The sequence below is a fragment of the Drosophila biarmipes genome, chromosome 2R, assembly GCF_025231255.1.
Source record: "Drosophila biarmipes strain raj3 chromosome 2R, RU_DBia_V1.1, whole genome shotgun sequence".
Taxonomy (NCBI): domain Eukaryota; kingdom Metazoa; phylum Arthropoda; class Insecta; order Diptera; family Drosophilidae; genus Drosophila; species Drosophila biarmipes.
This window is the reverse complement of record NC_066615.1, coordinates 4,274,800-4,404,552: the sequence shown is the minus strand read 5'-3', so window position 1 is coordinate 4,404,552 and position 129,753 is coordinate 4,274,800. Positions and strand designations below refer to the sequence as shown.

Genomic DNA, 129,753 nt, shown 5'->3' with positions numbered 1-129,753 from the left:
CTTGGGCGATTAATCATCGCCGACCCGGCTCCGACGCCCGAGTCCCGGTCTTGGGCTCGAGTTCGAGCAGAGGCTACTGACCATGTGTAAATGCCGCCTTGCGGTTTGTCGCAATTTATGAGGTGATAATTATTCATCGCGAGCCGCAGAACTGTCATAATATTGTAATTACCATTGGGCCAGCAATGAAATTAAACGCGTTTGATTGCATTTGCCGCGTTGCCGCCGCTCTGTGGCCAGTGACTTTCTCCTGCCAGCCCGGGATTAGGGCAATTGGATCCGGCCCTGTCCAGACCAAGTTGGTTTCCTTATTGACTCCAAACCCAGAGCGGAAATGAGCCGGAGCCACAGATGCAGAGGAGTCCAAGTCAATCGATTGATACCATCGTCCTGCAGCAAAGGGAAAAATTGAAATTCGAAAACACGGGAAAAGAAAACAAATCAGATTCCAAAGCCGTAAACTAATCACAAAGAAGGATGTGGGCAAAAGGCAGTAAGACGAGACGAGAGGCAACGAGAGTACACTATCAAAGTCACTCAATCTGCTGCCATTCGAGAGGAGGCTTAGTACTCCTCAGGAGATTTGGGGCGACAAGGAGTTCCAGATGGGTAGAGAAACACCAAGTTATTATTATTGTATAAATCCCTGCCTTGAATTCGAAACTGTATCGGTTAAATTTTATTTGGAGTATAAGTGTTTAAAAAGAACCATTGATGGAAACTTGAGAAGTTGATAAGTAATAAAACGATTTTAAAACCCGACTACTGCAGTTCTAAATTGTAATCTTATGAAGACCGCCTACTCATTAGCTATTAGTGAACTTATTCAATTGTTTTATACTTAGCAGATGGGTTTACAGCTGTAGTCAAACGTTGGTAAATGGATTAAATGGAAATGCATTAAAATCGTTTGGGCACTTGGATGAAAAAAAAAGATTCTTGCGGAGTCAACTGGTTAGCTGAGAGTTTCTCTAAAGACAGCTCCCAATATCCAGTTTAATATTGAATACATAGTAACCTACAAAACAGCCGCTTTAAGGCGCGATCTCTCTCTTCCCATCACCTATTAATAAACTCGAGGATTATTATAATTAGCTTAGTTAGCTTTCACAAACATAGCAACATAATTCCACCCGAAAAACTAACCCCTAACTAGTGGCAGCGGCCACCCCGACAGTCCGCACTATGTAAATTGACTCATCCGTTGTAGTCGGTGGGATCCGACTGGGATTCGGATTCGGATTGTGCCAAATGCTGTAATTCGAACTCAGAATGGAACCAACTGCTCGGCCGGGCAGGGGCAAATAGGGCAAGTCTGCGCCACCTTACTCCTATTTTTCCGACTTCTTCCCTGTGAATGGCTTTTATTGTATTGTGCTCTGGGCGGCAGGCAGGGCTCTGCTAATGGCATAATGTACCTTTTCCCTGACATGGCCTTCCCCGAATTCCGCACAACAGTAACTGATTTTTTAATTTCATTATGGCGCACAATAGGCGATTCGCCAGTGAGCCGTTGGGCAGGATCTGAGGGCAGGCAGGACTCCAGGCCTGGGCAGGAGGGAGTCAAATTGTTGCCGTTTAATGTGGCTGGGAGGGCTGCCATTGCACGGCCCTTCCAGGGGCGAGAGCCTGCCCCAGGAACATGCATATAATGTGCGCAATTTCAATTTATTTGTGCTGAAAAGTTTCGACTGGGCAGGGCCTTTGCGGAGTGCTACGCTAACACGGCTTTTGTGGCATTTCAGCTTCTGTTGCCACTCGGGGTGGTTTGCCCCGCTGCCCAAAGCGGGCGCCGGGGAGTGGGAGTGGTTTCTAACGCCCCGGCGACGCCATTTCCAAAGGAAACATTAGGAACTCACTCGACAGGGACGTGGTTCGGTCTTAGAAAGGGGTATGCTAAGGCTCTGAACAGTTCCTTAAAATCAAATCAAGTTTACGCGTATCTTCGGCTTTATTTATTTGGTCAGGGAAAAACAAGTAATTGATCAGACAAGTACTGACATTTCTCCGATTTTTCATGTCCATTCTGATCTCACAAGGTAGTAGCGCATATAGATCTTATGTTATTGTATTTCCTGATTTTACGCTGAGGCCTGGTTGCTGCTGACCCCCTTCCCGGCGGCTCTGCTCCCTGGCTCCCACCCTCCCGGTACTCAGCCCACAGCCGCCCCTTTCACAATTGCAATCAGCTCACGTACTTGATGTGCTACAAAATGACTTCCATGCCATGTAACTGGCTGCTCTGCGGACGGGTCGAACAGATGGACCGGGATGACGCCCATTCGGGCTTCCTCTGAATCGGGCTTGGAGTGGGACCGCCCGCCACTCCACTCGCTCCGGCCCTCGGCGGCCAGCGAACATGTTGGAAATCACATAATGTGTCATTTAATAATCAAGCTCAATATTGACAGCGACACAGCGCAACAATGCGATGTGGCGACGGCGACGGCGACGGGGACAAAAAGCAGCACAACAATCCCGCCATTAGGCATAAATTCATTTGCGTTTGTCTGCGCAGGCTGTGTGCGCTCGAGTGCTCGGCCCAGCTGCCGCCATTGGCACAATCGCACATCCATCCGCATCCACGGGCACCGGCCCTCTCCGCATTCATAGCTCCCTCGCCCCGCCCCGCCTCGCCTCGCCTCGCCCATCTCATCTCGCATCACATCGTCTCATCGCACATCATCCCATGGCATCGAATCTCGTCTCATCGCAACTCAACTCAGCGCTGTGTGCGAATCCCTGCGGCCGGCTCTTCCTGCTCACCGCCTGGAAATGGAATAAAAAGTTAAATAAACCTTAAATGAAAAATTCAACTCAATTGAATTCGTTAGCTGGAAATTTCGTCCCTCCTTGTTACTTCATCGTCATGCCCTGCCGCATTCCCGGCGCTGACGATGATCACCATCAGCAGCGTCGTCAATGCCCATCAATGTCATAGAGAGGGCTGCCTGGCCCCGCCATTGTTGCTCTTGTCACCGGCCATGTCCTTTGGGCCGGGCGAATCGCATCGGAAGGACGTTTTTCGAAAGAGCTTTAAACACGCTCGGATAGTTTCCGTTTGGAAACACAGAGCGTGTTTTTGTAGCCCCTTACCATGATTGTTTAGGATGTGTGGTTCAAACTTTCCTTCCACTGGTTCCCACACTTTGGCGGACCAACACTTTAAGTTGGCACATTCAGTAAGAGCTGATAATAATTTATATCTCTTCAAATGCACAATTAAAATATGTAGTTGAGAACATGTAAAATAACGTAGGCGATAGCAGAGTAAATTGTAAGGCTTTGAGAACAACGTGTACATTTTTAGGGCTCTCAGGAGCAAAAGCAATAGAAATTAAGTACTTGTCATAACTAGTTAGGCCCAATTTGGGGTTCCTTTTGTTTAGCTCGCCTATGGGTACTAAATAAAGGTAAAAGTGCCCAAATGTCGAGGAATGCATTTAAGGAATGAAACAGCGTGTTGAGAAAGTTAGAAATATCTTGAATTAGTCCTCCAAATACAGTAACAAATTTATTGCACGTTATACATTTATTTAGGTAATTTATAGACATGCTTCGTGGGGCTGATGTGTTTCGAATGGGTTGACAGGGCACACAGGTAGGTGGTGTGGCCGCCAGTGTCTTCTCGCACAAAGGGATAATAAGATACTTTGAGTGCGACGATGACGCGGTGAGGGACGACGAGGAGGGGAGGAGGGCACGATGATCGTGGCGATGATGACGGCGATGATATGGCACAATCGAGCGGCCGGGCCAAAAGCCGAATGCCAGTGCCAGCGAGAAAGAGCGCCTGTCAGCGCGACGCTCTATCCACGGCTACCGTGTGCGGGGGCGGCGCTCTTCACTTTGTCCTCCGCCATATGGTTGTCCCGCTTCCTCAATGGAGGCGTGAACGAGGCCTTGCCACGCCCCCTTGCCAATGGCAGCCGCACGGGGTGAGGGAGACAGGGCGAGTGGCAGAGAGGCAGAGGAAGAGAGAATGTATCTCACAGATACTTTTGTACTTTGTTGCAGCAGAGCGGCGGCAGCGCCAGCGATTGCGGCCGAAGTAGCAGCTTTGAGTAGCTGCCGTTGACGTATTTTGAATAAATTTTAATTGAATTCGCACAATGAAACTGTTTACTTAACCTGCCACTTTGCCAGATGAGCTTCATCCGAGCGCCCATGCAAAGATACGGTTACATGGATGGCTTGGGTGCCACATACTGGGTGTCCAACGCTCCCGTGCTGCATCGCATGTGTCGGATCCGGAGGTGCGGGGCGGGGATCCTGTGTGCCCAACGCACTCTTTGTTTTAATTACAGCAGCCGACGAATTCGGTTTGTTAGCGGCTGTTAAATCTGCAGGAAGCCAGCCCAGAATTTCCAAATAGATACTGGTATAACCCAATTAGGCGTGTGCCTGTACTCGACTAGAATATGCTGCTAATATTGATTAATCTCACTGTTGACTTGTAAACTGAGTGTTTTTTTGGGGCAATTAAAATCACGCAATTACAGTCCAAATTAGTTATTCCGATTTATTGCTGCGTAACCGATCTCAAAGTGTCGAGGTGTGAACTAGTGGGCTCTACTGGCCACCTTGTGGGAGGGCGTGAAGTTAAGTTACGCTCTCCACACGGCAGCTTAAGTTATCCAATTAAACAATCATTCAAGCCGACTAGAGAATGTATAAAAGTAGCTGAATATTTTTGGGGTATAGGCTAAGATGATGCCGATGAAAGAAGTTATGGTTCGAATGTGCTGCAGTTCATTCTTAGATGTATCAACACAAAGTTTCGAATGAACGTTTTATTTCAGTGCATTGTAATACTTACTGGCTGACAATTAAAAAAACAATAAAGGAAGTTTGCTTCGGCAAGCCGAAGTTTAAATACCCTTGCAGTTTAGAAATAATCAACTTTAGAAACACCATGTGAAGTTTTTAAGAATTCTTGCTGACTTCAGTGAAATTAAATTATTTCATTCTTATTTTTAGACCATTAATTTTACATCTATATGTTAGAGTATTCCGATTTTTATTAAATTGAATTCGAAATTCTTAAAAATATAAAATATGTTATTTCCAAGCTTAGAGGGTTATATGTTAAAAAGCAGATACGTTTTTTTTCATAATTTTTTACCACTATTTTTCGATTCTTTCTATGGCAGCTATATGATATAGTCGTCTAATTTTGATAAAATTGAATTCGAAATTCAAAACCAATTAAAAAGTGTTATATTCAAGCTTAGAAGATTATATGTTAAAAAACACCAAAGATCTAATTTTTTCATATTATTTTACCACTTATTTTCCGATCGTTCCTATGGCAGTTATATGATATATAAAATGTATTTCGAAATTCAGAACTAATTAGAAAATGGTATTTCCAAGCTTATACGGTTATATGTTAAGAAACAGCGAAGATATAATTGTTTTTAAAACTTTTTCCCTGATAGTCCCTATGGGAGCTATGAGATATAGTTGTCCGATCCGGCTGGTTCCGACTTATATACTACCTGCAAAAGAAAGAAGACTTTTGGGAAAGGCCCGAAAGCTTTAAAACTGAGAGACTCGTCTAGTGACTCTGAACAAGAATATATATACTTTGTCTTCTTGGCTGCGTTGCAAACTTCTGACTGAAATCATTATAGCCTCTGCAAGGGTATAAAAACAATATACACAGAATAATATAAAAATTCGTCATGGTATCATTTACCCCTTTTTAAGTAAATTTTAGAACGTAGTCCGGAGTGTAATGAAGTAATTTCCACGATGTGACACCATCTGCAGAACGTTACCACGTTTTCCCGCTGAGTACTTAACGCAATTCCAGTTCTCGAAACATGCCGAGAAGAGTCAAAAGCCCCGGCTCCTTTGTGGGACCCTCGGCTTGCGGGTCGCTCCGAATCACGTGTCAGGTAAATGTGGCGCACAACACTCCTTCATTAAGTTAATAACAGTTTTCCAAGTACAAAGTGAAATGGCGAAATTCCGCTTCACCATTTTTGAGCGACGCTTTCCCAACGCCACCCCAGCCCCTGCCCTGCCCCATGGCCCGTTCCCCTCCGATTTTTGTGAGGCAACTGCAACTGTTACGCTGTAATTTGCCATCGCTTTGCCTTTTGATTCCTCGACGGTTTTGTTTGGTTTTGAGTTACAGCCGGCGCGGCCGCCCTCCCCTCTGGATTGTGTTTTACATCTTGATTATCTTCCGCTTGTTTATATAGGACTCACACTCGCAGGGCCACCCAGCACACCCCGCCATTAGCCAAGCAGGAAAGCGAAACACAATTTCCATTCAAATCCATTCAAGGATAAGAAGTCAATCAGGCTTCAAAGTGCGAAGGATTTTGCACTTTGTCAAGTCCAAAGGCCGACCTTATGCTGATGCGGACTCCGGCCGCACTCCGCACTCCGCACGACCTCTCGTCAGTGCCAAAAGCCACAGTGCCGCAGAACCGGAATCGGAATCGGAATCGGAATACTGGTCCGACGCAGACGAGAACTTAATCCCGGACTCGGCCGAAACAACCCCAAGACGCTCGCCTGCCGGCCCAAGGAGCACCAAATTGAAACTTTGTACCGGCCGAAGGCGTCTTGCAGGCACGTGGCCATGTGGCAGGCCAAGGGACCCCGATCCCCATGCCCCCGCCCGCTGCAACGGAGAAGGGGTGAGCTGGTGCCTTCTCTTCTTCAATTACCCTTTCGACGACGCTCGCTCATATTATGATAATCGCATCCTAATTGCGAGAAAATTACGCCCACGTGCTGCTGTAACCCGATCAGGATTGGCATCAAAGGACATGCCTCTGGAGCAGTCAGCTGGCGCAGTGAAAGTTGGGTTCAACAACATGCCCCACTCCAGGGGCCGGCAACAAGGAATAAGTGGTAGCCAGCCCGTTTGAACGTAACCCATTGCACTTTGGTTTTTCGGTTTTCGGAATTCTCTTTTTAAGACAGGCTTAGGAAAGAGGCATTCCCGAGCGTGAGGGCGCTCTGTCTCGATAGCTCGATAGGGGAAAAATAAGTTAACTTCTGAGGTAAGATCAAATAAAATTGGTCTGAGTCTGACAGGCTAGAGAAAAGTGCTTGAGCCTATTTAAGAAGCTCTGCGATAAACATACTTCTTGCCACTTTTCAGCACGGGTTTGTCGAGCGCAATGAAACTGGGCGAGCACGAGAATGTAGTGGTCCCTCGACCAGGCGGAACATTGCAGGTTGCAAGCCTCGCAAGTTATTATTTCATTTCCATTCCAGTTCTTCGAAGCTCCAACTCGAATGCTATTGTGACGAAAAATTCTTCTAGATTAAACTAAATAAATCTACTCTATAAATTGCTTTCTTTTGGACCTCTTCAGCAAACTAGAATGCTTCGCGCAGTTAAGGTATATTTTTTGCAGCGTGTCGAATGAGAACATTTTAGAAAAAGTATTTATTTATTAGAGTATACAGGGGTTTTTGGCCTCAAAAGATGATATCAGATATTTTGCATGTTCATGGTCCGATCGTCACAACCCCTTCCTCGTTTAAGGTGTTTGATATCAAAAGTTTTTGTTTGTTTGTAATACTAAAAACAATAATAAAATTAGGTTAGTCTTTTGCGATGACAAACTTTACTTTTAAAAAAAATTAACTAACAAGAATTTTTCGCGTCAAGTTACTGTATCATAGTTTAAGGCTATCAAGCAAGCAATGGAATGTTTTTTATACTTAAATGATTATTTCATTGCCTAATATAGAAATTAATTTCCAAAATAGGTTAAAAAAAACTTGTTGCTATAACTTTAAATCTATTCTATTAGCTATTTTTTTTACCAAAAGCCGTAGAAAAGAAGATTTCTTGAGATATCTTATGCTTCTCAATACACATAATGTGGCCCGCAACACCCTAAAATCAAGGGGGAACGAGGTGACAAACATTTTCATTTCGAAAATCCAAAACCCCAATATCGTGTTTTTAAAATAACTTTTGAACGGGGCATTGGACTTTAACTTTATGAGTCATTCGATGCGTATCTCAATAGGAAAACAAATTTGTTAAACAACCGGTCGTAACCGGAAATGATTTTTTTCCCGATCTGGTAGCATTTTTTTTTTATTTTAACAGACAATATTCTTCCCTATTCTCTTTGCAAACAAAAAAATGTAGTGAGGCAGCATTTTTGGGTCTGGCATCACGGAGTATATTAATTTGTAAGTGGCAACGGTGAAGGCTTCGAATAAATTTGAACTATGAGAACTTTAAGGAATGGCTTAAGTCCAGTCTAAACTTATTTAACATTTATAACAGTTAGCTAACACATCAACCTTATTGGTGTTTTCAGGGCCTAGCCGCAAGATGGTGGCCAAAATTATCCTGGTCCTTGCTAACAGTCTTCAACACGAAAGCCGATACACACTCCCGACAAAACGAAATCACCTCCCGCATGTGGAACTTATGAAAAGCGGGACAAAAAACATGTTAGGGCAGCGTAACTAGCCGTAACCTTTTTTTACTTATACCTTTTCTACATTACTTTTTTTAAATACAAACAAAATTATTTTACTTGTAAGTTATCGTTTCCTGTAGAATTTCGAAACATTTCTAAAACATTATTTTGATATACAAGACTAGACATGCAAGCAGTGCTGCGCCTGCCTAACGGAAGTCAAAACAGCATTTGTAACGGCAATGTAAACAGTATTAACTCATGACATCATAAAGCAGTGCACAAGAAGGAGGCCAGAGCTTCTTCGCTTATCCGCAAGGGGTCGTCACGAATTGGTCATAGATGGCGCAAGTCCAGAACTGCCCGCGTTGCCAACGCCCTTACTGTTATGGTTGGCGAGGAACAGGGCGAGTTTAAAAGAGTGGAGCGAATACGAAGGAGACGTAGCGAATTCGCACGAGACGGAGCGAATTCAAGATCTAAGTACAAAAAGTACGAGTTATTATACCCGTTGCTCGTAGAGTAAAGGGGTATACTAGACCGTCGGAAAGTATGTAACAGGTAAAAGGAAGCGTTTCCGACCCCATAAAGTTATAAATTATATTCTTGATCGGGATCGCCAGGCGAGTCGATCTAGCCGAACGAACAATACTTTATCGATAGCAAAATTGTCCATGAACCATCTAGTAAGAAGAATGATATAGGCCTCCTCCATATGGCCGAAAGGGTTCCCTTCTCAGGTCGATGAAAAGTACAAACAACACGTGTCGCCAGATAAATACTCTTTCATTAGACTATGTGAGACCGATCTGCATTCTCGTCAACGAAGAAGTCGGAACCTTAGAAAGTAGAGACCGCCACCGGTGCGGGAAAAGGTTTAAATCGGAGTTGGATATTTCCCAGATATGTGCAGGCAGTGGTATCGCGGATTCTGGTGGACCCCTCAGCGCATAACGATGCTATAGCTATAGGTATAGTTAGCTGCGGAATTTACAGATGTGGTGGTTTGGGAGTTTACACTAATGAAACGCACTTTACTGGGATGATCTTGAGAGGCATTAATTCTCTTTTGAGACCTGTGGCTGAAACAAATTAAATTGTTTAATAAAATGTACAAGTATGAAATAAAAAATATTAGTTTTAATTTCTTATCTGAATCTGGCAAAACGTTAGTTCAGTAGCTTATCCTTTGTTGATAAGCCAAATCACTCTTCTTTTTATAAGTGTGTATGTATCACTTGTGCGAACATCTTTATTTTTAAGTTTAAAAGTTGCCGACATATACTGAGCGTGTTTCTGAAAAAGTTTGTTAGCAAAATTCAAAAGGAGTTAAGTCCTAAGCCTCATTTCATAAGGCGAAAAAGAAAAAACACAAACTATCATGAACTGTTGCGGAAGATTATAATTAGTGTATATATTTATCTGACCGGGTTTCCCACAAATGATTACGAATTCAATGTATTATAGATACATTGCGAGGCAATAAGAGAACTCGACTAAAATTATTAGGAATTAACGTAACGTCATCTGTCAGATCCGACGAGTTCGTCAACTTACATACTTAACACTCCCCTACAAAAAAAAGTTGGCGTTGACAAGCGCCTCGACTATCATAAACTCATTAATCAGCCGACCTATTTATCTTAATAAACAATGGTCCGGCTTAGCACTTTTAACACTTTGAGGGGGGCTGGCAAATAAATTACACTTTTCAAGGAAAAACAGTTAAGAGCATAACTCAAGTACCTCGACTATCAGATACCGACGGATTTTAGTGCATCCAGGTCAGCCGACAGGTATTACGAAACAAATACATTTCCGGTAAACTATTATAAAAGAATATTTACAATTTATGGGGTTGGAGACGCTTCCGCCGTTACATATTTCACGAATGCATTGTCGATTTTTACAATGCGAGCAACGGGTAGTAGTAAAAATATATCCTTTTACGTTAAGACCTCTTATAGGTCGGAGATTATTGAATTAGTCCCTGTTTGCTAGAAATGTGAACTTTAAACTTCGACCGAGCCCAACGAATGATAACTAAGTAGCGATTCAGTGGGAGATTCACAACGAGGTTGTTGTGAGCCCTGTCCGAAGCTTTCGCAGAGCTTGGAAAGCTGGAGCCACCCCGCGAGTTGGCTGTGGTGCTTTATTCAATCGCCGAGTGCTCTCAGTCCGCAGTCGTCGGGTTTGCCAACCAAACGTGCTTCATTTTCCATCGACCAACGCTTCGAACCGTTTCAAATATTTTCCGATTCTGGACTCAGGATTCAGGACTCGGGGCTGCCAGTGGGAATCCGCAGAGAATGCAACGCGACTGCTATTGAGGTGTACCGAGGGCCAAGAGCAGGCACAGAACCAAAGCCTCAGACGGACCCGGGCTGGCCATCTTTCGTGGATGTAGCGGAGCACAGTGGGAGCCATCGATACACGGGCAGCGAGGACCAAGGGGACAAGGAGCGTTCGAGGACTGTTGAAATACAAACAAACGGGCCATTCAACAACCTCTCGTAGCCGTATCGATTTTCCGCTACCTCGTATACACACACACTAACCCAGTTGGCACTCCACTGGCCATTACGCATACGCCCCATAGCCACCCCAAGAAGCAGAGAGCGTGCGGCGGCTCGACTCCAGCTGCTCCACGCAGGGCCACAGGACCAGGAGAAATTGAGAGCGCCAGAGCCTGGCGGATTTGTTGCATCTCGGTGGAGCGGAGGCATGTTTCATTTGGCACTCGCCAGCCGCGGACGGACAACCCACTTAGGTGAGAGACAGAGTCCCGGAGGGGGAGCGGAGCCGCAGCTAGCGCTCAATTGCGGGCAATTTATATTTAATACGCGGGCACACAACCCAAATAAAAGCGCGCATTGTGCGCCTAATTGAAGCCCCCAACCTAACCGCTTCTCCTTTCGCACACAGGGCTACGGCAATAGCCATTGTAGATAGCACTCACCAGCATCGGAAATCGCGACCAGTCACGACTTTTTTCCGCTGCAAACCCACAACCGCGGGACATCCTTCACGCGCATAAGAGCCCGCCCCATCCTCCAGGAATATCGCAACCACCAGCAGGTGTTCAGCATGGCGAGACTTCAGCTGCAGCCAGGACTCACGGCGGGGGCGGTGGCGGTGCTGCTAGTGACGATGGGCCAGGTGCTTGGCCAGGGGCTGCCGCAGGCCCAGGTGTGCCCCGAGCAGAGCGAGATCGCGCCCTGCATCTGCACGGTGAAGAAGAACGGGCTGGACATCCTGTGCGAGACCACCGACCTGGTGCACATCACCAAGTCGATGGGCACGCTGAAGGGCAAGAGCCCCATCATCTTCTACCTGAAGCTGCGCCACAACAACCTGCCCAAGCTGCAGGGCTTCGTCTTCCTGGCCCTGGACATCCGCCACCTGACCATCCACAACAGCAGCCTGGCGGCCATTGAGGAGAACGCCCTTAGCTCGCTGGGTAACAAGATGAACTCCTGTTGGAAACTGGCCTCCTTATGTTTTCCCCTGCTTACCATTTTCCCCAGGTGAGGGTCTCACCCAGCTGGATGTCTCCCTGAACCAAATGAAGACGGTGCCCTCGCAGGCTCTGGGGCACCTGTTCCACCTGTTGATCCTCAATCTGAACCACAACAAAATCACAGTGATTCACAACAATGCCTTCGAGGGACTGGAGACCCTGGAGATTCTGACGCTCTACGAGAATAAGATCACGCAGATCGAACCCGAGGCATTTCGAGGACTCGAGGAGTAAGCCTTTATCTATTTCACTCGGCTGAAGTACTAAGAAACCCTTGTTCCTAGCCATATCAAGCGCCTTAATCTGGGTGGCAACGATTTGAGCAGTGTCCCGCAGAAGGCTCTTTCCATTTTGGCTACTCTGAAAAAACTGGAGATCCAGGAGAACAAGATACGCGCCATCAGCGAAGGCGATTTCGAAGGTACCTATTGCAATGTTGCACACGCCATGCAGCTGTTCCATTTGTTTTCCTTTCGCCAGGCTTACAGAGCTTGGACTCTTTGATATTGGCCCACAACATGATCACCACCGTGCCTGCCAATGTATTCAGCCACCTTACCCAGCTGAACTCCTTGGAGCTGGAGGGCAACAAGATCAGTACGATTGACAAGGATGCTTTCAAGGGCCTTGAGGGTGCGTTCTGTTCTCTTTTGTCTGTTCATCAGCTAATTTGCCTTCTTGGTCCTCAGAGAACCTACAATATCTGCGCCTGGGGGACAACCAAATCCACACTGTTCCCAGTGAGGCACTGCGTCCGTTGCACCGCCTTCGACACTTGGACTTGCGCAATAACAACATCAATGTCTTGGCCGAGGATGCCTTCACTGGATTCGGAGACTCCCTTACGTTCCTCAACCTGCAGAAGAATGAGTAAGATACTTCTTTACTTTAGTAATCATCAGTTTCAGGACTCTTTTTTAAGAGATCCTCAAGAGTAGCGGTCGACTGCTTTTAAGAAAGCTCCGCTCGTTTTGTGCCGCCACACGTACGGTGTAGGCATACAGTGGGAAAGTTAATCACCCAATTTTAGATAAATTAAAGGACACTTTCTAAAGATCCTTTACAACAGCGGTGGGCAGGCTCCTGCTTATAGGAGTATTCACGTCCTCTGCCGCAACTCTAGAGTTCAAAAGCTCCTGACAACGATTTTATTTAATAGAGCTGTGAAGCTGCCTGATAAGATAAGATTGGAAATGTTTATTAACCTACCATTACGTTTTGCCTCTGTATAGCATCAAGGTTCTCCCCAGTCTTCTGTTCGAGAATCTCAACTCCCTGGAGACGCTGAACCTGCAGAACAACAAGCTGCAGCGCATTCCGCAGGACATAATGGAGCCGGTCATCGACACCCTCCGGATCATCGATATCACGGGCAAGTCATGAGCGGTCGAGTGCAATCAACGTCCATACCAAACTAACCGATTCAATATCCCTTGGCCCATGCAGACAACCCGCTGAACTGCTCCTGCGAGCTGACCTGGTTCCCCAAGCTGCTGGAGGACCTGAAGAACAAGGACGACGAAATGTCGCAGAAGAAGAAGCCCCTGTGTCACATGTCGCTGGACAACCGCGAGTACTTCGTGCAGGCCATGCCCACCGAGAAGATGCACTGCGCCGGCCTCAATGTGAGTCCCTCGCCCACCAGCGGCGGTCTGATGCGGATCCTGCAAGTGAACATCCTGGCCCAGATCGCCGTGTGTAGCGTGGCCTTTCTGACCGTCTAAACTGAAGCCGCATCTGTCCAGCTAGACGCGATGTTCTATGTGGGTCAGTTTCAGCTTCAGTTTCAGTTCCACCCCCAGACCCAGCCTCAGACTCGGAGCAGTGATCAGTGATAGTAATAGTGCGGTCGCCCCAGTTCCATTCGGTTTGATTCGGTTTGATTCGGATCGCAGCGTAAAGCAACATAAAGACCCCTAAAAGCCAAGCGCAGTAGCCATCCCAGACCCAAGATCACAGACCTTTCGTTCGTCTACAAACCATTTCTGTGTTGTTGTATTGTATGTTTTCTTATAGATCATAGAGAGTCCGTGAATTATGCAACTCTGCCAATAATTAGGCTCAGAAAGCACGCTTTTTGACCAGCAGCAAGTCGCAGCAGCCGCAGCGCAGCGAGAGCATGTCTCCCAACCACCTTGTTGAATTGAAGCACCTCCAGAGGCAACACCATCGTCCAACCCACTCCACTCCAGACATGCACAGTAGCTCGACTCGAAGGGGAGTGCTGGTCTCGACCAGCACAAGGAGATATTCAATTGTTACCGGACATAGCTTAGATGTAAGGCTTGATTTAGGCACCAGTGCACCTGCAGAGGAAAACCAAACTGAAACCCAAACATATCAGAATATTGTTACGTTTAAGCGAGGGATTGTGTTGTTATTCGCGTTAGCCTGTAGGTCCGGATACCCATTTATTGTGTGTAGTCTATCGTCGTCTTGTCGTCGGTGTTGTGAGATACAATCATTACTAACGCGTTTCGTAGTCCCCCACCTTCTGCACCCAACCAATCCAACCCCAGAGCAATCTAGCCTAGTCGAATTCGACCCATCCAATCCTAACCAACTATTGCCAGTGGTGGCTCCACCCTGGGTGCCAGAGGCAGGCGAATCGGAGGGAATCCCAAGAGAATATAAGGAAATTCATTTGCATCAATCACCAAGAACTGATTATGGAATAAGTAGTTTGTACTCTTTAATTGCCGTGAGCAAGGGGCAAGTACTCCCGACCCCAGTCCTAACTCCCTAAACCCCCCAAAATCCCCCAAGCGCCTCACAAAAATCGAGAATTCATATCGTTATACTGTTATTATATCGTGACATATCAAGAGCTCCCAGTAGTAAGACACTCGGACGGCTCTACACTGCTAAGATAGTGACATTTTATAGAATTTACTTACATTTTTGAGGCATCTGACGAGTTTGATATTTATGCAAGAAGCGAATTAAGCGAATGTATATGCGAGTGGAATTTTTGGAGATTTTATACATATACTTTTATACACACATACATACGTACCTTTTCAATTATGTCTGTGCAAACTAAGTTGTAATTCGATTAGCTATTAACACCGACACCCCATCCGGCCGCATCCCTTCCCACTCCCACCACCCAACCGACCGGTGGCTTGGGTCAGTAGCCACACACTGGAGGGCGGTGGCGCGGGAGGAGCGATTGCGGACCCGAAAATATTTTGAAGAGAGTGCGCCGCACCACCGATTCGGGTCAGTTTCCTTGGGCCAGAGCTCTTCTCTTCAAAATATTGCTAAAACAGTCCCATCGAAAGCTGGGCTTGCATAACGTCTCCGTGGGAACAATAGTTCCCCCGTGGGACATCAATGAATCTAACTAATAAAGAATCCATGTTGGTTACAAGTGCAAGCAATTGTCTTCTTTACTACGACTGTGCCGGATCGGCGGGGCCTTGCGAATCAAGTCGCCTCGGTTCCAGTTAGGCAGCAGCACCTCTTCCAAAACCTATGCAGTATTGGTAACATACGCTGGTGTTGACGGCATGAAACCAAATGGTAAGCTCACCTTATCCTGCCCATCGGAACTGGGTCTCCAAGGGCCGGGTTCTGAAGATCAAGAGGGTTAACTTTCACACAACCTCTATCACTGGTTGGCTTGTTAAGCGAGACAGAGCCTCAAACGCCATAAGCATATAACCAGAGAGAGCGGGTGCACAACTTTCTGCGATCTTAGAAGGAGCAATTCGAAATCCTAGAAACAGATAGGAGAATGCCAAGGAGCATGTTGCTTAGCTTTTAAGTTGAAAATTGCAAAAACTAAAGTGGGCAAGGCCAAGATCCATTCCAATCAATTCCAATCGTATTCCACCATTAAAACAGTGGGCGCCTCGGTTTTGGTCTGGTTACCGGCGTTAATGTGGGCGCGGCACCCTGATGAAATAAACTTGCGATCCTTAAAAATCAGAAGAATGTGCATGCCAATTGAAACTCGTGAGTACACATCACTAGATAGGCAATCATGGCTCTATGCATTCGGATAGTGATCCTGGTCAAGAATACATGATCAAGAATAAGGTCGGAAAAGCTTTCTTCTACTCGTCACATAATTTCTGTAGTTTTCTGAGCTTTCTGTGCAACTCCATTTGTTCTTGCTATCAACAATCTACAAGTCAGTATGCAATCTTGGGAACAGTTGCTTTGTGTACTTTTACCACCCTCGCACTCCCCCTAGCTAGTGTGACCCAGGTATTTGGTAGTCGATGGTTTTGTCTTGCTTTTTATTTCGGGTATTACTTTTTTACTTTAAGAGGTGGAGACCTGCGTGAAAGAGAGCTTTGCGTCGCTTTGCTTGAAGTACCTTGTCTCAGGCACGTCGAATCCGTTGAAGGGACTGGCAATGGGCATTGTGTAGGCTCCCATGTTGCGAAAGCCCAAAAGATCACCACAGTTCAAGATGGGCAAGCGCCAATCGTCGGATAACTAAAGGTTAACAAAACCAGTAAGTGAATACCAAATGCCTTAGTTAACTGATTACCTTATCTAGGGCATCGCAGCTGGGTCCCCAAATCACGGACTTGAACTTCGGCAGAGACTTGCATTCATCCTGTAAAAATTAATTATATTTTTTACTCGTTAATACTAGTTGAAATTGGAATTGAGTTTATCGCGCCACGAAAGCCAGAAATAAAAAATACAGAAAAAAACATTTATGCAAACATATGCTTGTTAAACTTGAACCTTCCTAGTGCGTATGTACTTGTATGATCATCATCATTTTCTTTGTCTAGCATCAAAATTGTGGGCGCCACACCGAGATCGGCGTTATAGTGGGCGTGGCTATTTCGGGATACAAACCTATTATGCGTACGAAGCAAAGGAGTCTAATACTGCAGTTCCAATCCTCTACCCTTAATAGTTACCGAAAATCAGCGTTCATAAAGACGATTTTTTCAAGTTTGTGGACTTTTTTTTGTAGAATAGACCGATTTTAATTCGAAATTTTTTTCGGCCAAATCCTGATACATGTGTTTACTTATTTACCGAGTATGTAAAAAGGGCTTCAGGCAAATCAAGAATGTCAACTTAAAAAAGGTGTTCGGTTTGTAAAAGAACGGCCCTACAGCAGCTATGATATGTGATATATGATATAGTATCCCGATTTTGATAAAAATGAAATTACAAATTCAGAACTAATTTAAAAAGGTTATTTCCAAACGTAGGAAGTTATATGTTAAAAAACACATCAGATATCATTTTAAAAAAAAGAAAGGAAGTTAACTTCGGCAAGCCGATGTTTGAATACCCTTGCAGTTATAAAAAATAATCAATAATTAAATTTAATTCGAAATTCTTAAAAATATAAAAATTTATTTTCCCAATATTATAAGATAATATGTAAAAAACAACGAAGATAACATTTTTCAATATTATTATACCACTAATTTTCCGACTGTTCCTATGATATAAAATGAAATTCAGAAATAATTTAAAAATGTTAAAAAACACCAAAGATATCATTTTTTTTTTTAATTTTTTCCCCGATGGTTCTTATGGGAGCCATAAGATATAGTTGTCCGATCCGGCTGGTTCCGACTTATATACTACCTGCAATATATACATCCTGCATTGCAAACTTCTGACTGAAATTATTATACCCTCTGCAAGGGTATACAAAAATTTTCCGACTATTCCTATTTCAAGACATAGTTGTCCGATTCCGGTTCCGACTTTTGGATACGGTTTAGCTCGATATCTTTCAAACTGAGAGACTAGTTTGCGTAGAAACGGACGGACAGTCGGACATGGTTAGATCGACTCGTCTAGTAAAGCCGACCAAGAATATAAATACTTATTAAAGCTTTTTACTTATAAAGAGGTTTGCTGCCAAGAGATGATTTATTTTCTTACCAGATAAAGAACAGGAGTAAGCACCTGAGGATAGTAAAACATGTCTGCAAAGACTCCATAGATGCCATCATTAAGGTAGTACATCATTGTCTCCAGCTTTCCACTTTTGTTGCGGACCTCTCGCTTGGCGTGGACCTTGCAGACCAGTGTGTAGGCAGCCTCCACAAAGAAACGTCCTGGCTCGGAAATAATGCGGACACGCTCATCGGGGAAACGGAGCTGCACCGAGGTGTTAACAACGGTAGCTATCTGTAAGCGATATATTGCCATACGAATAACTATGAGCCGGTCGTTTTGCTGCACCCACCTTCTCGAACAATTCATCATCTATGCCAGGAAAGCCTCCGCCAACGTCTAATAAATCCATCTTATGATCTATCAGCTCGCCAAAGCTAAAAATGTTTTCGGCCTTCTCGATAGCCCGATCGTAGGCCTCCACCTCGCTGCATCCGGAACCCACATGGAAACTGGTGCCAGTCACCTTCAGATCCAGGGCTTTGGCAAGAAGCATTAGAGCCGCGGCATCAGTCTCCGCATCGCAGCCAAATTTGTCGCCCAATGGGCACAGCGCCTTCTTGGCCTCGCTCTTGAACCTTATGATGAGACTGAAAGTATGGAACTCTATCATTATACCACCAGAACATGTGCTTGGAAGATCTTCTTACTTGGAGTTCGGATAGTGCTTGCGCAGCTTGTACACCTCGAACTCATTATCCACCGTGCCATTAACGACCTTCTGCTCCTTGGCATACTTTAAATGGTTGGCGGGGCGACAGGGATGAGCAAAGATAATACGTTCTGGTGACACGCCAAGCCCTAGGACCTACAATTGTTATATATACGTCATTTCGTAGCTTTTATGGGCTCATGTTATCTATGTAATGTACTTTGTATATTTTTAGTTATACACATTTATAAAAAATGTGTTTATAGCATTCGTTCAATTTTAAACTATCTCGAAAAAGACATAAGTCGTATATGATTTAGCATAAGCTGTACACAATTTCAGCGCTAAGCAATCTTTGAGGCCTATCCGATTAAGACACTTAGACACTGTTATTTGTAAAGAAAAAGAAAATATTCAGTGGTTCAAGCACACGAAGGACGCGAAGACCTGAAATGGCTTGACGATGAGTATGTTGGAGATAATTTTTTGCGTAGACTCCCATCATAAATAATATTAAAGATTGTACTGTATCTCCGTATGAATCCACAGATTGAAACAACAAGTTCGTATATTTTTACCCTCTATATTGATTTCAGTCAGAAGCTGCGCAGTGAAAAATACGTTTCCGACCCCATAAAGTATATATATTCTTGATCAGCATCACTAGACGAGTCGATCTAGCCATGTCCGCCCATCCGGTTCCGTTTGGAACCAGCTCCGAAAACGTTCCTCAACTGGGAACAATGCGGCCCTAATTAGCGGCAAAGGTCAAGCGTTGCGACGGCCGTTACTCGCCCTCCCTCCCCCAAATAAATATTTGCCATAATGCGAATTTTACAACCAACAATATTTGGCATCGTAAATAATTTTAATGCCCTCGCGCGGCTGCACGGGCATGTAAACTCATAAAATGTAAATTTTCCAGAGCAAATGCTCTAGCTATATTCTTGATCAGCCTCACTAGACGAGTCGGTCTAGCCGTGTCCGTCCGTCCGTTTGTCCGTCTGTCTGTCCGTTTCTACGCAAGCTAGTCTCTCAGTTCTATCGGTATGAAACTGTCCCAAAAGTCTTCTTTCTTTTGCAGGTAGTATATAAGTCACAACCAGCCGGATCGGACAACTATATCTTAAAGCTCCCATTAGAATACGCTTGAAAAGAACATTTTTTTAATTAGTTCTGAATTTGGAATTACATTTTATAAAAATCTGACGACTATATTATATAGCTGCCATACGAACGATCGAAAAACTGATGGCAAAATAAAATGAAAAAACTATATCTTTGATGTTTTTTAACATATAACCTCCTACGCTTAAAAATAACATTTTTTAGTTAGTTTTGAATTTAATTAAATTAAATTTTATCAAAACTACGACGACTAATCATATAGCTGTGATAGGAAAGATCGGAAAATGTTTCGGAAAATAATGTGAAACAAACTATATTTTCTGTGTTTTTTTAATATTATCTTATAATATTGGCAATATTATTTTTTATATTTTTAGGAATTTCCAAAAAGCACCGAAAACGTGATTACGTAATTGACAGCCATGTCAATAAAATGTCAAATAAAGGAAGTATTATAAGAGTGTTCTCTTTGAGGACTCACTAGTTTGAGCTCGTTTTTGGAGGCACAGTCGAATCCTGTTCCAAGATCCGCCAGAAACTTGACTAACACCGGATTGTCATTGCACTTAACGGCATAGTGGGGTTCTATCCTTGGCAGACGTTTTTGCCACAGTCGAAGCTTCCGCTCGAGACTTGACAGATCACAGATGTTGAGAGCCTGATCCAAGTTCTGCAAGTCGGCCTGCTCGATCACACGACGAATGTTAAGCTCTCGCTCGTAGTACTGAATTTTCGGCGCACCGCTCGTCATCACGATCAAATTGAAACTGACGCCCCATTACCCGGAATGGTTCTGGCTGTACTCAGATGTGAAATCAGTGATAAACAAGCAAACGAAGTACAGATGTAAGCGTTTTTACGCTCTAAAGTTAGGTAACGATGAAACCAATACATTTCAGGTAATATTTAGCTTCTAGCATGAAAGCTGCAGGCGCTGTAGTCCTTCGCGAATTTTGGGCATTAGAGTCGTAGTAAAAGGATATACTAGATTTTCCGGAAAGTATAAAACAAATAGAAGGAAGCGTTTCCGAGCCCATACATAAAGCGATCTCGGGGAGTGAACCTGATCAAAAAAGTGTTTACTTCGCGGGCTTGGATCTTGATTAATTTATGTAGTTTATGTGGTCAGAAACGCTTCTTTATGCATGTTACATGCTTTTCGACGAATCCAGTACCATTAAGATGCGAACAAGAAATACATCAACATTTTTTGGAACTACATTTTTATTTTAGCCAAATCAAAAATTGTCTTTTTTGAAAATGCCAGCGAATGCTGATTTTATTGCTAATGGATTTAATCATATAGCACGGAAATACACGGTCTTGGGAACATCGAATCCATTGAACGGACTAGCAGTAGGCATTGTGTAGGCTCCCATATTTCGGAATCCCAAAAGATCGCCTCTGTTCAAGTTGGGCAACAGCAGGTCCTGCGATATCTGCGATAAAAGGAAAACATTCTGTTATATGTATATTACTGACTTAAAGTCCAATTTTTACCAACCTTATCTAAAGCATCACAACTGGGTCCCCAAATCAGACTCTTTAAGTGAGGCAAGGAATCTGCTCCATCCTGTAAGATTATTTGTAGTATTAGATCACGTAGTTTAGTTCTTGGTAAGAATTTTTGGTAAAGAATTATTGATAAAGAAAATAAATAAAAGTCCGAAGAAGAAATGTACGTTTTAGATTGCTTAAAGCAAAGTTTAAGAACGGAGAACGCTTTAGATGCCATCGACTATTAAATACCAGTTACTTATCCAAGAAAGCCATGGAAATATGCAACAAAGCGACTGTTCACAGTTACACACTCGGAATGGCGCGTCCTAGAGCTTTTAGCAGCTTATAACTTTTAACTGAATTGTTCGGTTTCGACCAATCTTCGCCAGAATATATATATTGATAATCAAAATAAAACTGCATTTAATTTTTTCAAAATCTTAAAAATGTGGCCGCTGAGTAGGTTTTACCAAATCCCAACTTTCTGTCTTCAATAGTTTCCGAGATACCAGCGAACATGGCTAGAGTGATCCTGATAGATATTCTCACCAGATAATGCTCAGCAGTCACAACTTGATGGTCGTAGAGAATGCAGTTAAAGGATCCGTATACACCATCGTTCAGGTAGTACATCACGGTGTCTAGCTTCCCGGCTTCGTCGCGAATCTCCCGCTTTGCATGGATCTTGCAGACCAGTGTATAAGCAGCCGCCACAAAGAAACGACCTGGTTCGGCAATTATTTGAACACGCTCATCGGGGAAATGGCGCTGTACCGAAGCGTTAACACTCTCGGCTATCTGTAGGAAAGCTCTTTTATGATCGCTTAGGGGCAGTGCTTCCTTTAACCCACCTTTTTAAACTTTCCATCATCGCTGCCGGGAAAACCTCCTCCTAAGTCCAAAAAGTCCATGTCATAGCCGAGCAGCGCGCCAAACTTAAAGAGATTTTTCGCCTTTTTGATAGCCCGATCGTAGGCTTCCAGCTCGCTGCATCCGGAGCCCACGTGGAAACTGGTGCCCGTTACCTTTAGATCCAGGGATTTCGCCAGCAGCATCAGGGCCGCAGCATCCACATCCGCATTGCACCCAAACTTATCGCCCAGGGGACACTGCGCCTCCTTGGCCTCGCTCTTGAATCGCACGATAAGGCTGAAAAGCAAATTAATACTTCTCAAGTTTCAGTTAGCTAAAACCTACTTTGAGTCGGAGTAGTGCGTGTGCAGCTTGTACACCTCGAATTCATTGTCCACGGTGCCATTGGCAACATGGTTCTCCTTGGCGTACTCCAGATGGCTGACAGGTCGACAGGGATTGGCAAAAATAATACGATCCGGGGAGACCTCAAAGCCCAAGACCTATAATTGGCGAATGCGGAAATGTAACACATATTCAAAGTAATGATACATTAAACTAGAACTCGAGAATGCCCTGAGCAATTGTACCTCGTTCCTATGTCATTTACGGTTTAAAGGGTGAGAACAGATGTAAATTCGTCAACTATTCCTTATTTTAACAATACTGATTATAATCTGGGATCGTAAGTACACGGCACCATAAAACACGGTAGTATTAGAGTACGTGCTATATTAATAATATGTACATGTTGATGAAACAGCTGTGGAATATTTCCAAGCACCGACGAGTGCTAAGACCACGTTTGGGCGAAACGCGCTCTTGAGTGTGGTTATGGAGTAAAGAGAAAACCCACCAGCTTGAGCTCGTTTTTCGAGGCGCAGTCGAATCCCGCTCCCAGCTCAGCCAATAGCTTGACCACCACCGGATCGTCGTTGCACTTCACGGCGTAGTAGGGCTTTATCCTGGGCAGGAGCTCCTGCCAAAGACGATGCTTCCTCTCCACACTGGACAGATCGCAGATGTTGAGGGCCTGGTCCAGGCTTTGTAGATCTGAATGCTCGATCACCCGGCGGATGTTGAGATCGTTATGGTAGTACTGAATTTCTGGCGTACCGCTCGCCATCTCGCACTGCTCGCAACTGAATGGGGCTCCAGATCGCCGGTCAGTCCCATAACACAATTGTTATCAGTGCCCGAATCGCAACAGACTTGCGAAACATTTAGGAGCACGCTCCGAAAACGTTCCTCAACTGGGAACAATGCGGCCCTAATTAGCGGCAAAAGGTCAAGCGATGGCGACGGCCGTTACTCGCCCTCCCTCCCCCAAATGAATATTTGCCAGAATGCGAAATTTACAACCAACAATATTTGGCATCGTAAATAATTTTAATGCCCTCGCGCGGCTGCACGGGCATGTAAAACTAATAAAATGTAAATTTTCCAGAGCAAATGCTCTATCTATCAGGTCGTGCATAATCGACTCTTGCCCCGCGGACACGGGGCACTTCACACCGCCTTTGAGATCTGAATCGAAATCCCATCAAACCCCTACACACCCCCAGGAAATTCCACGGCAATGACAATAATAATAATAATAGAAGTGTGTGTGTCGGCAGGAGGGTTGTTGTGGTCTGTTGTCCTGGCCAATTTAGCAACCCCTCGTCGGCGTCCGAACGGGCAATTAAAAATTAAAATCAAACCTTTGTAATCGATATTGGCAATTGCAGCTCTTCATCGCCAGCTTGAGCCAGAGTATCCTATCAATCAACCTTTAATTGGTTGTGCCCATCAATATTTTTTGCACTCCCTTCGGTCTTCGGTGAAGATGTTACAAAAAAGAGTCGGAGTCCCCAGAATGATAACTGTCAAAAACCTTAGACAAAAGTATTGAGCGATGGGCGAAAAGGATTGTCATGCTCGAAAACCCAAGGAATCCGATATATCCGAATCATTGCAATTTGATTGCAATTTGCTGCGAGTGTCATCATTCACGTTTTCAGTTTTCCAGTTCCGACTCGATTTCATAGCTAAGCCGAGACCGCAGCGAGCACTCCTCTCTTTGAGTGATGTGACAAATCGACGACAGGCTGTAAAGTGCTCACAGAAAATGCGGAATCGGAACCCCAAACACTTTCATGCTGAATTGTAAAACTGGTTTGGTTTTTTACATCTAAATGCATTTAAATCATTCGCTTAAACTGCTGGAAATTTACATGCAAATGTCATTAATCCGGTCGGCAGTCCCGGGAGTTCCCATAGAAATTGATTTTCCATTCCATTCCATTTCAATTGCATTAGCCCACGGCGTCTATTTTAATCTAGTATCATACGTTGTATAGCTAAACACTTTACAGGTTCATTTTCTTTTCAGCATTGCGTAAAGTTGCGTAAGTAGCTGTACAGTTTTTAATAGCCTTTCAGATAACCTAAAATATTTTAGAACTTGGCTCACCGATTTTTATACTCGTTACTCGTAAAGTGAAAGGGTATACTAGATTCGTCCGAAAGTATGTAAAAGGTAGAAGGAAGCGTTTCAGCCCCCATAAAGTATTACGTATATTCATGGTCAGGATCACTAACCGAGTCGATCTAGTCATGTCCGTCTGTCTATCTGTCCGTATGCACGCTGAGATCTCGGAAACCATAAGAGCTAGAACAGTAGAACAAACTTGGCATGCAGATTCCTGGGCTTCCAGCGCAGCTGAAGTTTGTTTCAGCGAGGTGCCACGCCCAATCTAGCGCCCATTATACTCATAAATCTTTAGCGCCCACAGTTTTTATGATACAAACAAAATTTTAACTTAAATGTGTTTGTCTCATCAATACCTATTGACTCTCCTAAAACAAATGTGCCACGCCTACTCCAACGCCCACAAACGGCTTCATCATCTTACCCTGACTGACGCCCACATAACATCTACTGAAATAGCCGGTAGGAGGCGCTTGCTGCTTATATATCTATATTTCCCTTTTGCTCCCTTAAGCTGAGTAACGGGTGTCTGATACTCGAGGCACTCGACTATGGGGGTCTTTCTTGTTTTGATTAACAACTTTTAACCTTTACAACACCTATATGCCTTTCCAGCGACATATAGCAGAATCCCGTATCTTTAGAAGTTTACATGTTACTGGTGTAAGATATTTAGCTACTTTAGTTATTTTTCCGCCGAACTAGCGAATTTTAACAAATGTTGAGATGCTTAACATCATCTAGAATTTTGAGGACCCTAACGTTTTGCAACAAACTGACAATCGAAATAAAATTTTATTTTTGAGAAGTCCCCCAATTTTTTTTTTTAATTTGTTACTTATTTACTGATTTACTTTTGAACGGAAAATAAGTTTTGAACAAATGGTGTCCTTCGACACCTAGACCAATGAGCTTCTTCATTTATCCCCAATGGCCCGATCAGATCAAATGTTCTGTTCTCCATTTCGCTCCCTTTAGCTGACTGACAGATATTTGATAGTCGACGCACTCGACTATAGCGTTCTTTTTTGTTTTTTAAAACATTTCGTCAATAAATAAAACCTATTTTTAAACGAATTTTGTAAGGTTTGCACTTGTTTTCACTTCGGAGAACGAGAGTTAAATCATCAAATCATTCCACGCGAATAAATTCAGTTAAAAATAATTATTAAAACATCGAATCCACCTCAGCAGACATGGCATTGAAACACTATTTATAACATAAATTGCGTGGTAATAATGAGTTCCACATCGTCATAAGACTACAGTGGCAACCCTCTCCGGAAATAGTTCCATAGTAAACTTGCCTAGAATGGCAGCGCCAAGTTGGCGCCCCTATCAGCAACACGAACAATAATAATCAGGGAGACGGACTCACCTTTGGCCCATCGTAGCACCCCAGGCACTTGACCGGCTATTCGAGGGCCTTCGGGTCAGGGGTTCTGGCGGGGAGTGGGCTCTGAGCCGGGCCATTACCGCATTAGGGGCAACCCACTCGAGATTCCCAATCTGTGCGCCTGGATTACACTGCGCCTGTGCCGGCAGAGGCTCTCAGTACACAGTGTGAAACATTACCGCACTTTTATTTTTATCCAACTCATAATCAATTTTTTTATAATCGGTTTTGCAATTGTTAGTACTCGTACTTTGTGTCCTAATCATAAAAACATGAATACAAATTTTTCTTTAAATAAAAATAAATATCAGAAGTCTATAATCCCAAAATAAAAAGCCCCTGAGTCGAATGGTTTTCTGTGAGAATGTAAAAAAGATCGATAAATCATATTGTATTAACTCCAAGTTTTATTCAAAGCAATTAATTATACAAATCGTAGTAACAATATTATCATTTAATGCTTTATAGCTAACACTTCAAGATTACACATGGTAATGATAGGTGTATGTACATTTTTTGAATCTTTTTTAAAACTCGAAATAGCAACCAACTTTTCTCCGTGCACTCGTGCTGCTGCCATGAGTCATGTGGCACGAGTGCGGCGTGGGAAGTCCTTGCTCCACCTGCGAGGGTTCGACTCGGCGCTTCCTTGTTCAGTTTTGTTTGGATAGGCCAACGGGCTGCAGCGGCGATGAGGCACATGCCCCGGCTCAGTGCCACAACTCCGATGACAATAGCCACTGTAATTGCACAGTTCAACTTGGAAGGATAAATCGGCAGCGACACAAAGACATTGCCAGCATGTCGCATTTGCTGAGGCGCACCAAGAAGTCCTGTCTGAAGGTCAGTGTTCGCCTGGCGCCCGGTGGGTGGCTGTGGCCACTGGTAATCAATAAAAAATCGATGGCCACCACCGCCGAATGAAAATAAACATTGGAGTTCACATGCCAGTGCCTTCGGCACTTTAATCATACGCCCTTTGCCTGCTCCCGCTAACTTTATTCGCATCGATTTGTGTTTTTGCAGTTCCTGCGCAAAATATCGACTTCAAAGCAACTGTTTGTGCAGCGGCTGGACGAGGAGGATGGGGACGACGACGAGGAGGTGGAGGATGACTTGCCGCGGGATCGGGAGCTGGATGTGAACAGCAATTGCCAGGTCTCGGAGGCCATATACGAGGAGCTGCAACTCAGTGAGTGCACCCCGGACTTGGATTTGGCCAAGGAAGTGCAGGGCTCGCAGCCGGAAGCTAGGCACGACCTGCGGACCAAGTACTTGATGAGCTATGGAAGCTACGAGGTTTTGGCCACCCTGCCAACGACCATTGAATTCGAGCGGGTCAACTACAAGGAAAATGTGCGCTATCTGCGGCACACACCCTCTAATTCCAGTCTGGATCTGCAGCTGGAGGAGCAGCAGCCGCCAAGACAACTGGAGCAACATCAGACTCCTGTGAAGCAGGAACAGGCGACTCCAAGGAAACAACAAGGGCAGCAGAGAGTGCCCCCGGCCAACCGCTACCATCCCTGCAGCATCAGCCTGGGCTCCAAATTCGAGGGCAACTACCACAGCGTAGTGATCATGGAGCCACCACACGACAACTTCCCCATCGTCAAGTGGGACATCAACGGCAACTCCCTGGACGACGACTCCTGCGACCGCTGGGAGGACTTCGACAACAGGTGGCGCCAGGCAGCGGCGGCCACCAGGTCCCTCTCGCAGTCCCAGAAGTCGAGCCACCAGTCCAGCTCCTGCACCTTGGAGACCTGGGTGGACGACACGGAGCCGTTGAGCCTCGAGCTGCACAGGCACGACAGTGCGGCCGCAGGAAACAATTGTAATCTTTGCCTTAGGAGCTTCTGAATCCGGAAACGGAAACTCAGCGGCTTGTAACCCCCACTTTGCGTCCAGCGATTGAGCACGAAAACCAGTCTTGTGAGAATTAGCTACATATATATATGTATTCGAGTATTTGAGTCGGTAGACCGCAATTTTCATTATAGAAAGTTGTTTTCGAGAATATCCATTAACAATAAAGTGTGTTTGTGTGCGGCGCTCCTTTGGCTCCATACCTTGAGTAATGCACTTCAGAATGCGAATGCCCTTTGTCCTCTTGGGAGGGAGTAAGTTCGTCGCCACCCCAACCCAATCGATCCATTCCATTCCGGCGCACGACCCGCACGTGCTGGACGCTCGTGAGAATCCGTGGACCTCTGGCTTTCCCACGAGCCACGGCTGCGATTTCGGTGCGTCGTGGCGGTGGTGCAAGTTCAACTTGCTGCTATATGTGTGGCCATAGCCCTATTCAGCTGTAGCCCGTAGCCCTGCACTATCCATCCACTTGATTGGGGTGGGTTCCGGCTCGATTCCGTTCGCATTTGTCCCACGCTGGCACTGACACTGGCATTGGCCATTAGGCACTTCCACTTTGCTGTTTGCCACAGTTGAAACCTGAGCGACAGCATGCCGAATCAAATGAAAAGCACTTTTTTATAATTTTCGATTTTGATGTACTTTTTGAAACTGATATGGTGCGCCATTATTATCAAGCTTACGCCTCTATGGTCGAAATTAATCGAGAAAATGGAAAGAAATGTTGCTTTGTGTTTTTCGGGTTAGGTGGGGGAATGTAATGCAATGTAAAAAAGTGGGAGAGCGAAAAAACATTTATATGATATTGTATAATATTTTACGTGATACCTATGGCAAAATCAGTTGTAGCCACATATAAACCCAGAAAAATGTAGAACGATAAATTTGGGAACGAACGTTCTTTAAAAAATTCAGAGGTGTATTCGAAAATTGAACATTCTCTCTGAACGGTTTACGAAAAAGACTTATTTGTACTTTTAAGTTTTTAAGAAAGAATGTTCTCAGTTCAAGCACAATGTTCTTGGTTTTTTCTTACTGTATATATAAAGTATAACTACTATATACATAACTACTATATACAGCCGCAGAATAGAAAATATGCTATGATGTGAGCGGGCGGTTTGATGCACTGGTTTGAGGGTTAGTGGTTCGAGTCCTCCACGTGACAAATTTACTTTTATTTTTTTTTATTTTAAGTCTGAAATTACTTAAGTCGGTAAAATTATTAAGTACTACAATTATAATTTTAGATAATATTTATAAATACTTAGCGAGTACTCTGCTCGATGCGCACTTGAACCTGGGACCCTTAGAATCAGAGACAAACACCTACAACACACCACCTCAAGTCGAAATGCAACTTACTATTGGTTATATTTTTAATGCGTTTGTTTTGATATTATTGGGTTTCTGAAAACAAATTAAATTTGATTTTAGAACCACGTTCTTGTTTTGAGAACAGTTTCGATTTAACCAAATTGTAAGTAAAAACTCAACTTGATTCAATCACAATGAGAAAATTTTGAGCTCAAAAAATGTCGCTCTCATTTTAAGAAAATTTGGTGTTCTCTCTGTGTAGTAGCTTTAAATAATAAAGTAGTTATAGGAGTTATACACTTTTCTTAAAAACACGTAAGTACAAGTAGTTAGTAGTTTTAAAAGTAAAAACAGATCGTTCTTAAATTAGGAACCCATGGTTCTTGAATTAATTTTTCGTTCTTGAATTAGGAGTACTTATTTCTTAAACCCATTTTGTGTCTTACTTATGTCGATTAAATTTTAGCCTCGAATTTGTTCGATTCAAAAACAAACATTTCAGAGCAGGAACGAATAACTCAAGACCGACGAATAATAATAAAACGCCGCCCACATAACCAAATTAAAAACGCGGGAAGGTTACTCGTTACAATCTCGTTCCGCTGCTTGTGTATGCAGAGGTTTGCAACGCAGTGAAGGAGACGTTTCCGACCCTATAAAGTATATATATTCTTGATCAGCGTCACAAGTCGAGTCGATCTAGCCATGTCCGTTTATGGGAGCTATAAGATATAGTTGTCCGATCCGGCTGGATCCGACTTATATACTACCTGCAATAGAAAGAAGACTTTTGGGAAAGTTTCAGACCGATAGCTTTACTGAGAGAGTTTGCGTAGAAACGGACGGACAGACGGACAGATTGACGGACAGACGGACATGGCTAGATCGACTCGTCTTGTGACGCTGATCAAGAATATATATACTTTATGGGGTCGGAAACGTCTCCTTCACTGCGTTGCAAACTTCTGACTGAAATCATTATACCCTCTGCAAGGGTATAAAAATTATTTACTAAAGTTGTTTATTTGTATAACTGCAAGGGTATACAAACTTTGGCTGGCCGAAGCTAACTTCCTTTCTTGTTTTTTATAACAAATATCATTTTTGTTTATTTCTATGGGAGCTATACGATGTAGTTGTCTCATCTATACTGCAAAAATCGTCTTTAATTCAAGAAATTCGCCGTTAGATCAAGAAAATCGCCTGTGTTTTTTATCCTACGGGGACTCGCCTTTATTTTAAGTAAATAATTTTCTTGAATTTATGGTTTGCCATTTCGTCTTAACCACATGTCTTAACCATTCGGCCACGCATGCTTCTTGTCACTCGATGACTTAAGATTGCTATGGTGTTTTTGGTTTAACTTTACGCATATAAATAACATTTTTATCTAATCTAAGCTTTTTTAACAACCTTTTAAGCAATATGGTTAATAGAAAAGTAAAACCAATCAGAATAAAACTTAAATAAATTAAAAAAAAAAACGAAAAAAAAAATACATAAAGCGTTCCCTTGCGGTGGTGTGAACCCGAACCAGATACTTTTGTTGAATTGTTTATTGACCGGACGTCTCTACCAGCTAGACTACCATCAAAATGCATACAATAAAGTAACTTTTCCCTTAAAATATGGGTATTTATTTACTAAATTTAAGGAAGAATTTACTATTATTTAAAAAAAAATCAAGAAAAAATCGACATTAGTTAACGAAAAATTTAAAGAAGAAGAAGAACAGGAAAAATGTCAGGCAATTTTGTAATATTTTGGGTGATTTCCGTAAATTTTAGAACATTTTTTAAATTCCAGAAAAAATTTCCTAATTCAAAGGCGTCTTAAAGTCTCGGTCGATTTTCTAATAGTTAGGGTATTTTTCTTTGAGTGTATACTTTCTGGGTTGGAAACGTCTCCATCACTGCATTGCAAGCTTCTGGCTAAAATCATTTTATCCTCTGCAAGGGTATACAAATGTCTTTTTCCGCGGAACAAATCCCTTCATGACTTTAACACTGTGATTGGTTGCCGAAAAATTTCCAATCCTTTCACAATATCTCCTTGATTATGACCAATAATGGGACAAAACTAAAAAGTTAAACAAATGCTTCATTGATATTTGAAAATCCTAAATAAGTCCTATTTGCGCATTAGTATATGGGTTGGCAAGCCAATCGATTAAGCTGTTTCTAGGTCAACTTCGTCCACCTGCCGCGTAGCTATTATCTCGACTCCTACTCATGCTCCGGCTCGTGCCGCTGTTCCTGTTCCCATTACGGATTCCTGATGCCGTAACCTTGAGCCAACACTGACCTAGAAATGTGTGGGCCACCAGCACAGATAAAGGTCAACGGCAGCTGTTGCACTTGTTGGGGCTTTTGCGGCGCCAGCGCCACGCGATGTCACACGACCGGCGGCTGCTCGGGCGTGTGCTCCAGTTTGAGTTCCGTGGTCCGCTGCAGGCGCTCCAGCGGCGAACAAGTGGACGGCGGACGTCGCCAGTTTGTCGCCCACGGCGCCGATTAGAGACCATGCTGCTGATGCTGCCAAAAGGCTATATCAGATACATTGATATGGAGAGCGATAGAATCACAATCGCTGCTTGATGACAGAGGCTTGCTCATTTGCCGGCTTGCCGGACTCGCTCCTTGTCGCACACTCCCTTGTTCACTTCGCAGCGATCTACACGGCCAGCATTTCCTACCCCAATCCCGCCCAGCACGCGTTGCCAGGGGGTGGTTGCTGCTGCATCTTATTGGGCGGCTGCCGCAGGCGCTAAAAAGGGGTTGAGCAGCGGCAGCGGAGGGCAGGTCGTCCGCTGGACGTGTGCTGCAGAATCAGTCGAACGCCGCTCGCGCACACGATAAGTCACGTGCTCAAACTAGCTCCGCCAGCCTTCCGCCGGTCTTCAGCTCTATCGACAACTTGCTGCACAGTGCCACTAGCAACACGCAGCACTAGCCCAGCGGCATCAGCAACATCAGCAATAGCTGCACAAGTGTCAAGTGCGCAGGAGCAGCGAGTAAACAGTAGCAAGCAAACAAACCAGCGATCACAATGGATCACAATATGCACGTGAACGCGCCGTCGCTGCACCACTGGGGCTATGCCACGGGACCCGCAGTGGTCATGCCAGGCGCCACCGCCATCGGCACCACCCCCCAGAGCCACTGGGTGCCGCCGCCGCAGAGCCACCACAGCGCCCACAGCAACCACAGCCACGGCCACAGCCACGGACACGGCAGCCTGAAGCGGACGCTCTCCGAGAGCGACTGCGACGATCTCTACTCCGAGGAGTCCTCCAAAGAACAGTGCGTATTCGTGACTAGCAATAAAAGTGATTTTAATTTCTCAACCAATGAGTTGTCTTTGGAACCACTTCTCAAAAATACACATATTCTTAAAATGATAAAAGGTTTTACAAACCAACAATTTCGTTTCAAAGAGTGTTCATATTAATTAAATTCTGGAGAGTGGATACTACTCTTCTACATTGTGAGGGCGTCAAGCCTTTTGGCTCTACTAAAACACCAGTTCAACAAACTATCGACATTTTATATCAATTTCATTCGAAATAGTTCCGTGTTTACTATACTAAACATATACTTACGGATAAAATTACATAACTTAACTCTAGGTGACAAACTATTACGTAGCACGAAGACTTCCAAAGCTGTCAACTTTCTTGTTTGAGATTGTGGTGCTGTGCTGCATTTAATTAGACCGAATTGCGGTAAATTTTCCAAACATCCATACTAAATCTCAAACCTTTTCCTGATTGTGTTTGTAGAATATCGCCCAGCGAACCGGGAAGCTGCCAACTGATGAGCCGCAAGAAGCGTCGCGGAGTAATCGAGAAGAAGCGGCGAGATCGGATCAACTCCTCGCTCACCGAACTGAAACGCCTGGTGCCCTCCGCCTATGAAAAGCAGGGATCTGCCAAGCTGGAGAAGGCTGAGATCCTTCAACTGACCGTGGAGCATCTGAAGAGCTTGCAGTCCAAAAGTAAGTATCTATATCAGTAGAAAGACATGGGGCTTCCAAACCGTACACTTCGAGGATTTAAGCTCTATCGAGTTTAAAGAATCAATATTTTTCCTCGTTCACATAATGACTTCGAGAATTGCAAAAGTTGATAATTTAAAACTATTAACAGTAGGAAGGGCTCCGAAAATTATCATAAGGTTTTGCCAAACTACTTGCAGGAAAAATAAATAGTTAGCTTTATACTTTTCAGACTATTCATTAAAACATATTTTCGAAAAACTCTAACTAGAATCTCTTAACAAAGCCCGCTGTGGGAACCAATTGAGTCAAGAAATTAAACATAATATGCGGCAAATTATCACCAATCTGGGTAAACAGTCCTGACCTGTTGTCTCGAACAGGGTCGAATTGTGGGAAAGTTATGATTGCCATAAACAAAGGGCAGCACCACCCCCTAACGGGCGAGTGAATCTCGAATCTCGGGGCTTCCCACGCTGGCCGTTGTACGACCACAGGGGCAGAGTAAAGCTACGGTGAGGAGCGGGCTTCCACCCCTTGATAACCACCTCGCTAGTCATCCCATAGAAGGACACGGGGGTTGTTCTTTATGCACGTCGCGTGGGAACAGATATTTTAATTGTTTGCTCGATTCGGGATTAGACAGCTTATTGACTTTCTCCCCCTCCTTTCTCCGCAGCGCTCGACTCGCTGAGCTATGACCCGCAACGGGTGGCCATGGACTATCACATCATCGGCTTCCGCGAGTGCGCCGCCGAGGTCGCCCGGTACCTGGTCACCATCGAGGGCATGGACATCCAGGATCCGCTGCGCCTGCGCCTCATGTCCCACCTGCAGTACTTTGTCCAACAGCGCGAGCTGTCGGCCAAGAGTTGCGCCAGTCCGGGTGGTTGGACCCCCGCTCCATCCAGTTCCTCTGGCTATCAGCCCAACTGTGCGGCAGCGCCCTACCAGAGTTACGCGGCGCCAACGAATCCGGGTGCCTATGTGTCCAGCTATCCGACCCTGAGTGCCTCTCCCTCCCAGCAGGCACAACAGTTGGGAGGACGAACCAGTGTCTCGCGGACAAGTGGAGCGGGAGTGAACGAGTCCCTGCCCACCCATGATATTCACTCCGAAAGCAGCAACCAGCAGCAGCAACAACAACAGCAACAGCAGCAACAACAGCAACAGCAGCAACAACAGCAGCAGCAGCAACACCAGCAACATCAGCAGCAGCGCACTCAGACAACACCTCAGCCGGCACAGCAGCAGCACTACACCCACGACCACAGCGTAGTGCATCCGGAGCAGCAGATACCCACCTATATAGAGCTGACCAACAGCAACAGCAATCGTCCAGCTGCCGTGGGTTCCGAGAGCCTCAGCTACAGTGCCGCACCCCAGTATCCCGTGAGCGGAGGCCAGGACTACAACAACTCCAGCGTCCTGCAATATGCCACGCCCAACGGGGCCAAGCCCTACCGACCCTGGGGCGCCGAGATGGCCTATTGATCGAAAAACTTCAAGTTGAAAACAGGAAACCGGAACAGGAAATCTAGTCAGAGCAGACAAAGTGTGATAGTCTTAAGTTTCACCTCCTTCTCCGATAAAAGGGGAGAAACAATGCAGTAAAATTAGCTAGTACCTAAAGCATGAACATTTCAACTACTCAGTACGATAAGATTACGAACCGTTTGTGAGTCTTTTGTAAATAAACGCAAATCTTTAAAAGTGGAGGTATTCAATATATTTTATGTAATGAGTTAAAAACATTAACTCTTTGGCAACAAAGTGTTATTATACACTAAGCGACTAAGCGACTCTAGTTTTGTGCTAAAGGCTAAGTGTCGCTAGGCGGCGCCAAGATGCGCTAGGTGGCGCTATAAGTGTGATAGTGAAAAAACAGATTTCCTGGAAACATATTTCCATCACTCTCGCACTACTTTGAGTAATGGGTATCTAATAGCCAACAACAGAACAACAGAACATTACCTCATATGTTTTGTTGCAAAAGATATGAGTGTTTAAGACGTTATTCATAGTTAAGGTATAAAGTACGTACTGGCACTATGTAAGTAGTACACCTTCATGTGTATTTACTGAAAGTTAGCTTATGCCATTATGTAAAACACAAAGCCTTCTAATGTTTTATTTTAACATTAATCTAACTATAGAATGACATCTAACTTCCTTAAATTCATCCTAGCAATAAAATAAAAAATACCATCCTACCAATTAAATATGGATACATTGTTTATATACAAGAATAACGAAAGAACTAAGTTGTGCAGTGTCCTCAAAAAAAGTTTTTATTTTATTAATTTAATGACCCAAGAAACACTGTTTTTCAGTGTAAAGAATTCATATATCCTCCTTTTTTCTACCTGTCAGTTATTTGTTATTTTTTCAAAACAATCAGTGAAACCTGTAGTAAGTAGATAGTAGCAGTCAGAGATTTTTATGGATACTAAAGATGACAGGCGCTTGCCGCGCTGGTGGTCCGGAGGCGTCTGCTCGGCGATCGCAGTGACCACCACCCACCCGCTGGACCTGATCAAGGTGCAACTGCAGACGCAGTCGCGACAGGACAGGCTGCCCGTGGGCGAGATCATCAGGAGCATCTACCAAAAAGGTGGTTTTCTGGGCTTCTACAACGGCATCTCGGCGTCTTGGTTCCGCCAGCTCACGTACACCACCACACGCTTTGCCCTGTACGAGGCTGGCAAGGACTACGTCGACGCCGGAAACATAGGTGCCAAGATGGGCCTGGCAACCTTCGCGGGACTCGTTGGTGGTATCGTCGGCGTTCCCGGCGACGTGGTCACAGTGCGGCTCCAGAACGACAGCAAGCTGCCGCCGGAGAGCCGACGTAAGTGAGTATCGCTTAGGAAGAAGTCCGTAAGTCCTGTCACTGAACTGAACTGCCCATGAATATTAGGCTGGGAGAACCAGGAGACCCACTGTTTCACTCCCCTTATGTATATTCTTAGGCAGCTTCCGTTCCCTGCCCGGAAAAGTGCTTAAACATTTGTCCGTAAATTTTTTGTCAGATTTAATTGTATTGGAAATGTTTTCCTTGAAAACAGCAATCTTTAGACTTTGGCAGAGTTGGCAGCAGAGCTCCGGCAGTAAAATGGCCAACTCAGATTTAGAGTGCATTAAAAACCATAGCTACGCCATTGACTTCAAAGCAGGCAGCATCTTTCAAAAGTATAATTCAACTATACTATTGAGTTCCGATTTGTCGTCGATAAGGTGAATACTAATCCAAAACTAATGGTTTAAAACTAGAAGCACAAATCCAATTTCTGGACTCTAAAATTGATTGAAAACTGTAAAGGACAGACTTTGTATTATTTAGTCTGGAATTGATAGTAGTTTACCGTTAATACAACTGGTATTAGATCTTAGCATTTTGTTCCTTTTTGGGCGCACTTATCCGCAGTACTCCTTCCTCTTGATAAACACGACTCATCGAAAGCAAATCCGCAGCTACAAGAACGTGTTTGACGGCCTGTTCCGCATCTACAAAGAGGAAGGCGTGTCCAGCCTCTTCCGGGGCACGGTGCCCGCCGTGTCCAGGGCCATCTTGCTGACCATCGGCACCAATGCTGCCTACGACCAGGTGAAGCAGATGCTCAAGAACGCCACAGGAGCCAAGGACGGTGTTCCGCTGCACTTTGCTACCTCCACGATAGCGGGGTGCATTGCCACGGTCATAACACAACCACTCGATGTGCTCAAGACCACGTTCATGAACGCCAAGCCGGGCGAGTTCTCCGGGATCGGGGGAGCCTTCCTCAGCATCGCCAAGCAGGGTCCGTTGGCGTTCTACAAAGGCTTCATCCCGGCCCTGATCCGAGTCAGTCCCAACACGATCATCACTTTTATCCTGTACGAGCAGACGCGGTTGCGCTTCGGCTATCTGCCGCCGGATGCGAAATGATGCTCCCAACTCTGTCGCCACCTCGCTTTCAAATTTTTAATATTTTATATTTTACAAGTGCACTGAGTCGGAAATAATCCGGATCTAGCAGACTGCCACTGTGCTCATTAGACCGCTGGACCACTGGATCGCGGACCGCTGACCGCTGGTCAGCCTGCGCTGGGGGTCAACGAATGCCGCACACGGCTTTTAAATTTGCATACGCCTATGAATTCCCGAGCCACTAACTAGCGCGTGAGCACCCAATCCGCGGCGGTTAGTTAAGCCGGCTGCACACTCGCCGCCCGTAATTAGGGAGCGGGGTTAGCAAGGTGCTGGGTCGCAACCCCGAGCACCAAAAACCGAACCCGAAGCCGCAGGAGAAACGGGAAGTTTTCGAGAAAAACTGGAAACCAGGCCCAGGATCTTGTCGCCGCTCCAGAAACATAAACGTCGAAAGGGAAATTGTGGAAGCAGGGTTAAAATAAACTAAACAACTACTTGTTTTGTATAACTGGGTGAGGTTTAAGGGTAACTGTTTATGCTTTGAAGATAAATATTTATTGAACTTTAAATTAAAACTCCTAAAAACAGTAAATCAAATAATACAATGGAAACGCTGTTGAGAACGCATTTATAATGTTTTTTAGGTGTTTGTGCTCTTAATAGGTAACTAAATAGTTACCGACCTCATACGACCGCAACTCAATTATTTCAATCGATCGACGTTTAAATGCTCTGCATATAAAAGGCCTGGATGAACGCACGCTTGCAAGTTTCTTTTGTCCGAATGCGTGGTTTATAAATAAAAACAATAATAATAATTCAAAATAAAAGAACTGCAATAACTGTGATTCTAAAATTTCGATTTATAAATGGAGTGGAAGGAGTCCGAAAACCCATTTTATTATGTTTACAATTTTTACCGCCAGAAACTTCTGTGATCAAGCTAATGATTCATGACAAATGACCGACGACGGATTTGGTTCTGGAGAGGTATTAGGACCAATATATCTCTTCTTTCCCAGGAAGAACTTCCACAGTTCAAGCAAAATATTAGCTATTTGTGCAGATCCCTCAGGGCTGGGTTCCCGAATGAAAAGTTTAATTTAATTTAACAGAATTCCGCTACTTGCAATTAGAACCACTCGCCCACACCGAAAAATCACTTGAAACCGAAATTACATACAAACCTGGCGACCAGAATTGCTGTCTGTGGAATGTGGGAAAGTCCGAATCCACCCCCAAAAAAACAAGAAACAATCTTTTGCGCATTAATTTATTTTTGCCGGTTAAACACATATAAACGCTTCAGGGTTTGCACGTTTCAGCTATGTGAGAGACCCCTGAGCTTTGACTTCCCACGCGAATCGGCAACCACCACCCACCGGCCAGCCATAAAGCATCTAAGGGTGGTTCGGCTCGCAGATCGGCGTCAACACCATCGCCTCTAACATAATACACACGTCAAAACTTCCAATTAGAGACAATCATTCGGATCTGGGACTGGTGCCCTTTCTGATATCGACGCAGGCGGGGTGGTTTTCTCAAGTCCGCGCTACAAAAGCCATTGAGCTGCTCGGACGGGATTTCATTCCTTCGATTACCAGCAGAGCAACAGGATCAGGAGGCCGAGTACCCGCCGTGGGGTGGTTGCATATCATTATGATTGTGGTGTCATCGAAAGTGAAAATGATTCGTATTTTTATTGCGGTTCGAGTCAATTAAGTGGAATATTTCGCGACATTTCTGAATGGCTTTCCGTGTTAAACATCATAAAAACGTTGCCGAGGGCACTTGTTGTGCTCCAATATTTAATTTATGCACATGTGGACGGAATGCAAATGCACCTAATCGGATTTTATGATCCATCGACTTTGTTCCCATGCGAGGGGTTAATCGAACACACGAAACCCATAAATAACAGTTAATAAATGGATTTGAATGCAACCACTGAACCCGAAAATGCGTTTTTCTACTTGTACTCTAGTTTACCAAATCGATTTTGCCTCCGATGGGGTCTTCAAAAATAGCTAGCACACCAGATCTGCCGTCCTCGTCACGCACACACGAGTGACGCAAGGGAGAGCATTTCTTGATACTATTTAGTGCTCGCTCTTGTGTGTCATGTGAACTTTAATTTTGTTTTGATTTTTCGCTTTCCGGGAAATCGTAAGAAGTCAATATTGCTCCAGTTTGCCCGCGAAAGGCGAAGCTTAGTGCATTTTTCGTGGGCGCCTGCTACACCTGGGGAAGCGAGATCCCACGTTTTGTGATGTAACGCGAAAATGCACGGACGGAAAGGCGATCTATAGAATACTTAGCAAAACAAGAGAAATGTGGACCAGGAAGATACTTGTTGGATTAGCTAGAATGCAGGCTCCTATTCCGAGACGTAAGTGGGATTAAAAAGCACAGTCAACTTCCATCCCTCCCGAACACTTAGAATGCCTTCGGATTCTTTCATAAAAGCCTTTAAATGACTATTGGGCCACTATCAACATTAAGATCTTTACATTATAAACTTTTTATAACGCTTTTCCTGCTACGCTTCAACTTTATTGAAAAGTAATTCTGGCCTACTAAAATATAGAGAATTTTTTTGTTTTTTTGGCTTCTGCAAGTCCAACCAATTATTCAAAGTAGATGAGAAAGACAGATTTCTACAAATCTAACTGATATCTACCCATAATAAAAGTAATCCGAAGAGTTTTAGCTTAGGACTTTATTCGGGACTCTTAAATTTAAGTACAAGGTCAGTGCCATGGCACCTGGTTGCCGATGGTGCCCTTCTTGTAGAACTTGGCCGTGGCCGAGGCGGTGGTGGCCATCGTCGGAGTGGGCGGAGCAGGCTCGTAGGTGGGTCCACTGCCCTCCGCCTTGAGCACGGCGGCACATCGCCATTGCCTGTTGTAGTTCATCCGCCACAGACGCACGCAGCCGTCGTCGCCCGTGGAGATTAGCATAGTGGCTAGCATATTCCAGCAGACGCGCCACACGGGACACATGTGCTCGCTGAATTTGATAGTCTGGATATCCAACTTGGAAACGCCAGTGGCATCACTGCAATCGAAGAAAGTATTTAAAATACATTCTCCTTATATATTGTTATGTTCGCTCTTACGTTACGCCCCGCAGGTTAACTATGTAGAGATCCTTGCTGGCCACTGCCAGCATGTGGAAGGTCCGACCGGCATTGGGAGCAAAGGCCACATCCGTCACCGGGTCAGTTATGTCATTAACAGTGTCGATTTTCACGCACTTTCGGGCATTCTCGCTGTAGGCAAATAAAAACACCTTGCCGGTAGGCGTGGCCGCTTCGTCGCTGCCGGCCTGCAAAAAAGATAAATTAAGTTCGGTTAATAGATTGGGGAATTTCCGGTTTCTCGTCCGCATGTAGCTTTGAAACTCTTTATTTGCATAAGTTTTAAAGGTAGGGAAATCTGATAAAGTTATAGAATCATCCTAATTTTTCTTGTACTCTCATTTATGTAATTAAATGTTAGAACGATGTGACATTATCAACATTTAGTTGCACTTAAGAAATACTTGAGTACGTTCAGATCCCATGTAGTTCTAATGAACAATCCGTATTTCTTGTAAGCCCACTTTAAAGATTTAAATATGCTCACCGCCAGCAGTTGGGTGACCATGTAGGTGGACGTGTTCCAGGATAAACAGCTCAGCGGCAGCTTGTTAGCGATCTCGTGCTGCACAGGCCACTGCGACAGGTTCATGATGTCCGGTGCTTCGTAGATGCGGATGATGCCGTCGGCGGAGGCGGTGGCCAAAAGGAGTCCCAGGTACTTGGGCGCAAACTCCACATCAGTTACGCTGGTCCGCGAATCCACCAGGGTGGTGCGGCGCACCCATCGCCGGGATGGGGTGTTGCTGGCGGAGATCTTATCGCCAATCACCTCTTCCCAAACGGAGGCGGTGCGATCGAACGAGCAGGTGGCCACCACCTGGCCGAATTCCGGATGCGCCCAGGACACGCGCCAAATAGAGCCGGAGTGGGCCTTCCAGCTGCTGGTGACGCTCCACTTGCCCTGCCCGTCCTCATCCCATATCTGCAACTCGAAATTCCGGATCACAAAGGTTGTTTGTCGCGGGAGGAACACCACTCCATTACCTTTACTGTCTGATCGCTGGAGCATGTGGCCATCCGGCGGCCGTAATAGTCGAAGACCACATCGTGTATTACATCCTTGTGGTCAGCAATAATGGGTTCCACGTCAAACATGCTCAAATGCCGGGTTATTTGCCGAAAATGTTGTTTATAAAATGCACGCGCCGAAAAATCTGCGCCGCTAATGCAGCCCTGGGAGGACAGGGTTGTCTTGCGCCCACCGAACAGCTGTTGACTCCCCTCCCGGTATTTTTTCGGTATTTCTCAGCAAACGGCCACACTCATCGAGTGTGAATAAATACGCGTGAAATACGAACAAAAAACCAAGCGAAAAATAACAAACACAGCACGGCAGTCGATCACAACCTGATAACTTATCAGCCGTGCCACACGCCCCTCTAGGAGCCGCCAGGAACCGTGAAGTCGGGGAGTCAAGGCCCGAGAGTCCCAGGAGACAGTTTTGCACCCGGAAAAGAACAGTTACACACAACAAAATTGCCAACCGAAAGAAACGTGCGAAGCGCAGTGCGATGGAGAAAAGTAAGTGCGGTAATCTAAGCGCTAAACGGGTAATTACGGCCCGATTCGAAATGTATGCGCATATATGCAAATCGGCGGGGTGAATAACCCCCAGCATAGACAGAGATCGGGACCCGCGTTTGTTTATCATTTGAATTCGCTGGCCAAAGTGCCGAATTCAATCTCAGTCTAAGGGTGCACTGGGCAGCATAAATATAAATTCCCGATCCCATTATTTTAATCTGCAATATGCTCGACTTCTCTCCCTCTCTCTCTCTCTCTCTACCTCGCTCTCCCACTCGTTACTGACCTTGATTCCTATTGGATTTTACACATCGCGCGATGCCCGTGACGTATGTGTGTATGAGTGTGGGCGAGCGAGCAGCATATTTGCGCGCGTGTGTGTCAGCCGGCTTCAATTACCTAATAAGAATTAAATTGAGGATTCTGCATCCCCATTGCAAAGAGTAAAGACATGCGGCATCTCTGTTGAGGACTTTTAAATAATATTATACCGGACATGTCATGAAGTAAAATCTTCTTAGGCATTCCAAGCGAAAATCCAAACAAGGGTGCTCACAGCAAGTCTTAGTATTTTGACGAAGACATTGAAAAACAACGACTGAACTTGATAATATAAAATTAGTAACAACAGTACTGCAAGTCCAATCAATAGGTGGTCGAAACAAAGGGTTACAACTTTGTTGTAAACGGGAGCGCTTTTCAAATTACCATCCATCTGGAACATGCCTTCAACTCAACAAGAGCAATCTTAGTTCGGTTCTGTGTACACGTCCCACAGATAAGCCCATCGAAATCAGGCGTTTCACACGCGACCGACTTTCGGTTCTATTATTATTTGGAGGTGATATCAGTAGACGGTTTCTTCTGGCCACGCGCCAAACATGAATAATTCGACCAAAAATCGAAAACCAAAACACAAAAATTTCCGCGCGATAAGATGCCGGGAAAGATTTCGAGGCCTGGAGACCGTCACCGTTAAGTATTAATCATAATCGGTCGCCAAGGCCAATGCCGAAATCGGAAGATTTTCAGGCACTCGCCCTCTGCTATCTGAGATTAAAGCGGGCGTCGCGTCGGGAATTTCTTTTATGACTTTTAAAAAACCTCTGCTGATGCCGGGAGCAGGCGTACAAGCCGTACAATACACAATAAAAACAAATCAGCGGCATTTGCGTGCTCTGCTCGTGGCAGCGTACTGAATTCGTTATAGATTCGATTTCAAGTGCATCGCGCTAATCAATTTCTGGCGTTTTCGCCCATTTAACCCTAATCAGCATCGCTTGCCACTTACGCGAGCAAATTGAGAAATTATAGTTGCCGTTGTTGTTTTCCTCGTTGTCCCTGAGTGCATTACCGTCAGCGAATGGGTCAATTCCAGATTAAAACCAGCTGGCGCAGCAACAACGACAGCACAGTGAAAACACCGGCGACCTTGACATTGAAAGCCCCACATTGGCACAGATACATTTAGAGAGCAGAGGAAGACGGACTCGCAGAGAGACAGGGAAACTCACGCAGCTTGTTGGCAACAGCTGATCGCCATCGACATATCGCCCCTATCTCGATTTATCAAGTGCGGACCGTTAGGAACTGTCGCCCTTCAACAGTGGAACTTTCCTATGGTGGTTTTCTGGGCTGACTCCGGGTGTGCCACCCAACTCGCTGTTATGTTTAGGTCAAAGGGTAGAAAAGAGAGTTATAGGTTATTTTTGGAGAAGGGATAGCGCCTCACGCTTGTTAGAAATATAGTTCTAGTTCTACCCGTTATCTCTGTTATCTCAAAAATTATTTTGTTTACTACTTAAAGTGCGTATTCTGACAAATGACAAAATCAACTCAGAATCGAGGCGTTCGTAAAATGTTATGACCCATCCGATTTGAACGCAGATCACTCAAGCCGTTGGGCAACACTTGTCGCATTATTAACCGTGTCGGCCTTATAAAAATGTTTTAGAGTCGGAGATTTCCCTGTTTAAGTCGACCGTTTTGCGGTTCGAATTAGTGGGGCCCACTTGTGCGCTCGTATTCCTTCTGGTCACTCAGCGCCAGCAACAACAATTGGCTTGGCGACCCGCGAGACCCGCCGGCGATTAGCATACGAGCGCAACAACCTGAACACGCACAAACACAGGTCCGCACACGGCAACCTGGCCATAGCTATAGTTGATACTGATAGTGGCGACGTCGAAGTCGAAGTCAAGTCGGCGCTACACGGCAGCGACGTCCAGGCATCGATAGTGCTTTTCGGACGAGCATGGCCCAGTTGAGTTCCAAGCGTCGGTCACTGCAGTAGCCATCTAGAAACCGTGCGGAACCAGTCAGTCTAGGAAGTTGAATCCGATCCTACGATCCAATCCGATCCGATCCGACCTCGTCTTTGAAACTTACACCAGAAACTAGACAAAGGCACACGCAGAGTGGTAAAGCGAGATCAACCTAAACCGTAAACCTAACATAAACTAGAGCTCTAAAAACCAAATAAAGCCCAGTCAAGGTCCCCGAAAAGTGTTTCCCCAAAGATTATCGCGTAGCTAGTAAGTCTTCCGTACTTTCGGCTGTTGGGTAATTCGAGCATGCAGACCCTCGATTTCTTATCGTAAGATCGGTCATAGAAAAACATACGACTCCACTTGGGAGGTGTTTGTGGAGCGACTCGAGTGCGGAACCACACCTGTTCGGTCGATTCTGGCGCGGAGTGTAACCCAAATCCTCGTTCACTTCGGGATTTCCGAGCAAGGCGCCTGCCGCGGGCGTTACACAACACCCCGACTGCTGCCAGGGATCGATTCCGGTGTCTAATTCGACTTTCCTTGCCTTTCAAAGCCCCGCTGCCTGGCACACTTACACACTGTAATGCCAAAATCATTGACCTCTTCTACTGGCCACACCAATTTGCATTTCCACACCACCAACTGGGGGTTTTTTCTGTCAGCCTGTGTTTTTTCTGTTTCTTTCGCACTCCTCTGCGCTTTGTTTTAAATTTTAATGCGCTGCACATTGAACCCCAATATCCAAAATTAAATTGACGTTTTTAACACTCTGCCATTGGGCATTATTAGTGGGATTGCTCGTTAGGACAACAATCATTGACTTTTGGCCCGGGAACACTTTGAGCTTCTGTATTTCTGTATAGTATATTAAAACCGATTAGTGTATATACTTAGTGTGGAATTTTTGAATGTTATTAAGTGTAGACTAACTCGAATTCGCCACCTGATGCTGTCAATGATTACACGTATGCCTACGTAATTTAAGATCAGTAGATAGCCGCTAACATCGCTCGGTTTTCAACTTTGAACCAACGACCTTCAAAAGTTCCGCGTTGTTCTGTTGATGCGATCCTCCTAGATCCCTTAGTTAATTTTGAGTTTAAGACAGAGTACACTTCATTCGTGTGCTTCTTACCATCTGCCTCATTGACCTGGCAACGATTTATTTTTGGGTCCCTTGTCGTTGTTTTTCGGTTTCTTAATTGTATCTGTCCAACTAGTTTATGCGCAGATTAGCATTTTGTTTTATTTTGTTTTGTTTCGCCGCTTTGGCCCACAAATTCGTGGCAAGGTTTTTGAACTTGAAAAGACTCCGAAACGAGACGAGGCGAAACCCTTAGCAATGCTCAGCCACTTTCACTGTCCCCACATGTAAATTAAGCCAAGCCAGACACAGGATACGATTGATTATCTAATCCGATTTGCATTCACCGATTTAAAGCCGCTTTTTGGACATAGCCGATGTTGATCGCACTATTAGGCACTCTGGCTGCTTTTCTCGCGTTCCTCTTAACTCTGATCTTTGGCCGCGGCCAGAAAAGATTCAAACCCGTCCAGTCGTCAGCAGCAGCATTGGCCACGACAGCAACAACTAGCGACGGCGACCACAGCAACACCGCTACCAATCGTAAGAATCCACAACTTTGTTAAACCGAAACACTTGAAGGGCACACAATCGCACACCTAGCTGATAACCCAGTTTAATTAGTCTGTAATGTGTGTGACTTTTGACCGTGACTAACTGGTATACTATTTTCGTTATCTCTGTGCTTGCAGACAACTCCAGCGTGATTGCAGCTACAGCAACAACAACCACAACAACTGGCAATCCCTCGACTGCAAAAGCGACTCCACCTGCCGCAGCAGCAGCAGCGGTGAAAGAGGGTGACAAGCGATTCCCCAAGGCCAGCATCAAGAAGGTCAAGTTCTCCAGCGAGAGCCTGAAATCCGAGGTGGAGGAGCTGTGCGAACAGTTGACGGACAACGCACTTACCGACCTGAGCAACGACAACATCCGCCTCACCTGCCACCAGAACAACAACAACAGCATCAACAAGAACAAAAACAACAACAGCGTCCACGTCAACATTGGCAATATGAGTGAGACAAATGAGTCCAATGACACCGCCGCCCAATCCGCGGAGGGCGAGAGGCCCAGCTTTCTGGTAGAAGAATACTATAATCCCAATCTGCTGGCGCCACCACTAACCATTGTGCATTTCTTTTGACTCCCACAGGTGGGCGATGAGATCGATGAGAAGGCTGCCGAGGCGGGCGAGGCCTGCGACGAGTTCCCCCAGAAGATGCAGAACGATGTTCGGCAGAATGGCGATATTTCCGAGCGGCGTAAGCGGTTAAGGTAAGGCGAAATGGGTTTACCCAAATCAGAAAAAGCCATACATCAAAAATACATTATCTGTGTTACCGGCAGCCGGGTATTAGTCAGTATAAATACTTTGAAATTATAAAGAGTGTATATTAAATAACATTGCCGGCCGATAGTTTTGAGTTCCTTATCTAGAAAAGGACTAATCTTGTTTAATTCATAAATTTGAATATTCAAGTTCAGCCTTATCTGATGAACGTCTCCGCTATTCCACCTACTTGTACTAGATTAGGATTTTTCGAAATCCGCCAACAATCCACTTGAATGAAAGCCATAGATTTAATTTGCCACTTAAAGCGTTTATAACGAGAGATATGTATGGATAGTTTTCGCGCAGTGTAGCGAGCAAAACAAAGAACAGGTGACTGCGTCACAGGCAAACGCCGCCAAACATATCGCGTGAGTTTAGGGAAAAGAGACGGCACAAAGCTCGGGACACTGAGTGCGACCGAGAGGCAGTCTCCCAGCTCCGAGAACTGTTCGCGGTGCGCAAACATGGAGAGAAAACGCGAGAGGGGGCTGGTGAAAAGAGAGTGCCATGTGGGGACGCCGCGTTTTGTTTTCATTCATAATGCTTAAAACTTGTTTTGCCAGCCACTGGCTCGCTCTTGGGGGCTCTCCGCTGCTCCGGTTCTCCGGCCAACGCGGCGTAAGAGCGATGGCGGCCAGCTCCGCTCGGAGGTTCAGTTCCCAGGCAGTCGTCGGCTCCGTCGGTCCGCGTTCCGCAAACCCCAGAAACTCGAAGAACTAAGCCACAAGCCCCAGCCCGTTGCCCAAAGTTTCTCGCGTGTGCGGACATCGTTCGACATTGATTTTTGTGTTTTTTCGGCCAGCGGAGCGCGGTGAAAGTGGTGCAGTGGCACTAAAACATTTTCGTTTGTTAGTCACACTTGCATAATTGCGAGGAGCCCCGATAAAAACCACGACGATCCCCCTGCCAGAGTTCACTTTGGATGCTATTGGCCCTCGTGGAGCTAATTAGAATGTTGAAGCGTCGCGCCAGCAAGCGTTTCGTACTGGTTGAGTCCGGGGAAGATAACGCCAATGGGCCGGGATCGGGATCAGGAGCGGGCTCCTCGGGATCTGCCATACCCCAGTTTGTTGCCGTGGATTGTGGCCAGAACGAGAGTAATAACAATAGCAACGAGATGAGTGCCAGCATCAGCAATCACAGCGCCAACAACAACCAGTCGTCGCTACTGGGCGTCCCCGTGGTGGGAACTTTGAAGTAAATCCCATATCAAATACCCCTTTTTGTTTAATGCCATGCAATACTCGTCAACGGGTTGTAAACAAAGGCGAATTATGTGCAAGAATTTTGATCATGTCAGCTAAACCGGTTTTGTCAAATCTTCTTGCCATCGACTCGCCCCTCCCTTTCTTCTACACCTGTCTCATCGCGCCATTATCTACACCGACCAGCAAAAATTGGGGTACTGATTCAATAAGGTTTTACATTTAACAGAAAAAGAAAAGTCCAAGCCCCCTTTTAAGCCTTAGAATTTAGGATTCCCAAAGATTGAAAGCTCTTAAAGCCTATATTTGGCTTTAAAGGTATCATAGTTAATATATTTCGTTGCATTCTCTGCAGGTTTGCGAAATGTTACATTACATTTCTTTTATTAAACTTACTAACTCCTTTCTCGCATTTTTTTCCAGGCCGAGCATGTCGCGCGGCACTGGTCTGGGGCAGGATCGCCATCAGGACCGTGACTTCCACATAGCCACAACCGAGGAGTTCGTGAAGCGCTTCGGCGGCACCCGAGTGATCAACCGCGTCCTGATCGCCAACAACGGAATCGCGGCCGTCAAGTGCATGCGTTCCATCCGAAGATGGGCGTACGAGATGTTCAAGAACGAGCGGGCCATTCGGTTTGTGGTGATGGTCACGCCGGAGGATCTGAAGGCGAATGCCGAGTACATCAAGATGGCGGATCACTATGTGCCCGTGCCCGGCGGATCCAACAACAACAACTACGCCAACGTTGAGCTCATCGTGGACATTGCGCTTCGCACTCAAGTGCAGGTGAGTCCGGAATCTGGGGGCCACCGCCTTGTCGGTCCGTATTGTCTATTTGGCTTAGCCAGTTCCACCTAAAACGCATCGTACGATTTGTATTTGCACTCTGTCAATCGGAGGAACTAGCAAAGTCAAGCGATCGTCCCGCATACCAATATAGAGAGCCCTGTTTGTGTTGTGTCTTTACGAGACGGCCGGCATTTGGAAGCAGATAGATATAGAAGACTGTATGTGTCAGCCAACACTGTGCTACAAAATTTGACTAAATACCCAGGGAACGGTTGTTTATGGCTGGAGATATGGACAAAGTATAGGCCGACCGCCCAGCCCAATTTTCGAAGTGTCTTATCACATAACGAACACTTGAGAGCAATTCAAATGTATTTTATGAAAGCCTTTGGTTTGTTTTCACGGTCACTTTTACTGTGTAAACGATTGTACGTGTCAATTACCAGTTAAGAAATAAAATAACTTTTTGAATAGGGGTACATACAGCTTCACAACTACAAAACAAAGGTAAAATGAAATGTCTTCTAATTTTAAAAACAATTTGAGTAATTTTAATTTATTCAGTTTTTAAACACCCCTAATTATCTTGCCGAGAATATAAGATCGTACAAATTTTGGAAAATAGAAATAACATACTTGTCTGCGTCTTTGATATTGAATTTTAATTAATATTAAACTTAAACAGGTACTAATTAAGAACTGGCAATTGTATGCACTTGTTGCAATTATTCTTGAGATATAACTCACCTTTATATCTGTAATCTAAGACCCTCCATTATTCCATTCCCCTCTTACGGACCAACAATCTCGTCTGGAACTTTGTGGTTAGGATGGAGTGCATTCAAAACACTTACGAGTGGAAATTCACTGTTAAGTGTTCACTTTCAATAGTTGTTGCAGGCCACTTGGGGTTAATTAGCAAATGCGTCAAAATCTTTTGGCACAGTGTGAATTATCTATTTTGTTTTGCTTTCCGGGTGTTGTCGATGAATGCGGCAATGACGTCACGATTGATTTTTCATAACAATAAAGCGGCATACCATAATTTTCCCCACACCCACACCCTCACCCACCCCCACTCCGCTGTCCTTGAGGTATTGGGCTTATTAAATGAAAATGAACTGTTTATGACCCCGTTTATGAACCGATTCTGATTGCAGGCCGTTTGGGCTGGCTGGGGTCATGCCTCCGAGAACCCTAAGCTGCCGGAGCTGCTCCACAAGGAGGGTCTGGTGTTCCTTGGCCCGCCGGAGCGTGCCATGTGGGCGCTGGGCGACAAGGTGGCCTCATCGATTGTGGCCCAAACAGCCGAAATCCCCACCCTGCCCTGGTCCGGCTCGGACCTGAAGGCCCAGTACAGTGGCAAGAAGATCAAGATATCCAGCGAGCTGTTTGGCCGCGGCTGTGTGAGCAATGTGGAGCAGGGTCTGGCCGCAGTGAACAAGATTGGTGAGTGGAATCTACAAAAAGTTTGAAGGCAAGTGATGCCTTAACATCGTATTTTGCAGGCTTCCCTGTGATGATCAAGGCCTCGGAGGGAGGTGGCGGCAAAGGCATTCGTCGCGTGGACACCAGCGAAGAGTTCCCAGCGCTGTTCCGCCAGGTTCAAGCCGAGGTGCCCGGGTCACCTATTTTTGTGATGAAGCTGGCCCGCGGTGCTCGCCATTTGGAGGTGCAACTCCTGGCGGATCAATACGGCAATGCCATCAGCTTGTTTGGCCGTGACTGCTCCATCCAGCGTCGACATCAAAAGATTATCGAGGAAGCTCCTGCCATCGTAGCTCAGCCAGAGGTGTTTGAGGACATGGAGAAGGCCGCCGTTCGACTGGCCAAGATGGTGGGCTACGTCAGTGCTGGTACCGTGGAGTATCTGTATGACCAGGAGGGCCGTTACTTCTTCCTGGAGTTGAACCCCCGTCTGCAGGTGGAGCATCCGTGTACGGAGATGGTGGCCGATGTGAATCTGCCCGCCGCTCAGCTGCAGATTGGAATGGGAATTCCTCTTTACCGGCTGAAGGATATCCGTTTGCTGTACGGAGAGTCTCCGTGGGGATCCTCTGTCATCGACTTTGAAAATCCGCCAAACAAGCCCCGTCCCTCTGGTCATGTCATCGCTGCTCGTATTACCTCCGAGAATCCCGACGAGGGCTTCAAGCCCAGCTCGGGAACAGTTCAAGAGCTGAACTTCCGGTCCAGCAAGAACGTGTGGGGCTACTTCAGTGTCGCCGCCAGTGGAGGATTGCACGAGTTCGCGGACTCACAGTTTGGGCATTGTTTCTCCTGGGGCGAAAATCGACAGCAAGCTCGAGAGAACCTGGTGATTGCGCTTAAGGAGCTGTCCATTCGTGGTGATTTCCGCACCACCGTGGAGTACCTGATCACTCTATTGGAGACGAATCGTTTCCTGGACAACAGCATTGACACCGCCTGGTTAGACGCCTTGATTGCAGAGCGTGTGCAGTCCGAGAAACCGGATATCTTGCTGGGCGTTATGTGCGGATCCCTGCATATCGCAGATCGTCAGATAACCGAGAGCTTCTCCAGCTTCCAAACCTCGCTAGAGAAGGGTCAGATTCAAGCGGCAAACACGCTGACCAACGTGGTGGATGTTGAGCTAATCAACGATGGCATTCGCTACAAGGTTCAAGCTGCGAAGAGCGGAGCCAACTCTTATTTCCTGCTAATGAATAGCTCGTTCAAGGAGATTGAGGTGCACCGCCTCTCCGACGGTGGTCTGCTTATATCCTTGGAGGGAGCCTCCTACACCACGTACATGAAGGAGGAGGTGGATCGCTACCGCATCGTAATCGGCAACCAGACGTGCGTCTTCGAGAAGGAGAATGACCCCTCGCTGTTGCGCAGTCCGTCAGCAGGAAAGCTCATCAATATGATTGTGGAAGATGGCGCTCATGTGGCCAAGGGCCAGGCCTATGCTGAGATCGAGGTGATGAAGATGGTAATGACTCTGACGTCCCAGGAGGCGGGAACAGTTACATTTGTGCGGAGACCGGGAGCAGTTCTGGATGCGGGATCGCTTCTGGGCCATTTAGAGCTAGACGATCCGTCGCTCGTGACGAAGGCGCAGCCGTTTAAGGGACAGTTCCAGCAGCCAGAGAACGCTCCGGTTCCGGAGAAACTGAACAGGGTTCACAATACTTACAAGAGCATCCTGGAGAACACACTGGCTGGCTATTGCCTGCCTGAGCCGTTTAATGCCCAAAGACTAAGGGACATCATCGAGAAGTTCATGCAGAGTTTGCGCGATCCCTCGTTGCCGTTACTGGAGCTGCAAGAGGTTATCGCCTCTATCTCTGGCCGCATCCCCATCTCCGTGGAGAAGAAGATCCGCAAGCTAATGACGCTGTATGAGCGCAACATAACCAGTGTCTTGGCCCAGTTCCCATCGCAGCAGATCGCCAGCGTGATCGATAGCCATGCAGCTACCCTGCAGAAGCGCGCTGACCGAGATGTCTTCTTCCTAACCACCCAGACCATTGTTCAGTTGGTGCAGCGTTACCGGAATGGAATCCGTGGCAGGATGAAGGCCGCCGTGCATGAGCTACTGCGTCAGTACTATGACGTGGAGTCGCAGTTCCAACACGGACATTATGACAAGTGTGTGGGATTGGTACGGGAGCATCACAAGGACGACATGCTGACGGTGGTGAATACCATCTTCTCCCACTCTCAGGTGGCCAAGAAGAATCTGCTGGTCACCTTGCTCATTGATCACCTCTGGGCCAACGAACCTGGACTAACAGACGAACTGGCCAACACTCTGAGCGAGCTGACCTCCCTGAACAGAGCTGAGCACTCGAGGGTGGCGCTGCGATCCCGTCAAGTGCTGATCGCTGCACACCAGCCGGCCTATGAGCTGCGCCACAATCAAATGGAGTCGATCTTCCTGTCGGCCGTTGACATGTACGGGCATGACTTCCACCCGGAGAACCTGCAGCGTTTGATTCTGTCGGAGACCTCGATCTTCGACATCCTGCACGACTTCTTCTACCACTCCAACCGCGCCGTGTGCAATGCCGCTTTGGAGGTTTATGTAAGGAGAGCTTACACCTCCTACGAGCTGACCTGCCTTCAGCATCTGGAGCTGTCCGGTGGCCTACCGCTTGTACACTTTCAGTTTCTCCTTCCTACCGCCCATCCAAACAGGCTATTCTCACGAATGTCCTCCCCCGACGGATTAGATCAGGCAGCTGCTGAGTCCTTAGGAAGTTCATTTGTGCGCACCGGGGCGATAGCGGCCTTCGACTCATTCGAGCACTTTGAGATGTACTCGGACGAGATTCTGGATCTGCTCGAGGACTTTGTCTCGCCCGCGATGGTCAATGCCAAGGTCTTGGAGGCCGTGGAGGCGGCGGATTCCATCTCGGACAGCAGGCATAGCACCTCAATTAACGTGTCGCTGTCAGATCCCGTCACACGGGCAAATGCTGCTGAGGAGGCCAAGTCCACGGAACCGATTCACATTGTTAGCGTGGCTGTCAGGGAAACGGGCGACTTGGACGACCTGCAAATGGCCCAGATCTTTGGAAATTATTGCCAGGAGCATAACGAGGAGCTCTTCCAGCGACGCATCCGTAGGATTACCTTTGCCGCGCTGAAGAAGCGACAGTTCCCCAAGTTCTTCACGTACCGAGCCAGGGATAAGTTCACGGAGGATCGTATTTACCGGCATCTTGAGCCAGCATCTGCTTTCCATCTAGAGCTGAACCGCATGAAGACGTACGATCTTGAGGCCCTGCCCACTGCAAACCAGAAGATGCACCTGTATCTCGGCAAAGCAAAGGTGTCCAAGGGTCAGGAGGTGACGGACTATCGCTTCTTTATTCGCTCGATCATCCGTCACTCGGATCTGATTACCAAGGAGGCCTCATTCGAGTATCTGCAGAACGAGGGAGAGCGCGTACTTCTGGAGGCCATGGATGAGTTGGAGGTGGCTTTCTCGCATCCACACGCCAAGCGCACCGACTGCAACCACATTTTCTTGAACTTTGTGCCCACCGTCATTATGGACCCGGCCAAAATTGAAGAGTCTGTGACCAAGATGATTATGCGGTACGGACCACGTCTGTGGAAGTTGCGTGTATTGCAGGCTGAACTCAAGATGGTCATCCGACAGTCACCCCAGTCGCCCACTCAGGCAGTGCGCCTGTGCATCGCAAATGACTCTGGCTATTTCCTGGATATTTCTATGTACACTGAGCAAACGGAACCTGAGACAGGAATCGTAAGTCTTAATTAATAACTCTTTCGAAAATGGCTTTGAAACATTTCCACCCTCTATTTGAAGATCAAGTTCAAGGCCTACGGAGAGAAGCAGGGATCTCTGCACGGGCATCCCATCTCCACGCCCTACATGACCAAGGACTTCCTGCAGCAGAAACGCTTCCAGGCGCAGTCCAACGGCACCACCTACGTCTACGATGTGCCTGATATGTTCCGCCAGATGACTGAGCGACACTGGAGGGAGTTCTCGAAAGCTCGTCCCACCGTAGATATCCGCATTCCGGACAAGATACTAATCGAGTGCAAGGAGCTGGTTCTTGAGGGCGACAGTCTTGTTGAGATGCAGCGTCTGCCTGGCGAAAACAATGTGGGTTTCCTGTTTAACTAGCAATATCAGAGGTACTTAAGAATGTTCCTTGTTTATTTCAGTGCGGCATGGTGGCTTGGCGCATTGTCCTGGCCACTCCCGAGTACCCGAATGGCCGTGAGATCATTGTCATAGCCAACGACCTTACCTACCTGATTGGTTCCTTTGGCATTAAGGAGGACGTCCTATTCGCCAAGGCTTCCCAGTTGGCCCGCCAACGCAAAGTACCCAGGGTATGTCGGGTTTAAGCTCACAGATGTTCTTTTACGTTACACTATTACCATTATTTTCTTCTAGATATACATATCCGTTAACAGCGGTGCCCGCATCGGACTTGCTGAGGAGGTAAAGGCAATGTTCAAGATCGCATGGGAGGATCCAGAGGAACCGGACAAGGGCTTCAAGTACCTTTACCTGACCACCGAGGATTACGCCCAGGTGGCCAACCTGAATTCGGTGAGGGCCATCCTGATTGAAGACGAGGGCGAGCAGCGCTACAAGATCACCGACATCATCGGTAAGGACGACGGCCTGGGTGTGGAGAACCTGCGCTACGCCGGTTTGATTGCTGGTGAGACGTCGCAAGCCTACGAGGAGATTGTGACCATCGCCATGGTTACCTGCCGTACCATTGGCATTGGTTCCTATGTGGTGCGCCTGGGCCAACGCGTCATCCAGATCGACAACTCGCACATTATACTCACAGGCTATGCTGCGCTGAACAAGGTAAAAAGACATTTAGTTTTGTTCTCCTAAAGGCGTTTAATGATTTTCGGTCTTCTTCAGCTGCTTGGACGCAAGGTATACGCCTCCAACAATCAACTGGGAGGCACCCAGATTATGTTCAACAACGGTGTCACCCACAAGACTGAGGCCATTGACCTGGATGGTGTGTACACCATCCTCGACTGGCTCTCGTACATCCCCGCCTACATCGGTTGCGATCTGCCCATCATCCTGCCCAGCGATCGTATCGATCGGCCCGTGGACTTCATGCCCACCAAGTCGCCGTACGACCCGCGCTGGATGCTTGGCGGTCGTGTGAATCCCGTAAATGCCAATGACTGGGAGAACGGCTTCTTTGACCGCGACTCCTGGAGCGAAATCATGGCATCGTGGGCCAAGACGGTGGTCACCGGTCGTGCCCGGCTCGGTGGTGTCCCCGTGGGCGTTATTGCCGTTGAGACACGCAGCGTGGAAGTGGAGATGCCTGCCGATCCCGCCAATCTAGACTCTGAAGCCAAGACCTTGCAACAAGCGGGTCAAGTGTGGTACCCGGACTCCTCGTACAAAACGGCACAGGCAATCAAGGACTTCGGGCGAGAGGAGCTGCCACTGATCGTGTTCGCCAACTGGCGTGGCTTCTCCGGCGGTATGAAGGACATGTACGAGCAAATCGTCAAGTTCGGCGCCTACATTGTCGATGGCCTCCGGGAGTACAAAAAGCCAGTGCTCATCTACCTGCCGCCCAATGCCGAGCTGCGAGGTGGAGCCTGGGCCGTGTTGGATTCCCTCATTAACCCGCGCTATATGGAAACATATGCCGATCCGGAAGCCAGAGGAGGAGTGCTCGAGCCGGAGGGCATTGTGGAGATCAAGTACAAAGAGAAAGACCTGGTCAAGACGATACACCGACTGGATCCCACCACAATTGGGGTAGGTTTCAAATACCAGTTAAAAACACGGAGCTATTATTTCAATCAATATTTTAAAATATAGCTGAAGAAGGAGTTCGATGAGGCAAATGCGTCTGGCGACAAGGTCAAGGCTGCTCAGGTGGACGAGAAGATCAAGGCTCGCATTGCCGTGCTTATGCACGTTTATCACACGGTAGCAGTTCACTTTGCCGATCTGCATGACACCCCCGAGCGAATGCTGGAGAAGGAATGCATCAGCGAGATTGTTCCCTGGAGGGATTCCCGCCGTTGGCTCTACTGGCGTCTGCGCCGTCTCCTGCTGGAGGATGCGTACATCAAAAAGATTCTGCGCGCCCAGGACAACCTCTCCGTAGGCCAGGCCAAGCAGATGCTGCGACGCTGGCTGGTAGAGGAAAAGGGTGCCACAGAGGTGAGACGTTTTGCCTAAACAATCTAGGCGTCAATACAACAGATCTATTTTTATTATCAGGCATACCTGTGGGACAAAAACGAGGAAATGGTGTCTTGGTATGAGGAGCAGAGCAACGTCGAGTCTATCGTTTCCCGCAACGTGAATTCCGTGAGACGCGATGCCATTATTTCTACCATTTCAAAAATGCTCGAGGTAAGTGCTACCAAATCTTAATCCTAATCGTTTCGAAACTGACCGCTCTCGTTCTCGTTTGTTCCGCAGGACTGTCCCGACGTAGCGCTGGACGCTGTGGTAGGTCTCTGCCAGGGTCTGACGCCCGTAAACCGGGGCGTGGTCGTACGCACACTAGCCCAGATGCAGCTGAACGAGGAAACCTCAAACAGCACCCAGGGATGATTCTACGCTAGCTTCTAAGTTCGTTTTAGGCCCCTATTTCACCCCTACCCCTTCCCGCCTTTCACCACATTTCTCAGCCCCGCATTGCGCTTGTAAAATACCGCAAGGCTTGCATGATGTGCATTTTGTTTAGTTGAATTTGTTTAAACGTAATTAGACTAAATCTAGTTATGTATTGGAGTTGTAGGCTTGGGTTGATTTGTTGCCTAACTGGCCCCGGTAAACTAGTTGTATCGTGTACATAATTAAATATGTATATCGCTTGAATACAAATCATTCCATTAGTTATCTAAGAACTAAAGTCCTTTGTACACAAAGCTTTTTTGAATTATACGAGTTACTGAAAATATATATATGGTACAAAACATTTTTAAAAAATCGCTGGATGGCAAGTGGTGTTTTTCGTTTTCTTTTCTTTTGGTTCCACAGGATCGATAATGTACATAATTTCATTTATTTTATATAAATTATTAATGAAATCTATCGCAGTCTCGGGTAATATCCTCCGTTTTGCTGCGCTCCTATTTGCCGTCTCTCATAAAATGAAGGTGAGTGTGGCGTGGGGAAAATGGATTGGTGAGAGTCGGGTTCAGTTCAGGTTATCTAGCCAATCGGGCTCGGCGACACTTATCTTCTCTATTATGGAATTGACTTGGTAGCACAATGACTGGATCTGTCTATCCCACTGCGGCAGTAGTTCGCGATTCTCGAAGTGGACAATGCCCGAAATCTGGTCGATGTGTCCGTTCATGCGGCCCTCGGTGATCATCTGGGAGGCGATCTTTTCCGCCTTCGCCGCGGGTATGTCCAGCAGGGCGCCCAGCTCCTCGAAGGTGATGTTGTTGTACAGCTTGCTGGCCGACAGCAGATTGTGTTCGAAAACAGCTCGATCTAAGATCGAGGAGCCATCTTGAGTGGCAGCCTTTTGGTGGTCCTGCAGCAGGGCTTCAAACTCCTGCAGCTCGGAACGTCGGATGATGCGCTCCAAATACATCTTCTCAAGAATGCCGTAGGCCGGCAAGTGCTGGCAGCGTTCGTCCTTGAACAGGGTGGCCAGCATGCGGGAGCGTTGCTGTCCGGCGGAGGCGAGAACTGTGCAGATAAGCGCCTTCTTCAGCGCCGTCATCCTCTCGCCCTGGTCCACAATCTTGCGGTAGGAGAGCTCGTTGTATCGCTGGGCGGCTTCGATGAACTTGCGTCGGTAGTCCAAGACACGCGCATAGCAGACTTTGTATAGCACCTTCAAATTATGCATTTGGGAAGGTATAGTTTTTGAATGGTTCATATAGCTAGATGTATTTTACCTGCAGCTCTTCAGAGTTAGTCTCGGCCTGCAGTAGCGAGGCACGATTGATGAAGAGCTCGGCCTGCATGGAATCATTGTCCTCTAGGTAGAGACGTGCTATTTTTAAGTAGGTGCCCAGCTTGCACTCCACGGAGTACTGCTTCTGGCCCGTCTCCAGCGGGATGCCCACCAGCACCGTGGCTGCATCGCGCCACTGCTGGTTGCGCTCGTAGATGTTGGCTAGATGGAACCGGATGCCGGCCACCTGCTCTTCGAACGAGATGACGCGCGGATTGACCTTCTCCAGGGTAAAGTGGGAGAGCTGCTTGGACAGGTCGTCGGGCAACTTGCTAAGCTCGCTGCCCACGTCGTTGAGGATCTGACGCGAGATCACCAGGCTGACGTGCTCGTTCACAATGGCCTCCACAAAGAGCCGGAGGCCGTCGATCAACTCCTGGCCGGTGTTGGCCAGCACAGTTTTCAGCAGCTGACGATACTTGTCCGCCTGGTCTTTGTGCGTGCCGGTGAAGTTGATCAGGCCCATCAGCTGGTTGCGCAGGACGGCCGTCGAAATGCCCTTGTTCGTTTTTGCGTAGTTTGCGGCCATGTTAACTTGTTTCCCCAATTACTTCGCACTAGCTAAGAACAACAACGCAAGCTCATCCCCGATATCGATAACTCGCGAGTCGGCCGGAGCGTTGATGGGGCGCCAGCTTTTTTGTAGCTAGGTCTGAAAAAAAAGTATTTGTTAAGTTGTATGTATACGCTAATGCTTCCTATTTTTATTAACATACAAGTTGATAACTAGTTGAAACGTATGTTTGGTACAGTAAGCGACAGTTCAGACTTAGAGCTGACTCGGCCAAAAAGTATCCGAGTTGCTAAACGGTGCAACACTTGAACTATAATCAATAAGCAAGCTGGGCTTTTTGTCCCTAGGCGTCGGGTGAAATTCCTATTATAAGAACGAATACTTTAAGAAAAAACAAAGTGAAGAAGAATATTAGATAAAATAACGTATTACGTCCTCACAAGAGATAAACTCAATGTATACCTATATTTTTAAAACTAGCGCTTTTAAAGTGTTGTAAAATAAGGGATGCAGTCCTCCAAATTATCGATAATTTGATTTCGATACCAAACTGATAGTGAGTGCTGCAGTAAACAGGGGAAAAATTTATGTGTCCGGGTCCAATTGGCCTGAGAATCCTGCATCCTAACCGGGCAAGACGATCCGCATGTGTTACATGATCAGTGTTTAGTCGAGAAACTTGAAAGCGATCAGCGTGAAGAGCACCCTGGATGCAAAAGGGTGGGGACAAATCCCACACATACACACACTTATCAGAAGCAGCGCAGCTCGCCGAGTGAAGTGGAAAATGTATCCACAGGAGTCCAATGGCCGTATTTGCGAGCAGATATGAACGGAAATTGCCAATTGACGACACCCAATCGCTGAGCTGCGAGATAACCGCCGTCCAGGAGGTCGCCGGACATACGGTAGGTGATATCGCAGGGGGAGGAGCTGCTGACCCCAGCGAAAAATCAATAATTGTTGATGATTTCATGCAATCGGTGTGCGTGTGTGTGTGACGCCTGCAGGAGTACCTGCTGCGCGTGTGGAGGGGCGCCAACAACAAGGACTACTGGACCGTTCTGCGCCGCTACAATGACTTCGACCGGCTGGACAAGTCTCTCCGCGTCTCCGGCATCGAGCTGCCGCTGCCTCGCAAGCGCATCTTTGGTAACATGCGCCCGGAGTTCGTAGCTGAACGGAAGCAAGCCCTGCAAGTGTACATAAACGCCGTACTAATGAATCCCATATTGGCCTCTTCGCTGCCAGCCAAGCGCTTCGTCGATCCCGAGAGCTACTCGCAATCCTTCCACGGTGCGTTCACTTCCCAAGAGCCTTGGAGATTGACCAAAATACCCATAACCGATTTACCCTGATTTCTCTGCAGACCATGCCGTGCAGAACGCCCTGCTCTGCCTGCGAAGCGACTCTACGTGGTCCCTGGGCGGAACTATGGGCGCCATAGGCTGGCGCCTCCGGAAGCACTACTTCAAGGTGACTACTAAGCCGCCGGAGAAGAGCCACAACAAGCAGCTGGTCAAGAGCGGCTCGCAAACCCATCAGAGCAAGCATTTCGCTGCTGGGAGCAGCAATGGCAGTGGTCACTCCATCGATGCGGGAACCCTGGATCCGGGGGCCGAGGTGGTTGCCGAGTGGCTCGAGTACGGGCCAGACAAGTTCGTCGACGAGAAGGAAATCGGTGGCATAATGAAGAGCTTGATGGGCCTCCAGCATCCGCACATAGAGCCGATTCTACTGGCCGCCCACACCGAAAACGGATGCCTTGTTATCAGGAAGTCAGTATCTCAAGTAAGCTTTCGCGGATCAAGGCTAATATTGTTGCTTATTACGCACACAGGTTCCATAAGCACGGTACCCTGAAGGACGTTTTGTGCATGGCCGCAAATCCAAAGAATCCCTTTCTCAGCAAGTATGGCAATCCGAAGGGGCGCACTGCCCTCTCAATGAAACAGGTTGCCACGTATGGCAAGCAGATCCTAGAGGCTCTCATATTCCTGCATTCCAAGGGTTACGCTTACGGTAATGCAGGAAAGAACCCGTCAAAGATAATAGTAGTTAACTCTTTCAAATTATTTAAGGTCACCTCCATTCCGGAAACATCGTGATAGTGGACGACTGCGTTAAGCTGCTGGACATCGAGAACTTTTTACTGGGCGTGCCGGCATTCTACCGGCCGTTTTTCATGCAGCACAGCAAAATCCACGCCATCGAGACTATTGATGTATACTGTTTTGGTCATGTCCTCTTTGAAATGGCCATGGGTTATCCGCTGCAGGAGTCTGTTGTGCGCCAGATCACTGAATGTCCGGAGGCGTTAAGTGGGTTATTTCATATTACTACGCTTTTGGTTTGATTCTAGATAATTTGGTCTTTGCAGAATGCCTGCTAGAGAGCATTCTGTCAAAGGAAGCTTGCAAGGCTGGCCTACCGACGTTGGAGCAACTTCTGGGTCACAGATTCTTTACACAATACGCTTCAACTGAAAGCGCTGGCGCTGCTGCCAATGCTGAGAAGCCGTACTTCAAGCTATCCCTGAACGCCAAAGAGCTGCTGAAGCAGGCAGCTATCAAAAGCGAGAATCGCCTGCGGGACGAACAGAAATCTGTAAAGAACCAGAAGCGCATCGTGCGCGTCCAGGAACTGATGAGCTCCGAGGAGGAAAAACGAAAGTCCAAGCAAAAAGCAGTTAGTTGCCCAATCCCCAAACCATTACACGTAGATCAATTTCACACAGCTCCTTAACGAACACTTTTTGGTTTCTCTTTTCGTTTATTTGAATCGATGCTTATGTCTAGAAACTAGAGCACAAACAGTCGAAGTTAAAGCAGCAAGGTTCTATTCAAACAAACAATGGACGCTTGTCGCTTGTGGCTGCCACTGCAACAGCAGCTTCCTCCAGCACAGCTGTGGCTGGTGGTGCAGACTCCTTTAACCGCTCCGACAGCACTCCCGAGGAGCCCACATTGGCCGGCATCAAATGTATTTATCAAACAGCCGTTCACAGCTTCAAATTAGTAGTTTGTAAGCTTGATCCATCAAACTAACTTGACTCACATGCGATTCCGTCTTCCTTACAGCACCACCGCTTACTCCGGCTCCGCACTTGGGCGCCATATATCAGCAGGTGCCGGCATCGCCTGGCGCTGCAGTGGAACGGCAATCCTCGACTCCGAACATGCTAGCTGAGGATGCGGACGACATTGATGGCGACGAACCGACCCGCAACGCTCTTCTGGAGTCCATCTGCAAGTTCAACCGCGGCTCGTTGCGTAAAGTGCGCTCCAACGACTAGCTGGGGTTTTAAGAGATTTATAAACATTACAATTTTGGACCAAATGTGGCGTTATGAAATAACGGTGCCATCAAAAAATAACTCGGAAAATAATCGAATTCGAAAAGCTACATTTTAGAGGCATATTTAAAAAAACAAAAACAATTCAGCAGTTCGAAAACACCGCTGAGCATAGCATATAATCCTAAACAATCCAGCAATTACTATATGTACTAACGAAACCCACTGATTATAATTATTGCATCTTATACGTGTCCACTATACATTGCATACGATTTGTCGACAAACAAGAATATGTCTATTTATGTAAACAAGTTACACGTCACTCATTTGCGAACAGACTCCCAGGTCGCAACTAAAGCTTTACCTATGTGTCCACTACACGACTGAAACTAACTTTGGTACGAATATCTAAAAATTAAAAACGGAAACAAAGAATCTAGAACAAACAAACAAAAAGAAAAAATGGAAAGAAACGACCGGAGGAAAAATGTAGTACTTTCCAATATTTACATAAGTCTGCACCAAAATTTGCACGGGACGAGACGCTATTCTTTTATAAGGCCCACTGGCCCATATAGTACATGGATATGGATGTTAGATGTCTAAGAAATTGTTCCTCGGTGTTGTGCTATCTCAACCAGCGCGTTTTTATCGCCAATTTTTAGTAGTTGTACTGCAGGTTTTGTAACTGAATTTGAGTTTTTATATTTCGAAGAGCCACGAATGTTTTTAAAACACGCAACTGTTCGTTAAGTCTAAACATATTCGGAGTCCTGGACTCAAAATAGTTGAAACAAGATAAAGACAAGGAAATGTGGCCAAGAATTTGCACTGTTATTGTTTTTCTTTTTATAGACAATTTATTAGGTGTGTATTTAACCGAATCCGAATTATGTATCGAGTATATTTATATTTGAATATGTGTATATACATGTAATTGATGTTTTGAGGCCACAAGAGCACCAGTAATAACGTAAATATCGTAACTTGGTATGTGAATTATCCTTTACCGACTGTGTGTATGTTTGATATGTATACTTTAAACGGGAATCGGAACCGAAAAGCTAACACGAAAGTAAGACGTATTCCCCACATTGCAAACCAAATAAAGCGTAAACTAATTGTCGTTGTAAGCCCGTCTTTAATATGCTGTCGATCCAAGGGGGCTCTCGTTTTTCTGTGTTGTCTGAGATTATATTTCTGTTTGAGTCTGGGAGTTCTCAAAATACGTTTAGTTAAACACTGTGATCATGGGTGACTCTCCGGAAGAGCGGCGCAGCAAGGACGTCGTGCCCGAGGCTTCCGCCAAGGAGGCGGAAACTGGCAAGGGGAAAAAAGAGAAGAAAGAAAAGTCGGCCGAGGGCAACCAGAAGGTAAGTTTGGCATACAAGTGGCGCATAATTTGGCTGGGTATTGATTCAACAAGCGCCACGAATTGCCACGGCGACAGGCCGTCAAGGAATATGGCAGGGAATGGCCTAATGGCATAATCATTTGTGGTTTTATGGCTAACCGCTACGCACTCGACCCGACTCTACTCCACTGATACCAAGCAATGGCAGCCGCTGCAGCAAAGAACTGGTCGGGTCTGGTGAATCTCTGCCTGGGGCAGGAGCGCGAGAAGGTATACGATTGATTTTGCCATTATGGTTACAATAGGTATTTGATGTCTTTTTAATGAATTGATGCTTGTAACGGAATGTGAACACGGGAATGGTATGGATTGTCTGAAATTTGGCCAAGTCACGCCATCTTGAGGGCGTTCTGTGGGGGATAATGTGTCTAAGGCATTACTAACATGCATATTCGGTTTCCCATTTCATCGTCATGCAGAGGCCGGCAAGCAGCCAGCGCGGTTCGCTGACCAAGTCCCACATAGGCGTTCCCTTGGGCATGGGTGCTCCGGCGGCCAAGGTAAGTCTGTCGAGTGAATAGTCCTCTCCCTTTTGACCAAAGGACCGCATGATTCGCAGCCCACGATGCGCTTCATGCCCACCTACCGTTTGGAGTCAAAGAATCCCCTCAATAAGGAGCGCGTGGAGAACATCATCAAGGCGGTGATGAATCGACACTACAACGAGGAGTATATGTTTCATCCCAAGCACTCACTCCACATGGCGGCCCAGGTCAGCGAGGAAATCAAGAACCGTATCAAGCTCGACAACTACGACAGGTGACTCGGGTGCTGTGTCCCTTTATTCTTGACTAAGCACATTTTCCCCAGATATCGCTACATAGTGCTGGTCACCGTGGGCGAATTCCTGATGCAAGGTCTCTACTCCATGGTGAACTTCTTGTGGGATGCTGAAAAAGACGGATTTGTGACCTACAGCGTGGAGAGACCTTCGTACTTTGCGGTCTGCACCACATTTTACCTGTACTACGATTGAAATCGGGATTCGGGCGCCTTCGATTGTTATTAAAATTGACGTTAATGCTTAAGTGAAAAACTTATGTACCTTGCTGTGTTGGTCATCAGATCAATTCACTTTGTTTGACACTCGGACTTGCACTGTAACTCACAGCTCACATTGTTTGACACCAGACTTTGGAATACATTAGGCATAATTCTGTAGTTGGCGTTTATTTAAATATCAGTGTAATAGCTTGATATAATATTTTTGAAGCCTAAATATTCGAACATCTTTCTAGTGATGCTGGGATTCTGCTGGGAACTGCATTCGACCGTTTAACTATCTCTGAGTGTACAGATTTATGATTGGTATATAAATAAATAATATACTTGAGAACACACGCATACACAACACATGCACTGGGCCAACTACTTGGATTATCATCGTATATTGACTGGTTTCGGTTCGTGGAATGACACTTGAACTCACAGAAACATAAATGTAGCATGAACGCATGTATAAATTAAAAACAAAACACCATTTTGTTGATAGCAGCCACAAGAAAACCAATGTAACAATTGCCAAACCCAATCAAACAGCAAAGACATTTTGGAGCAAATGCTACACGACGTTCTCTCTTCGGATGGAAGACGGATATAGATCGGGGATCGGAACACGATTTGGATTTGGTAGCCACTTTCACGTACCCACAGGCCAAAAACACCAGGGAACCTCTGGGAGATCGAGGGGAGCTGAACTGAAGCTCAGCCAGAACTCAACACTTCGCACTGATTGCTCTTATTTCGGGAAAATCGCACTGCAAATAAACTCTGGAGACACTTCGTAATGTTTGGTTTTGGACTCAACTGGACAATCAGACCACTACTTGGTGCACTTTTTGTCGCACTGCATTTTCAGCGTCGTTCATCATCACAAACTAAAGACCAAAAGGCGAAATCATCAGCGTAACACAAATCAAAATAGGAAATCAACTTTAAGGAACACAAAAACTGTTTCATCGAGATTACTTTGCACTAGTTGTTGGTCAAAAGCGGACACTCGAATGGACTTTTTGGAAAATGTTATCTTTTTACTCATGTTCTTTTCATTCTCAGTTGTACACTTTAACATAATAAAATTGAAAAAATTGCAGGTTTGGTTTTAAATACAATCTTGATCGACTTTCTTGAACTTTTAGCACAATAATAAAAGGATGTATGAACTTCACTGGCACTAACACATCGAGAACTTGAAATGAAACCATAAAGAGAGATCCTGTCTGCAAAAGAAGGTTAATTAATGGTTAATCAATACGCTAGGGGTTAGGGGTCATGAGGTGTGGGTGATATCTCCTCGGTTCTGCTCATGTCTCTGGATGTGTGCATCATGTGTGTCTATGTGTGTGTGTGCGGTGCTTGGAGGATGAGCATACACGACCCATGCGTGTATGTGACCCTCTTTGTCCTCCTCCTTTCGAGGGGCCAGGCCATCTAAGATACGACTACGACTGCTATGTTATAGTTATGTGGGGTGGACCCTCTTCTTGAGCACTGTGGCTAGTCATTACCTCCAGTTTGTCCAGCACCCGCCTCTCCTCCCCACCGCTTCTGCTCCACCTTAGGCCGTTCCACCGCGCACAACCACTATGACCAGGTGGTCCTCCTTCAGACCCTCCTCTGTCAGACTATGGCATGTGCGCTTCAGAAGCTCTGTGGAGAAGTCGCAGGGGGGAAAAGCGTACAGCACACCGGTGGCCTCCGTCTCCTTGTTTAGCAGAGATATGACGCCAGCCGCCTCCTTCTGCTTTAGGTAAGAGACCAGGTTTCTCAGCGGACGCGTCTGCACGCTGGCATCGTCGCAATTGGTGTCAATCGTGGACCCAGCCAAGCCCATGAAGATGGCGTGCGACGACGATGATGCAATTCGCTTTTGCACATCATCCAGCTTTGGCGGATCCAAGCGCAATCGCTGTGTGATACGTAGGTTGTGCTTGCCCTCCTCGTCGCGCATCAGCGACTCGACGATATCCGTATCGCCGTCCGTCAAATGAAATTTGGCTGGAAACAGAGAGCTCTTAAGGATCAGAGCTCCGGTCCACACCGTACTGCACTTGCGAGCCACCTCCGGCACCGTACTGGCCGATCCAAGGGCGTCGTTGCGGCGAGTCGAAGTGTCGGAATCGGATCCGGGAGAGCGAGCCCGCTTCAAAGGCGATCTGGACCGAGAACGCTCCACGCCAGGCTCTCGAGAGCTGGAGCGCGCTCCCCTGTCGTAGGATTCTCCAGGTGGGCGTCGCCACTCATCATCCACTCCTCCAGGAGGCGGCACCGACGACGAGGACCCACCCAAGGATCCAGGATGCGGCGGCCTATGAACATCGTTGTGATAGTGATACATGCCGCGTCCCCTTCCGCGATAGCCACCACGTCCACGGTAACCACCCCTGGGTGGATACGGAGAGTAACCCCCTCGCGGTGCGTAGGACGCCGACTCCTCGTAGTACGGATCATATTCCGGACGCCGGTACTCCAACGCACTTTCGTCATATGGCGGCTTGGAGCCCTTAAATGGTGGTGCCGGTGTGGCGCCCGGTAGTTCAGCGAAGTCCGTGCGAAGACGACGCTCCGGTCCGCCCAGTGGAAATCCTCGCATCTCTTTCACCGCCGCCGTGGCCGCCTCCACCGTCTCATACTGAATGTAAGCGTACGGCTCGCCCTTTTGGTACTCGATCTTCTTGATCGCGCCGAAACGATCGAACTCGCGCTCCAGTTGGGTGACTGAGGTCCAACCGCCCAAGCCTCCAATCCACATTCGAGTTGCCGGAGTCACCTTGCCGTATCCGATCTTGCACTGGAACTTGCCAATGTACTGGCCGGAAAGCTCGATCTTCGCCCGGTGAGCCATATCCAGATTCTGGTAGCGGACAAAAGCGAAGGCGTTGCCCGTGCCAGGCGGTGGACGCTTGATGTCGATATCATCCACCACTCCATACTTTCCGAATATACGACGCAACTCGTCGTCGGCAATGGTCACCTCTAGATTTCCCGCAAACAGAGTCCGCGTGGAAAGGGGATCATCCTCGGGCTGCACGTGGTGCAAGTAGTTGGGGAACTTGTCCTTTTTGCTTTCTGGCTTTTCGTAAGGAGCATGTGGACGCGGTGCTAGCGGCCTCATTGGAGCATACTGATGGGGTGGAGCGTGACCATGGAGGTGATGCGGATGGCCGCCGCGATGTAGAGGTGGACCGCGTGGCGGATGTGGATAGTCGTGGTGCATTGGCCGGTAATCCCGTGGATGTACAGCATGCGGATGCATATGGGGAGGACCGTAGCGATCATAGGGATCAAGCGGGGGCCGGCGGTGATCCAGAGGAGCCCCCGGGCCCATGGGTGATCGAGAGTAATGATAGCGCTCGTAGTCTGGCGGGGACATGGAGTGCCCGCGAGGTCTATAAAATTACAATTATAAGTTAGGCTATTGGAACAAGCTACATTATTTATGATGAAACACTACCTATACTCCGGTCTAGTCGTGGACTTGTACACCGGCTCCACTATGGCCATTTTGTCGTAGATGATGAGGCGCGGCTTGTGGTGCTTGGCCTCGCGCGCATCCTCCGGAGTCCGGAAGCAGACATAGGCCACCCTTTCATCCAGATCATGAGCCAGTCGCACACTGAAGTCTCCAAACTTCTTGTACTCGCGGTACAGGGTCTCCTCGATGAACTCGTCCGGAGCCTTGGGCGGCAGAGCGCTAACGCACAGGACTTTGTAGGCAGCGGGTCGCTCAGCGGGTGGAGGACCACGCAAGTAGGGCTCCCGGTGCGGAGAGCCGTAGCGGCCACGTGGACTCGGCGAGCGTTCCAAGCGGCGCCGCATGCGCTCCGGCGACAGGCGCTCCGGAGAGTCGCCCGGCACCCCGCTTCCGTTGTCGTAGCCACGACCCATGCTCCGCGAGTTGCGCGACAAACTGCTCCTGGCGGCCGGACCCGGGGAGCGCGAGGCGCTGCGCTTCATGTTGTGGATTTTGATTGTGATTCGATCGGCTCCGGCTCCGTCTCGATGACTACTCATGGGCGGCTCTTCCGGTGCTCTTTCCTCGGTTGGTGCTGCCTGAGAACTTTCTTGTAATTTGGTTGTGCGGATCTGCAATTATTCGAGAGAGGAGCCTTGTGAAAGTAATGCTGAAAAACGAGCAGACAAGCGGCGGCCAAGTGAAAAGAAAATGGCGGCTCGCCGACGACAAAGCAAAACCGCTATAAACGGAAAAGGACCCAAATCTGCAAAAATCTCATTGTTTTTACTGTCCTTACCTCTTCTGCTTGCTTCAAAGACAACAGCAGCTCTTTTTTGCCAATATATCGCAAATAATCCTCGTATTCTAAAATTTTCTGCAGCTTGCAAATTCTGTATGCGTCGAAAGTGGAATGCGTTTATCGATAACCAGCATACCAGTGCTGGCAGCGTGGATATTATCGATTCACATTAGGCTATTTTTTGCTTAACTGTCAAAAATTCAACAATTTAATGAATTGACCGAAAGACCCTAAGTGCTTATTGTTGAATTTTCTGCTGTGACCAGCTCGAACGCAAAAAGATGTATAAGCTATGTTTATTTTTACAATAAGTTAATATAAAATATTTCACCATTATTAAAAATAATATTCATGATACGTCCATTTTACTAACAGTTTCACAATTCCATAGCTTTGAAAATATTTTTGAAGTTAAATCTCTAACTTTTTAAATTACGGTAACTTGATCAGTTCTATTCTTTTGACTCCAATTTTATTTCTATCTTTGGTGGTGATATGTAAACTAATAAGGTGTGGATGACACCCATGTCTGTAATGTTACATTAAAATTTTTTAATTTATTTCGTTATAGGTTGTTAAAAACCATATAACCTGAAATCAAGTGCAAAGCAATTTAAGAGATTTCTTCCTAACGATTTTCCGAAATTTACAATAGTATCCAATCGTTTTATAGTTAAATTTCTTTGTATATTTTAGTTTTAGATGTATTTAGTTATCGCGCATCACTGTCTCGATAGGCAATTGACGCGGCAACCTCGTTTAAATTTGTTTAGGGTGCAGGTAGAATAAATCACAGGTAGAAAAGGGCCGAGCAGAATTAAAATCTCGTTACATGCCACATGCCGGAAAATCCGAGTAAGTGATTAGAAAGAAAGGCAGGGTTTTCACAAGCGGCCGCCTTGAATTTTCCGAGTATAAAGAGTGGCGCCCGTTAGCAGTCAGAACCATTGTTCTGCCAGAACTATAAGCGAAATGGTGCACTTAGCGACTGAAAAGAAGACCCCGGAGATGGAGCCCAAAGCCCCCAGGCAGCTCCAGCTGGGTGGCCACGTGGGGTTCGACACTCTGCCGGACCAACTGGTAAACAAGAGCGTCCAGAACGGTTTCAGCTTCAATATCTTGTGCATTGGAGAGACGGCTCTCGGCAAATCCACGCTCATGGACACGCTGTTCAACACCAGCTTTGGGTCCTCCCCCAGTCCGCATAGCCTTCCCAACGTTAAGCTGAAGGCATGCACCTACGAACTTCAAGAGAGTAGCGTCCGCCTGAAGCTTACCGTATGCGACACAATCGGATACGGGGACCAGGTGAACAAGGCTGATAGCTATAAGGCTCTTGTGGAGTATGTTGACAGTCAGTTTGAAGCGTATCTGCAGGAGGAGCTTAAAATCCAGCGTGCGATGGCCAGTGCCCACGATGGACGTGTGCACGCCTGCCTGTACTTTATATGCCCCACTGGTCATGGACTGAAAGCCATGGACTTGGTGTGCATGAAACAACTGGACACTCGGGTGAACATTATACCTGTTATCGCCAAGGCGGACACCATCTCCAAGTCGGAATTGTCTGGCTTTAAGGAGCGGATAATGGAGGAGCTGCACCGGAACAAAGTAAGCATCTACCAGTTTCCTACGGACGATGAGACAGTGGCCGATATCAACGCCTCTATGAATGGACACGTGCCCTTTGCCGTTGTTGGCAGTACGGAGTTCGTAAAGGTGGCCGGAAAACAAGTCCGTGCTCGGCAGTATCCCTGGGGAGCGGTACACATAGAGAATGAGGCGCACTGTGACTTTGTGAAACTGCGCGAGATGCTCATACGCACAAATATGGAGGATCTGCGAGAGCTAACCCACACACGGCACTATGAGCTCTTCCGTCAGCGGCGCCTGCAACAAATGGGCTTTGTGGATGTGGATAGCAACAACCAGCCGGTATCCTTCCAGCAGACCTTCGAGTCAAAGAGATCCGACCATTTGGCTTGCCTGCAGGCCAAGGAGGAAGAAGTGCGACAAATGTTCGTGCAGAGGGTCAAGCAGAAGGAGAACGAGCTGAAGGACAGCGAGAAGGACCTGCACACCAAGTTCGAGCGACTAAAGCGAGAGCACATTGAGGAGAAGGCCCAACTGGAAGATGCGCGTCGCAAACTAGAGGAGGATTGCCAGGAGTTGCAGCGCCGCAGGCTGCAATTGACAAATGGTACCCACACCCTCACCTTGGGCAGGGGCAAGAAGAAGTAGTCTCTTCTTACTCGACTCGATATTAATTTTGCGATTCGAGCGATTTGCAATTTAGAGTTCGGGGACTTAAATAAAAATTAGATACATATAAAAATAATTTGTTAGTCTTTGACGTAGATATAAAATCATGACGATTTTCTTTTACTTTTAGATAAAAATGCAAAAAATAAATAAATACTTAACTGAACAAATGTGTTTTTAATGATTGATTTTGCTTTTTTTTGAGGAGCAAACCAAATTATGTTTTCAATATCAACAATTAGTTTTGTATTATGCATTTCCAGATTTACAAAGGCAAAGTCATACAAAACAAATCAATCGAAATAAAACTAGGAAAATTGAAACATTTACATATCTTGCAACCGTAAAGTTGAAACATTAGAAAATTGCCTGACCAGACACACTTTGTAAAACACGAAAATGGTATCTTTTTCGCGGAATCGTGCAAAATATGGTTGCTGGAAACCCTGGATTAGCCAACAGCTGTGATGAAACTTCTGGTTTTCCCGCCCAGCCCGCGAGCCGCCCTGTTCCTAACCACTGCGCTGATAGCTACTACCTCTCTGCGGTCGGTTCTCTCGCTCTCTGGCAAACACAACAAAGTGGAAAAATAGAAAACGATTTTTATAAATATGCTAACGTCGCGGATAGGAGCGCAATGGTTAGTCATTCTGATTCTGACGATGGCAGCGAACAGTACCAAACTGGAAAGTGGAACATGCGAGGCGGCTACGGCCTCCGCCTGCAGCGAAGCTCCTCCGGACCAGGCCCGCTACGACAACTACCGTATCTACAACGTGGAGTTCGAGAACGAGGAGCAGATTAAACTGTTTCAAAAGCTGGAGGAGCAGAGCGACAGCCTCACCTTCATCGGCCATGCCCGTGAGATCGGCCAGAAGTTGTCCATTCTGGTGGCGGCGCATCGCGTGGCTGACATTGCAGATCTGCTCAAGACCTACAAAGTGAAGCACCGGGTTTTGGTGAGTTGCTAATAATACTTCAAAACAAATTGATTTTTCTCATATGAATGTGTATATTTGTTAAACGAGGAAACCTCTTTTTAGACCTACAATTTCCAGGAGAAGATCGACCGTAATCTGCGTGAGGTTCAGCCGGAGAGCATTGATGCCTCCAAGTTCGACTGGCAGCACTTCTTCCACCTGAAGACCATCTACGAGTGGCTGGATAAAATGGAAAAGAAGTATCCGCAGCGCGTGACCGTGCTGGACATGGGCACCAGCACTCAGGGCAATGCCATCAAGGGCGTCAAGCTGACCAGCAGCCCCAACAACAAGGCCATCTTCATAGAGAGTGGTATCCATGCCAGGGAGTGGATTGCCCCAGCCGCGGCGACTTACATCATCAACCAGCTGCTGACCTCCCAGGATCCGAAGGTGCAAAAACTGGCCCAGGACTACAACTGGTTTGTCTTCCCCTGCGTCAATCCCGATGGCTACAAGTACACATTTGAGCACGATCGAATGTGGCGCAAGAACCGTCAGTTGTTCGGTACTTGTCGCGGGGTGGATCTCAATAGGAACTATCCGGATCACTGGAACTCAACGGGCTCTAGCAGCGATCCCACCCGTTACGATTTTGCAGGACCCTCCGCTGGTAGTGAGCTGGAGACCCAGCACTTGATTGAGTTTATACGTGCAAATGCGGTTAACGAGCAGATCAAGACATACATTGCCCTGCACTCCTACTCCCAAATGATGATGTTTCCGTATGGCTACACCAAGGAGCGGGTGTCCAACTACGACGATCTGCAGGAGTTCGGCAAAAAGGCATCGGCGGCGATCAAGTCGGAGAGCGGCAGGGATTACGTGAGTGGCAGTTTGTATGAGACTATCTATCCGTCGAGCGGTGGCAGCATGGATTGGGCGCACTCTGAGGCTGGTATCCCAATCGCATACACCTTTGAGCTCCGCGGTCCCCCTGATAGCCAGGACCTTTTCATTCTGCCCGCAGTGGAGATCCAGCCCACAGCCAGTGAAGCTTTCACCGCCATCCGCGCCATCGTTGAGGCGGCGGCCGAGAAGGGTTACTACAAGTGAGGACCCTGGGTATTGGAAGCCAGCCTTTTTTACGTTCAACGATCTAGACAAACCCTAAGTGCATTTTTCATCGGCGAAACGATGTTATCGTAATCTTATCTAAAAAAAATAAACTCATATAAAGACAACATAAAGTGAAACCACGAAGCCACTTAACGATAAGAATCTACTGCATGGCTATTCGGCGGGATATATGGTTGTCAGTTAAGGGTAATTCAACCTAATCCGAGTTAGGGTTTCACTGCCATGGTAATGTGGTTTCTAGGTGATAGGCGGGGATCAAATAAGGCCTCTATCTGAACTTGGCAGCCTGCAAGAAAGGTGTTCCTAATTCTTGATTGTACTCTGATGAAACTTGAGCTATACCGTTTTCCATTAGAAACAGGCAGCGATCATGCAGAATAATGCTTTCCACCAGTGGAGCCATCATTAATCGAAGTGTGTAGAAGGAAACTATGCGCTGCCAGTTGGCCAGGTCTGTTTCTGTCTGCTTGTCACTCAGAACCCGGCTGTCCAGAGCTTCGAATCGAGTTCCCTGCACTGCTTTCTGGAAATATCTAAAAAAAAACATGATGGCTATCGATGTCTTGAAAATATTTAACTTACTGGTGGAACGTCATGCCGGGTGAGTGCCTAACATTCCGCAGAGCACAGTGCCGGAGGTCTGGAAACTGCTGGACAATGATTCGCTCGGCGGCGGCCCGTAGAGAGTGTATTCGAAGGTGCTCGTAGTCCCCGGCCCGGAGACGATCGCTATACACCTCCATTGCATGGCAGGAGATTTCGCGGGCCTCGTAACTGAGCTGGCATCCTGGCTTGTCCTTGAGAAAAATGCTTAGCGGATAACCATGCAATGGCTCCCTAGGATGTGTGGGTTGGGTGGTCATCTTCTGGTAGCAACAGCCAACAAAGTTGAGGAACATGGCCTGCGGGCAGCCGAGGAATATGCGCATCAATGTCGGTCCCAGGTTGCCACACGGATGCAGGCCGATAATTCCGAAGCGGAACTTGTCGTCTTCTAGCTGCAGCGCCTCCCGGATGCTGGAAAGAAAATCAGCTGGCTGTGTGTTGCTCTCCAAGCGCTGTGTGAGATGCAGAGGTCGCCGGAAGTGCCTCGTTTCGCTCTGTGACAAGTGTTTCGCCGCCATAGACTCCAGCTTCAGATCAATTTCCCCCGCCTGCTGGTTGAGATCGGGTTGCATTTCAAGGCAGCACACTTGCACCCCGTATCCATAGCCCAGAATGCGAGCCAGGTGACCCACACCGGCTCCGAAGTCCAAAACAAAATCAACAGGTGTCTGTCTATGGCTTAGAGCACAAATCTCCGCCATCCGTCTGACCTCGTGCTGCTTCTTTGGTTTCACCCGCTTCAGGAACATGTGCTTCAGTTTGGGATGACCCAGGAGTGGGCAGGGAACGGAGTTCTACATCGGAAAAGATATTTTCATATATGGTAGTGATTCCTGAGGAGAAACCAAAGAGATTTTACCAACTTCGATTTGCTTTTTGGGTGCACGGCCGATGCAGAGTTTGCGTAGCTCGTGCCACAGGTCCATTAGATCCAATGGCCAGTTTAGCTGCATATCATGATCCTCGTTTTGGAGCAGATCTTCTAGGTTATCCAGGGGAATGTTTTCCAAGTGCTGCTGCCAGTTTTCAGGAAGCTTACTCCAATGGTCGTCTAGGAAGAAGTCCTATAAACGACGCTGTTATCGTTTACTCTTTTATTTATTGTAAGTTCTAACCAAAACATAAGAATCCAGCAGCCATTCATATTTTTTTAACAGCCCCAAGCTTTGATCCAATTTTTCTTTCGTGAACAACATTGTCTTTGTTTTTGTATTAAGTTACTTCCAGTCCAACCAAAGGTTAAGAAAGATTTATTTGGCCGCCCGTACAAAATAAAACGGTAAACGTTGTTGTGTGTTTATAAAGATGAGCGATGAAATCCGATGAGAGTGTTATCGATATGTGTGTAAGTTTATTACATATTTGAATTATGATGTTATAATGTGTTAATAAAATGTATAGTAAAATTATACGTATATTGAAATCCGAGGATAGTTTTATCGATATGTGTGCAAGTTTATTTACATATGTTAATTATGATGTGATGTATTAATAAAATGTACAATAAAATTATACGTCTATTTTAGCTGAGCGAATGAACTGTATTATAGAGGTGTAACTTGTTATTGGTTCGTGAGCAAAGAACCGATAAATATCGTGGTATTTAAGTAAAACCGGAAACATGTTTTCTGATACCCAGTAGTAAGTTCGGGAACGTATTTGGTGCGATCTGGGTATCTGCGTCCATTTTAAAATATTGCATCCAGGTATATTTTAATGGGAATGTTTACATTTCTTGTCAGTTGCAATTATAAGTGTAAAAAGAAAAGTTCGTGCGTTGGGTTTTGAAAATTTTGTTGCTCCTCTTAGATAATTGATATTATAGTTAAAATAGTTCAATATTAACAATCGGGTGAAAATAAAAAACAGCAGGCATATGTACATAAGTGCGCAGTAAAAATTACATAATATGTATTAGTATAAGTACGACCCTACATTTGTACATACCATAACATGAACATAAGAAAAATATTAAAATTAAATAGTAATCAAATAAATTGGTAGTATGTATATTTGTAATCAATATTTAATATTAACTTTGCGATATACATTTGAATGGACTCTAATACTGTTTCTTATTGTTTTCGAGATCTTAGCGAAATATTCATATTTGGGTCTAAGAAAAGCCCGGAGTTGCCCGTTATTAATATTTTTTACTTTTGCTAAATTGGAATATTGACTAAACCAAAGGCTTAACGAATATTTACAAAACAACGGCAGCTGTGACAAAAAAACCTTCAGCTAATCTAAAAGCTCTATTATTATTAACATCGGTACTGAAATGAGCTGTGGAGTGTTTTTTTCTCAAAGCGTATGACCGATCTGGCCTCGCAGGTCTTGTCCCAGTATTTCTTTGGAATAAATTTGTTTTTCTAATTAATTTAAGCTCTATTTCTTTTTAAAATGTTAATTTTTTGTATTTGCGAGATTAACAAGAGAAGTAATTTTTATTTTGGAAAAACCGTCCAAGACTTGAGACTGAAGGAGCTTATGGCTATTTGTAGTGGCAGCAATATTTACTTGCTTCTTTAAGCGGATGATCTGAAGATTTATATGGCTGTCAGTACCTTATATGATTCGATATTACTTCAATCCAACATAGATAGTATCGGTAGGTGGTGTTCCAAGAATAATTTGCCTTTAAGCCTTAGCAAGTGCCACATCGTTTGCTGTGCGAAACGTATTATAACCATTCTAATCTCTTATCACATCAATAACCACCCTCTCTCTGTTTTGAATGAAATAGTTGATCTCCGGGTATTATTTAATGAAACATTTTTGTTTATTGAACACCTCAATCTTATATTAAAACATATACAATGTTGGGCTTTTTTATGCGAAAAACGTACTTATTTAATGATCTGCGTTTGTCTGTTCTAGGGTTGAATACGCTTCCTCGGGAAGTGTCCAGATCAACAGGTTTGAAGGTTGCAGAAAAAGTTTTTGAAATTTGCATTGCAATTCTTGCGTTTTAATGAAATGGAGCCACCCTATGCTAGTCGTATTCCCTCCTGCATACTTGTTCCTTGAAGAATCGTCGTACATTTGCTGGCCTTGTCTTCCTAAATGATTTCCTAGTAAGAAATTTTGATTGTCCTTGCCTGCTGGGATGCCTTCATTTTTATGTTCCTGCCAGGAAACTCCGTACCTTAGTTCCCTTCACGGACCGTGCTGTCAGGACAAACTATGCACGCAATGAGCCATTAACAAGGGCTCTGAGAATATTTGATTCCCTGCTCTCAACCATAAGATTCAGTTGGGGGGACAAGAAAGATATGTTAGGGCTAACCCTTATAGAATACTTTTTAATACATTTATGAATAAAGATTTAAGTTAATTAGTTGTAGCCAGACAAGGATTTATCCAATGGCAATAATAACTAAATAAATAAATATTGGTCAATTCTAATTTGATTGGGAAATGATTGTGGAAATTTTGGAAATTGAGGTCGACCAATTAAGGGAAAGATTGTCTTTGCTTACAATTGTTAGATGAAGTGCAGAAAAATGTATCCGATTAAAAGAGTGTGAGGGAGAACCACCTAACTTGCTCCAAAACTTGACCTTTATAATCATGCTTAGTATTATGACTTATTACATTAATGTCTAAAATTCAAAACTAATTAAAAAATGTTATTTCCAAGAGTAAAAAACACCAAAGCTGCAATTTTTTTTTATATCAATTTTTTTATTGTTTGTATAGCAGCTATATCATATGGTCGTCCGATTTTGATTAAATACAATTCGAAATTCAGAACTAAATAAAAATGTTATTTTCAAGCGTGCATGTTAAAAACACTAAGGATATCATTTTGGCTTAAATTTTTTTTGCGATTATTCCTATAGGCGCTATACGGCTCCAATTGTTGATGTCACCAAACAATTATCCTCCAGATAAAATGGAGCAAAGACCTAATGAAGTTGAATCCATCATACAGCTGATGCAGAATTTTTTAAAAAATGAATATTGACGAAACATGAAGGTAAGTCAACTTTTTATATTATGCCTAACCGCAAAACAGGGTCTCTGCGATCCTGCAACACTAACTAAAACGGAAAGAATGTTTTCTAAGGCTGGCATAACAGTTTCCGATGGGATTATATTCTGAATGAATTCACCGACTATATTAGGTTCTACATGAATACCCTTAATATTTAAATATAAGCATATTGTCGCGATAATATCGATGTTTACTCCACAAAATATTAAAACTAGGGATGTACATCAAGACATTACATCACCATAATTCATTAGGTATCAATGATAATAAAATTCATTAAGTATCAATGAATTCATTTAAAGTTTTTTACGCACGATGGTTATTATGGTAAATTTATTTATTTGTAAAAAAAGGAAATGCAAACTATAACAAAATAACAAATTTTATAAATCTATGTTATACAAAATATACCGTGCCCTTTTTGAACATAAGGAATATTAAAGTAGAGTTTGACAAAAAATAATAGGATGTTCTAACCAAAGTACATTGACAGTTAGCAAAGACACCCTCTGTCACAGCAAAGACACCCCCTGAAAGAACGGATAACTTTGATGATATCGATAGGCTCCAGATGAACATCGATGTTTCCGTAGGAGATCCCCCACCACTAGGGCCCATTGAATTTGCATAAAAAACTTTCAGCAAGCCCAAGCGCGCACGGCGCTTCCGTTTCTAGTGCAGTTGCAGTTTTTTATATTTCAAAGTGTTGGTCTGTGAACTGAGTCGCCGCTGTTAGAAGCACTTTAGGCTGCAGTTGAATAACAAGTGAAACAACAACAAGCGCTCTACAAGCCTATTGAACGGAGAACTCAAGTGTTTTGTTTGCTCGCCGCGCCGCCCGTCGTGATTCGCATATATTATTTACCGTTGCGAACGCGAAACTGAAAGTAAGGTTCGCAAGCCGCAGAAACTGTAAATTATGTAAAAGTGTTGGGCCAACAACAAGTCGTTGGTGCCAGTGTGTGTGTGTCGGGTGGGCTTATCAGAAAAGTTTAATGGAGGCTGCGCCGGTAATTTCTCGGCCTTCTTCATTTCTCCCCCCAATCTTCGCCAGCATCAGAAACGGCCTGCGCCGAACAACAAGAGCAACTGTAAATAGCAATAGCCGCCGCCCTTTGTTAAGCGCCGCCCAAAGAAACGTAAGTCGACGCACATTGCACATCATTGTCACATTGTTCCTGTAATGTGTCCATGTCGACATGTATGTGGCCCCTGCACATCTGTATTTATCGCTATATTGCCCTCACCTTGCACTCGTCATCTGCCTTTTTGGCCCGGCGCCAGGAAATTGCCCCTCCGGGCGGCCACGCGGCTTTTGCTTTGAGGATGTTAACAACTGCAGATTAGATGCAGGGATTGCAAACTAACTGGGTTAATTTTGATATGATCTAAAATGTCTTAAAGATGATCGAATGAGTTCTTTTGTGATGCAGTGATCTCAATAAAAAGTTTATAAACAAAAAGTGTACCTGGAGAACCACTGTACAATAATCTTGAATTTTGAACATTTAGATCAAGGTCCATGTTATTTACTTCTTATTTGCTTAACGGTAAACATTCCTTCCATTTAAGGAATTATAGAGATAAAATTGCAGGATACAAGCATTGCACTTGTCCATAATTTGTTGTATTGTGTTATACTTTTTGCGATTAAAAGTTAACAGAATAAACTCCACTCTGTAAACTTAATAAAATGTACATTGCAAGATAGGTAATATTGATGATAAATAAAGTTTGGGATCAAGATGTTCAATACCGAGTATACAATGAAGGTTCCAAATCCGTTGACGCAAAAACATGTTTGAAATGTTTTACATATTTAGAATACCTGAAGGCTTGTACCTTTATAACAACTGCGACTATGTATAAATAATAAAATTATTTTCAACCATTTGCTCAAGTAATTGGTTTGGAATTCCTCAAAAATAAATCAAAAAGAGTTTATTTACACAATCTGGGGCGTTCACATTGTTTCCTTATTTATTTGGCTGTTTTAAAATAGCCACTACTATGTCAAAAACATATAAATATAAAGATAAAACTAACAAATTCACCGGTGCTTGCTTTCGTTTTTCATTAACAGGTCGCAGAATAATGTCGACGAAAAACTACATCCATAATGAAGAAGACAAATTAAATAACTAAATTTTAGGTGCCAGACTCCGTTGCACGTTAGAAACCAGCGAGATTGAATGATGATTTAGGTCGAGCCCCAGCGGACTATACCAATTTCGCCATCTGGCTTACAGGGAAGCCCGACAGCCTTCAGACTGGAGGCCTCACTAACCCTGAAGCGCATATTTGCCCGCAAAATTGGCTACAAGGCGAAATCAAAGTCAATTTTAGCGGCCATGCGCACGAAACACCTGATCCTGCTACTGATCGGAGTGACAATCCTAACGATCGTATTCATCGCATTCGGACCAGCCGGCGAGCCGAACGATTCATTCAAGAACATCGTCGTCCAGACGCACCAGCAGTTCAAAGAATTTCAGGTGAGCTGACTCACATTTTCGGGGGCCTTAAGTGCCGACACCGACCTCTGATACGGACACTCCGCGCCCCACATTAGGCTGAATGACTTAGATAAGGGTATTAAATAACAATTATCTGTTCCTATCTGGCGCTGGTGTGTTGAAACTGTCACTGATAAATAGGCAAATCGAAAACCGCAGTGCTTGTGTTTGGGTTTCTTCGATTTGAAGCGCTTGAACTTATTACCAGGGTGGAGCTTGGGAAAAACAAATGCGAACCTAATTGATTTATGGTGCGGGTTCCATGCATGACTCATAGTTTCCACCATCAGCAGATTTTTAAATGTTGATGGACGATGGACGATGATATCCACGACATTTTCTGGAAATTGCTTTTGGCAGCGTCTGGCTTTTGGCATCAAACTTGGCCTTGTACTGTGATCCGCCCCTGTCACGCCCACACAATAAGCTTATTTTCCGCTCACTTTATGCTTTTAGCCAAATTGAAGCACGTCCTGCTGGCTGGGGGGCCAAACTCTAGATGCGCCAGTCAGTCTGGCACATTTGACCAACACAAACAGGCCGGCAGCCAACCGAAAGTCATCAGCATCACTCACACAAGTGTCTGGGGGAGGAAGAGAAGAAGGAGCGGATGTTGACTAGGTTCAGGTTCATTTCGGAACACTTTTGGCCGTGGTGGCAAGCGAAAGTCCATGGCCAGCGCTTGTTCTGTTTCCGTTTCCATGCCAAAACGTTTACTGTTTACACTAATTAGATTCCGGCCGGAGTCAGGTTGCAAAGCCCGTTGAGTTATTGGGTAACTCGAGGGGACTGCGGTTAACCACTGCCCAGAGACTTCCGCTGCTATTGGATTTCTTTAAATGGCAGATGGTAATAATTCAATATGTAACATTGGCTAGTAAAATTACCAAACGTGGAGCTTTATTTCCGGTTTTTCTTTCACGTAGGCATATGAAAGAAAAAAAATTTTATGGATTCGTAAAGGAGAATTGTCTTTTAGGTTTACAACTATAGTTGTTATCTCAGTAAGATAAGCAGAAAGTGTGAACAAACAGAGATAATGGGAGCATTAATGAATAATACCACCGGTTTGATGGGGATCACTTTATTTGTATAAGTTTAAATTTGAAAATTTAAATGCTTATTTTTGTTATAAACCCGTTTTTACCATGGCAATAACTAAATTATGTTATTCCGTGAGTAATCTACAATGCATTTTCAATAAACTGGTTTGTCCTAGTACCAAGACTTAGGTACATATGTATACCTAACTCAGATTTCACTTGTGCAAATTCGACTTCTACTTAAGATGTAAGAAGGCATATAGACTTCAAATTAAAGTGATTGAGTGTGAAAGTGCAATAATATGATGCATGTTGAATATTTCCACCAAATATATATGAAAAATGTAGTTGTTAGTTGTTAGGAAATGAATTAAATGAAAAAAATTAAAAATGATAATTTTAACTTCAAATTAAAATATTTTTGCAACTAAAAGCATATTGAATCGTTAAACGCGGCAAATTTGAACACCACTCTGGACGGCAGTAAACGTAGTGGCAAAGCGCATCGGAGAGTGTGCGAAGGCAACTACTATACATATACACTAGTCGGCATAAATATTTTGACGAACCCTACTTTTGACTATCAGACTTTGCCATCCTTAATACCGTTAAATAGAGGTGCCAAAATGAGGCGCAAAGCAAAGAATCTATTTTTAGCTATGTGCATGCCAAATTTTATTTCGTTTAACTTTTGCATTCTCTTTCTACTGATAAGAATGCATGCAGACAATGACTTTTTGCGTGGCATAAGTATTTTGACAGCATCGTTATGGAAATATTTTCTCACATTTAAGCACGCGACAATTAAAGAACTTCTGTGTTTAACTTTGAGCAATATTAAACGTTGTTATTTAAATAAAAAGTTATTAAGAATTATTAAATAACATGGGTAAAACTGCTGAACTAAGTTTGGTTACCAGATCCTTAATGGTAGCAAAGTTTAACGCTGGAATAGCAGTCAAAGACATTGTCGATGAGTTTAAGGTGTCGCGCCAAACTGTGCACTACCAAATTAAAAAACTTAAAAAGCATAATGACCTGCGTAATTTAAGAAGATCAGGTCCAAAGCGCAAAACAGATCTTAGTGAAGACCAAGTTCTTGTACGGGAATTTAAAAAAAATATTTTTCTAAAGCCCCAATCCGCAGCAGATCAATTTAATTTGACAGCTAAAACACCAATTAGTGAGCGCACAGTCCGTCGACGTTTAAAAGAAAGTGATTTCAAGACTTATAAAGTCAAGGAAGTACCATACATAACAAATGCAAACAAGCTCAAAAGACTGGCTTTCGCAAAGGAATATGTCCAAAAGCCAAAGGAGTTCTGGAGGAGCGTTCTATGGATGAAAGCTCCTTTGAGTATAACTCATCAAAAAATAAGTTTGTTGTAAGATTACCAATGGAACAAAGGCAGATAAGGCGGCCCGTTTGCCAAAAAGTAAGCCATGGTGGAGGCTGTGTGATGTTCTGGGGATGTGTTGCGTATAATGGACTTGGTGACTTCGTTCCTGTCACTGGCTCGATGAACCAAGGCCAATATTTACGGATTCTAAATGATAACGCATTTACTTCTGGAGACAGGCTTATTGGTCAATCCTTCGTTCTGCAACAGGATAACGCCCCATGCCACAAAGCCAAGATGATTACATCATTTTTGAAGGATGTTGGTGTTACCACTTTGGACTGGCCACCTCAAAGTCCAGATTTAAATATAATTGAAATCGTCTGGTCTCTTATTAAACGTAAAAGAACAGTATCGTTGAATAAAACCAGAGAGGAGACAATTTCTGAGGTCAGTTCCCTTTGGGAACAGATATCTCCAGAGGTCATCCAAAATTTAATCGATTCAGTACCGGGACGCCTGGAAAAAGTTATTAAAACTGAAGGAAATTATATATTTTACTAAATTCTTATTTTTTCCTTAGTTTTTTTGAGTTTAAACTTTGTTACTCACATTAACAGGTACATGTCAAAATACTTATGCCACCACATAAAAATTACTTTAGCTTATAATTTTGCTAGTTCATATGACAAAATGTTGAATTCATTATTTTTAAGTTTATATTAGCACTAAGTAATACAGAAAATAAAATCATTGAGTTATATTAAACCATTGCAAAGTTACATACAAACTAGAACCATTTGTTTTTCGTCAAAATAATTATGCCGACTAGTGTACATATAGCCGCAGAATCGAAAATCTGCTATGATGGTCCGATCGTAACGAGTGATACACTAATCAAAAGGAACCTAAAAAAGATTGTATACCAAGATTTTAATACTCCCTTTTTAATTTTAGGGTCTTGGGGACCTTATCGGTTTATTATTAAGTGGCTCGAGATAGAAAACTTTTATTCTGATACTTTTGGAAAAACCCGCTAGTTTAGCGGGAAATCCAAAAAAGGCCCATTTGAATGGCTTATATAACTAAGTCTGGCTTATATAACTAAGACTATTCAATTTGATACTCTTTTTTATAGTGCAATTTTTCGAATAAAAAAGATTTAGATTTTATTATTATTATTAAAATTTTTTTTAACCACGTTTTGGCTAATTTCTCAAAATTGAATTAAACGATTTTGTTTTAAATATAAATTCATAATAGCCCTTGAGATTACTTTACTTTTTGTCATAAAAATAACGGTTTGGAAGATATTGAGCGATAAATAGTGCAACCTCTTTCTGTTCAGTTGCAAAGGATTTCATTGCTTACATTAATATCTTATTAGATATTTTTATACCCTTGCAGAGGGTATAATGATTTCAGTCAAAAAAAAATTAGTCGGAAAATATGAATAAATTATATCTTGGTGTTTTTATACCCTTGCAGAGGGTATACTATTTTCAGTCAGAAGTTTGCAATGCAGTGAAACGTTTCCGACCCCATAAAGCATATATATTCTTGATCAGCGTCACAAGACGAGTCGATCTAGCCATGTCCGTCCGTCCGTCTGTCCGTCCGTTTCTACGCAAACTAGTCTCTCAGTTTTTAAGCTATCGGGCTGAAACTTTCCAAAAAGTCTTCTTTCTATTGCAGGTAGTATATAAGTCGGAACCAGCCGGATCGGACAACTATATCTTATAGCTCCCATAGGAACTGTGGGGAAACAAATTTTTAAAAATTATATCTTTGGTGTTTTTAACATATAACCTTCTAAGCTTGGATATAACATTTTTAAGTTAATTCTGAATTACGTATTAAATTTTATCAAAATCTGACGACTATATCACATAGCTCCCATAGGAACAATTGGAAAATTAGTGGTAAAATAATATTGAAAAATTATATCTTCGTTGTTTTTTAACATATAACCTCCTACGCTTGGAAATAACATTTATTATTGGGTTTTGAATTTCGAATAAAATTTTATCAAAATCGGATGACTAAATCATATAGTTGTCATAGGAACGATCGGAAAATTAGTCGTAAAACATGAAATAAAAATTATATCTTTGGGGTTTTTTAACATATAACTTTATTAGCTTAAAAATAACATTTTATAATTAGTTCTGAATTTCGAATTAAATTTTTTTTAAATCGGACGACTATATCATATAGCTCTCATAGGAAGGATCGGATAATTGATGGGAAATTAATTATAGCTTTGGGGCTTTTTGACATATTATCTTATAATATTGGGAATATAAATTTTTATATTTAAAAAAATTTCGAATTCAATTTAATAAAATTATTGATTATTTTTTTATAACTGCAAGGGTATACAAACTTTGGCTTGCCGAAGTTAACTTCATTTCTTGTTTTTAAATATATCCTTCTAAGCTTGGAAATAACATTTCTTAATTAATTTTGAATTTCGAATTAAATTTTATCAAAATTGGACTACTATATCATATAGCTCAGATATGAACGATCGGATAATTGGTGGGAATATGAGTTTTTATATTTTTAAGAATTTCAAATTCAATTTAATAAAAATCGGACTACTCTACATATAGATGTAAAAAAAATGGTCTGAAAAAAATAATTAAATAATTTTTGTTTTAATATCACTGAAGTCAGCAACAAACCTTAAAAATTACACGGTGTTATTAAAGTTGATTATTTCTTATAACTGCAAGGGTATACAAACTTCGGCTTGCCGAAGTTAACTTCCTTTCTTGTTATGATAATGAATCCTTAGTAAAAATCTTAAACTTTTGTGACTTTACCTACAAGTTCCGCAAACCATCTAGGAATACAGAAAACAAATGTTTGCCCATATATTGAAAAACATAATTCGACTTATATTTAATAGACAACAAAGTTAAAATTATTATTTATTTAAAATTAATTAAAAAAAAAGAACTGACCTAAAAAAATTAATCATAATTTGGAGTAATTTTATTTTTATTGGAATTCACTCTCCACAGTAGTCTTTAATTTATTTATACAAAACAAAAATGTTTAGGAGATTTTTTATACCCGTTTTTTTGAGACAAATTATATATGTCATAATAAAACCATGAAAGGACTATACCACGTAATTAAAAAAAACGTGATGAAAAACAGCTAAGTTAGAATTAGTTTAGATAGTCTCCAAACTAAATGCATTAAATTTATAAGGCTTCATATGTACAAATTTGGTTAAAAACATACCCTATAATTTTCAAATAGTTAAGTGCTTGTTTCGTGGGAAACCAACATGTGGGTTTAAACAAACTAGGACTTTAGGTGGAATTTAAAACTGTGGGGCAGACAGAACTACTATAAAATTCAAACAATGTAATTTAAAAATGATAATCCAATTATTGCAGTATACTAGGGTATTTCGAATTTTTTTTTTTGAAATATTTATGCTGCCCCATTTGTGACAACTTTTTTAATAGATAGAATAGTCAATGACTTAAATTGCCCCGATGGCCGCAAGCTTTATCAATGCGATTGTACAGCGATTACTCATATTTCATATTTAGCTGTGTCTTAAGTATCTATGCGAGCGCTATTGATTGCCATACAGCTTTGACAGCCATCGCTTCAATGTCGTGCCACCATTCACTCACATGCTGAATAATATAATTAAGCTGCAGTTTAACGATAATCTATTAAAATTATCCATGTAGGGCGCTAAGAAAATATTGCTGGCAAGCGATGAACCGACCGACCTCTTGATATTCGATTAACATGTATGAGGGGGTTGAAAAAGAGATCATCAGGCAGAGAATAAAAGGCTGGCGAATTAAATAAAACATTACTCAGTTCTCTTACTATAATATAAAATATATATTTTCTTGCACTTTTATTAAGTAAAAGGTCTTCAAAACTCTCAATCAAGATATGTAAATTAGATTTAGAAAGATGTAGAATGTAGCTTTGTAGTTTATTAAATCGATCGTTTTTTTTTTTTGTCTACGCTATAGTTGATGCCGTCGATGGTGAGGGAGGGAGATTGAGATATTAAGGCAGCAAAGCAACGTCACTTTTTTGTCCATCAATGTTTAATGAATATTTTGATTCGAACAACTATTGGATGGGTATTGATAATAACAAGAAAAAAGGTAACTTCGGCAAAGCCCTTGCAGTCATAAGAAATAGTCAACGTTCGTAACACCATGTTACATTTTTAAGGATTGTTGATATTTCCATATTTTCTTTGACAGCTATATGTTACAGTCATCCGATAACTCAAAATTTTTAAAAATATAAAAAATGAACACCGAAGCTATGATTGGTTTCACCAATTTTTGTCGTTCCTATGATAGCTATAAGATTAATGCTAAAATTAAATTCGAAATTCATAACTTATTAAAAAATGTGTTTTCCAAGTGTAGGAAGATATCATTTTTAAACCCGTTACTCACAGAGTAAAAGGGTATACTAGAAGTATGTAACAGGTAGAAGGAAGCGTGTCCCCATAAAGTATAAATATTCTTGATCTGGACCACTAGCGGAGTCGATGTAGACATGTCCGTCTGTCTGTCTGGCCGTATGAACGCTGAGATCTCGGAAACTATAAGAGCTATAACAGTCAGACTTGTCTGGCAGATTCCTGGTCTTCCTGCGCCAGTTTCTTTCAGCGGGGTACCACGCCCACTCTAAAGCTCACAAACGGCTTAAACGCTCATATCTGCCTGCCGCCCACATAACATTTACTAAAATAGCTGGTAGGTGGCGCCCTAAAATATAGCTTTTCCGCGTAACGGGTATCTGATAGTCGAGGCACTCGACTATAGCGTTCTCCCTTGCTTCATATTTTTTTCCACCAATTTCCGATTGTCCGTATGGCAGCTCTGTAATTAAGTCGTCCGATTCTAATAAAATTAATTCGAAATACAGAAATAATTTAAAAATTTGGAAAGTAAACTTTTGGTCAGCCCAATAGCTTTAAAACTAAGAAAGACGGACAGAAGGACGTGGCTAGATCCACCCGTCTAGTGATACTGATCAAGAATGTATATACTTTATGGGGTCGGAAACGTCTCCTTCACTGCGTTGCAAACTTCTGACTGAAATCATTATACCCTCGGCTATGAGATACCTGTTACTCAGGTTAAGCAGCATGTGGGCGGAAGACAGATATAAGCGTTTTAAACGTTTGTGCGCTAGAGATCCTAATCAAGAAACGCTTCAGGAAACGCGTCTCCTACCTGTTTCATACATACCTTTTGCTCTAAGAGTAACTGGAATACGAGTATTTATAGTGTTGCTGATCTTAGTATTTTTAGATATCTGTATTTTGTAGAGCCTAAAAACATTCTTTAACTTTCTAAAAACACTTTTTTTTAGGCTGCCAAACATTTGAAAATAAAAACTTCTTCGTCCCTCGCCAGGAAAATTGATTTCAAATAACTCGTTCTCCTTGAAGGGGTTACAATCAGATTTTTAAGCTATGAGCGTTGGTTGGTGAGCCGAATTCTTTAGGTCAATCGGGTATACGGAAAGACGAATAGACAGACGGATAGACTAGACTAACTCAGCTACGCATAACGGGAATAACGATCCAGTCGCAAGAAAATCGAAAAGTAAAATTTCATCATCAGTATTTTCTATTTCTATTTGTAAGGACTCTTTTATTATTCCACTCCATAAAAAACGTGCGAAGGCAGATGCCTAAAATTATAGAGGTATTTCTAATTGTCGGCAATTCCTAAAGCATTTGAACGTATTATCACTTCTCATTTGCAACATTTATGTTCCTCGCTTATATCACCGTGTCAGCATGGTTTTGTTAAGCGAAGATCGACCACCACCAACCTTCTTGAATTGTCATCTATTGTAATAAATGGGTTTAAGAAAAAAATACAGACTGACTTTGTATATATAGATTTTAGTAAGGCCTTAGACTCCGTTAACCACTCACTTCTTTTATTTAAATTAGATCAGCTTGGGTTTCCTGGTAATCTATTATCTTGGATTTCAAGGTATTTGAATGGTGGGACTCAGAGGGTTATATTCAAGAATGCTGTTTCAAAATTGATCTACGTGACATCTGGGGTGCCTCAGGGTAGTCATTTGGGCCCTTTGCTGTTTACTTTGTTTATTAACGATCTTCCCTTAATCATAACACATTCTCGTGTACTAATGTATGCTGATGATGTTAAGCTTTGTTTATCATATAATGATATAGCGTCGGGATTTAACTTACAGTCGGATATTGATTGTTTTCATGGATGGTGTGAGTACAACCTTTTAAATTTGAACTGTCTAAAATGCAACGTTGACTTTTTATAGGGGTACTCCTACGTTTATCAGTTACTTTCTAAAAATACGCCACTTGACCGTATTTATTCAGTTAACGATTTAGGTGTTCTTCTTGACCCTAAACTTAAATTTGACTGCCACATTATGTCCACTGTTAACAAAGCCATGAGTGTTCTTGGGTTTATAAAGCGTTGGTCAAAAGAATTTGATGACCCTTATACGACCAAATTATTATTTACCTCCCTTGTCCGTCCTATTTTGGAATATTGTTCGTCGGTTTGGAGTCCACAATATCAAGTGCACATCGACCGTATTGAGTCGGTACAAAAAAAATTTCTTTTATTTGCCCTGCGTAGTTTGAACTGTAATCAAAACGTAAGGCTTCCTTCCTACGAGAGTAGATTACAATTGCTTAATTTACCTACACTTGTAAATCGTAGAACAATGCTTGGTACTATTTTTATACAAAATCTTATAAGAGGTGACATTGATTCTGCAGAACTTTTAAACAGCCTAACATTCAACGTTCCCGTTAGACTAACACTAAATTATTATCCTCTAAATTTGCCACAATGTACATCAAATTTTTGTCTGCACGAGCCCTTTCGCGTTCTATGTAATAACTATAATAAACTTTATCATTTAATTTGCATTTCAACATCTATCCCGGTATTAAAAACTAATATTTTAACCCATTTGCTTAATTCTTAGTTATGCTTTATATTTTCATTTGTGTTCCGTCTCTTTTTGTTTTATGTATGTATCTTCCTCGCGATCTCGCATTTTTTGCCCAAATTGATAAAAGGGCCCCGCGCGTAACAAGCACGGGCTTGGTGTCGTTGGGCCACTTGTTTGTACTGTTCGAAGTGCATCAACGTCCATATATATATAAAATATTCAAATCAAAATAATAAGTCAAGCAAATAAGAGTAAGAGTGTTTGACTATTAATCATTCATTTATGTATAATCAATTCAAGGCTTTGAAACAGCTCTGACAAAATCTGCCCAGCCTATTTTACTATCGCCATCAAAATCGACCTGCTTGAGCATTTCTTCGAACTCCAGATCTGTAAACTTCCTGCCCATTGACAAGGCAAAGTGGAGCAGATTACTGCCGTGAATTGAAGCATTTTTAGACTCGTTAAGCGCGTCGAAGGCAGCCTTCAGGGAATCCTTGTCGTACATCTGCTGGTAGACTTTAGTCATAACATGGAGAAACTGCGCTACCGTGACTCCCTCGTTAAATTCATATTCAAATTCCTCGAATATACAGTTGATCTCCGAATCAGTGCGAATTATTCCCAGTTGATATATGTAGCACATCGCCAAGATCATTTTGACTAATCGTTCCAGGGGTGCGGGTTTCATAAAGCGAGAATACTTCGCAGATTTCTGTGACTTGGTCCTTAGTCAGAGCATGGCCTTCTTTAACCCGTCATTTTGTTCGCTTGTCTGATAATGCATGGTGTTAACAAAGTTTACTATTTCTTATAACTGCAAGGGTATACAAGTTAACTTCCTTTCTTGTTTATAATATTTTTTGGTATCTTTATATACCCTTGCAGAGGGTATAATATTTGCATTCAGAAGATTACAACGCAATGAAGGAGACGTTTCCGACCCCATAAAGTATATATGTATATTCTTTATCAGCATCACTAGACGAGTCGATCTAGCCGTGTCCGTCTGTTCGTCCGTTTCTACGCAAACTAGTCTCTCAGTTTTAAAGCTATCGGGCTGAAATTCCCAAAAGTCTTCTTTCCTTTGCAGGTAGCATATAAGTAAAAACCAGCCGGGTCGACCAACTGTATAATATAACTCCCATCGAAATAATCGGAACAAAAAATTTAAAAAATTATAGCTTTGGTGTTTTGTACATATGTATAACCTCCTAGGCTTGGAAATAACATTTTTTAATTAGTTCTGAATTTAAACAAAATGTTATCAAAATCGGACGACTTTATCATTTAGCTGTCATTGGAACGATCGGAAAATTGGTGTGATATGATATAATTTATAGCCTCGGTGTTTTTGACATATTATTTTATAATATTGGAAATAGAATTTTTTACATATTAAGGAATTTTGAATTAAATTTAATAAAATTTTGACGAACCTAACAGATAGCTGTCAAAGAAACGGTCAGAGAAATAATAAAATAATTTAATTTTAATATCACTGAAGCAAGCAACAATCCTTAAAAATTGAACAAGGTGTTACTAATGTTGGTTATTTCTTCAAGGGTATACAAACCTCGGCTTGCCGAAGTTAACTTCCTTTCTTGTTTTTGTTGAACTATATTTCGATCTGCGGTAAACCAATTAAGGTTATATATGTTTTCCTTTAGAACTATAATCCGATCCTTTAATTTAACTAAGTAAATTAATGGGCTACGTATATTCCGAGCTTTGAAAAGGTTTTTATTTATTAAAATCAATTCTTCAGTACCCGCGAATTCTTAAGCGGCAGAGGATTACAACATACATATATGGATCATACTCAATTAAAAAAACGAAGTTAAAATTAGTTGTGGTCACATTTTCTTTAAATAATTCGCGTCTTTAATTGGTAATTAGTTCGTGTTGATGAAGTGATGTGTAAGCACATAAACATAAATACTAACAAGGCTGGGTTTAAAGCACTTCCTTTACGTCTTACAGCAAAAATATCGTCTACAAGGACGCAAAGGCACCTTTAGGGGAGACACCTTTGAGTTCCTTTTGTAGATTTAAAAACAGACACAAAAAAATTTTATTTGGATCAAAAATAAAAATCGGAAATTATAATTTTAAAATTTTTTTTTTTTGTTTTTGCTCAGGAATAATGATTATTTTTCATTTTTATAATAAAACTAAAAAATAATGATGATTTGCAAATGTTAAAATCTTGTGATAATCGATAGATCAAAGAGAAGAACTATGGTGTTTCCTGTTCCGCGAATGATATCCATTTTTTGACGCAAAAAAAAAACGATCGATAATCATTACTTACAGTTATTGATTTGTATATAAGTTTATTTTTTACTCAATGTACAACTTTGTTTAATTTTGCGGAAAAACTAAGACGGAAGGCCACGGTAAATTGAACCGAAGACTAGGATTTATAGGCGGAGTAAAAATCCTTCCAGGAAATGACTCCATCTCCATCGATATCAACCTGTCGAAACACATCATTAAACTCTTCGTCAGTTATTTTTTCTCCAAGATTGGTAAAAACGTTGCGCAGCTTGCCATGTGATATAAACCCATCTTTATCGTAATCGAAAGCACTGTATGCTGCCTTCAAGTGTTCAGTATGATCCATAATTTTATAGATTTTGGTCATCAATTCGATAAAATTCTCTATGGTTATATAACCAAAGATATCGCCTTCAAGTCCTTCGGAATATCTGTAAATTTCAGACTCTGTGTGGTTTTGCCCGAGAGCGCGCATTACAGTTCCCAAGTCTTCTGGGTTGATTCTGCCAGTCTTTTGAGGATCACAGAGAGTGAATGCTTCGCGAACTTCTGCAAGATCGTCCGCAGACAAAGTATACTCCGGTGGATCCATTCCGGTGTGAGACGTATTGGGATGCCTCCAATTAGAATGTGGTTTTGTTTTTAGTTTCAATGTTACAGCTCTACTGACTTTTTAGGAAAGTCACACTTTAAATTTATTCATTTCAAAGGCCACTCAATTAAAAAAAATTGTATTTTTATATTTTTGAATACAATAAAAATAGCTATACTTTTTTTTAAATAAATAAACTACTCTGTTCTGTTACTCGAAAGTGCAGCCAGCATGTCTTCACCATTTTCGTTTAGTTCAGAATTTAGTTCTTTTTTAAGTATTATTATACCCCTTAATGATGGAGTAGAAAATAACATTACACAACATATTTGGTGAAAAGTATGTACGAGGTGTAAAAATAACGGAACATAAGTCTTTTGGTACCGTCTATATAAATTTAAATGTTGCCACAAAGTTTTTGGTCCAAATCTTTTTAACTTTTAACAGTAGGACATGCTTACTTTAATACTACTGTTCACTTGAGAGAGAAGAAATTAGTCACTTTAAAATTTTTTATTAGCAAGGCGTGCTTACTAAGTTGTCGAGTGAGTCAACGTTTTATGATCAACTTTGCCAGACAACAGGGTAAACAGCAAGTGTGGTCGCGGTCAAATATTTAAATTGGCATCGTAATCAGCGTGGCTTGTTTTTATGATTGCTCTGCCCCATCGCCGTCACCCATTCGAATATCCTGGCACACCCCTGCGACCATTAGGCACATGCGACCATTTTACCTATTTCGGAGTCACGCGCCCAGTCACATGGACACACACAACCCGAATTCTTGGGACAAGGTTTTACAGCCGACTTTCTGGCGCTGCCCCGACTGACCCATAGGCATTCGGTGGGAATTCTAAGTGTCGCCGAGACATGGAAAACGCTACTGGGTGGGTATTCTTTTTTTAATGGGGGTTCTTATTTATTTAACGCTTTCAATTTGGAATTTTTCATTCAGCTTCGCATGGCAGCAACAAACTCGCTAAAGGAAATTTTTCCATCTTTATCCATATCAATGTCCTGGAACATCTCGTGCAGATCACTATCAGACATCTTCTCGCCCAGATTGGTCATCACCGCTCTGATATCCGATATTGTGAAACTGTTCACTTCGTTGCGATCGAAGATCTTGAAGGCCTGCTTTAAAGACACAAGACTGTTCTGCTCCTCCAGCCGTTTGGACATAACATACAGGAAGTCCTTGAATTGCACCTGGCCACCAAAGTCCAAGTCGGTTTCGTTGGCCAGGTTATATATTTCTGCTTCGGTCAGGACCTCGCCAAGGGCACGCATTACTCCTCCTAGTTGCCTTATGGTCACAAATCCTGACTTTTCCGTGTCATAGAGATGGAAAGCTTCCCGGATCTCTTCTATCTGGGCATCGGTCAAACTGCTCATACTGGCTAAAATACGTTTTTTTTGTATTGTATTAGAACGTTTTTTTACGTTTCTTTTCTTTTTTGAGTTTTATCATAATAAATCAAAAATACATTTTGACAAATAGATCAAAGGTAGATTCAAATGTTCTTCAATGCCTGCACAAGAAAAACAGATACCATAAGAAAATGTTGGTCGACTTTGTATTTAATTTTCATCATGGACTCACCCCAAAATACCAATGTTTACCCAGAGATTCTATCGCGTGGTCATCATATTAACAAACTCCTCGTAATTTATGTGATTGTCCTGATCCAAATCGTACTCACGAATCATTTCCTCCAATTCGTCGTCGCCAAGCTTAACGCCCAGCGCAGAGAAAACGTTTTTTAGCTCGGTGGTGGTAATGTAGCCGTTGTTTTCCTTGTCGAAAATGCGGAAAGCCTCGCGAAGCTCCTGCTCCTGACCGGTGTCACGCATTTTGCGCAGGATGATGTTGCAGAACTCCCGACCCGCGATGGAACCATTACCATCTGAGTCAACCTCATTGATCATGGCCTGAACTTCCGAGTCGTTGGGCTGGCGACCGAGGGCGCGAATCACCACCGCCATCTCCTTGGACGTGATGGCGCCCTCGTTCTCCTTGTCAAAAATGCGGAAGGCTTCCCAGATCAAGGCCTGTTCCTCATGCGATACATCCTCCATCCTAATTTCCTTGGTTTATAAGGGATGTGGTTTGGAGTGTCTTATTGGGTTTTTCTTAGTGGAATTGTTTGTTTCTCTATTCGGAGGTGTTAACTGAAATTCCCCCTTCAACTTCACACGGCTCCTGACATTGAAATCGATTCCTACCCCAAGGAAAAAGCGGCGAAAAATGAAAACGGAAAAATGAACATCCCCCTGTGGCTTAATTTTGCTGCAAAGTGCACAAAACCGATTGGCACAAAATCAATATACTCGTTGTATAAGGGCAATGTCACAGGGACAGAGTTGATTGATTCAAATTTCCTTGGGCTAGGAGGCCCTGAAGCTGATCGCTTTCAGTTGCGACTAAACTACGGCTGTATCCATAGCTTACAACCGTCAACTAGTATCTTTCGTAATTTGCTAACCAAACAGTGGAGAGGGCTTATTATGGGGAAGTTCTAAAATAACAAGATAGAACACTATAGGCTATCAGATACCCCCTACTCAGTTAACCAACTTTAAATAAAATTCCGTGGGAAATCTTACGGCGCACCAACTGACGGGTTACCGCAACCAACCGTGTAGGAGCTATACTACAAGTACTAGCAAGTCCTTTTTAAAATTCTAAGTAATTCATACCTTTTTAAAAATGACGACTGTTATGAATGAGAAAGGTATTTTTCAGATAAATCAATTTTAATTTTCACCCTATAAAATCTTAACGGTTTTAGTTTTATGAGCATGCGCGTTAGAGTAGGCGTGGCACTTAAATATATATTTATAGGAAGCTCAAGATTCTACATGCTTAATCCCAAAACTCTACCTATATTTTATGGAGTCGGGAACGCAATAACGGTTATAAAAATAAGCACAGTCAGTATTACACTATGAACTATGATCAAATAACTCGAAACTAGATTTTTAACCTGGGCTATCTGTTTACAAAATTGACATGATGGCTTTCCACTTTATACTTTATTACAAGAACAGGTTTTAAACAAAAAACAAAGGAGTTTTAAAAATATGTTTTACACTCAATGTCGAAGAAAAAGGAACGATAGATGCATACATCGGTAATGAAATTATTTAGAGCAATTCTCTTTTTTAAGTGTAATTTAGAAGTTAGTGATTGGCATCGGCCGAGCAAGGTTGTCATGCGATTTGGGTATGGCGACGTCAGCCTTGCCTTCTGCCGCAGGTTCATTTCTGTTCTTTTCCTCTTAGGCCATCAGTGGGACACACCTGACACCACCTGGAGGAGGAGCAGCGCCAGGAGCCAGAGCATGCGGCACGCTCTCCTCTGGCCACAGTCAAAACAAATAGTAGACACAAATTTGACATCGGCACGAGAAGGTTCCATTGTGTGGCTGTTTTTGTGTTTTTAGCTGGGGTATTTGTTTGAGTTGGTTTCTGCGGGAAGGGAGCCTGCTCGAGGCCCGTAATGGAAAGATTTCTCACATGTGTGTTTCCGCCGGGCCAAGTAATATGTGTCGCCTTTAAATTGCTCCCCTGACGAGGCAATTTTCCCTCACAGAGCGGGCTATTGGGTATAAGGAATATGGCCATATTTAGTGAACCTACGTCTGGTAGTATTTTAACTATTTATTTGGGTTTTTGTTCTGGGATTATTCAACTTATAATATGCTTAAAAACCTTATTAAAACACAAATTTTCTATTTAATTCCTGCAGGAAAACCTTCGCGTTGGTTTGGAACGCAAAAAACTTGAAATAGACCCAAAGTATTTGCTACTTCTGGGCTTCACCTCGCCAAAGGATGCCTCAGGCCAACATGAGGATCAGCAGAATGGGGCAGCCATTGGGCCACCGGGTCAGGACTTGCCAAAAACAGATCACCCAGCACCGGCTACCAAAGCGGAAAAGGAACTCAGCGAGCTGCGAGGACTGCGGCGTCCCCAAGATGTTGTCACCTTTGATGGCCAGCCGGGAGATCGAGAGCAACGGGGCCAGCGTAAACGGATCACTACACCGTACAACGGAACAAAGATCAGCTTCACCATCGTCACGTATGTGCTGGAGGGTCAAGCTGCATCGGCTATCCTACTGGCTCAGAACATTGCAGCGAAGCTCCCCGCCGAATACCTCTTCATCTACGACTTGGGTGTGTCCGAGGAGCAACTGCGGGACTTGGGAGCCTACTGCAACAACAGCCGGTGCTCGGTGATCACCTATGACCTTTCCGAATTCCCCTCCTTCGTCAGCGATCAGCGGACGCACGCCTACCGGCCCATCGTGATCAAGGATGGTCTAATGCGTGCTCGGTCGGTTCTCTTCCTGGAAAACTATATGCGGGTGCGAGGCGGCGCCGCCCAGCTGCACAAGCTGCAGAGTAGCGTGATGAACCCTGGAGTAAAGACAGCTGCAGTCAGGTCCGCGGGTGTCCTTGGCTGGAACACGCCAACGGCGGTATCCTCTCTGACGCATCCCAAAATGTTCGACTACTTCGAGTCGAAAGCTGAGGACTTCAACTTTCTTCGCATGGTTGACCTGGATGCAGTATTTTTCTCGGACAATCCCCTGGTTACCGAGAAGATCATGCTGCCCTGGCTAAAGTGTTGTCTAACCCTCGAGTGCATCGATCCAATCGGTGAGTAGGCAGTTGGGGTGAATTCGGGAAATGGAAAATTGTCATTAGGAATGTGCCCGTTCTATCCCCAATCTAAATCAATCAGTCATCCATTGTGCCACCACCCCAATCTATCCTTTGGGGAGGGCGTACTAATGACCGTCATTTGCACGGCATTCCGTTGATGGCACTCACATCAGGGAAAGTTATGTAATTACCATCTGAATTGGGATTGATGGCAAACGTGACCGTGCCTCTTTTGATCAAACAATTCGTTTTTATTCAACTGGTCTTTTTTCTCTCTTCTTGTGTTTGTCTATTACATTGTAAATTAACCAACATAATTTCCTTAGCTGCATTCAATTGAATTTCTTTGAAATGAACTCTGTGTTCGTTTCCGTGGTCACATAAGAAGTGAACACAGAGTTCAGTGTCAACGAATTCAATACAACGAAGTCAACGTACTTTTCGTACTTTTTTGTTGAAGGCATAATTTTACCACTTTGTTAACAGCAAATGAAAACGGCTACGTGTATCTTCATGCTCGAAAAATATTTTCCCTTGGATCAAAAACATTAGTACACAAATTATGTGTTTGCTGTTCAGCTTCAAAAAGGGTTTTATAGCATCGTAAGAAATCGTTTGTCACATCGGGTTCCCTGTAAGCTTTAAATGTTTGTGGGTTGGAATTTCCGATACCGAAGGGTGTTCGCATTTTCCGATAGTTTTCGGAAAGCCGATCGAAGCCCCGCAAATAAATATTTTTATTGTAATCGCTTTGATTGAATGGTATTACTGAGCCCGAAACGTTTTGCCTTTTTTCCGCATTCGACTCTTTAAAGTTTCTATGCTTTACATTTTCCATATAGTATTGTCGTTGCGCCAAGAAGTCTTGTTTGATTGCCATTTCCTTCACCAATGGTGGTATTTTTTCTGCCTTATATTTCTGAAGAAAATTGCAAATTTCACATTCGCATTCAGTTTGAGTAACTGCATCAGCCTGCGGTACAGGAATTCTTTTAAAATTCTTAGGTTTTCGTTTCTTGTAGAGCTTTACTGGTTTAGGTTTTTTTTTATTAGAAGGAACATGGACTACTTCATAATCATCGAAAGCAAAGAGTTCTTGGGGCGAATTGATGTCTGAAACAGTGAGTGCAGCGTTCGCCTTGGATTGCTTAATTCTTTTAGTCGACTCAAATGTTATGTTAAATTGATCCGACAAGTCGGAGTCAGTTTCTCCGAAATACTCAAAGTTGTTCCGATCTCCACGGTTTAAATTATTTAAGCGATGAAGTTGCTCTAAAAGTTGTGTCTTTGAGGAAATTTTTCTTTCGTAAGCTCTGTGTATGTTAAGGAACATATTCTCCGCAGTTTGCCTAGTGGAACGTCTTAAACTCATGTCCATAGTGTGGAAGACCTTTTTGCTGGAAACAACTTCCGCTTCCGGTGGTGAAATAGAATATGCTTGCTGGACCTTTAGAATATTTGTTCTACTGAAGTCATCAAGCTTCGAGGCCCGATCCTTCAGGTACTTGAACCCATAGTCGTGAATTTTTAGACTTTTACCCAGCTTAAAAGCAAATCGATTGTTTACGGAAGGCTGTTTTTTGAGATTTTTAATTTCTCGAATCGTCGGTCTTTTAGATGGTTCAGAAGAAGAAATAATATTGTGTTTTATTACATTTTTCTTTGGAATGTGCTTCAAAATTTCTCTATATTCCGTCGGCAAATCTAAGGCAGTTCGAGATAGTTTCTTTAAAATTGTATACCGCATGGTTTTGGTTGGCCTTGGGGGATTCTTGGGACCTTTCAACTCGCCCAGCTCTACTAAGGCTGGCCACAGTTCTGTTAGCTTCTTTTCTGTATCTTTCCCAGTGAATATTTTGCTATGTAAAGATTTCTGTAAGAGTTTGGATGCTTGATTGTTGCCCCTTTCATATATTTTCTTTGCTTTATTATTAGATTTAACATATTTTGTTAGCCTTTTCGCTTTTTTTTTTCTGAACACAAATTTACTAAGCAGTTGGTAAAGAACATGACAAAACCCTGGACTAAAAGGATTTGAACTTTTAGGCTTTGCCAAAGAAACGTATAGAATTTGTCTGGGTTTGAATCTGATTCCTTGCTTTTTGATCTGATTTATTTCAAAAACTTTCTTATTGAAAATTTTCTTTGGCTCAAACAAGTGTTTTCGTCTTACTCGAGGCAGCTTTCTTTTTGGCATGTAATCTTTTAACTGCTGGTCCTGAGGCGGCTGGTACATTTGTTTAAGCTGCCTTATGTGGTCCTTGAATCGTTTCCACTTTGGCATCTCAATTTCCAGATTGCATGGCTTAACTCCACTTGAAAACGGGCTCTTTTGGTGGTGCTCCATTCGTTTGATCAAAGGCGTTTCCGATCTCTCATTATTGAGCCTAAGGAGGCTGTGATGATTCTCTGCCCTAGAGATTATGTTAGCCCCGCTGAAAAACGGACGAGCATGCTCCAGGAACAATTTATGCTTTTCCCTGACCGTGGGATGAAGAGTTGACTTGGACAGGGCTTGGAAAAATGATGGCATGGTTATGAAAAAGCCAAGGACTGGTTTTATTACAAAATTTTGACAGCCGAAATTAAACCAAACAATAAATAAAGTATTTCCACGCCAACTGGGGGTTCTCTTAGCAAACTTCGGTTCTGAAGCATTCACGGAACATGCGAATGGCTTCCACGATTTTGCTGAAGAAGAGCATCCTCATCAAACGCCAAAGCCCTTTGGGCAAATCGCAGTGAATGTTGCAGGCGGCAAAAACATAGTCCTGGGGTCCAACATTGTAGCCATGGCGACCGCAGAGCATAAAGTGGGTGTCGTATATAACGTACCAAGCCTCCACAGTGCAGGCCATTCCCGAGAAGACCTCTACCATACGGTTCAGACGATAGGCCAGCAACATAAACAACCCAAAGACGAGACAGATTATGGAGATCCCTCGAATCTGGGTAAACCGAAAGCGCTCCTGGGCGGAATACAGCATTAGGGATAAGATCTCAAAGACCAGGATGACGGGATACACATATACCTGAAATACGAATGGTTTTTGTGAATTATCGAGTTTATGGCTCTGTATATTTCGGATATATATTTCAATTCAGTTTCGCACCTTAACATGGTAGATTAAAGTGTTCAAAAATGAATTTAAACACTTTTTCAAAATTAGTCGATGTTCCCTCCCAAACTTTTTTCAATTCTTTTATCACAGTCAATTTAAATACGTATAAAACAATTCACGAAAATACCGAAACCTATTAGGCTGAGTGGCACATTGCAGTGAATCAGAAGATAAGGCATCTAAACCTGAAATATTGCCCAAAAACTTTTATAGTTTCAGAGATCGCAGCCTTCACACGGGCAGTCGGGCATAATCTGACGGAAAAGACAAGTGATCATAATCAAGAGGGTTATATTGAGTATATTTTCCAAATACATTTATTCCCTTTGACTCTACCAGTAATGAGTATACAATTATTATGCTAACTAAAATGGGATTTAAGAAAAAGGTTTTAACAAAATTCGAAGTCTAATGATAACTAATTTAAAAATTTCGACTTACCCAATGTGATTGCACCACATTAAGAAGATATACACTCCTATTAAAGGATCCGATGCAAGTACTTAAGAAAAGTACCAAGTAGTTGAAAGGAGCAAATCTCCTCCACTCCCGCCAAACGTAAAAGCACGTATACAAGATCATAGTTATAACCATGGACATGGGCATTACATAATTGTACGGAAAGGGATAGTTCAACAACAACTCCAGACAGGGCAAAGTAAATATCACCTGCAGCTGCAATTGCCAGTTTATAAGGGTAAAATTGAGTTGTACGATTCGAAAATAGATTGTCGACAACCTACGATTAGTATTCCATAGAAGCGACGCACCAGACGACGACGGAGTCCAATGCTTGATATATCAAATTCAAAAGTCCTTTTCGAATGTCCATTTGGCAGCAAAAGTTCGCATTGTATAGCAATGCCCGGGACTTCCAATTTTTCGACCTTCAATATGGTATCCATTTCATCATCCAACTGAGGAGATACTGCTGCTTTGTGCCCAATTATATTTTTGCCTTATCAAATCCCTTTTTCCAGTTAATCGTTTATCTAATTTGGTGTACTCCATTTCCATTTCCATAAACATCCCGCACCAAACAAATAAAAAACTAGAGAGAACGCTATAGTCAAGTGCCTCGACTATCATATAACATAGCTGTCCCTCAGCTTTGAATTTAGCTTTTAAACAATTTAAACCATTGGCACGCCCAAAGATATTGACTTAATAAAATATTCACTGAAAATATTTACAAATTTGGGACCCAGCGGACACACTCAGGAGCCGGCTGAACAAACCAAGATTATTATGAATTTCGGCGTAAAAGAGAGCCCTTAATGTGAATGCGATTACGCTAAGGTAATTCCTTATTAAGCTGAGATTGACAGACAAATCGGGACCCACATATTTTTGGAACTAGTAAGCGTGGAAATATTAAATTAAATTATATTAAATTGTAGTTCTCCACCTCAAAACAAGGAAGTACGCTATAGTCGAGTGCCTCGACTATGAGATACCCGTTTCTCAGCTTAAGGGAGCAAAAGGGGAACGGAGATATAACCAGCAAAGCGATATTTTAGGGCGTCACCTACCGGCTATTTCAGTAGATGTTATGTGGGCGGCAGACAGATTTAAGCGTTTAAGCCGTTTGTGGGCGTGACACGTTTTTTTAGGTTAGTCGATAGGTATTGATGAGACAAACAATTTTCAGTTAAAATGTTGTTTCTATCATAAAAACTGTGGGCGCTACAGATTTTCACGGATTGTGGGCATTAGAGTGCGCGTGGCACCCCGCTGACTGTACTACTCTATTCTAGCTCTTGTAGTTTCCGTGATCTTAGCGTTCTCGGACAGACGGTCATGGCTGCATCGGCTCGGCTAGTGATCTTGAACAAGAATATATATAATTTATGGGGTCGGAAGCGCTTCCTTCTACCTGTTACATACTTTCCGACGAATCTAGTATACCCTCGTATAGTAGAGTAAGAGTAAAGGGTATAAAAATGCAGGTGCCATTGCAGTTTACAATTTCGCTCACTAGTTTAATAACTGGTAGGAACTGTAATTTTCTACAAATCCGTTTGAATGGATAGATTTGTATTAATAAACGAATGATGTATAAAATCTTGCATACATTTTTTAGGCCAATGTACAGGTATTGACCAAACAAGTCAAAATTTATTTTCACCTGTCGCTAGTAAGCAGCAGAAAATTTGAAGAGCGAGAACTTAATTATATTAATGCATTTGTATTTTTGCAGGTGCTCAATCGAATGGCTGCAAGTTCAACAAGAAGCCTCTTTACCGATACTCCGGGTGCCACGGCTACGACGCGTCCGCCTTCAACATTGTACTGGGTCTTACCTCGCAAATGGACAACTCCGAATACTCACTACCCAGCGACAGTCCCCGTAACATTTTCTACAAGGAGACGCTGGAGCAAGCAACACGGATTCTGGAGAGCAGGCGGCGAAACAGCAGCGAGACATCCGACCATCCGTTTACGGACGACTGAGCAGGGAAATCCGAAATTAGTAATGGACGTGGCGAGGCCAAAGCATTTGATACAACATTTTCTACAGACACACGAGCGGACACACTCAGGAGCCGGCTGAACAAACCAAGATTATTATGAATTTCGGCGTAAAAGAGAGCCCTTAATGTGAATGCGATTACGCTAAGGTAATTCCTTATTAAGCTGAGATTGACAGACAAATCGGTGTCCAAGACAAGATCAGAAGTGAACAGACCAGAGCACAGTAGTTTAGCGTAGCGTTAGGATGTGCAGTTTATCAATACTTATAAACATTTAGTCAAGACCTAGTTACTTATTTAACGAAAATCTACATGAATATCTGTGTGAATGTTTCCATTTGTTTGCTGTGAGCATCGATAATTGAGAAAAAAAACGTGTTTAGTTAACTGCCCCAACTGTAAATACATAAGAACATCAAATGGCATACATTTTGTGATTGTATTTTATAGTTACTCACGCATAGACGAACATATACAGTATATAAATATAAATGTATTGTAACTATCCTAGAACAAGACGAGCCAAAAAAGTAAGTTAATAAAATTCTGAATTATCAATACCAAATAAAAACCGTTGTTCTGACCCTGTAATGGCAATAAATTGCTCCTGGTATTTAATATCAGTTACTAGGTAGCACTTTAATTGTAAATGGCACTTTTTCACACGTTTGTAAAGCTGAAGCTGGTTATATCTTGTAGAGGTAAACGAGTACAAACAAATGCATTGGGTTACTCTCTGCGGTACCGCCATTAGCCACACTAAACAAATTTCTGCACAATCCGGAGAACATGAATGAATATGCGGACCACATCGACGTACAGAGTGAGGGCTGCGAACACATATTCTTCGGGATCCAGCTGCTCTGCACGATTTCCGCCGACTATGGACTGCATGTCGTAGATCAGGAAAAAGCAACCGATTGCAGCGCACAAGCAAGAAACTGGCAGGCTATTTACGAGTTTGGGCATCGAGAAACTACACACTGACAGGACGAGAAGGATCATCACAAAGGTTATAACTACCCCACCCGCAGCGGTGTAATCGTACTTAGTTTGCACGGCGTAGATGCAAAGTGCTGTGACCAGCACAGTAGTAATTACCACGGCCGAGAGGACAACATTTGAATCCATTATGCTCGATGCCGCTCCCAGGAGCAGCGACATGGTGAAGGTAAAGATGGAAAGGCAAATCAAATTTACAGGGTGCTTGCGTCGCACGCTCTCCACGCAGAAGATCACTATTAAGACGATAATGTTAACGATCATGGCCAAAATAATGACGATGAAATTTTCCCGCACAAACTGCTTGGTAGGCCCGTGGTAAACAAAAATAGCCATTACTGCACACGTGAACAATAGTTGGACCTGCAAGAAGGGAACTGATTCAATTTCAAACCGGGTTTACGATTTACAACTTACCATGAGGATTCCAAAGACTTTGCGAACGAAGCCCTTTCGAATAGTTTGATCATCGAATATAATGCTTTTTACAATGAGGTCATGGGTTATTGCTCCAGATTCCAGCAAGTGCGGCTGTACAGCTTCTCCAGCCGAACCATCGGTCTCGGATAAATTTCTCGGAGGCGGTGCTGGCAATGCAATCGGGGGGAAGCGGTCATTGTTGTTGGGTACTAAAACAAACAAAAACACCATTGAAACTAAGAATGTTAACTAGGACCAGTATGAAGAATAGGCTACTAACATTAAATTTGGAGTATTACTACAAAAAAGGAAACTCTAAGCTTTTTAAATAGAATGAATCTCTTGCCACTTTTAACAAAAACAAGGAAGAACGCTATAGTCGAGTGCCTCGACTATCACACACCCGTTACTCAGCTTAATGAGCAAAAGGGAAATGGAGATACATAAGCAGTAAAACGATATTTAAAGGCGCCGGCTATTTTAGTAGATGTTATGTGGGCGGCAGACAGATTTAAGCGTTTAATTCATTTGTGGGCGTTAGAGTGGGCGTGCCACATTTTTTTGGGTCAGTCGATAAGTATTTCTATCATTTCTATCATAAAAACTATAGGCGCTACACATTTCCGCGGATTGTGGGCGTTGGAGTGGGCGTGGCACCCCGCTGAAAGAAACATGCGCTACGCAGGAAGGCCAGGAATCATCTCTCAGCGTTCATACGGAAAGACACACAGACGGACATGGCTAGATCGCTTCTACTAGTGATCCTGATCAAGAATATATATACCTTATGGGGTCGGATACGGTTCCTTCTACCTGTTACATACTTTCCGACGAATCTAGTATAACCTTTTACTCTACGAGTAACATGTATAATCAGATATCCTCCCATAAATCTCACTTTGGATTCTTCCGTTTACTAACTGATTTGTGCACGGTTCTGGTATTGTATTTAACACTAACATTCCACTTGGAAGAAAACTTGTTAAAATAAGTAATGCAGATGACTTAAATAAATGTTATTTTGTTTTGCAGTACTATCCTACTTTTTATTATTTAATTATTTTAAATTAAAATGGTATATTGTATTCGTTGAAAGAATGTAATAGATGAAGGAAGTCGGGTCACTTTTAGGTAAATGTTATCAATGTTCGATTTATGTTCAAAAAAAAATCTTCAAAAATGTGGTCGCGCGACCCACATAGTCGCATTTGCACTTCCTAGTGCGCTTCGTATTATTTTTCTTAAAAACAAAACTGTATTTTTCTATTGCAAAGGTGCAAACATGTATATATGATTTTCAATGTTTTACCACCGAATAAACATACAAACTAAAACACAACAGAACGCTATAGTATATTTCATCGACAATTAGATACCTGTTACTAAGCTAAAATAAGTACGAAGGAGATGAAGATATGCTTTCAGGTAATTCTGTTTTTCTTTGCTAGCGCTAGTGCAAAGCATAAAGCACCAACTAGAGGCGCCCCTACCGGCTAGTGGTGTATTAGTGAAAACAGCTGCTGCATGCATGTGAAGTGTGATCTCATATTTAGCGATATGTTTTCCGTTTTTCATAATTTGACATGTATTGAGCATAAGAACACAATCTCATTTTAATTTTTCCAAATATTAAAATATTAGGTCACTAGACGGGTTTTAATGTTATGGGCGGTAGAGTGGGCGTGTCGCCCATCTGAAACAAACTGGCGCTGCGCAGAAAGCCCAAGAATCTACACGCCAAATCATACTAGTTCTAGAGATCTTCATACGGACGGACGGACTGATGTGGCTTGGCTAGTGATCCTGATCAAAAATATATATACTTTATTGGGTCGGAAACGTTACTTCTGCCTATTACGTACTTTCCGACGAATATAGTATACTCTTTAACTATACGAGTAACGGATGCACAAAATCATGCAAATTAAGTTTCTCACTAGTGATTTAATTAAAAAAATGTATTTTTATTTATTAATCACCTTATCACTACTACAATTTTTTAATAGGTCGAACTTAGTTAAATCACTGCTCGTTTACTTTTACTCGATTTGTACTACTGCTCGATTCGGATCTCAAAAACGGACTGCCTGATCTCTAATTCAATGATCAATAATCAAACCTCGGCTTAAGAGATTTTATACCCAAAAATTGATAAAGAGAATGGCTCAAGAGAGTCGGAAAATAGGATGATGCAATTTGCCAATTAAATTTGAAGTCCAATCTTGGCCGGAAATTGGTGTTTACATTAGCGGAGTTTTAGGGACCGCTTTGGGGATCTTTTTGTTTACGCTAACGGACTCGGGGCTCGCTTTGGGGATCTTTTGTTTACGTTAGCGGACTGGATGTTTACAGCATCCGTTGAATGGCAAAAAATTCGAGTGGAAACCACTAAAAAGCTGGTTTCATCCATGAAAAATAGTCTCAAAGCCGTCTTGAACCAGAAAGGATTAAACAATAAATATTAGTGGTTAAATTACAAATAACAAGTTACATACGTAGAAGCTACTGCACGAAATAAGCTGCGGCAGGGAAAAAGCCTGTACATTTTGTTTTTATTAAATAAATATTTTGTTTTTATGATTAAGAAAATCGCTTTTGAATTAAACAAGTTAATTTTTCAGATACTGCATTTTTCTTTTATCTTTCTTAACTTAGCCGGAATAACGACTTAATCATTTTTTAGGTAATTGCACGAAATAAGCTGCGAGCCACATAAAGGCTCAGTCTTATCGCTGGCTGGATTTTTTCCCTTTCTGATTTTATGAAATCTCGTCTGGGCCCGCACATATGTATGTACGCACATAAATATGCAGTTTTTAAATAATCTTAAGAACTCACCGCACAGTGCATCTTTATCGAAAAAATCAGGGGCTTTCCTAGGTGAATCCATCCTAAAGAGTTAGGAGTTTTTTCAACGAAAACAGAATAAAATATGCTTTTCTAAAAAGTGCTATGGATGAAAAATAAGAAAAAATCTTTTGTGTCTGTATCGCAAAACTGGGGAAAGAATGAAAGTAAGGATTGCCGGCTTTTATTTTTGTCCAGAGATGCCAGAGTGTCGCACAAAAAATCAGCTGATTTTCAAATATTTTGATTCCAACAAATGGTTATATATGTATGTGTGCCAGCGACATGGTCAACATCACTTCAGTTCACAAAAGCCACAGGCCCGCCAAGTCATACTTAAACGGGTTCGGCCAGCAAAAAGTAAAAGTTCCTCGTCCGCGTGTGAGTGTAATTGTAAAATAATGAGTTTAATTATCGTATTGCTCAAGACGTTGTTTGTACTCGTACTGGCTGCCCCCTTCGGGTCACACCCTGTGGACGCCTACGATCCCAATGATCCGAAGATAGCCGAGTGCTGCCTGCCGCCTGAGGGGAACTTCGAGGCATTCTATCCGCGGGAAGTGGACGGCGTCCCAAATAGCGCCTCCCGTCCTGCCCACGGACATGGCAGCTTCTTCAAGCACCGTAATCCCGCGCTGGTGGACACCAAGAATGCAGCTGCGTACGGCTATCGCTTTGATGGCAAGAGGCGTTTCAATTTCGACTAGCTTTGCTCAGCCTCCCAATCTGTATTATACTCAATAAAGCCCATTTGAAAACGAAAATATAGAGATTTGTCACTGTAACGGAAAATCTAACTGCTAGAGGGCTGGCAACCCTGTCACTCATGCAGCCCTGGCTTTCTGTGTGACTGACACTTAAGGCAAGAGCAGAAGAAGAAGAAATCAACATTTTTTCTTCGAAATTCACTCGTTTAAAAAGAATAAAAAATATGTTTCTGAATCAAATTCAAATATAATTCACATAAATTTGTAAAAACCATTACCGAAGCCAAATCACCAGCACATGATGAACGCGCGCAGCATCGGCATGCTGAAAATGCTCAGGCACTCCTGGCGCACGTAAGAATCTCGTGGGGTGGTGAAAGGTGGGGTGTTATGGAGCCGGCGAAAACTAATGGTTACCCTTTTCCGCTGAACGCAACTCAGGTATCCACGCCGTTTGGCCACCAAGGTGACCACGCTGGGCGGCGACGAGGTGGGCAGCGGCACCGGAATCGGCCAGATTACCGGCGCCGTGCGGACGAGCGATGGGCCACAGAAGGTGAACACTCCTTCCAAGGAGATCGTAACCCACTTGCCGCCCCTGACCGAGCCACTGCCCAACCTGCCGGAGGCCGTTTACGCAGCTCCGCTGGCGGAGAGCGCCATTACTAAGGTGACCACGCTGCCGAATGGCCTGCGGGTCGCTTCGGAGCCGCGATACGGACAGTTCTGCACTGTGGGCCTGGTAATAGACTCCGGACCGCGATACGAGGTGGCCTACCCCAGCGGCGTATCGCACTTCCTCGAAAAGCTGGCCTTCAATGTGAGTTCGCTTCTGTTGAGTTAGATCCTGGCTAACTAGGCTACCCATAAAAAAGTCCACAGTCAACTTTCCCAACAAGGACGCCATACTTAAGGAGCTGGAAAAGAACGGAGGCATCTGCGACTGTCAAAGCTCTCGAGATACACTTATCTATGCCGCCAGCATCGACAGCCGGGCCATTGATTCTGTGACGCGTCTGCTGGCGGATGTCACCCTGCGGCCCACGCTCAGCGATCAGGAGGTAAATCTGGCCAGGCGCGCCGTCAACTTTGAGCTGGAGACGCTGGGCATGCGGCCGGAGCAAGAGCCCATACTGATGGACATGATCCACGCAGCTGCCTACAGGGACAACACTTTGGGACTGCCCAAGCTGTGTCCGCTGGAGAATCTGGACCATATCGATCGGAAGGTGCTGATGAACTACCTTAAGTACCACCACTCTCCCAAGCGCATGGTCATTGCTGGTGTGGGCGTAAGTCCTTTTATCGGGCGTAAGTCCGTTTATGCATTGGAACTTGGGTAATGGAATCTTTTGTTAGGTGGATCACGATGAGCTGGTGAATCAAGTGAAAAGGTACTTTGTGGAGGACAAAGCTATCTGGGATACGGAAGCCCTGGAAGACTTGGGACCCAAGCAAGTGGATACGTCTATTGCCCAGTACACTGGAGGGATAGTAAAGGTGGGTTCCACAAAAACCCTTAATTAAAATTTTAAATGCATTTCTTACCCATAGGAGCAATGCGAAATCCCCATCTATGCGGCCGCAGGCCTTCCCGAATTGGCTCACGTGGTCCTTGGCTTCGAGGGCTGCTCCCACCAGGACAAGGACTTTGTGGCGCTGTGCGTCCTGAACATCATGATGGGCGGTGGGGGCTCCTTCTCTGCCGGCGGTCCTGGCAAGGGCATGTACTCGCGACTGTATACAAAGGTGCTGAACCGCTATCACTGGATGTACAGCGCGACAGCCTATAATCATGCCTACGCCGACACCGGGCTGTTCTGCATACACGGCAGCGCACCACCACAGCACATGAACGACATGGTCGAGGTGCTCACCCGCGAGATGATGGGAATGGCTGCAGAGCCAGGCCGGGAGGAACTGATGCGATCAAAAATCCAGCTGCAGTCCATGTTGTTGATGAACTTGGAGTCGCGACCCGTTGTGTTCGAGGATGTGGGCCGTCAAGTGCTGGTGACAGGGCACCGCAAACGACCCACGCATTTTATTAAAGAAATTGGTAAGGTCCTTGATAGTACTTTCGAACTTTTTAACTAATGCTTCATAAATGTTGCAGAGAGTGTGACTGCTGCCGACATTCAGCGCGTTGCCCAGCGTCTCCTTAGTTCCCCGCCTTCGGTGGCCGCCCGCGGCGACATCCACAATCTGCCTGAGATGAGCCACATCACAAACGCAGTCAGCGGATCGGGACGTTCTGGGCTGGGTCGGAGGCTTTCCCTGTTCAAATAGCGCTGGATGTGAGACCGGTTAGGAAAGATCACTTTGCTTTGTTGGACTCGTATTTCACAATTTTGTACGAAGGGCAATCGTGTTAAGTTTAAATTGGCTAAATATTTACCAAAATTCAATTCGGTTATGTTACTAAGTGTTTCTTTCTACTCAGTTTGGGTTGATATATGTGTATCTAAGCAACTAGGGACCGACTTATCCTTCGGTATTCTAGGTAAATATTCAAGGAATATCAAGTTAACGATTCGAAATGTATTGGGAAGAAATTAGAAAAACGATTTGTCAGGGACATTACATATATTTAAAGCCACATAATGAAATCGGATAAAATTTCTGAATTATGTTTTACGAGATTTTTGGTGTACAAAGGTTTTAGGGAAATGTCAAGCTTCTCTAACAACAATGATGCTACTTTTAAATTTTTTGTTAAGTGATTGGTTTTAAGTCAATCTATGGATAGCGACAAAAGCGGAAACTTTTCAGTTCCGCACCTACGATTCCTATTATTAAACCTGGACCTCTGCTGTTAGATACATTTATCCCAATGAAGTTGGGGAAGATGCCGAGGGACTCTTTCTAACGCGGCGCTGGCGCTTGGCAGATGAGCTAGACCCATCACTATCGCTGCTGCTGCTGCTATTGCCCCTCCTATTCGATTTCGAGGGCACTGCAAAAAGGGAAAGATATATATGAAGTTTTACACACTGACCACTCTGTAAACTTACTTGCTGGGCTTTTGGGAGCAGTGCTTTCAAAGTCGTCGTCCTCCGGCAGCTCGTCGCTGGAAATGTTCTCGTGCATGCGATACTGTTTAGGCAGGTGACTCTCGTCTTGCAGCGGAGCCGCATACTTAGGCCGCTTGACCTTCTCCTCCTGGTGCTGGCGATCGCTCTCGTTGTCCAACTCGTTTCCGGTTTGCTTCTTGATGCTCTTGGCGATGACCCGTTTCTGGTGATCCAGCTGCGGAAAGAGGTCCCTCGAGTTCTCTAGTGCCTGCTTGGCCGCGTTCATCTCCGCCTGCTGTATGGATGAGCCACTGGAGGTGGCCAGCCGCTTTGAGCGGAAGTACACGGCCACTTTGTACACCCGCGTGTTTGTTGGACCACTTGCCTCTACAACCTTATAGTACGGAATGTCCGGTTCGCCTCCATCCATTGTGCGCAAGGTGAGACAGCACTGCTGGAGCTTGGACTTGGGATCATTCCAGTCCTGATTCATAATGAAGAGCTGCAGGCGCGGAAACAAGCATACGTGGCAGAACTGCTCGCAGTACAACAGCCCCTTATCCACATACAGGGCGCCCAGAAAGGCCTCCAGGAGATCGGCACGATCCTTGGTCTTCAAATCTGCCTTGGGATTGGCATAAACCGCATATTTCGGCATACCCAAATCATCGCAGACGACCGCTTGTGTGCGGTTGTTAACCAATGAGGAACGCAATAGGGACAAATGACCCTCGTGATGCTCGGGGAAGTGGCGGTACAGGTACTCCGAGCAAATCAACTGCAACACTGTGTCCCCTAGGAACTCTAATCGCTGATTGGACCCCAGGGTTAGGTGGGTGAATCCAATGGATCGGTCGGTAAACGCGCGGGCCAAGAGGCGAATGTGCTTGAACTTGATTCCGATGGAGTCCTCAAACTTGGTGAGCTCCTTAAGCACTCGATAGGAATCAATGCAGTTGCGATCGCCTAGTGGCTCTTGCTCCTGCAACGGATGCTCCGGCAGATTCTTCCAGATATTTAGCAGCTTGTCGTCCTGCCGGAAAAGAGCATCCGTAAACACCTCATCCGCCACCTTTATCCCACCATCTAGGAGAAGAGCACCCATAAGAGCTTCGAAGCAATTGGCCATGGCATGGCGCAGCTCTAGCTCGTGGCACAGATCGGACCCGTGAGCGTACAGCATGAACTCCTCAAGTTGCAGCTTCTTGGCCAGAAGGGCCAGGTGCTGGTTCTGGACTATCGCCGCTCTATATGTAGCCAAGCCACCCTCCTCCAGTTCCGGAAACATAAAGAACAGATGGATCGAGCTCAAGAATTCCACAACAGCATCGCCGAGGAATTCCAGCCTCTCGTTGTGTGTGATATTCGAAACAGTTTCATGATCCTTGCCAAACCGAGACATGATGCTCACTAATGTGTTGATTCCTCGCTTGCGTGTGTTCATGTAGTGTATCTTACGATCCCCGTATTCCGGTTGCCGAATCCCGCAGTTGGTTAGCGAGTTGCGGGCATGATCCGGATTGGTGCCGTAGTTCTCCTTGTAGGAGGGATGAGTCAGGGCCAACTGAAGCAGATAACGATTTTTGAAGCTATAGCCGATGCTCTCCTCTAACAGGTCCAGTGACTTATGGAATCGTAGGTGACCTGTTAGGACGGGAACCAGCATGGCGTGCTGCACGACATCGCACATAATTCCAGTGCGATAGAATCCCTCTGAGCTGATGGCCACCGTGATGTTGCGCTTCATACGCCCCTGCGTACGCATCTCCTGAAGGCGTTGCTCCTTCTCCTCTAGCTTTCGCTTGTCCTTGAAAGAGGGCTTTGACATATTGGCCATAAGATGCCGGAACTTGACGTACTCGCGCCAAGCCTTCTGGTACTCCGGATTGCCCGCGTAGCTTAGCTGTGGCGGACGAATACCAAAGTGCACTATTGCCGGATGCGAAATTCCAGTCTCGCGATCCACGCACTCAGGCAGGTCGGAGTTGTTCCGGTCGAGTTGATCTACGCGCAGGGAGCACGGCTTGTGACCCGGCTTTGTGACCAGCATTCCCTTGATAAAGTCCACGTAATTCTGCCACTCGCTTTGACTGATCTGGTTAAGGTGCAGAAGCTGTTGCCGTTCCACTAGCTGGGCTGAGTTATCCAGCAGGTAGCGGAGTACCTCAACCATGGCCAGAACCTCCTTTCCATTGTCTGGAAGATCGCGGACGAATCGTGGTAGGAAGTGGAATGCCGGGCAGGATTCCTCAGCGCTGCCAGACGCCACATTGGGCATCAGATTAAAATCCACCAGCTCCAGCAGTTCATGGAACAGGTATTTAACTGAAATCAAGCATCAGACATAGGTAATATTAAACATTTTTTTGGTTTTACTTACAAAAAAGGTCAAGCTCGTTGATCGTGAAGTTCTCTGGCATTTTCTCCTCCTCGTACTCAATGGTGTACTCGATGTTAAAGCGAATCACTTTACACACGGGCAGATCGGTGAGACGAACATGCGAGAGAAGAGAGAAGCCCTCGAATAGGAACTCGTGCTCATCGTGCTTTATGATGGTGGGTGTCTTGGTCAGGAAGTTTGTGGGCGGCGAGATGCTGATCCTGTAGTGGAAAAGCTGGCCGGCATTGTTGCTGTTTGGGTCGCACAACTTGTAGCCCGTTTCACCTGGATAGATGCCATGGCGGATGCCGATGCGCCGAGACTTGGCCGAGCAACGGCACAAGGGACCGTCGTTCATCTCGCCGGGGTCATTGTGCCAGAGATCGGCGTGCACCCGCTGCGGATGCTGCACCTTGCGTGACAGCTCCTCCATGCAACAGTCCTGCTCGATCTTAAAGGCGTCGTCATCGGAGTCCTCGTCGGAGGATGAAGAAGAGGAGCAGGCCTCTGACTTGTGTTTATGGTTGCAGACACGACGTCGCGCCTTTCTCGGTGGCGGCACGTAAACGGGCAGCTTCTGGCGTACCCGCTCCGCTCTCTGCAACAGCTCCTCGTCGAACAGGTTGCACAGCTTCTGCAGCCGCACACGACCCTTCACCTCGTTCTCGTTATTGGTGCGCTCGTAGTATGGGTCAGCTGGTGAGGATCGCACCCAGGATTCGGCGGGAGCATCGGCTTCGCTGAGCGCGTTCATCTTCCTCACGTAATCTTCTGGTTTCTCGCAAAAGTTGGAACACCACTGCCGCAGGAGGCGATCCCTTTCGGTCTCCACTTTGGGCTTAGGTCTGGGCTTTTCGAAGGTCTCGCTTCTCTCCCTCTCGCGATAGCTGCGCTGTGGGTAATCCTCGCTGGCTGCACCTCTTCCAGACCCATAGTAGCCGTGGTGGGATCCCTTTGGCGGTCTGTGAGCATAATGTCCATGTCCATGTCGTGGTTCGTGAGAATATCGGGACTCCTGCGGATGTCGGTGTCCCTGGCTATGTCGCTGCTCGTAACGCCTTTCCGAGCTGTAGCCTGGATAATGGTGGTACCCTTGGCTGGAGCCATAGGAGCTGTACCTCTCCCTTTCCGATGATTGTCGGTAGTTGGAGGCGTAAGCAGAATAACGCTCTGGGTATTTGTACCCGTCGTGGGGATATGATGTTCCTGGTGCATGGTAAGCAGTCTCCTGGGCATAGAACTTCTGTGCTGGGTCAGGGTAAGCATAGCCATCGTAGCCGTAGGGCACCTGCTGCTGGAAGGGATCGAAGCTGGGGACGGATCCAGCGTGAAGAGTCGATGCCACCGGATACACGTAATTCTGAGCGTGGGTTTCGTTAGACAAGTAAGTGTGCGGAGAAGGACCAACTCCCGACGGAGACAGGGCATCTTCCGTCTCGGGTGGGGGTGGAGGAGGCGGCGGTGGAGGCTGCACAGTTGGCGGCGGCAAAGGCGGCTGGTACATGGCGAAGTTTCTTAATGAAAAACCTCCTGGAAAACCGGCAGGTTGTTCTCTTTTTCACTCCGCGGATAGGCGATCTGGCAACTCTCGGGGGTTTGTTTACATTCGCCCGTCCGGCAAGGCCATGCCACATATGTTTCGATAGACGACGCCATTGAAATATGCTACTACCCCGGTATTTTTCTTGGAGCCTCCAGCGCTGCACGATGGCCTTCTACGCCGTAGCCAGTGGTCGAAAGGCAGGAGTATACGGCTCTTGGACGGAGTGCGAGGAGCAGGTCAAGGGCTTCAAAAACGCCAAGTACAAGAAGTTCAACTCGCGACAAGAGGCGGAGCAGTTTGTCAATGGTTGTAGATCGGTGTATGCTCCGCAGGATGCGGCGGTGCCCCTACGCCAGAAGCAGGCAGCTCCAGCAAGCTGGAAGGAGAGGATCGATAGGATCCAGAAGCCCAAGTACACAGAGGCCTGGCCCGAAGAGGATGATGACCTTGTTGAAGATGAGCTGGTGAGCAGGAGAATCTACATATGTAAACTCTGAACCAACCTACTCTCTTTTTAGAACGCTGCAATGAACGAAGTGGAGGGAGATCCAAAACCAGCATCTAGCTATGGCAGTTTGGTAGACGATCTTAGAGCCTCCCGAAGATAACTTTAAACAAATGTATTCCTTTTCAGGCAGACATCCTCAATCGCAAGAGAAAAGGCAAGGAATCTGTTGACACTAGAAATAAAATTCCACGACATGCATCTCACGTCTCCGAAGCCACGGGACTCAAGCAGGTGGGTGGATTCCAGTTCGAGATCGACGCCGAGGGCTATGTGATTGTGTACACAGATGGCTCTTGCATAGGAAATGGGCGTCTAGGAGCCTGTGCCGGCTATGGCGTTTATTTTGGCAAAAATCACCAGCTGTAAGTGGTTAATGTGAGTCGAAATCAATGCTTTAAAACACGTTAATCTTTAAAGAAATGCAGCCAAGCCCGTGGAAGGCCGCGTCACCAACAATGTCGGGGAAATACAGGCGGCAATTCATGCCATAAAAACCGCTTTGGATTTGGGAATCAAGAAGCTATGCATCTGCACCGACTCGCAGTTCCTGATCAACTCCATCACCTTGTGGGTTGAGGGTTGGAAGAAAAGAGACTGGAAGCTGAAGAACAATCAGCCCGTTAAAAACGTAGTTGACTTCAAGGAGTTGGATAAGCTGCTTCAAAACAACAGTATAAGAGTAAAATGGGTGGGTAAATTGTTAAAGCACCTATCTACGTCTTTCCTAACATTATTTTGGAATTCCTAGAACTACGTGGAGGCACACAAGGGCATAGAGGGCAACGAAATGGCAGATAAATTAGCGCGAAAAGGATCCGCTATGTATAAGGAAAGGAACTCCTGATAAGCATTTTTGAATTTAACCGCCTTGTAGTGTGTAACTGGTGTGGCAACGCTGAATAAATTGATGTTAAGTGACAACCCTAAGCCAATTGTTTTTATTTACAATTTCTCATCTGAAGTTGTTATATTAAAATAGGCTTAAAAAATGTTTTCCAGGGAAAACGAGAAATGTTTATTGTGTATTTTGGTTTTGGCCTTAACGGTAGGAGTTGCCAACTGTTATGTGGTGGAACCACCCATTATTCAAGTGGAAATGGACAGAGCCGGCATGCACAGGTTTTTGCCTGGGAGACTGCTCTTATAATTTGTTAAATTAAAGTGAGAATTGTTCTCGCAGGTCCCTCACGTATCGCCTGCGATTCGACTACCCGCTGGTGGGCAAGGATTGCGAGTACGGGCTACTCCAGGCATTTCCCGCATCTGTTTACATAAGCACAGACGAACTGGACGACTTGCAGCGTTTGAAGAGGGTGCGGTATCGGAGATTAACTCATAAGAATTCTCCACCATAACACTTTGACTTCGCAGTTAAGTGCCGTCTACCCGAAGTTCGTCAACATTGAAGTGGCCACGGAACGGGCGCAGCCCTTCTTCGTTTTACTGCGCGGCACACCCAAGATTACTGAGACACTGGCCTTGCCCGTGCATTTCCGCTACCATGCCCCCAGTGATAAGCGGTACGGTGATCTTGAATGTTGAATTGCATTTGCCCTCCAGAATAACTTTATGTGATCCCCTCAGGTCGGCGGCCACGGTGGCCATACCCCTGCCAGAGCTCTATCTCAACTGCCCGATGGGCGATAATGAGCTGATCGAGAACGACTTGGTTGCCCGGCCCGATAAGCATTACTGCCTGAATGCGGCGGAAAGCCGCTTTGATGAGAACGTCGTCAAGGATGGCCAGCCGACGACCATGGCGAATCTGGAGCGCTGCAACTGGAGGCGTGTGCACGTGGACTGCCAGCTAAAGACGCCCTTACGTGCCGAGATGCCAGTGGGACAGGCGAACGCCTATGGCCGGGTGCTGTGCGCCACCATCCTCCTCGGGTGGTCCCTAGCCCTGTGGACCATCATTCGTTCGATGGCCAACACGCGACGCATCAATCAGCGCCTCAACGAGCAGCGCCTGCTACAGCAAAAGGTCAAGTAACAGGCGACAAAGTCGGTGCGATTCCAAGTTAACAATGGTTAATCTAACGACACATTCCGACGATTACACAGGGCTGTAAATATTTATTAGTATGCTGTATGCATAGACGATTTACTTATTGACATACTCAAAACGACTTAATCACCCTAGAAACGTGCCACACGTCGTAAAGTCTGTTTTGGCTATCACACAACTAAGTCATTAGGCTTCCCTTAGCATAAGCGTAAACATAAACCAATATCTTTCGTTAGAGCTAGGCATATCGAAATTTCGCTGGCGCAGGCAGCAAGCTATAATTACAATAATTTATAACTAGTACAAGTAACGAGATTGTCTGTGGGTTACAGGAGCAAGGGAAGTTCCTCAGAACCGATTATCCTTGTCGAATGTTGGGGCAATGGACTTTGAATCGTTCTCTTGGTTGTTGCGCAGCGTCATCGTGCTGGACATGGAAGGCGGCTCATTCCACGGTTGAATAGTCCCCTTGCCAAATATCACAAACAAGGTGTTGCACACTAGGTAAATTCCTCCCGTTATGAAGAACACCAGTCGCCACTGGCTGGGATCCTCCTCATCTGTTATGATCGCTCCCACCACCAAAGGAGCCACGATAGAGGTCACGCCCGCAATACCATTGGTCACTCCCATCATGGGGCCGGCAAAGTTCGGCGATAGATCGATGTGATTGATCAAGTAGCCGCAGAAGCAGCCCGCATTGATACCCACGGCTAGCGTCAGCAGAAGGATGGCCCACGTCTTCTCTTCCGCGGTCATGTATCCCAATCCAATCAAACAGGCCATCGGTGCCCACTGTCCTATTGAGTTGAACACCTTCCGGGCCATGGTGATCGTGATGGCGCCACGGTTGATGAGCAAATCCGATATGGGACTGACCACAAAGCAAAGCAAGCCCATGGCAAAGTACGGCAGCGAGGAGAGAAAGGCATTGGACTTGACGTTAAGCTGCAGAACTCTGCTCATGTACGTGGGAATTTCAGTGAGTAGTGTGTAGAAGCCCCAGGTGAATCCACAATGGGCTGCCAACAGACCGTAGAAGGCTGGAGACTTGAAGATCGACAACCAGGGCACGGGCATAGACTGAAATAAGACGTTGAATCTTAAGGATTACCGACGTTTGGGGGAGGCCATCAATAGCGGACTAACCTGACTTGAGCTATTGCTACCCGTAAGGCTCTCGATGTACTCCACCTCGCTTTTGCTGATCCTGCCCGCTGAGGCGGGTTCATTGGCCGCTTGCCAGAAGAACAGCAGCGCCCAGGCCAGGCTCAGACCGCCGGACAGGTAGAACAATCCCGGCCAGCCCATGCTGGATTCAAAGATAAAGCCACTTGTGACCAGGATAACGGCCGTACCGAACTGTGCTCCCGAATATACGCCCGTAGTAAGTAATCCTCGCTCCGTGCGAGGCACCCACTTGGCCAGCAGAGTGTGAACACACGGATAGACAGTTCCCTGTACCAGTCCGGTGAGGACGCGCAGAACACAAATAGTCTTCCAGCCACTTTTGGCTGCCAGGGGATGAAAGAAGCACAGGATGCCACCAATTGCCGTCGCCGAACCTAGGACTAACTTGGCGCCAAATCGCTTTGCTAGGAGTCCTATAAAAAGAAGGCGTAACATATTTTGAATTTCACCAGATGTTGTAGGAGCTCACCTGCCGGCACCTGGGAGACCACATAGCCCCAGAAAAAGCTGCTGAGGATCAAGGACTTATCCGACGTATCCCAATTGTAGAATGGAGCACCTGCGGTGGATTGGGTCATGGGCACAATACCGGCTGAGATGTTCACTCGCTGGAAGTAGTTGATCATCATGCCAACGAACAGGAGGATTGCCTGCCAGTGGCGTGCTCCAAAACCGGTGGCTAAAAGGATATGATAATTTATGTTAGAATTTAAAGTTACAAAAATAGTGAACGTCTTTTTACAGCCAAATTTCCTGAGCGGACTTGGTAATACGCGTACTAGCAGGGGCCTTCTTTCTCCGTTGGAATAATAAACCATGTTTGTTTAGTTACGGATTTACGTCTGCCATACGATTTATTGATTGCCTCATTATAAATGTACGGTGCGAACTGTTTGTCACTTGCTTGATTATTTCTAGGACCTTTTTTACTCAATTTACATTTTATTGAGGTTTAACAATGCTCTGATAGTGACGATTCCATTAATTAACGGTTCCGACAGAGCGCTGTGAGTTTTATTATAATAATATTGTCATTATCATTAACGCCTGCCAATGAGGAAAACAAAAGCCGCTTCACTCTCAATGGAAAAGTTCTCGATGGCGACAGTGGAGTAGATCTTAGAGGGGGCTCAATGTGTGAACGGAGTCGTATACTTTAACTGCCTATGAACTCGATGGATCGCAAGATTAAGACGCCCAAAAATCGCTGCCTTGCAGATGTACAGTCCTCCCAAAAGATAATAAATATTTTCCCTGTGCACTGTACGCTTGAGTATTTATCTGCTGATGTGCTTCATAAAGTCTCTGGTCTCAGCAGGTGAATGATATACGGCTAGATATGGTTTGCAAATATAGCCAGACGTCTGTTTCGCAATGGAACGGTCTCTTAGGGTAGGTCTGGTGTGTCGTAAAGTGCAGTTACAGTAAAAAAAGAGAGCGATATAAGGCAGTAAAAAAAGAGAGCGATATAAGCGTATAAGACCAGGACGGCGGTTAGTGTACGAAGATTATCATCGATATAAGTATGTATGTCCGAATGTGTAATCGTGTACTTCTGTCGTCCATTTCCTATCAATAACCTATTTAACTAGCGGTTCTGTATAAGACTTCGTATAAGATTCTTCACATTGGCCGGCGACACATCGACCGGAGTCCATCTTGCAGCCCATTTATAATAAAAGATATTTCTTAAAACTTACTATTCGCATAACAACTAGACTGTTTTCAACAGAATTGAATAGGGGTTATCTCTTTTACGTAGTCTACTATCAAAGTTACAGAACACTGACCGATATAGATATTGACCAATCAATCTCTTAAATTTTAAGCATGTATTAACTCAAAACAAATCAACTGTCTCTTGGATTAGTCACTTACGCCTTGCCTTATCCTCGGAGGTGTCGAAACCCATGTCAAACTTATATATTTGTTGTTTCACTTCGGACTAAATTCGGCCGGAGTGCCTGGGCGCGAAAATGTTAGATGACTGCGGAGCGATTGGTGTACCTTTCGCTTTTATACTGATATCACAAGAGCCCACTTCCCAGATTACAGGGGCCTCCGCCTCCAGTTCTTGAGTGCCCGCGAGGCTACGCAGATCGTTCGCCACAATCGCAGCAATAATCATAAAACCATAAACCTCCACCAGAGATCTCGGCACTCGTCGCGACCGATCCAATGCAAATATTATGGCTTGTCTGTGATTTACTCTTACAAGCCTATCGAACCATTATCGCGATTGGCTCCTGGCCTCAAGAACACTATATTAGTTATGAAGTAGTTTCACCTGAGAGATCCTGTGCTGCAGTAGAAAGCCCTTTTAAAGCCTCTGATTCAAGTGTAATCTCTTGTTTTGTGCACTTTTTCACAGAATTGTGCCGGCAAGAGTTGCTGATTATCTAGGTCTAATTGTTTTATGACCTCCGATTAGAGCTGTCCACACATTGGATTCCAGCCGAATTCTGGGGAAAGCCTATATAGGGCTAAGCGATGTGTCAACTTGGAAAGTTTATCATTTATGTAATTATCATTATACAAGAAGAAAGTGTGTGGGAAAATAAGCAAGTCCAGGGTGCCCCTGAAATCTACAACATTTACATATTCTGACCGCCCAAGAAAAATTTCTTTACGCCATTCCTGCAACCAAAAGCAGACACAATACAACTTATATGATAATCAAGGTTTTCGAGTATAGCTTCCCTTCTTTCTTTTTTAAATTTGTAAGTAAGCTGCATTATGTACACATTTTTACCGTTACGTAAAGCTTTATGTTTTTCTAGAAATATTGGGGACAATGGGTTAATGTTTGAAAAATTGGAAGCTTGACCCCAGTCTAGCACAGGTAGTCAAAATTTAGTTCAGTCTACTTATTCTCAGCTTAAATATTTGTGTCCGTTTTAATTAACTTTTTCTTCACCCTTATAGGCCGTTGTTTTTAATTTTCGTCAAACATATACGGTATTAAATTAAAATATGACCAACAATTGCCGACGTAGTTTCCTTTCTCGTTTATTTTAAAATGGTTTTATATACTACTGACTCTTATATGGACCTTTTTCAAAGACCGATGAAACATCGATACTGTCCGCCAAAACATCGATATCAAAAGAGAACTTGCAAAATGGAACAAGAACAAAGGTCAGCCGAACATCGATATTTAGTCGATTTATCGACTCGCCTCATCGGCACCTCGGATGCACGGATCACCGGAATCTTGACAGAAGCCCTGATGTCTGTCATTTTGTGGTCACGTAACGTATCAAGTTTCCTTCCCGTCTTGTAGCTCGCTCCATTTAAGACCATTCAATTCCAAGAACTTTACAGTTTTTTTAAGTTTTAAGGTGGTTTAGTTGGTTTATTAAGTAAATAATACGTAACACTTACCATTTTGGGTAATACTTTAGATTAGGGAACTCACCATCAAAATTCGCTAAAAAATTATGCTCGAAAATCACCGCGATTTTTTTTTGCAATTTCATGCCAAATTTTACTTTTGACTCGGTGCATTTATTTTTATACCCTTTACTCGTAGAGTAAAAGGGTGTACTAGATCCGTCAGAACGCATGTAACAGCTAAAACGGAACGTTTCCCACCATATAAAGTATATATATTCTTGATCAGGATCACTAGCCGAGTTGATCTAGCCATGTCCGCCTGTCCGTTCGTCCGTATGAACGCAGTGATCTCGGAAAATATCTTTTTAAGGGGTAAACGGATGCCATCCAAATGCCAAATTTAAAAACGCTCAGGATGTGGAACCGGCTCTCTCACTTGTGCAGTAAGTTCCAACAAGCTGGAACAGCGCGTTTCAAATGATGGAGAGGATCCTTCTTACGAACGACGCACTATCAACGGCGCTGTTGGCTACTCCAAGGGCCCCTGTGCCGTTTTCGGCCGATGACATTGAAGTCATGAAGGAGCTATGTTTGCTGTTGCGTCCTTTTGATCAGGCGACTAAAACGATTTCGGGCGGAAAGTATCCCACCATTTCATTGGTGATACCATTGATTTGCGAGATGCAACGCAAACTATCTGACCTAAAAAACGAACTCGTTTCCGTTGAAGCCACAATCGATTTTAACACTTTAAACGCCAACATGAGAACTCGATTCGGACATTATGAAACGCGAACAGTGCCCCGAATTGCCACAATTATTGATCCCCGCTTGAAAAAAGACGGGTTTGAATCACCCTACAATGCTGAGCAAGTGGCTAAAGCTTTGGAGCAGGAACTCCATAGTACAATCTCCAATGGAAAAATCCACACCGCCGATGGAGCCTACACCACCAGTTGAACACGGCCCCTCCAAGGTTTTTTCATTCCTTGATTCTAAATTAAAAGCGAAGATAAATTCACCGCGAACCGACGCTGTGATCCTACTAAGACAGCATCTCGAAACCCAAAACGAGCCTGAAACATGCGACCCACTAAAATATTGGAAGGTGAATTTTGATGAAGTTAGTATCACAAATTTTAAAGTATCCTTTTTTGTTATAGACAAGAGCAGATATATACGAATCGCTGCAACAGGTTGCACTTAAATACCTTTGTGTACCAGGAACATCCTGTGAGTCCGAAAGGTGCTTCAGCAAAGCTGGACAGATAGTGTCGGATCGGCGCACAAGGCTCGAGCCTGATGTAGTGGACAAGTTAATGTTTATTAACAAAAATCAAGATATTTTTCCTTAATTAATCGTACCAAAATGTGAATATGATGATCTCTTAGGATTCGGATGATCTTTTGTTTTTATTTAATTGCGAATAAAGCCTTTGTTTCTTTGTTATAATTTGAAAAATATTAGTCTTTCCCTTGCGATATATTCTCTACTAATAAAAAACAAAAAAACATTTTTTTTCAAAGCATCGATGTTTTACTAGATGTTCTTTTTGAAAACATCGAAAACATCGATGTTTGCGAACATCGATGTTTCTCCACCTCTAACGGATGGCGAAGTTTTTTATTAGGGTCAATTATTCGGTTTATTGTACTAGGACATTTGAATTTATTTTAAAAGTTTTTGTGAAGGTTTTTAGGGGTGTATTGAATGAGTTTATACGTTTTTTTTAAAGTTTGCCTGTGAAGAGTTCTTTATATATATCTTTTGTTTAGAGTGGGGCCTAAGATTATTGTGTTGTTGGTTTCTGGAATGTTTACAGACTCGGTCCGGGCTTTAGATTTGCATTTGAGTTTGCGACAGATGTGTAGGCTTTGGCATTTTTCAACTAATAGGGAGGCTACTGAGTAAAAGCACCAAACTATAATTTCTTGGAATAGAGAACTGAGTTTTACTATGGGGGTTTTACGTTGTTTTATGTTGGATGATTATGTGAAATTTAATTTAATTAGATTAGGAAAACAATTACGGAAAACCCTGTGTGATACCGGTAATTCGGGCACCTAGCTGTTATTATTGGAGTTTTCGGATGCCTAGTTAAAATCATGGAATAGGAGATGCGGTCCATTCCAGTTGTGGACCTTTTAAGAGACTAGGAGATGGAAAAAATTCAAGATTTACAATCGACCACAACACAAACCAGTCGATTTTCAATACCCAATACGTACATTCCAAAAATCATTGAAATGCTGTTTCCAGGTGAGCCTCTTGTCCAAATTAAACACAAGTATTGCGCCTGTGGTGAATGCGTGGATCTCCCCTCTCAAACTCCCCTCGCAACTTTCCACCATTAATATAGGTATTCGCTTACTCTGGAGTCCTGTGATGGTATTTAAAACCAAACTGGTGGTCGGGAATGGCGTCAAACACGCTTGTTACCCCCATAATCCTACATTTTTTCGAATATTTTAGAGAATGTGGGAAGCAAGCATATCGCTCGGGATGGCTCGAGAAGGTTTTCAGGTATTCCTTTCTTATGTAATTTTTATTACAGCCCACATTTAATTAGAGGGAAAGTGGTGGATATGTGCATTGAGTTAATCAGGAAGATAAGGAGCAGGATTCACTTTTTAGGAAACGCTTACGCAATTTTTCTAATGCCATCAGTGCCCGGCGCTTTTCTAGGATGCAGATGAATATGAAGGCGTACTTCTTCTGGACTTATATACATATAATATATATACATATACATATACATATACATATACATATACATATACATATACATATACATATACATATACATATACATATACATATACATATACATATGTACATTCTCGCGGCTCGCGAGCACAAATGGCTCTAAGCGTTTCTCAATTTCTCCCGCAAAAGCTAAATAAATTTCTGAGTCGAACCTACACCATGTATCATGAGATTTCTACGGAGAGGCAACCTCTAGTTAATAAAACACAAGTTTGTATGAGACTCTTACACAGGAGGATCCTATTATCAAAATTATCCTATTATCAAAAAAGAAAGATTCATAGTATTCCTGGAGGAGTTGAACCCCTAGAGCATGAAAGAGAAGTAAGCTACAGCCCAGCAAACTTTTCATTTTTTTTTAGCAATTATTACAATCGTCAAAATGAAACAAGTTCCGCACACTAATCGAGACGTACGCCACTTTAAAGAGACTACCTGATTGAACCAAAAAAGTCATCTATGGTAAAATGGATTCAATTTTATTTTATAATGTTAGGTCGGCAACTAATTGCGCCAGAAATTTGAATTTCAGTATTGAACAACGAAAGAAGGTGGGGCATGTTGTACACTTGGGCAGTGTTGTGAAACTTTTTTTATGATTAATATCGAAAGATCGGATATATTGGTAAAACGATTTATACAAATAAACATGTAATATTTACATATACTACCTTTTACACAATTTTCGGTATGTGTTTACTTAACTGCTATTATTAATTTACTTCGCTTAAGATTATTTGCTTAAATTGTTTTTATCGATTACCTGTATTATTGATTGTCGATTTGGATTGAGCAGAAAAACATAAACACGCAGATGAAATGGCCAGCAATTTTCCCCCGATGGCCATCCGGATTTGGATGGAAAAGCTGAAGAAGGGCGTTGGCCAGCCAGTGGCTGTCCTAGAACGCTCCCTGCTTAACTTCATGAGTGCCGGTAAGGGAATCAATTCAACACCCAATCCAATCCAAAGTCTAACAACACTAACCAGAGGCAGCTAGTTTGTCCGTGACAAATGCGATGGAGCGAGGCATCCTGCTGCCCAGAGTTGGCGGCGCAAGGTCCAAGAGGCTGACCCTCACCTTTTGCCAGAAAGTGAGCAGCCTTCCCAGTTGCACAGAAGATCCCTACTGCTTCGAGTGTCATTTGCCCGGAGTCTTGAAGAAATGCGCATCCTGTAAACGCTGCTTTCACGAGGATTGCCAGCGCAAGGATCCCGAGAAGCCCAACTACTCGGTGCCCTCGGACAAGAATCAGCCCTACCGGTTTCCGACAGAGGTCAGCGAGTCGGACAAGGAGCCGGACATCAGCACACAGACCTTGGAGGCTTCCCAAATACCCACGCCAAAACCCCTGCTCGACCACAATAGCAACATCAACCAGAAACCAATAGCCACTTCGGAATTTCTCAAGCACGAGAGCCCCGAGTGGGATGACGATGTATTCTTTGTGAGCGAGCAAAAGGGCACACGCCAGCGAAAGCAAGCCAGGGTCAAGGATGAACTGCAGACTAGTTCGGAAAGCGACGGGGGCAGTGATCTAGAGCGCTGCACACGTTGCCGTCTACTCGCCCTGGCCGCTCTCCTCAATCCGCCGCAGTTGGAAAAACAGGAACTGGGTCGCCTTTTGAGTTATTCTTGGGAAAAGCACTACTCCTGGATCTCTATGGACGTGTCCAAGTACATGGCCAAGCACTGGAACGAACGCGACCAGGCGCTGGTTAGGCGCACCCTTTTTAGGACGAAGATCTTGGGGCTGTCCGACATCGAGCGAAATATCGAAACTGAGAAGTATAAGTATCTAGCGGAGTTTCTAATGGACCTGCTCGATCTGCAACACAACATTGCAGTGTTCTTTGGGCCTAAGAGCGTCGAGTACAACGCTACTAAGTGGTTGTTGAGGGATGTGACGCACGATATCCGGGAAATCCGACGTTGTCCCGACTGCTATAGGTACTCCAACGAGGCCAGTCTGTCTCAGCTCTGGTTTGCCAAGCCCTGCCTCCAGCGGCACGAATTGGTATTTGCCAAACAAACTGGGTCGCCACCCTGGCCCGCAAAGGTAGATATTCTAAAAACCGACTTAAGTATGGATATGTATGGAAATAAGTATATGAAAATTTTATATACACTCTTTTTCACCAGGTTATGAGCGTTTCAAGAAGGCAGCCCATCAAGTACGATGTCCGCTTTTTCGGTGGCTCTCATTCCCGGGCACTCATCTCTGAACGTGATATAACTCCCATAGAATCTGACATTCAATCGCATATTAAGCCACGGAATTCTCGAGCCCTCAGTGCCGCTTTGAGGGAACTGCAGTGTCACATGATCTTGTCACACTATTCTGCCTCGCTGTTTGGGTTTCATGCAGATCCCACCGTTGCCGAGAATCTCATCCAGGTAGCCCTATCTCATTGCACGAAAACAACCGAAAATGGTTCGACTGGCAAGAGAGGAAGACCGTCAACTCCGGCCACTCCCGGCACTGCAAAAAAAAGACGGCTTAATTTAACCGCTTCAGATACCCCCTCTCCGGTGCCCATTCGTGGGATTTCTGACTCCGTTACCTTTCAAAATCTAACCGCCGAAATACTTCAGGCGCACCTGCTGAGCTGCCAGAGCGAGCTGAACGCCATGAAAAAGAAGCTGAATGAAGTAAAAAGGAAGCAGTGGTGCTACCTGTGTCTGGAAGAGGCCGTCTTCACGTGCTGCTTTACTGCGTCCTATTGCAGCGCAGAGTGCCAGCGCCGCGATAGGAAACGCCACCAGGCCACTTGCAAAGTCAATCTCTAAAACAAAACTAAAGAGGGAAGTTATAATATAATTTCGAGGTTTTTAGTGTAGTTTTGTAAAACTGGATTATTGGCAATCCAAAGTGATATATTCTCGTTTCCTACAATCATTTGTATTAAATGTATCCGTTTTTAAGATATCGCAAGTAATTCCAAGAAGATAAAGATTGTTAAACTAGTATTTCTTTGATAAAATGTTTTGGCCTTGTTGGTGCGGTTTTCATGATTTTAAAAGAGGCGCGCTTCGCAATCTTATGATGGGCATCACTCTTCCCGGTAGGAGGCGCATCTAATCTTTTTCAACGAGGCACGATATAGTGTTGCGAATATCTGGTACCCGTTACTTAGATTGCACCCAGAGCCTATTTCATTATTTATACCGTTTGAAAGTTTATTTATAATTAATACCACGTCACTCCATTTCGCAAATGTTTTCTGCTCCCATGTTTTTGAAGATTTATTATCAGCGTAAATTGTTTTATATTCCATTCTTTACAATAAACATGCTTATTTAAATTGGTTACCTAAGTTCTTTGAGTTCAATCTGTTAAAGCTGTGTAATATGGTCGCATTATGGACAATTACGTTTTGGCAACGAGTTTACCCCGCTGATTGGATCGGTAAAAGCCGCAAAGTTCAGACGAAAGGTCAAATCAAATTTGCGAAACGCTTGAAAGGGTTCGATGCGATTTACGAGTGCAGGCGAGCATGTGAATGCCTCAGATATGAGGGGCCGAAAGAGGGGCTTGCACCTTACGAAGGCAGGCCGGCGGCGAATCGGCCGTTAAGCGGCTGTTCCAAAATAATTGATTTATGCCGGGCTGAGCAGACTATTTTGGGGGCCAGTCCAGAAATGGATATGGCCACATAGTTGGCACCTTGCGCTGGCATAGATAGAAATACATGGCTGTAATAAATACTTCACTTGGGGGCGCAGTAACATCAGCACACGATTGGGGTTTTATGGTTTCGGCATTCTGCTCCCCAAAGTCGGAAGTCACGTTTAAACGTTTTCGCTAAAAGTTTCACACAGCGGATGATTGATGAGCCAAGTATTACTTACCTATGAGTTCCGAATATGTGGCCATTAGGGTTTCCATGGGTTTATCTCTGGCTCGGTTTAATGCACTTTCGCTCGCATTAGTTAATCATTTTCGGAGTATTTCACCCTGCCACTTTATTAAGCCAGAAGCTGAATCAATAACAAACTCTCCCATTTCATTCCATTTCATTTGGAGCAAGTCATTATTGTTTGCTGGCCAAATATTTATTCAACATTTTTGGCCTGTGGCTGCGATGTGAGACTTTTGCATTTTGCAATCACAATCTCCGTCGCCCCACTGTCAATTTTTGTGGGAAAACTTGTCAAAGAAAAGCTGAAAAATTCCAGTGGCAATTAGGAATATATGTATTCTCCTTTTTTAGATATAAACATTATTTTTTTGTGTTTTTCGTCTGTCTGCTTGCATTGTAAGTTGTGTTTTAATTATGTGCAAACTTCAGGGGCGTTTTCCTGAAAATTGTCTGCTGTCTATCAAAATCCCCCTCACAAGACGAAACATTTTTCATCAGCTCGTAATCAAATTAGTCGCCTGCTAATTTTAACTGCACTAATTTGTCTACGTCACGAAGGGAGTTGTCTTTCCGCCAAAGTAAATATCTTCGTGCCTATCTTCTACCTTGCAGGTTGTCAAAAAGAGCATGGCTCCAAGGAATTTCGAGTCAGCTAGGACGGATTTAAGCTGCCCGCCAACAGTTGCCCAACAAGTGTTCTCCTTAATTAACTTCCGTGCGCCAGGCGAAAAGCATTTAGAGCAAAACATGAGAGAGGTTTTCATAAGTAGGAAGATTGAGTACATCTTGAATGCGTTTTATTTTTAAATAGTTCCACTGTTCTTATTCATTATCACTAGACGAGTCGATATACATATATGCGTCTGTCCGTCCGTTTCTAAGGAAACTAATCTCTACTTTTCAAAGCTAGCGGAAAGAAACTTCGAAAAGGTTTTCTTTCAATCGCAGGTAGGGGTTTAAGTCGGAACGAGCCGGACTGTACGATTATATCCTATAGCTCCCACAGGAAGGACTAAAGAATCCCCTACTTAGACTTGGGTCTATAGAAACGGCCGAACAAATAATAAGAAAAAAAAGAAATAAAAAATAATATAAAATAATTTTTACCTTCGTCGTCTTTGATCATGTTTCATTTCCACTGGCACACAGCTGGCGCTTGTTTCTCAGCTTCTGCTACCCTTAAGCTCCGGAAAGCTGTTTATTTTCTTCCCTAGCCTTGACTTGAACTTGACTGACCATTGCCAAGGATACCGTTTCCGGGCGCCACCCACTCACCCCCCTCACGGCAACAGCTGCAATAAATAAAACCCTGTGTGGGGATCCACTAACCCAAACAGGCTATGAAATGCAATTTCTGCAACCATCATGTTGAAAAGACTGTCGCCTGTAAATTTTTTTTGCGTGCGACAAATACTTTCCGCCAGAAAGGGGAGCCCGAACTTTAATTTATGGCCAACGACAAGTGCAACTGCATGCCCCAGCGGCAACAATGAGCAATGAGCAACATGCAACAGCAACATGCAACATGCGATACAAAACTAAACAAAACAACCGCAGACAGCCAGATTGCATTTAAGCAGCTCCCCCAGCGAAATGCAAGTTAATGAGTCCATTATGGGACCCAGAGACGGAATAACAACCATTGAGAATTTAGATGAGAAGGACTCAATTCGCAAGGGCGAGTAATTAAAATACCGCGATAAACCAATCTGGAATTTTGGCACAAAACTGGCATAGTGTCGGGAATTATGCTGTTTTTATATCCACTTCTTCCGAGAGTGCGTCACTCGGGGTTGGGGTTACATAACCGTAACGAACATTGAAAATGACTCGCAATCTGGGTGAGTGCCCGAAATAGCCCCACCCAAAGCCCAAACTTCTGATCCGCCATCAGTGAGTCAGCTTCGCGACCCTGTCAAGTCATTTGTTGTTTAAGCCAATTTCGAGGAACCCAACACTCAAGTGTCAATGGCCAAAAGTTTTGTTGCGCAAGAAATGTCATAAGCCAACATTTATTTGGCCCAAAACTA

General features: G+C 44.3%; 29 protein-coding genes across 45 annotated transcripts; 16 read left to right on the top strand and 13 right to left on the bottom strand.

Annotated features, from left to right (window-relative positions):
- The first annotated feature begins 10,592 nt into the window (after window positions 1-10,592).
- LOC108029710 (slit homolog 1 protein) lies at window positions 10,593-15,313 on the top strand. 3 transcript variants are annotated; one of them, XM_017102186.3, is made up of 9 exons: window positions 10,593-11,184; window positions 11,340-11,874; window positions 11,942-12,164; window positions 12,219-12,355; window positions 12,415-12,567; window positions 12,624-12,804; window positions 13,167-13,306; window positions 13,381-13,559; window positions 13,951-15,313. In XM_017102186.3, the coding sequence occupies exons 2-9, from the start codon at window positions 11,502-11,504 to the stop codon at window positions 13,966-13,968; spliced, it is 1,404 nt and encodes a 467-aa protein (XP_016957675.1). In that variant the 5' UTR covers window positions 10,593-11,184; window positions 11,340-11,501; the 3' UTR covers window positions 13,969-15,313. The 3 variants fall into 3 exon arrangements, with proteins under 3 accessions (XP_016957675.1, XP_016957674.1, XP_043948028.1); XM_017102185.3 differs by having other exon boundaries at window positions 13,381-13,701; XM_044092093.2 differs by having other exon boundaries at window positions 13,381-15,313.
- An 854-nt stretch (window positions 15,314-16,167) lies between these two features.
- LOC108029399 (ornithine decarboxylase 2-like) lies at window positions 16,168-20,391 on the bottom strand. 2 transcript variants are annotated; one of them, XM_017101630.3, is made up of 6 exons: window positions 20,088-20,391; window positions 18,477-18,634; window positions 18,119-18,416; window positions 17,836-18,060; window positions 16,439-16,507; window positions 16,168-16,383 (listed from the first exon to the last, which is right to left on the bottom strand). In XM_017101630.3, the coding sequence occupies exons 1-6, from the start codon at window positions 20,355-20,357 to the stop codon at window positions 16,207-16,209; spliced, it is 1,197 nt and encodes a 398-aa protein (XP_016957119.1). In that variant the 5' UTR covers window positions 20,358-20,391; the 3' UTR covers window positions 16,168-16,206. The 2 variants fall into 2 exon arrangements, with proteins under 2 accessions (XP_016957119.1, XP_016957118.1); XM_017101629.2 differs by having other exon boundaries at window positions 17,812-18,060; window positions 20,088-20,389.
- A 460-nt stretch (window positions 20,392-20,851) lies between these two features.
- On the bottom strand, window positions 20,852-23,120 carry LOC108029792 (ornithine decarboxylase 1). Its single transcript, XM_017102305.3, has 6 exons — window positions 22,815-23,120; window positions 22,304-22,461; window positions 21,958-22,255; window positions 21,656-21,904; window positions 21,111-21,179; window positions 20,852-21,045 (listed from the first exon to the last, which is right to left on the bottom strand). Exons 1-6 carry the CDS (start codon window positions 23,082-23,084, stop codon window positions 20,905-20,907), a joined length of 1,185 nt encoding a protein of 394 aa, XP_016957794.1. The 5' UTR covers window positions 23,085-23,120; the 3' UTR covers window positions 20,852-20,904.
- Window positions 23,121-26,439: 3,319 nt separating this feature from the next.
- Window positions 26,440-27,922, top strand: LOC108029394 (uncharacterized). The gene is made up of 2 exons (XM_017101622.3): window positions 26,440-26,670; window positions 26,854-27,922. The coding sequence occupies exons 1-2, from the start codon at window positions 26,629-26,631 to the stop codon at window positions 27,688-27,690; spliced, it is 879 nt and encodes a 292-aa protein (XP_016957111.1). The 5' UTR covers window positions 26,440-26,628; the 3' UTR covers window positions 27,691-27,922.
- Window positions 27,923-31,927: 4,005 nt separating this feature from the next.
- LOC108029424 (hairy/enhancer-of-split related with YRPW motif protein) lies at window positions 31,928-34,664 on the top strand. Its single transcript, XM_017101668.3, has 3 exons — window positions 31,928-32,318; window positions 32,798-33,012; window positions 33,692-34,664. The coding sequence occupies exons 1-3, from the start codon at window positions 32,065-32,067 to the stop codon at window positions 34,504-34,506; spliced, it is 1,284 nt and encodes a 427-aa protein (XP_016957157.1). The 5' UTR covers window positions 31,928-32,064; the 3' UTR covers window positions 34,507-34,664.
- Window positions 34,665-35,390: 726 nt separating this feature from the next.
- On the top strand, window positions 35,391-37,433 carry LOC108029420 (mitochondrial dicarboxylate carrier). 2 transcript variants are annotated; one of them, XM_017101663.3, is made up of 2 exons: window positions 35,391-35,863; window positions 36,487-36,730. In XM_017101663.3, the coding sequence occupies exons 1-2, from the start codon at window positions 35,455-35,457 to the stop codon at window positions 36,588-36,590; spliced, it is 513 nt and encodes a 170-aa protein (XP_016957152.1). In that variant the 5' UTR covers window positions 35,391-35,454; the 3' UTR covers window positions 36,591-36,730. The 2 variants fall into 2 exon arrangements, with proteins under 2 accessions (XP_016957152.1, XP_016957150.1); XM_017101661.3 differs by having other exon boundaries at window positions 35,393-35,867; window positions 36,487-37,433.
- A 2,196-nt stretch (window positions 37,434-39,629) lies between these two features.
- On the bottom strand, window positions 39,630-41,600 carry LOC108029483 (nucleoporin seh1). Its single transcript, XM_017101746.2, has 4 exons — window positions 41,052-41,600; window positions 40,552-40,989; window positions 40,044-40,252; window positions 39,630-39,982 (listed from the first exon to the last, which is right to left on the bottom strand). The coding sequence occupies exons 1-4, from the start codon at window positions 41,160-41,162 to the stop codon at window positions 39,676-39,678; spliced, it is 1,065 nt and encodes a 354-aa protein (XP_016957235.1). The 5' UTR covers window positions 41,163-41,600; the 3' UTR covers window positions 39,630-39,675.
- Window positions 41,601-43,846: 2,246 nt separating this feature from the next.
- LOC108029484 (acetyl-CoA carboxylase) lies at window positions 43,847-56,730 on the top strand. Of its 2 annotated transcripts, XM_017101747.3 has the most exons (14): window positions 43,847-44,011; window positions 45,303-45,488; window positions 45,638-46,026; window positions 46,099-46,220; window positions 47,907-48,273; window positions 49,437-49,725; window positions 49,785-53,518; window positions 53,582-53,884; window positions 53,947-54,117; window positions 54,182-54,610; window positions 54,671-55,540; window positions 55,604-55,951; window positions 56,012-56,146; window positions 56,216-56,730. In XM_017101747.3, exons 2-14 carry the CDS (start codon window positions 45,323-45,325, stop codon window positions 56,348-56,350), a joined length of 7,458 nt encoding a protein of 2,485 aa, XP_016957236.1. In that variant the 5' UTR covers window positions 43,847-44,011; window positions 45,303-45,322; the 3' UTR covers window positions 56,351-56,730. The 2 variants fall into 2 exon arrangements, with proteins under 2 accessions (XP_016957236.1, XP_016957238.1); XM_017101749.3 differs by lacking the exons at window positions 43,847-44,011; window positions 45,303-45,488; window positions 45,638-46,026; window positions 46,099-46,220 and adding an exon at window positions 46,940-47,475.
- Window positions 56,731-56,743: 13 nt separating this feature from the next.
- Window positions 56,744-58,350, bottom strand: LOC108029482 (COP9 signalosome complex subunit 4). Its single transcript, XM_017101745.3, has 2 exons — window positions 57,655-58,350; window positions 56,744-57,590 (listed from the first exon to the last, which is right to left on the bottom strand). Exons 1-2 carry the CDS (start codon window positions 58,240-58,242, stop codon window positions 56,940-56,942), a joined length of 1,239 nt encoding a protein of 412 aa, XP_016957234.1. The 5' UTR covers window positions 58,243-58,350; the 3' UTR covers window positions 56,744-56,939.
- A 426-nt stretch (window positions 58,351-58,776) lies between these two features.
- On the top strand, window positions 58,777-62,658 carry LOC108029577 (PX domain-containing protein kinase-like protein). Its single transcript, XM_017101939.3, has 8 exons — window positions 58,777-59,135; window positions 59,238-59,523; window positions 59,597-60,005; window positions 60,068-60,249; window positions 60,309-60,548; window positions 60,608-60,915; window positions 61,026-61,209; window positions 61,308-62,658. Exons 1-8 carry the CDS (start codon window positions 59,034-59,036, stop codon window positions 61,520-61,522), a joined length of 1,926 nt encoding a protein of 641 aa, XP_016957428.1. The 5' UTR covers window positions 58,777-59,033; the 3' UTR covers window positions 61,523-62,658.
- Window positions 62,659-62,674: 16 nt separating this feature from the next.
- Window positions 62,675-63,979, top strand: LOC108029578 (dynein light chain Tctex-type 5-B). Of its 2 annotated transcripts, none has more exons than XM_017101940.3 (4): window positions 62,675-62,898; window positions 63,359-63,439; window positions 63,499-63,698; window positions 63,750-63,979. In XM_017101940.3, exons 1-4 carry the CDS (start codon window positions 62,776-62,778, stop codon window positions 63,913-63,915), a joined length of 570 nt encoding a protein of 189 aa, XP_016957429.1. In that variant the 5' UTR covers window positions 62,675-62,775; the 3' UTR covers window positions 63,916-63,979. The 2 variants fall into 2 exon arrangements, with proteins under 2 accessions (XP_016957429.1, XP_043947572.1); XM_044091637.2 differs by having other exon boundaries at window positions 62,774-63,149.
- A 969-nt stretch (window positions 63,980-64,948) lies between these two features.
- On the bottom strand, window positions 64,949-68,377 carry LOC108029576 (RNA-binding protein spenito). Of its 2 annotated transcripts, XR_006367608.2 has the most exons (4): window positions 68,192-68,377; window positions 67,393-68,024; window positions 65,447-67,327; window positions 64,949-65,158 (listed from the first exon to the last, which is right to left on the bottom strand). XR_006367608.2 is itself a non-coding variant. In XM_017101937.3 (3 exons), exons 2-3 carry the CDS (start codon window positions 67,950-67,952, stop codon window positions 65,497-65,499), a joined length of 2,391 nt encoding a protein of 796 aa, XP_016957426.1. In that variant the 5' UTR covers window positions 67,953-68,024; window positions 68,192-68,377; the 3' UTR covers window positions 64,949-65,496. The 2 variants fall into 2 exon arrangements, 1 of the variants encoding a protein (XP_016957426.1); XM_017101937.3 differs by having other exon boundaries at window positions 64,949-67,327.
- Window positions 68,378-68,929: 552 nt separating this feature from the next.
- Window positions 68,930-70,626, top strand: LOC108029795 (septin-2). The gene has a single exon (XM_017102309.3). It carries the CDS (start codon window positions 69,167-69,169, stop codon window positions 70,433-70,435), a length of 1,269 nt encoding a protein of 422 aa, XP_016957798.1. The 5' UTR covers window positions 68,930-69,166; the 3' UTR covers window positions 70,436-70,626.
- A 330-nt stretch (window positions 70,627-70,956) lies between these two features.
- LOC108029342 (zinc carboxypeptidase) lies at window positions 70,957-72,639 on the top strand. The gene is made up of 2 exons (XM_044092208.2): window positions 70,957-71,415; window positions 71,500-72,639. The coding sequence occupies exons 1-2, from the start codon at window positions 71,068-71,070 to the stop codon at window positions 72,490-72,492; spliced, it is 1,341 nt and encodes a 446-aa protein (XP_043948143.1). The 5' UTR covers window positions 70,957-71,067; the 3' UTR covers window positions 72,493-72,639.
- LOC108029727 (methyltransferase-like protein 25B) lies at window positions 72,552-74,421 on the bottom strand. 2 transcript variants are annotated; one of them, XM_017102210.3, is made up of 5 exons: window positions 74,238-74,421; window positions 73,986-74,186; window positions 73,099-73,916; window positions 72,859-73,049; window positions 72,552-72,802 (listed from the first exon to the last, which is right to left on the bottom strand). In XM_017102210.3, the coding sequence occupies exons 1-5, from the start codon at window positions 74,316-74,318 to the stop codon at window positions 72,723-72,725; spliced, it is 1,371 nt and encodes a 456-aa protein (XP_016957699.1). In that variant the 5' UTR covers window positions 74,319-74,421; the 3' UTR covers window positions 72,552-72,722. The 2 variants fall into 2 exon arrangements, with proteins under 2 accessions (XP_016957699.1, XP_043948142.1); XM_044092207.2 differs by lacking the exon at window positions 74,238-74,421 and having other exon boundaries at window positions 73,982-74,123.
- A 3,311-nt stretch (window positions 74,422-77,732) lies between these two features.
- Window positions 77,733-102,720, top strand: LOC108029522 (uncharacterized). 2 transcript variants are annotated; one of them, XM_050887620.1, is made up of 4 exons: window positions 77,733-78,009; window positions 79,206-79,617; window positions 95,620-96,535; window positions 101,864-102,720. In XM_050887620.1, the coding sequence occupies exons 2-4, from the start codon at window positions 79,474-79,476 to the stop codon at window positions 102,115-102,117; spliced, it is 1,314 nt and encodes a 437-aa protein (XP_050743577.1). In that variant the 5' UTR covers window positions 77,733-78,009; window positions 79,206-79,473; the 3' UTR covers window positions 102,118-102,720. The 2 variants fall into 2 exon arrangements, with proteins under 2 accessions (XP_050743577.1, XP_016957311.1); XM_017101822.3 differs by having other exon boundaries at window positions 77,733-78,261.
- Window positions 91,307-91,965, bottom strand: LOC108029529 (calmodulin-like). The gene has a single exon (XM_017101831.3). The coding sequence runs from the start codon at window positions 91,866-91,868 to the stop codon at window positions 91,413-91,415; it is 456 nt and encodes a 151-aa protein (XP_016957320.1). The 5' UTR covers window positions 91,869-91,965; the 3' UTR covers window positions 91,307-91,412.
- Window positions 92,766-93,395, bottom strand: LOC108029531 (uncharacterized). Its single transcript, XM_017101833.3, has one exon. The coding sequence runs from the start codon at window positions 93,261-93,263 to the stop codon at window positions 92,820-92,822; it is 444 nt and encodes a 147-aa protein (XP_016957322.1). The 5' UTR covers window positions 93,264-93,395; the 3' UTR covers window positions 92,766-92,819.
- LOC108029530 (neo-calmodulin) lies at window positions 93,256-94,075 on the bottom strand. The gene is made up of 2 exons (XM_017101832.3): window positions 93,472-94,075; window positions 93,256-93,400 (listed from the first exon to the last, which is right to left on the bottom strand). Exon 1 carries the CDS (start codon window positions 93,945-93,947, stop codon window positions 93,501-93,503), a length of 447 nt encoding a protein of 148 aa, XP_016957321.1. The 5' UTR covers window positions 93,948-94,075; the 3' UTR covers window positions 93,256-93,400; window positions 93,472-93,500.
- Window positions 96,532-99,074, bottom strand: LOC108029519 (uncharacterized). The gene has a single exon (XM_017101817.3). The coding sequence runs from the start codon at window positions 99,072-99,074 to the stop codon at window positions 97,053-97,055; it is 2,022 nt and encodes a 673-aa protein (XP_016957306.1). The 3' UTR covers window positions 96,532-97,052.
- LOC108029524 (protein lifeguard 1) lies at window positions 99,161-106,546 on the bottom strand. 4 transcript variants are annotated; one of them, XM_050887621.1, is made up of 4 exons: window positions 106,398-106,546; window positions 103,557-103,768; window positions 103,239-103,502; window positions 99,161-99,573 (listed from the first exon to the last, which is right to left on the bottom strand). In XM_050887621.1, exons 1-4 carry the CDS (start codon window positions 106,447-106,449, stop codon window positions 99,175-99,177), a joined length of 927 nt encoding a protein of 308 aa, XP_050743578.1. In that variant the 5' UTR covers window positions 106,450-106,546; the 3' UTR covers window positions 99,161-99,174. The 4 variants fall into 4 exon arrangements, with proteins under 4 accessions (XP_050743578.1, XP_016957317.1, XP_016957314.1 ...); XM_017101826.2 differs by lacking the exon at window positions 99,161-99,573 and adding an exon at window positions 102,995-103,120 and having other exon boundaries at window positions 103,186-103,502; XM_017101828.3 differs by lacking the exons at window positions 103,239-103,502; window positions 103,557-103,768; window positions 106,398-106,546 and adding exons at window positions 100,105-100,338; window positions 100,407-101,869.
- Window positions 106,547-106,584: 38 nt separating this feature from the next.
- On the top strand, window positions 106,585-107,237 carry LOC108029528 (uncharacterized). Its single transcript, XM_017101829.3, has one exon. It carries the CDS (start codon window positions 106,607-106,609, stop codon window positions 107,111-107,113), a length of 507 nt encoding a protein of 168 aa, XP_016957318.2. The 5' UTR covers window positions 106,585-106,606; the 3' UTR covers window positions 107,114-107,237.
- A 31-nt stretch (window positions 107,238-107,268) lies between these two features.
- Window positions 107,269-109,529, top strand: LOC108029520 (mitochondrial-processing peptidase subunit alpha). Its single transcript, XM_017101819.3, has 6 exons — window positions 107,269-107,467; window positions 107,555-107,933; window positions 107,989-108,405; window positions 108,473-108,613; window positions 108,668-109,172; window positions 109,230-109,529. Exons 1-6 carry the CDS (start codon window positions 107,412-107,414, stop codon window positions 109,400-109,402), a joined length of 1,671 nt encoding a protein of 556 aa, XP_016957308.1. The 5' UTR covers window positions 107,269-107,411; the 3' UTR covers window positions 109,403-109,529.
- Window positions 109,530-109,680: 151 nt separating this feature from the next.
- LOC108029518 (ribonuclease 3) lies at window positions 109,681-114,087 on the bottom strand. The gene is made up of 3 exons (XM_017101816.3): window positions 112,508-114,087; window positions 110,128-112,452; window positions 109,681-110,069 (listed from the first exon to the last, which is right to left on the bottom strand). The coding sequence occupies exons 1-3, from the start codon at window positions 114,009-114,011 to the stop codon at window positions 109,939-109,941; spliced, it is 3,960 nt and encodes a 1,319-aa protein (XP_016957305.1). The 5' UTR covers window positions 114,012-114,087; the 3' UTR covers window positions 109,681-109,938.
- Window positions 114,088-114,116: 29 nt separating this feature from the next.
- LOC108029523 (uncharacterized) lies at window positions 114,117-115,485 on the top strand. Its single transcript, XM_017101823.3, has 5 exons — window positions 114,117-114,514; window positions 114,569-114,628; window positions 114,685-114,920; window positions 114,976-115,246; window positions 115,307-115,485. The coding sequence occupies exons 1-5, from the start codon at window positions 114,170-114,172 to the stop codon at window positions 115,400-115,402; spliced, it is 1,008 nt and encodes a 335-aa protein (XP_016957312.1). The 5' UTR covers window positions 114,117-114,169; the 3' UTR covers window positions 115,403-115,485.
- Window positions 115,486-115,492: 7 nt separating this feature from the next.
- On the top strand, window positions 115,493-116,872 carry LOC108029526 (uncharacterized). Its single transcript, XM_017101827.3, has 4 exons — window positions 115,493-115,677; window positions 115,739-115,871; window positions 115,930-116,078; window positions 116,143-116,872. The coding sequence occupies exons 1-4, from the start codon at window positions 115,547-115,549 to the stop codon at window positions 116,549-116,551; spliced, it is 822 nt and encodes a 273-aa protein (XP_016957316.1). The 5' UTR covers window positions 115,493-115,546; the 3' UTR covers window positions 116,552-116,872.
- Window positions 116,615-119,740, bottom strand: LOC108029521 (putative inorganic phosphate cotransporter). Of its 3 annotated transcripts, none has more exons than XM_017101821.3 (4): window positions 119,636-119,740; window positions 118,227-118,436; window positions 117,716-118,170; window positions 116,615-117,649 (listed from the first exon to the last, which is right to left on the bottom strand). In XM_017101821.3, exons 1-4 carry the CDS (start codon window positions 119,667-119,669, stop codon window positions 116,915-116,917), a joined length of 1,434 nt encoding a protein of 477 aa, XP_016957310.1. In that variant the 5' UTR covers window positions 119,670-119,740; the 3' UTR covers window positions 116,615-116,914. The 3 variants fall into 3 exon arrangements, with proteins under 3 accessions (XP_016957310.1, XP_050743573.1, XP_016957309.1); XM_050887616.1 differs by lacking the exon at window positions 119,636-119,740 and adding an exon at window positions 118,697-119,003; XM_017101820.3 differs by lacking the exon at window positions 119,636-119,740 and adding an exon at window positions 118,500-119,002.
- A 1,857-nt stretch (window positions 119,741-121,597) lies between these two features.
- LOC127010964 (zinc finger BED domain-containing protein 4-like) lies at window positions 121,598-122,448 on the top strand. Its single transcript, XM_050887224.1, has 2 exons — window positions 121,598-122,201; window positions 122,257-122,448. Exons 1-2 carry the CDS (start codon window positions 121,956-121,958, stop codon window positions 122,446-122,448), a joined length of 438 nt encoding a protein of 145 aa, XP_050743181.1. The 5' UTR covers window positions 121,598-121,955.
- A 2,031-nt stretch (window positions 122,449-124,479) lies between these two features.
- On the top strand, window positions 124,480-126,830 carry LOC108029768 (uncharacterized). Of its 3 annotated transcripts, XM_017102277.3 has the most exons (4): window positions 124,480-124,548; window positions 124,657-124,794; window positions 124,850-125,919; window positions 126,003-126,830. In XM_017102277.3, exons 2-4 carry the CDS (start codon window positions 124,680-124,682, stop codon window positions 126,648-126,650), a joined length of 1,833 nt encoding a protein of 610 aa, XP_016957766.1. In that variant the 5' UTR covers window positions 124,480-124,548; window positions 124,657-124,679; the 3' UTR covers window positions 126,651-126,830. The 3 variants fall into 3 exon arrangements, with proteins under 3 accessions (XP_016957766.1, XP_050743703.1, XP_050743702.1); XM_050887746.1 differs by lacking the exon at window positions 124,480-124,548 and having other exon boundaries at window positions 124,597-124,794; window positions 124,856-125,919; XM_050887745.1 differs by lacking the exon at window positions 124,480-124,548 and having other exon boundaries at window positions 124,599-124,794.
- Window positions 126,831-129,753: the final 2,923 nt, after the last annotated feature.

What these genes read in the sequence shown, in the direction of transcription:
- LOC108029710 (XM_017102185.3), top strand. Translation starts at nt 11,502, where the DNA reads ATGGCGAGACTTCAGCTGCAGCCAGGACTCACGGCGGGGGCGGTGGCG. An exon ending in CAGCGAAGGCGATTTCGAAG is followed by an intron (nt 12,356 to 12,414) that starts GTACCTATTGCA and finishes TCCTTTCGCCAG; the next exon opens with GCTTACAGAGCTTGGACTCT. An exon ending in TGCTTTCAAGGGCCTTGAGG is followed by an intron (nt 12,568 to 12,623) that starts GTGCGTTCTGTT and finishes CTTGGTCCTCAG; the next exon opens with AGAACCTACAATATCTGCGC.
- LOC108029399 (XM_017101629.2), bottom strand. Translation starts at nt 20,357, where the DNA reads ATGACGAGCGGTGCGCCGAAAATTCAGTACTACGAGCGAGAGCTTAAC. An exon ending in CCAAAAACGAGCTCAAACTA is followed by an intron (nt 18,635 to 20,087) that starts GTGAGTCCTCAA and finishes TAACAATTGTAG; the next exon opens with GTCCTAGGGCTTGGCGTGTC. An exon ending in ATGATGAATTGTTCGAGAAG is followed by an intron (nt 18,061 to 18,118) that starts GTGGGTGCAGCA and finishes TATCGCTTACAG; the next exon opens with ATAGCTACCGTTGTTAACAC.
- LOC108029792 (XM_017102305.3), bottom strand. Translation starts at nt 23,084, where the DNA reads ATGGCGAGCGGTACGCCAGAAATTCAGTACTACCATAACGATCTCAAC. An exon ending in CGAAAAACGAGCTCAAGCTG is followed by an intron (nt 22,462 to 22,814) that starts GTGGGTTTTCTC and finishes CGCCAATTATAG; the next exon opens with GTCTTGGGCTTTGAGGTCTC. An exon ending in ATGATGGAAAGTTTAAAAAG is followed by an intron (nt 21,905 to 21,957) that starts GTGGGTTAAAGG and finishes GCTTTCCTACAG; the next exon opens with ATAGCCGAGAGTGTTAACGC.
- LOC108029394 (XM_017101622.3), top strand. Translation starts at nt 26,629, where the DNA reads ATGTCGCATTTGCTGAGGCGCACCAAGAAGTCCTGTCTGAAG. An exon ending in CCAAGAAGTCCTGTCTGAAG is followed by an intron (nt 26,671 to 26,853) that starts GTCAGTGTTCGC and finishes GTGTTTTTGCAG; the next exon opens with TTCCTGCGCAAAATATCGAC.
- LOC108029424 (XM_017101668.3), top strand. Translation starts at nt 32,065, where the DNA reads ATGGATCACAATATGCACGTGAACGCGCCGTCGCTGCACCACTGGGGC. An exon ending in GAGGAGTCCTCCAAAGAACA is followed by an intron (nt 32,319 to 32,797) that starts GTGCGTATTCGT and finishes TTGTGTTTGTAG; the next exon opens with AATATCGCCCAGCGAACCGG. An exon ending in GAAGAGCTTGCAGTCCAAAA is followed by an intron (nt 33,013 to 33,691) that starts GTAAGTATCTAT and finishes CTTTCTCCGCAG; the next exon opens with CGCTCGACTCGCTGAGCTAT.
- LOC108029420 (XM_017101661.3), top strand. Translation starts at nt 35,455, where the DNA reads ATGGATACTAAAGATGACAGGCGCTTGCCGCGCTGGTGGTCCGGAGGC. An exon ending in CCGCCGGAGAGCCGACGTAA is followed by an intron (nt 35,868 to 36,486) that starts GTGAGTATCGCT and finishes GCAAATCCGCAG; the next exon opens with CTACAAGAACGTGTTTGACG.
- LOC108029483 (XM_017101746.2), bottom strand. Translation starts at nt 41,162, where the DNA reads ATGTTTGACGTGGAACCCATTATTGCTGACCACAAGGATGTAATACAC. An exon ending in TGGTCACCCAACTGCTGGCG is followed by an intron (nt 40,253 to 40,551) that starts GTGAGCATATTT and finishes TCTTTTTTGCAG; the next exon opens with GCCGGCAGCGACGAAGCGGC. An exon ending in GTTAACCTGCGGGGCGTAAC is followed by an intron (nt 39,983 to 40,043) that starts GTAAGAGCGAAC and finishes CTTCGATTGCAG; the next exon opens with TGATGCCACTGGCGTTTCCA.
- LOC108029484 (XM_017101747.3), top strand. Translation starts at nt 45,323, where the DNA reads ATGTTGATCGCACTATTAGGCACTCTGGCTGCTTTTCTCGCGTTCCTC. An exon ending in GAGCGGCGTAAGCGGTTAAG is followed by an intron (nt 46,221 to 47,906) that starts GTAAGGCGAAAT and finishes ATTTTTTTCCAG; the next exon opens with GCCGAGCATGTCGCGCGGCA. An exon ending in GCTATGCTGCGCTGAACAAG is followed by an intron (nt 54,611 to 54,670) that starts GTAAAAAGACAT and finishes GGTCTTCTTCAG; the next exon opens with CTGCTTGGACGCAAGGTATA.
- LOC108029482 (XM_017101745.3), bottom strand. Translation starts at nt 58,242, where the DNA reads ATGGCCGCAAACTACGCAAAAACGAACAAGGGCATTTCGACGGCCGTC. An exon ending in CTAACTCTGAAGAGCTGCAG is followed by an intron (nt 57,591 to 57,654) that starts GTAAAATACATC and finishes CATAATTTGAAG; the next exon opens with GTGCTATACAAAGTCTGCTA.
- LOC108029577 (XM_017101939.3), top strand. Translation starts at nt 59,034, where the DNA reads ATGGCCGTATTTGCGAGCAGATATGAACGGAAATTGCCAATTGACGAC. An exon ending in GAAAGTCCAAGCAAAAAGCA is followed by an intron (nt 60,916 to 61,025) that starts GTTAGTTGCCCA and finishes GCTTATGTCTAG; the next exon opens with AAACTAGAGCACAAACAGTC. An exon ending in CACATTGGCCGGCATCAAAT is followed by an intron (nt 61,210 to 61,307) that starts GTATTTATCAAA and finishes TCTTCCTTACAG; the next exon opens with CACCACCGCTTACTCCGGCT.
- LOC108029578 (XM_017101940.3), top strand. Translation starts at nt 62,776, where the DNA reads ATGGGTGACTCTCCGGAAGAGCGGCGCAGCAAGGACGTCGTGCCCGAG. An exon ending in CGGCCGAGGGCAACCAGAAG is followed by an intron (nt 62,899 to 63,358) that starts GTAAGTTTGGCA and finishes ATCGTCATGCAG; the next exon opens with AGGCCGGCAAGCAGCCAGCG. An exon ending in TGGGTGCTCCGGCGGCCAAG is followed by an intron (nt 63,440 to 63,498) that starts GTAAGTCTGTCG and finishes CATGATTCGCAG; the next exon opens with CCCACGATGCGCTTCATGCC.
- LOC108029576 (XM_017101937.3), bottom strand. Translation starts at nt 67,952, where the DNA reads ATGAGTAGTCATCGAGACGGAGCCGGAGCCGATCGAATCACAATCAAA. An exon ending in ACGACTAGACCGGAGTATAG is followed by an intron (nt 67,328 to 67,392) that starts GTAGTGTTTCAT and finishes GTAATTTTATAG; the next exon opens with ACCTCGCGGGCACTCCATGT.
- LOC108029795 (XM_017102309.3), top strand. Translation starts at nt 69,167, where the DNA reads ATGGTGCACTTAGCGACTGAAAAGAAGACCCCGGAGATGGAGCCCAAA.
- LOC108029342 (XM_044092208.2), top strand. Translation starts at nt 71,068, where the DNA reads ATGCTAACGTCGCGGATAGGAGCGCAATGGTTAGTCATTCTGATTCTG. An exon ending in AAGTGAAGCACCGGGTTTTG is followed by an intron (nt 71,416 to 71,499) that starts GTGAGTTGCTAA and finishes ACCTCTTTTTAG; the next exon opens with ACCTACAATTTCCAGGAGAA.
- LOC108029727 (XM_017102210.3), bottom strand. Translation starts at nt 74,318, where the DNA reads ATGTTGTTCACGAAAGAAAAATTGGATCAAAGCTTGGGGCTGTTAAAA. An exon ending in CACCCAAAAAGCAAATCGAA is followed by an intron (nt 73,917 to 73,985) that starts GTTGGTAAAATC and finishes TTTCCGATGTAG; the next exon opens with AACTCCGTTCCCTGCCCACT. An exon ending in CCCGGCATGACGTTCCACCA is followed by an intron (nt 73,050 to 73,098) that starts GTAAGTTAAATA and finishes GTTTTTTTTTAG; the next exon opens with ATATTTCCAGAAAGCAGTGC.
- LOC108029522 (XM_050887620.1), top strand. Translation starts at nt 79,474, where the DNA reads ATGCGCACGAAACACCTGATCCTGCTACTGATCGGAGTGACAATCCTA. An exon ending in AGCAGTTCAAAGAATTTCAG is followed by an intron (nt 79,618 to 95,619) that starts GTGAGCTGACTC and finishes TAATTCCTGCAG; the next exon opens with GAAAACCTTCGCGTTGGTTT. An exon ending in CGAGTGCATCGATCCAATCG is followed by an intron (nt 96,536 to 101,863) that starts GTGAGTAGGCAG and finishes GTATTTTTGCAG; the next exon opens with GTGCTCAATCGAATGGCTGC.
- LOC108029529 (XM_017101831.3), bottom strand. Translation starts at nt 91,868, where the DNA reads ATGGATCCACCGGAGTATACTTTGTCTGCGGACGATCTTGCAGAAGTT.
- LOC108029531 (XM_017101833.3), bottom strand. Translation starts at nt 93,263, where the DNA reads ATGAGCAGTTTGACCGATGCCCAGATAGAAGAGATCCGGGAAGCTTTC.
- LOC108029530 (XM_017101832.3), bottom strand. Translation starts at nt 93,947, where the DNA reads ATGGAGGATGTATCGCATGAGGAACAGGCCTTGATCTGGGAAGCCTTC.
- LOC108029519 (XM_017101817.3), bottom strand. Translation starts at nt 99,074, where the DNA reads ATGCCATCATTTTTCCAAGCCCTGTCCAAGTCAACTCTTCATCCCACG.
- LOC108029524 (XM_050887621.1), bottom strand. Translation starts at nt 106,449, where the DNA reads ATGGATTCACCTAGGAAAGCCCCTGATTTTTTCGATAAAGATGCACTG. An exon ending in CGATAAAGATGCACTGTGCG is followed by an intron (nt 103,769 to 106,397) that starts GTGAGTTCTTAA and finishes TGTTTGTTTTAG; the next exon opens with TACCCAACAACAATGACCGC. An exon ending in AAGTCTTTGGAATCCTCATG is followed by an intron (nt 103,503 to 103,556) that starts GTAAGTTGTAAA and finishes CCCTTCTTGCAG; the next exon opens with GTCCAACTATTGTTCACGTG.
- LOC108029528 (XM_017101829.3), top strand. Translation starts at nt 106,607, where the DNA reads ATGCCAGAGTGTCGCACAAAAAATCAGCTGATTTTCAAATATTTTGAT.
- LOC108029520 (XM_017101819.3), top strand. Translation starts at nt 107,412, where the DNA reads ATGATGAACGCGCGCAGCATCGGCATGCTGAAAATGCTCAGGCACTCC. An exon ending in TGGTCATTGCTGGTGTGGGC is followed by an intron (nt 108,406 to 108,472) that starts GTAAGTCCTTTT and finishes ATCTTTTGTTAG; the next exon opens with GTGGATCACGATGAGCTGGT. An exon ending in ACACTGGAGGGATAGTAAAG is followed by an intron (nt 108,614 to 108,667) that starts GTGGGTTCCACA and finishes TCTTACCCATAG; the next exon opens with GAGCAATGCGAAATCCCCAT.
- LOC108029518 (XM_017101816.3), bottom strand. Translation starts at nt 114,011, where the DNA reads ATGTACCAGCCGCCTTTGCCGCCGCCAACTGTGCAGCCTCCACCGCCG. An exon ending in CAACGAGCTTGACCTTTTTT is followed by an intron (nt 112,453 to 112,507) that starts GTAAGTAAAACC and finishes GCTTGATTTCAG; the next exon opens with TTAAATACCTGTTCCATGAA. An exon ending in TGCTCCCAAAAGCCCAGCAA is followed by an intron (nt 110,070 to 110,127) that starts GTAAGTTTACAG and finishes CCCTTTTTGCAG; the next exon opens with TGCCCTCGAAATCGAATAGG.
- LOC108029523 (XM_017101823.3), top strand. Translation starts at nt 114,170, where the DNA reads ATGCTACTACCCCGGTATTTTTCTTGGAGCCTCCAGCGCTGCACGATG. An exon ending in TTTGGCAAAAATCACCAGCT is followed by an intron (nt 114,921 to 114,975) that starts GTAAGTGGTTAA and finishes TAATCTTTAAAG; the next exon opens with AAATGCAGCCAAGCCCGTGG. An exon ending in ACAGTATAAGAGTAAAATGG is followed by an intron (nt 115,247 to 115,306) that starts GTGGGTAAATTG and finishes TGGAATTCCTAG; the next exon opens with AACTACGTGGAGGCACACAA.
- LOC108029526 (XM_017101827.3), top strand. Translation starts at nt 115,547, where the DNA reads ATGTTTTCCAGGGAAAACGAGAAATGTTTATTGTGTATTTTGGTTTTG. An exon ending in GACAGAGCCGGCATGCACAG is followed by an intron (nt 115,678 to 115,738) that starts GTTTTTGCCTGG and finishes TTGTTCTCGCAG; the next exon opens with GTCCCTCACGTATCGCCTGC. An exon ending in CATGCCCCCAGTGATAAGCG is followed by an intron (nt 116,079 to 116,142) that starts GTACGGTGATCT and finishes TGATCCCCTCAG; the next exon opens with GTCGGCGGCCACGGTGGCCA.
- LOC108029521 (XM_017101820.3), bottom strand. Translation starts at nt 118,575, where the DNA reads ATGGTTTATTATTCCAACGGAGAAAGAAGGCCCCTGCTAGTACGCGTA. An exon ending in TCCGCTCAGGAAATTTGGCT is followed by an intron (nt 118,437 to 118,499) that starts GTAAAAAGACGT and finishes ATATCCTTTTAG; the next exon opens with CCACCGGTTTTGGAGCACGC. An exon ending in GGTCTCCCAGGTGCCGGCAG is followed by an intron (nt 118,171 to 118,226) that starts GTGAGCTCCTAC and finishes TTCTTTTTATAG; the next exon opens with GACTCCTAGCAAAGCGATTT.
- LOC127010964 (XM_050887224.1), top strand. Translation starts at nt 121,956, where the DNA reads ATGCTGAGCAAGTGGCTAAAGCTTTGGAGCAGGAACTCCATAGTACAA. An exon ending in ACCCACTAAAATATTGGAAG is followed by an intron (nt 122,202 to 122,256) that starts GTGAATTTTGAT and finishes TTTTTGTTATAG; the next exon opens with ACAAGAGCAGATATATACGA.
- LOC108029768 (XM_017102277.3), top strand. Translation starts at nt 124,680, where the DNA reads ATGGCCAGCAATTTTCCCCCGATGGCCATCCGGATTTGGATGGAAAAG. An exon ending in GCTTAACTTCATGAGTGCCG is followed by an intron (nt 124,795 to 124,849) that starts GTAAGGGAATCA and finishes AACACTAACCAG; the next exon opens with AGGCAGCTAGTTTGTCCGTG. An exon ending in CGCCACCCTGGCCCGCAAAG is followed by an intron (nt 125,920 to 126,002) that starts GTAGATATTCTA and finishes CTTTTTCACCAG; the next exon opens with GTTATGAGCGTTTCAAGAAG.